General features: G+C 42.2%; 3 protein-coding genes and 2 long non-coding RNA genes across 10 annotated transcripts; 2 read left to right on the top strand and 3 right to left on the bottom strand.

Moving 5' to 3' along the window:
- Positions 1–16238: 16238 nt before the first annotated feature.
- LOC131581061 (uncharacterized) lies at positions 16239–24907 on the bottom strand. The gene is made up of 3 exons (XR_009278008.1): positions 24819–24907; positions 17176–17293; positions 16239–16366 (listed from the first exon to the last, which is right to left on the bottom strand). It is a non-coding gene; the product is annotated as an uncharacterized LOC131581061 (long non-coding RNA).
- A 12537-nt stretch (positions 24908–37444) lies between these two features.
- LOC131581060 (uncharacterized) lies at positions 37445–58971 on the bottom strand. Its single transcript, XR_009278007.1, has 4 exons — positions 58915–58971; positions 40324–40437; positions 39540–39629; positions 37445–37863 (listed from the first exon to the last, which is right to left on the bottom strand). It is a non-coding gene; the product is annotated as an uncharacterized LOC131581060 (long non-coding RNA).
- A 30858-nt stretch (positions 58972–89829) lies between these two features.
- IVNS1ABP (influenza virus NS1A binding protein) lies at positions 89830–100567 on the top strand. The gene is made up of 14 exons (XM_058842444.1): positions 89830–89845; positions 91069–91195; positions 91520–91689; positions 91776–91851; positions 92582–92755; positions 93128–93253; positions 94631–94738; positions 96810–96936; positions 97468–97692; positions 97771–97892; positions 98049–98175; positions 98258–98389; positions 98534–98707; positions 99138–100567. Exons 2-14 carry the CDS (start codon positions 91085–91087, stop codon positions 99389–99391), a joined length of 1926 nt encoding a protein of 641 aa, XP_058698427.1. The 5' UTR covers positions 89830–89845; positions 91069–91084; the 3' UTR covers positions 99392–100567.
- A 792-nt stretch (positions 100568–101359) lies between these two features.
- SWT1 (SWT1 RNA endoribonuclease homolog) lies at positions 101360–127724 on the bottom strand. 5 transcript variants are annotated; one of them, XM_058842266.1, is made up of 19 exons: positions 127606–127724; positions 126726–126800; positions 124594–124652; positions 123174–123903; positions 122138–122209; positions 121942–121998; positions 121215–121344; positions 120985–121086; positions 119293–119481; positions 118868–118961; positions 117555–117691; positions 116352–116491; positions 114953–115091; positions 114143–114288; positions 112803–113011; positions 111749–111877; positions 104371–104437; positions 103639–103703; positions 101360–102358 (listed from the first exon to the last, which is right to left on the bottom strand). In XM_058842266.1, the coding sequence occupies exons 2-19, from the start codon at positions 126789–126791 to the stop codon at positions 102253–102255; spliced, it is 2637 nt and encodes an 878-aa protein (XP_058698249.1). In that variant the 5' UTR covers positions 126792–126800; positions 127606–127724; the 3' UTR covers positions 101360–102252. The 5 variants fall into 5 exon arrangements, 4 of the variants coding, with proteins under 4 accessions (XP_058698249.1, XP_058698250.1, XP_058698248.1 ...); XM_058842267.1 differs by having other exon boundaries at positions 112845–113011; positions 127581–127710; XM_058842265.1 differs by having other exon boundaries at positions 127581–127708.
- A 40-nt stretch (positions 127725–127764) lies between these two features.
- TRMT1L (tRNA methyltransferase 1 like) lies at positions 127765–143241 on the top strand. 2 transcript variants are annotated; one of them, XM_058842270.1, is made up of 17 exons: positions 127802–127933; positions 128902–128969; positions 130337–130489; positions 131335–131397; positions 133037–133150; positions 134119–134183; positions 134535–134664; positions 136110–136233; positions 136631–136710; positions 136958–137204; positions 137850–138062; positions 138841–139031; positions 140338–140416; positions 141084–141250; positions 141443–141502; positions 141850–141976; positions 142100–143241. In XM_058842270.1, the coding sequence occupies exons 2-17, from the start codon at positions 128957–128959 to the stop codon at positions 142386–142388; spliced, it is 2115 nt and encodes a 704-aa protein (XP_058698253.1). In that variant the 5' UTR covers positions 127802–127933; positions 128902–128956; the 3' UTR covers positions 142389–143241. The 2 variants fall into 2 exon arrangements, with proteins under 2 accessions (XP_058698252.1, XP_058698253.1); XM_058842269.1 differs by lacking the exon at positions 128902–128969 and having other exon boundaries at positions 127765–127933.
- Positions 143242–144179: the final 938 nt, after the last annotated feature.

Here is a 144179-nt window from a genome sequence, read left to right as displayed (position 1 = left end):
AGCTTTGCTCCTGCTTTGCTTCCTTGGAAGTGTTCCTGCCATTTCTGCTCATCTGCAAGCAGAATGTTTGCCCAAACCATACCTGGGGATGTACCCTTCCCAGCCTGCCTACATCACTCAAGCTGCTAAGGTCAAAATTTCATTGGTATCTCTGTCCAGCAGTAAAGCATTTTCTGTCCACTGAAAAATGCTGCACATTGGGAAATGTTGTGAAATAGCAAATAGTTCTTGATCAAACAAAGAGGAGCTCAATGAAATTCAAACTATTTTGAAAACAAAGAACCCATCACCAGCAGCTAATACAGATTATCTACACTTCTATATTCAAAGCTGCATTATGAGTATTAAGGAAGAATTAAAGAAGAGAAAGAACTGGGAAGGTTCCCAAAGTTCACTAAATCCTTTGTATTCCAGAAAGAGATAAATTTCTCATTCATATCTCCATCACAAGCTCTGTATACAGAGAGGACACAGTTCTGCTTTTCACGAACATCAACATGCCTTACATATTTTTTCTCCTCACTTGTGCCAAGTCATTAAAATGCAAGACAAGAAACACTGAGCACAAAATGGTTATGGGATTAACAAGACATTTCTTCTCTCCAGTTTCTGTTTGTGCCTCTCCTTCTTTTCAGACTCCTTCTGCTGCTGGAGTTATTTTGCCTGAAGTCCAATGATATTTGAATAATTTAGGTTAGTCTTGTAGGGAGATGGACTTAAAATTTAGTGACCTTTCTTTCCCCTGCTTTAATGTATCCAGAGCTCCTGTTAAAAGAGATAGGGGCCCATGGAAAGCTGTACTTCCACCACTGGGAGGAAGCCAGAGGGGAACCTGGCTGCTGTGCCTCCAGCTCTTCCCCAGGTGAGGAGGTGGCAAGAGGAGGGAATGCAGGCTGTCAAAATGTGGGAACAAGTCAGCCCTCAGTCCTAAGAGAAAATAGCACCAGAGTCTAATCCCCCCATCCCCATGCCCAATGATGAATTTGTCCAATTAAACAGGTCATAAATATCTGCCTGACTCCACCTAGTGATGAGGTTGGAAGCAGAGGAATCTATAACTCTTCACTTTTTGCCAGATAACTGCAAAGTAACTTCTGGAATAGTTTCCTGCCATGTAGAAAACAATGCTCTGGCAGCAGGGATTGTGTGTGAGTGCTCTGCAGGGAGAGCATTGTCTGGCATGTCAGTGTGTTTGTGTACACAAATATTAATTAAACAGAGGCCAAACAGGAACTGAACTCTCTCTGGGAACTGCTCCTCCATGGCATACCCAGAGAAGAAGGGAATGAAACATTCTGCAACTGTGCAAAAATCGGTGGAAAACAACCACTGTCTTCTATTGTGCCTATCTTTTGGGGAAAATCACTCTGAGAAACTCCCCAGGTGTGTTTATGCTGCTCTCCAGTGGGGTTTTGAGTTCTGTTATTTTGTGTCATTGCAAACACTAACGCAATTGAAGGCCACATGAAATGTTTTGTAATTTGCTTTGGATAATTGTTGGAGGCCCAAAGTGACTGGATTCTACACGCTGTGGGCAGCCACAGCTTCTCTGGGCAACCTGTGCCAGGCATCACAGGGAAGAATTTCTTTCTAATATCCCATCTAACCCTGCCTCTGGCAGCCTGTAGCCATTCCCTCTTGTCCTGTCCCTCCCCATCGTTCCTGTAGGTTCCCATCAGGCGCTGGAAGGCCTCCCTTCTCAAACATTTACACCAGAACATCAAACACACAGATGATGTTTTTAGTTACATGAAACTCCATTTCCACTACCTCAGACAGGAAAAATATGCTTTCTAGGGATGAAAATAAGTAATTTATTTAAAAAAAACTTCCTAAAGAGGAAGTGAGTTCCATATAGTTTTACTATAAAACTGATCAAGTGCCATGCACTGGTCTTGAGAGAATGGCCAATGTGCTGAGTGTGAGGCCCTTTTGGAGGTTTCTGGAAGGAGCCACCTTCTAAAAATATTACTTTTGTTCTTGCTGTGATTAGAAATTCTGTAGCTATGACAGCAGTGTGCCATCTGTATAACAGGACCCTGTTAGAGTATCCATCTGGTAAGGAAAGGATTCCTTCATCAAATCTTACAGTTTAAAATCCTCATGAATGGGCAACATATTTACCCTGGGTGCTGTGAAGGGAGGGACACAAGGAAGTAGATCTGGAAATTTACCTGCCCAAATGACCAGACCATTAACATCCACTAAGGTTTTGAGGTGCTTTAAATGGTTAAAAATGAGCCATTACTTCATTTTATATTACATTACACCTCCCTCTGGAGAGACCCACTTCTGCCAACAGCATAATGCAAGGCTGGGGTTTTGAAGAGCTCACAGGCAACACCTAAAGGCTTGACAAAGCAGCTGCAGAAAAACCTTGCTTAAAAGAGGATGTTGTTTCATATTTCATATGAAATACAGAACCCTGAACTCTGGCTTTGTCAGTTTTTTCTGTTCCCATTTATTGCTTGAAAGATCAGGCTAATACTTACACAAAGGATTTATTAGTGAATTTTACAGGAGGGTCAAAATACCCAGAACAAGGAAAGGAATCAATTGTGCTTTGAAAATAAAGTCATGGGGGGAGGAAGAGAAGCAGAGAGAAAGAGAGAGTGGTGTGGCTTTAAAGAGAGGCATTCCAGTGACTTTTTGAGTAATTAAAATTGATTTTTAATCTTTCTCAGAGAAAAATGAGCTTGGCTCTATCCAAGCAGCAAGAAGGCTTAAATATATCCTGTATTGGACTAGTTCAGCTTTAGTAGGAGGGAAAAAGTGTGAACATTTCTGAAAGAGGAAAAGGCAAATAAGCCAAGAGAAAATGAAAAAAAGCTGTACAAACCTTTCAGAGAACATCATAGAGAAACCATAGCACTGAACCAACACCAACACCTCCCAAGGCTTATAGACAAGCCAGGATCAGCAAAGAGTCCTGGCTGGGGCACACAGAAGGGAAAGGGCCAAAAGCAGCCCATGACAGTGGGGCTGTCTGGAACACTTGGTGAGCTTCCCAGCCAACTGCTTCAGGACCTCCAGTCCAAATTCATCTGAAAATTCATGCCTAGGTGAACTCAACAGGTTGATTCTACATCAAATGCATAGGTTGAATAAATGCATTTCTACTAGCCAAGCTATTTGAGTTGTGCTCTCAACAGGTGGCACACATCACATTGTGTCCCATTACTGAATTTATTAGAAATGGTTTTTCCCAAGATAAAGTATCAAAAATGTCCATTTTAACAAGAAGGAAAGAAATCTACTCCATTAATAATTAAAACATCTTTGGTGTATCCTGCCTCAAAAATAATTCTGTTTTCAAGAGTATTATAAGGGGAACATCTTCATGTAGGAGTAGTTCTGCCCACCTGCTGTTCTTTGTAAAGCAAAGGAGAGGAATAAAAAAATTGCCTGGCCTGTGACCACCTTTGGATAGAGCTTTTGGGTACAAAAATCCTGGTGCCAAAGGCAGGATTTCCACTGTTCCCTGGCGCAGGAGCTGATTAATCACTGCCTCAGGAGCACAAATGCTGCAGTGTGACTTCCAAGGCAGGCTCAGGACCCTCTTCATTCATGAATTCTGCACTCCAGGTATACTATTTCCCCATTTCCACACTCAGATGTTAAACTGAGCAGCAAACAGGAAAAGTCAGTAAGTACAGACTTTCAAAGTTTGCTGGTAGGAGGAATCCTATCAGTTCTGTGGGATACAGCAGTTGCAGTAATATTGAAAAATAATGCCTTTGTTTCACAGAATCACAAAGGTTGGGAAAGACTCCCAAGGCCATCAAGTCCATCCTTAAAATCCCACAGTACCCACTAAACCATACCATGAAATGCCACACCTACTCATTCCCTCAACTCTTCCAGGGAATGGTGAAAGGGAAAGGGATTTCTTTACAACTCACTTCCTGATTAATAATCAAACTGCATCAAAATGAGGCTTGCTTGGCATGAATTACCAGTGGTTGATGTGCATTAAAATGTTTAATCTTGTATACAACATTAAAATGTTTACTCTCATAAATACCACAGGTAGCTCTCATCTCTGAGCTGTTGCCTCCTGCTTTCTCCCCAGGTGTGGCTTCCTTCCTTATCCATCCTAAACCTGAAGAGAGGGATTTGTACCCAGGATTTCAGAAGGAAGGCAGTGGGAAGGGAAGGAAGGGGAGCTTCTCCGACTGCTGGCCTTGAGCAGTTGACTTCAGTGTCAGGGAAGGAGATAACTCTGTTTACATTTCCCTTCCCTGGAAAGATCACAAGATTATTTAGATGATGTCTGGACAGTGCTCTGAACATGCAGAAGAGCCACATAAAGCTCAGCTTTATGAGGAATAGTCTCCCCTTTTTTTAATACTCTAATTTCCAAATACACACAGACAAAATGTAGAGCTGAGTATGCCAGCAATGCTGGGTAAATCCCTGGCATCACACATCAGTCTGCTCTTTTATGTGAAATTAAAGCATTCCACTCTAACCAGAGTGGAAACAAGAGGCGGGCACAGAACAGCCAAAGGAAAAACTGAGGCTGGGGAGTGAGGCATTGGAACAAATTGGGCTGAATTAACCTGTCTGCTTGACTCTGTAAAGAGTCAAGATGCAGAAAACCATTTTCTGTCCAGCTGCTGTCACATGAGCCACAAACACCCCAAGAGGCTCCCCAGCAGCCCCCACCAACCACATGCCATGTCCAATGTTCTTCATTCCCTGCATGCAACATCCATAGGGTGTCTCCCACCTAAAAAATGCAGTGTTACAAGGTTCTGAGGCTCACCCTTATACAGCTGTCCTGGAGTGACTTGGGAGAAATCACACATTTTTCTGCACTCCCCATACACACAATCGAATAAAAGATAATTTACATTCTGAGCTTTGGAATATTTAAGACAGTTTGGATGGTGAAGCAGCCTGAAATGTTGAATTAAAAGATATTACAGAAACATTATCAGTTTTAAGGGAAATACTCAATTTATTATTTGGTTTAATTGCCCTGAATTTTCACCCATTAACATATAAACCGCATTGAATGTGGTGCTGTTTCCAATTACAATAGCTGATTTATCCAGGATGGAGGTTAGAGGCACGATAACACTTTCACTTGGCTTAACAACCCACCCATTTCACAGAGTCAGTGAAGCACTGCTCTTCAGTTATACTCTACTTCCATAGCTCTGCTCATGCAACTGCAGAAGGAGATTAAGAAGAAATTAAGCTGGAAATGGACCTCCCTGTTCATCAAATTCACTCTCCAGTTGGCACAATCAGTGTTTCTGTATCATTATTCTGTAATCCCTTTCTTAATGCACCAAGTTCCCTCCTCCTCCTCCCAGGAAATCTTCTAAGAACGTCATAACTGCTTGGAAGCCTCCATGCAGTTTCCAGCTTATGCTTGGACAATTCGTATCCTTTTGTCCTTATGACAACCTCCCCAGCAGCTTCCCAGCCTTTCCCCTGTGGGCACAGGCCCCCAGCTCTCTCCTTGGACAGGAGTGATCCCATGTACTCCCACAGCTCCCAGCTCCAGCTGAAAGAACCACAAAGGAAACCCAGAGACCAGCCAAGGCAAGAGCAGGGAAAGCTCTTGCTTGCTTGGGATTTTCCAGAATCCCAGTTCTGCTGGATGGGCACCTGGGACCCGCCAGTGCCATGGCACTGAGCAAAATTCACATGGCCCTGCTGTGTCTCCTCAGTATTGAATCTACCTGAACCTCTCAAGGCCTTTTCTCTCTTTCCTACCAAGTTTATCCAGGCAGAAGGAAGCTCTTCCTGCTGCCTCTGCCTGGGAAGGAGGGTGTGCAGGGTGGCCCATGCTGCCCACACTCCTGCAGCCCTTCACCAGAACACTGATGGCTCTCTGTCTGCAGCAGCAATTCTGTCCTCAAAATAGCACAGCATGTGCTACCTGCATCTTGGGAACCTTCTGTCAGCCTGTTGGGCCTCTAGGTGGGAAAAGGTGAACGTTACCAGGACAAACAGCAACATAACTCTGTGCTGGGGCTTGGGGTGGATGCCATTTCCCACACACTTGATGAAAACAATCCCAGGGGATTTAAAAAAATTCACAGTTTTTGTTTTAGTTTTTTTTGTTGTTGTTGTTGTTATGTTTTGGGGGGTTTTTGTCTCTTTGTTTGGTTTTTGATTTTTCTTTTTTCTCATAAAATCTACAATGAAAACAGACCATATTAAGCAGAAATGAGCCTACCAGAACTTATGAATAACTTGCATTCTTCCACTGGAGCCCAGCCAGCTACCCTTGGAAAAAATTCCTGTTTACTTTGTAGTGAATGTGAGAGACATGCAGTCTGCCAGAAGCTGCTAGGACAGTAAAAACACAGCCAGGGGCTGTCACAAATGGGGAAATCACAGAGAAAGTTAACTTTTTAACTTCAAGGACTAGATTAAAATAATATCTATTTGGTTAAAAGTTATTTACTTTATCACACAGAAGATTTAAGTTGCCTTTACATAAAAGCTGCTGTAGTTCAAAGGCAAATTTCAGCTGCTTCTACAACAGTTAACTTGATTTTTAACATTTTTATTAGATTTACAAAGGAAGTGTCTTTCCTTGTTGTCAGTTGGGCTGAGATTAATATTTTGCCCTACAACTGGATCTTTCTTTCCCCAAGCCTCAGGCAGGATGGTTGCTCTAGGAATTCCTGCCAGTGTCCTTGCTCAAGTCACTTTCTAAATCCTTGGGGGATGATTAGACATGCTTGACCTTGTGGCTCTTCAGCAGTTTCATCCTAGGGTGATTCCTACATAAATCCTGCCCTAAGCTTTAGGTCTGTGATTTCAGAAATTGCAGAAAATATATTCCCAGTGCCTCCAAGCCTGAATACTGAGGCCTGATTAAGTGACAAGCTCTTTGAGAAGAAAAAGAGGGTAATAAGCAGCTAAGAGCTCCTGTGTTTTGTGCTGTAATCTAGGATTTCTTCCCTTCTGTTCTTCAAAACAGCTGGATTGATTCTTTCATCATTTCCACTCCTCTGTGTACATTATTTGTATTCCTTCTGTCTTGGCAAAGCTTAATGTAACCCTAAACTGGATATGAAGGTGCTTTCTCCTGTTCATTTATGTTAATTCATCTTTTCATTTATCTTATCTTTCATATGCATCTTTCTTTTTGTCCCAGAGAGCAATCAAAATCCCATGATCTGCAGAGGTCTGTCCTCCCACAGTGGCCCTGCACTCCTGCTATCACTATCCCTTGCTGTCTCTTATAAATTTTCCCATTGTCTCTCTCATCCTTTAAAGCCCATTTCTAGTCTTTGTTGTTTTGCTTTATACTTGAGACCAAGAACATGTTTCAGTCTCTTCCTGCACCCGAATCCAAGAATGGCTGACCTGATAACCCCACAGCAGTAGAGAAAACAGGAGACAAATGTCACCTCAAAGGGACACTTGAGTATATCTGGCCCTGTCAGGAGCAGGAAATACCAGGAGTCTTACGTCAAAGATTTCTAACCTAAATCTGCAGACCCAAGGGGGCTGGAATGGCTTGAATACGGTTCAGATAAACATCCAGACCTTGTGATGATTATCCAAACTCTTTGGGAATGTGCAAGTTGCGAGGTTCACCCGTCAGCAGTACCTTGAGCGCATCCTGCACCTTGAGGACAGCCCTGATAAGGCTGTTTGTCCGAAGCACAGCAGTGTTAATTAGATCGTGTTTGTCGGAAGCTGTGAACCAAGGAATGCTGGAGACACTGCCAAGTGGCTCAGCAGAAATAAATCAGAGTTGTCCAAAACACAGCCCCATACCAGCCACTGGAAAGAAAATTAACTCTGCCCTGGCAAAAACCAGCACAAGAAACTACAAATATCTTCAGAGTAAGAATAGTGGTCATTATTCACTGTCCTAGAAAAGAAGAATTTTCAAGATGGGAGAAAACATTTCGAGCACCTCCTTGTAGAAATTCAGGAGTCATGTAACTTTAATTTGACCTTGGAAATTAAATCAGCTATATCAAATTAAGGCCAGATGAATTCTGATTACAATTAACCACCCAGAGGCTTAATACAGTTTGACTAATACATGTTAAAATCACATTTTTAGTTAATTTAAATTATTGCTTGAGTGTTCCTGCAAAGGTGAGTCTTAAATGTCAACAATATCAATCAGCCAAAAGAAAGGAGGCCTTGCATTTAACTGGTCTTTTTCTATTTGTTTTGTAACATCTTCATTGTGAAATCTGCTCAGCATGGCGCATTTAAAAACCCTGTTGGGCTGCAATGGGCAAAAACCTATTAGTTTGGTTAAATTACTCAAGAGAACAAAAAGGACAGGTATTTTCAGAGCTGGTTGGTAAACACACCTGGCTTAAGGATTTCTGTAGGCAGCCTGAGAATTCAGTTGGAGTTACACACAAATGGACTAATTCATAGAATCTTGGGATGCTCTGGATGAAAAGGGGACCTTGGGCATAATCTAGTTCCAACCCCCAATTAATTATTAATTCTGATTTGCAGTAACAGAAGGAAAATTCACTGTCTCCATCTTTTTAAATAAAAGGAAAAAAACACCTGAATCTCCATTGAGTCTCAACAGCCAATTTCCATAGACTTGGGTATTATCTTTAGTGGGCAAAAGTCTAGACAGACAAAAACTCCAGTCTCCCTCAGGCTAGCTCTGTTAGCAAGAGATTCACACACTGTCTGAGAAGTTGCTCTTCCCTTCCATCTTCCCAGCTGCAACTCCTAACACTGATGCACCACCACCCATAGACACAGCACCCCATCAGCTTATTTCCCCCTTATTCCCTGGCCTTTTGTAGGCCTTTTGCATCTCCCAGGTATTGTTTACAGGTGTAAACTGTCCAACCTGAATCAAAATTGCTCAGTCTGGAATACCTCCTGCCAGTTAATGCCTTTAAGGAGCAAAAAGCCATGAGCAGAGTTGCCTCATCACAGCTCCAGAAGGGCCTGGCTGACCAAACCTTTGGCTGTTATTCGCCAATTACAGTAATTGGTCTCCCGGAGGATATCACCCTCCCTTCACACCTTGCTTGCTTTTCCTGGCAGGCAACACTGCTGCAAAATCATGAACAAAGACAGCAATTGCCAAAGGGCTGGTGCTCCCCTTCCTCCTGCTAGGGTTCTCACAGCTATTCAAAACATGCACAACTGTCCATCACAACACAGCACCTCTCACATCCCACAGAGCAGTGACCACCCTAAATAACACTAATTACTGAGTATGCCCGGTCCTAGAAAGAAACAGCATTTATCATAGAATCCCAGACTGGCTTGGGTTAGAAAAGACCTGAAAGCCCATCTTATTCCAACTCCTGCCATCGGCAGAGACAACTTCCACTATCCCAGATTGCTCTAAGCCCTGTCCAAACTGGCCTTGGACACTTCCAGGAATCAAGGGGTAGCCACAGCTTCTCTAGGGCCAGGGCCTCACATTCCTCACAGGGATTCCTTCCCAAGATCCCATCTGACCCTGTGCTCTGGCAATGGGAAGCCATTCCCTGTGTCCTGTCCCTCCAGACCATTGTCCACAGTCCCTCTCCAGCTCTCTTGGTCCTCTTTTAGACACTGGAAGGGGCTCTGAGGTCTCCCTGGAGTCTTCTCCAGGTAAACAGCTCCAGCTCTCCCAGGCTGGCTTTGGAGCAGTGGGGCTCCAGCCTTCAGGGCCTCTATATTTATCATAATCATTTATAGTTCTCACCAATCAGGATTTTATATTTTTGTAGAGATGATTGAGAGAAACAAGGCACTATTTATAGAAAAATTCCCAACAGGGTCCTAACAGGCTCTCATGAAAAGGCATTGTTTTGCTTTTTTATTAGTTGTCCCTGTGGAACTGTAACCCACTGCTCCCGATTATTCACCCCTATCTATTCCTATGCAGCAATGAATGTGAAGACACCCCAGGCTGGTTGCTGGTGCCAAAATGCTGTAAGGACATTTACTGCCATTTGGAATATTTTTACTTCAAAGGAAAGGATTAATGAAGATTATGGAAATGATCCTCAATCTCTGCAATTCCACTGACCTGCTTTTCCCCAGATACCACATAATGATTTGTTAAGCTATGTATCAGCCATAGGAGAGAAATGTTAAATATAATGCAGAGTGGTAACTGCAATATTACCACTTCCAAGGTAAAAATACTTTTGAAGCACAGCCAAACACCGCTGAGACTCAGAGCCAGTGTCCTGGAGTGGTGTAGCATTGTCAGAAGCAATCTACACTCCTCCATCCCCAATAAATGTGTATCAGTTCCAACACAGTTCAAGTGCCAGCACTGCAGCTGCACCACTCGAGCCTTGCATTCTCCTCACTCCTGGCTGCTCCCTGAGCTGCAGATCCACCATTAATTAATCCTGTGACTGCTTTAACCATGGGATAGCAGGAAAGGAAGAGAGAAAACAAGACAAGGGTACTATGATAACATGTGAGAGACAGACAATTTATCAGATCAAAGACACTATAAAAATATGCAAATTTTTAAATCTTATTTCAATTCTTAAGAGTATCTTGCAGTTTTGTGCTACGTTATCTATATTGATGCTACCACTCCACCTATCCATACTGACCCATCTTGACATATATTACCATAACTTTTGTTTAAAGACATGAAGAAAGTGTCAAATCCCAATTACTTGCAGAGTCTTGTCACTCTTGAGAGTAGTCAAATAGTGGCACAAGTCACCTGGAGAGGTTGTGGATGCTTGCAGATACTAAGAACTCAGCTGAACTTTAGTTAATATCTCCTGATGACCTCCAGAGATCCTTCCAGTTTGTAATTTTCATAGGATCATTCAGGTTGTAAGGGATCTCAGGACGTCTCTGGTCCAGGCTTCCATTCAGGGTCAGCTCTGAGGTCAGACCAGGTGGGTCTTGGAAATGTCAAAGAGGGGAGATTGCACAAACCTCCGAGGTTTGATTTTCCTCATGCACGAAAAGTCACTCCTTGTATCCAGTCTGATCCTCTCAGGTTTAACTTCTGCTCCCACTCTGCATGCAGTGAGAAACTCCCAGCTTCTCAATAACTCCCTCACAGGTACTGGAGGCTGCTGTGACCTTCCCCCCAAAGCAGAGTGAGCAACTTCCCTCTCAACTTCTGACAGAGCAAGTGCCCCAGCCCCGAGCACCTTGGTGTTCTCCACTGAACTCTCTTCAGTTTAGCCTTTCCTGTACCAGGAGCCCCAAGCCTGGCACAGATTTGGGATGTGATCTCCTGGGTGTTGAGCAGAGCAGGTACCCCCGATGTGCTGGCCCTGCCCCTGCTGGTGCTGCCCAGGGTGCTGTCAGGGCACTGTGGGATCCCTCACTTGGTGCCCCAGCCTGGCCCTTTCCTGGAGCTGTGCCCAGGCAGGCAGGTTCAGGCTGGGTCAGGCTTTCCCAGGGGCAGGGCTTTGCCCTGAGCTCACTTTCCTAAGCTTTACCTCACCCCACTCCTCCAGGCCTTGTAGCTGACTCCCATGGCAGTCCTGCTCTCAGTTCATGCTGCTTGCAAACATGATGAGACTTTTCTTCATATCTTTCTCCAGGACTCTGATAAAGATGTTGAGCAGAGCAGATATCTTTGGTACTCCATTTTTCATCAGCCTCCAGGTAGACAACAAGCTCTGAACCATGTTTCTATGATCAAGATTATTGAAGTAGTTAATAGTATTGAAGCAGATGATAGGCAGCCTGAAAGGTAGATGTAACTCCTGTTCTGTGTTTAAATGAACAATTTACTCCTTCATGTAACACAAAACCCGGATTTAATTTCCTTTTTCAGTGTATTCTGGAAGACAAAGCATGTCACAGGATGTTGGAATCCTAAAGGACCAAGTTATGGGAAAGTCTGTCAGGACAGCCACATACTTTGGTGATAACCTGTCTCTCGGATATGCTAAGCTGTGAAGGAAAAGGGTAGAAAATGTTTCATCCATCATTTCCTCCCAAGGCCTGTTTATTTCCCTCACAATGCCAGGCTTGACACGCCAGCCTGTTTGACTGCCCCTCTCAGGCACAGCCCTGGGTGTGAACTGTGCAGTGGAAAATGCCCCTTTCCCTCACCCCCTTAGGAATATCTTCTGTGAGACAAACACAGCAGGGATTATCCCAACACATTTGATGTAACACTGTAAGAAATACAAATAATGCAGTTCACTTCCAAAGGAGCAGAACTGGGGTGTTGAGCAAGTTCCTGGTGGCCTCTGTGAAGAGCTGCTTCCCTTCCTTAAGCAAACTAACAATCTTTAGGTATCTAAATTAGATACAAGCCATCTCATCCTTAAACCCAAAGTTTCTAACTCAGTAAATGCGGTTTCCCAGACGTTGTTGGGGGGATACTTGGGCTCTGTCCTGTTTAAATGGAGATGTACATGCATTTTAAAACAAGAAAAAAGACCCATCTGTAGGAGTATGTGAATAGCTGTGCAGCTAGTTTGGGGCACAACTATTGCAAGGTGAGGATTCCAGCAGCTGCATCACCAGAGCTCCTTGAGAAGGCTCTGTGCCACCTCGGGGACTTGGAGCTTGGTGCTGCCCCAGAGTTGTGCCATCACAAATGCCATACACAAATGTAAGCTGGTTTTTAATTTCTGATAAATAAGAAATTGAATGAGCAGCTTTTTTGCCCCTGCCAATCAAGCTTTATGTGCCCTGCAATTATCATTGATAAACAGATGGAAAATTGCAGTGACTAAACCCCAAAAGCTGGTGTTTTTCTACTTCTAAATTAGTAGTTTAGTGGATAAAGGTAAAATATTTGCCTATTGCTGTATCACCTTGAAAGTATGTTAAACGCTGGGTTAGGGAACAATGCTGTGAGTAGCCAAGGAAACACAAAATCTGGAACTAAACCTCTATTTGCAGGTACCAAGAGATCAGACACAAACAAAGCTCTCACACCCACAGAGGAGCCACTCTGGGTTCTGTTAGAAGTACCATGTGAGAATATGCAAAATAAAGTGCTAGTGAATAATTTGCACATGCAAATCTAGCCAATGGTTAAAGGGCTGACTTTTGATCTCCAGGAGCAGAGATCTGTTCGATGCCCATCCCTCCAGGCCTTGGAACCAGACTATCAGATTTGCCTCAGTTCCTGATGGGGCTTCTTTCCTGGAAGCCTTTTTTCCACCACAGAAGCTTAATAGGAAACTGGGCTTTGTTCTTCAATGGCTGAGGAATGGCTCTGTTTCTACCATGAGATGGGAAGAGGGAGGTGGTATGGAAAACCAGAAGGAAATACTTAGATCTGGACTGTAGATCCTGCTGCCAGGAATAGTTTTTAAAGCAGAGGCAGATCCTGCCCTACACACTCCACTCCTTTCTTCCCACTGCAGCAGCAAAATAACCCAGCAAGGCCACAGCAATCCTGCTGCTGCCCAAAACCATGAAGTGCTTTTCCAGTGATAGTTTTCTGTGGGGAGACAAAAGCCACACAGTTCTGATGACTGTGTTATATTCCATATTCTTTGGTTTGACATCAGCAGCCGTCAGGAGGAAGGCATCCAACCCAAAGCCCTTCCTCAGCACACTGGCAGCCACCACATGCCATAGACAGCAGACAGTCTCAGTTCCATAGGACCAGGATTAAGAGCAACCTCTCCATTTGCATTGTAAATTTATTCCTTTGCAATATGTTGAAGCTGCCAATACTGCAATTAACATGTCAATATTCCAATCAGTATTTTCTCTACCCCCTGTTCACCTGACTCTACTAGGGCAGAGCAGAATCCATGGCTGTTTGTTACTTAAAACAAGGAGATTTGCAGGAGAAGCTGCTAGGAGCTGCAGCTTCTGCCTTCAGAACAGAGGGAAAGAGGGAAAGAGGAAACCTTTTGGGCCAGGCTGGAGAGAGAACTGAGGCTACAGGAGCCAGAGGAAGCAACAAAGTGACACAGGCAGTGCGAGTCTAAACCTTTGAGTTCAGGGGCTTTCATAATTCATATAATCATGAATTCTTCTGTCTTGCATGACTCTTAGCTGGATTTACAGGATTGAAGTGTTGGGGAGGAGAAAACCCAAGCTATAAATAACTGAGGGGAAAAGCAACAGAAGATTTCAAGGCTTTGCTGATTCAACAAGAAGGCATGAAATTCCTCTCTTTCACTATTTAAACAATTACTCAAAATAGAGCTCTTGAAAGTAAGGATATCCAAATATTATTCTCAGCAGGATATGTGACAGCCCTCAAATTCTCATTTAGTCCTTATAAAGTGTAGGAACAGGAATGTGCAAATCATAAATTGAAAAGGCAGCATCTGAAAGCCTTCATTCAAGGTTCCTAATTGCTCTGTGATTCAACCAGACATGTGGCTCTTTTTATTTATTATTTGTGCATATTCAGGCAAACTGGCTGGTGTTAGCACATGCCTGGGGGATGGCCTTTTTCAGGGAGGTGTTGGCATATTTCTGTTTTGTTTTTAGGAGGTCAGTGGTTTAGGACCAGACTGAAACATTCCAAAGCTAGCATAAACATTTATTTTCTTTCAGATTATCCTCAGGGAAAAATAACAGTCTGGCCATTGCAGCTTTAAGAGTTACAAACTTACTCCTGCCAGTGCTCTCATCCCTGGCTTACACCAACACAAATTCCACAACTCTCCATGTGCACTTCACCCCTCAAAAAGATCAGAGATTAATTTGGAGCTCCTAGACCAGAGGCAGATGCTGTTTGAGGGCATGTACGTGTAATACAAGGAGGACAATCAATGCTACAGAAATAGTCATCAGAGCCTGTGGATGAATTTTCAAGAGTACAGTAATGCTCCAGGTAACTGGCTTTATATCCAAAGATATAGGGCTGTGTTTTAACTCCACAGCCTGTGGTAAACATCTGCCCAACACTCCCTGGGAAGAAAGACACTGCAAGCACAAAACCAAAACAGGGTGAATCCTGGTTTCAATTCTCTCCTAAGCCAAAGAGATACACATTGTCATGAGAAGATGCACTAAAGAGCCTAGACCTTCCAAAAGTACGTATCCAGGTATCCATCTCAAGAAAACCATACCCTAAAACATGAAAAATGGGGCTCACTTACCTTGGGCAGGAAACATACATCTCTCTTGTAGAGGATGTCCCTGCCCATGGCAGGGGGTTGGAATGAGATGATCTTTAGGGTTCCTTACAGTGCAAAGCACTCTTTGATTCTGTGATTTTATTAACACTGCAGATGTAATCTTGAGGGACAGTGAGCTCAGGGACTCTGGGACAGCTGTCTTAGCCTGCCTCCTTCCATTTCTATTAAAAGGTTTTATTATGAGCACTGGGCTAATAAAATCCTTTTGAGTGATCTCAAAAAAATCTCATAATTTGTTATTAGGTCACTGTCTTGGTTTGAAAGACAGGTGTCTGCCAAGGAAGGCAGGAACCTCCCTTGGAATGGAGACCATGACACACCCCCACCCCCACCCCGAATTATAACTTTTATAAGGGGCTTTCGGGCAAAGATATGGGAAAAGGAATAACAGTTCTTTAGCAGTATGTACGTGCACAACAAGGCAAACAAACAACAATGGCAGCAACAAGAAACAAAAGAAAGAACAAAGCAGAAACCCCAAGGAGCCGTCTCTTCCCTCCCCTCAGCGACTCCCCTGGGTGCAGTTCCGGGCACGGCCGGCAGGGGCGCTGCTGCTCCCGGCGATGATTCCCCCGCGGCTGCAGGGGGCGCTGTGGCGCGGGCTCGGGGAGCACGCGGTAATGGCGGCTCGGCCCAGACGGGAAGGGATGGGACAAAGGCTTTGATTCACAAACCCCTGGGGCGGCCGATCCCCGTGCCCCAGCAGGACCCTTGGAAGCAGCAAGCAGGAACGTCAGGAATGAGCAGGAGAGGTATCAGAAAGTCAGCAGCTGTAGCTGGACATATCCCGGCAGGCAGGGGTTGCGTGGCTACAGTATAGGAAAAACTCCAAGCAATGGCAGAGACAAAACGGGGCTGGACAGCAACAGCCTGGCTCCTGAACAGGGAAGGGAGGGAGACTCCCTGGGAGGAGAAACGGGCTCAAGGATCCCCTGAGCCCCCTAGCAGATGCTGAAGGGTTCTTTGCTTGGTGAGGCAGGGTGTTTATTATATATAAGGTCCCAGTGCACCAGCTGCTCTTACGAGCAGAGCTCCGTTCACGGCAGAAGGCAGCAGAAGACAGAACCCCACAGTGATGGTGAATTCTTCCCACAGTGACCGCAGCCTCCTTCCCCTTCCAATGCTGAGAGCACAAGCAAAGAGAGCACAAGCTAGCAGCTGCCTAAACCCCTTTCTTCCCAGCCCAATTCCGTGGTATCTCTGTCCTCCCCCCCACAAAGGAAACCCTCAGGTAAGAGAAGTGCAGCAGATTTCCTCCTCCTCTGAGCTGGGCAACTTTTTTTTTTCTCTCTCTTAAGTACGTGGTCCTTATCGTCTTCTAGCAACATATGGGGGAAAATTCCCTAAGAAACAAAAGGAAGAATCTTAAACTCCAACAGTCACTAAAAGGAGAGAATCAGACCACTGGGATCCTACTTACCTTAACTGATATCCAAATAAATAACTTAAGAGACAGATTATTTCATAGATGGGTGGAGAATGGCTTTAGGTCACCTGAAAGCCAAGTTTGCAAACTTGTCCTGCATGTCCCCCCACTGGCATGATGCCAACACTCAACAGCTCAAAGCTGTGCCTCAAAGTACCCTTACTCAGCCCCTGGCTCAGGAGACAGTGGCAGAACAGAGGGAATAAGTCCAAAGAAGGACTGGGGGTGTAGTACCCAAGGACATCTCCCAAGGGTTTCTGTATTACCTACAGGCAGCAGTTTTGCAGTTACTATTTTGTACATGCATTCATTTTTCACCTGAGTGCTGAGCTCTTTGTTTAACATCCTTTCTACAACCAGAATACAGAGAGCTACAGAGCAGAGGTTTTTACCCTGGCAGGGCTGCTCAGCAGTGCTGGCTGTACCACACACCAGGCCTCTCTGTCTTTTGCTCTCAGCAAGATCAAGTCTGTCTCTTCCCCTTGAGTGTCTCAATACCCTCCCCCTCATATGCTACAGACAGTATTACAACACCCCAGTGTTATTACACCTTCCAGCTGCTGCAGACTTTCTTGCTTTTCACTTGTTCCCAGCTTTTTGAACACAGAATCTCTACTTTCATTGAAAAAAACCAAACAAATAACCCCCAAACCACACCAAAACCAGCTGTAGCCACATAGTTGAAGACCTGAGTTTGAAAATAAGAACATAAGATACAGGACTTACACTGATGTTGACAGCACCCAGCTCTTATTAACCATCAGCAATTGGCTGCAGAAGTCCTTCTCCTCCATGCAGGGAATTGGTGCTTGCACTTGCAAGAAGACATTTTTCTGTGGTCATCCTTTTAAAAGAATGAAAGTGAGAATGGGTATGATAATTATAAATGGCTTAAGCCACTTTCCAATTCTGGGCTGAAAAAAAAGGCATGTACCCACTTATGCCAATTCTTGCCCACAGAGCAGGCCCAAGTCAGTAGATCCACTTGTCAACTACCAGAGAAAAACAATAGTTTTCCAGACAGATTAGCTCCCTCACCTGGCTGGCAGTGAAAACAAGTAACAGTGCTGCCGACTCAAGGAGAGGCATGACCAGCAACTTTAGAGAGAACAGATCTAGTAAGGTAATTGAAGGTGAGGCTCCGACTGTGCTTAAGCTTTGCTTGAAGAGTCCAGAAAGAAACCCCTGATCTCCCTCCACTGAAAAGGAACCCAGAAAATCACTAGATGTATTACCAGCATTGATGTTTAGGTATTCTATGTGTCACTTGGAGATACAGAGCCACAAAGTAGCTGGAAATAAGAAACTAAGTATGACATGAACTAGAGAGAAAAGTGGGAGGAGAGGCCTTTGACCAGAGCCACACAAGTCCAATAAAGAGTATGCCAAGAGAGGAAAACATCTGAAAATGCGCCCAGCAGAGACAAAAGAAAAGTGCTGTCCATGTAAGAGTATACTCCATCTCTCCTAATTAATTTACTCACTGCTTGAGAGCACCTCATTCAATCTGAAACTGGCCTTTACCTGTCTTGGACTGAAATTATCCACTCAAGCAATCAAAACATTTTCTATCCTGTACAATTCTATTCTACTTGTATTCTAGAACCTCTTGAGCCTCTCACAGACCCCTTATAGAAGCCCAGATTTCAGAAACACACAAGCACAGCCTGAATCCTGAGAAAACAAATAACAGTATTTTCCAGCATATTCAGTGAATATTATTGCCAGCCCTGCAAAGTCTGCCTTCTGCAACTTAAAAAAAAAAGACTCAACAGGCACAACACAAAAAAGGAAAAAACAGAGGAAACCATAACTACACATAAACAGCCTGAACTTCCTCCTCCTTCTTCAGCAAGAGGGCTTTGTTTTTCCTCTCACAGCTGTTCAGATGTTAGAAGAGGTCACTTGAGTGCTCAGGCAGCTGAGGGTGATGAAACTCACTGCTCCTCTCTCTGTTAGGGAGCAGGGAGCTCCCTCTTTTTCAAGCTGAGTTCTACAAACCACAAAAATCAGGTGCTGAGAGCCTGAAGAGCTCTAGACATGGTCCTGTAGCTGTCAGGAGAAAACCTGCAGCTAGTTTCACTGGAGAAAGGCTGTATCCAGAACAGAGCTTCACATTCATACCAGCCTTTCCTTGCATGAGTGTCAGTTTGGCTCAAAGCTGCCTTGTCCTCAGGAAGGGGGGTAAAGCCGTGGGCAGAGATGAGTGAAGAAAACAGAAATCCTTGGGGGTGAGCAAAAAGGGGAGAAACAATTAATTTCAAGTCACAGGGTAGACAGGAAGAAAGCCCAGTGTATATAATGTGTGCAGCCATGACCACGTCCTGTGTGATTGGTATCACAGACCCCACATCTGACTGACAAGGGCTGTGGCTGTTCTTCTCCTTCCCTTGTAATTGGTAATTGTGTTAACTGTGCACACAGTAAATCCATCTCAGGAGCAAATGTTTTGTACTTCAAAACAGTTTAATAACTGGCAACACCATAAGCAAGTGTCCTGGGTTGCAATGCAAGATGTAACCAAAAGTATGTATTCTTTTACCATCTGTTAATGGTAATAACCTGGTGTTGCAGTGTTCTTTATCTCTTCCACAACCCATCCTCCCTCCAGGAGAATATCTTCTGTTAATGGGCCATTGGGTCTCACTGCATGACTGATAAAATATCATCACCCCATTGTGAGATGCTCCACCCAGGGGGAAGAGCCAAGCATTCCTACCTGGATATAATCAGACTCGGAACACCACAGTCAGCCTTCCTCTACTGGATTCCCAAAGGAAGACCGGACCCAGCTACACCACCACTGGACCTTTGGAGGAAAATTACATCCTTCTACAGGATCATTGCTTCAGCAGAACCACATCTGTCACTCCAGGAGGACTGCAGCCACCATTTAATCAGACTGCTACCAACACCCTGACCAACAGGGTGTCAGGTTGAATTCTGACTTTGCCAGTTTTGGGTTTTTTTTTGTACTACTGCATATTTATTTTCATTTTCCTAGTAAAGAACTGTTATTCCTATTCCCATATCTTTGCCTGAGAGCCCCTTGATTTCAAGATTATAATAATTCGGGGGCGGGAGATTGGGTTTACATTTTTCCATTTCAAGGGAAGTTTATGCCTTCCTTAGCAGACACCTGTCTTCTCAAACCAAGACAGAAAGTTGAAGTGGTAAATCTGAAACAAATCCAGCTCTCTGTTGGAAAAGATTCCAAGCCCTTTCAAGGCTGGCACATTTAACACTTTGTCCTTGTCCTACCATTGGTGCAAGACACCCATAAATACTTGTGTAGGAGTAGCTAGGGGAAATAAAGGTCAGAAAGTCCTGCAGGCCTCTGTAAGTCTGTTTGGAATGTGAAGCTTGGGAATGAGCTTTGTTGGGGACATGGGTACAGGTGTGCACCTCCTGTACCATGTCACATACCTCTTGTGTGCAAGGCTGGGGCGTATGTGACAGAGGGAAGGGGCTGGGGAAGATTAGCTTTACGAATGAGGATCTGGAGCCTTATACAACCAGAGGATTGCCTGCAGTGTGACCTGAACAACTGGCTGAACTGTGAGTTATGGATCAGTAAGACCAGCTGAAAGAACAAACAAACCAAGAAAATGATCCTCCAGCACTGTGGAATACGGTATTTCTATATACCTGGATGCAGACCTGCTAGTGCATAATACAAAAATACAAAATACGTGAGACTTGCTGGTCTGTAGTACATGATTTTATCACAAATCTTTCTAGACACATCAGCTGATCTGCAGGACCCCAAGATCTGTCACTCAGGCACCTTCCACTGTATCAGTTCTATCTGTGGAACGTGAAGCATTGCAAACACCAGTATAGGTGCAATGATCTGGATAGAAACATTCAGCTGATTCTTCAGAGCCTGGTGCTTTCACTGCTTGTAGATGTCCTTATCATGTTAAAAATACTGAATGCTTTATCTGTTTGTACAAAAACATTGCAGGTAAATGGATCAGCAGCAGGTTGAGCAGCAGTTTGATTTCACCCACATAACCCTCACCAAATCATGGATTTCTTGACCTGGGAAACTGTATGGCCTTAGCTAGGCCTGACACCCAGCTGCAGATGATGGATATATATACCCCAATAAAAACCAAGCCCACATCTTAGATGATTCCATCATTTTTTCAGGATGCACAGAAACCTTTCAACACATTATGAACCAATATTTCTAATTTTGCATCAGAACAATGGGGGACTGGGTTTGCCTACAGCAACTGATGATTCCCAGAGATTCCTGTGTGTGCAGAGCCTGTTCTTGCATTGTTCAAACACAGAGGGAAAACAGCCTGATGTGATTCCAGCCCCCTGCCCCTTTCATCCCCAACCTAGATTTCTTTGTGTATCCAAAGGAAGAACACACAACGTGCACTCAACCAGACAGAGCTGAACTGCCTGCAGCCAAAATACAAAAGATTGGATATCTAATTTTTTTTGGTAGTATAATCATTCTGTCATGTGTAATGGATGCACAGGCAGAGTTTGAGCTTTTGAAAACCTAGAGCAAAGCTTTACTTTATTCCTGTAAATCTCATGGGCTTCAAATTGAGGCATTCTCTTCTGTCAGCAGCACAATGCTTAGCAATGAAATTCCATGGCTCCAATAGGATACTGAGGATTTAACTGCACTTGGAAAATAGAGTGCCACCAATGGGTTTGCTGTTTTGGGGGCATATGAAATTCATGAGCCTTAATATAGCAGTAACCCACCCATAAAGGGTGTGGGAAGGAAGGGATCGAACAGATTGCCCCAAAATTCAGTTTTCTTCATTTAAGACTGAAGATTCCTGGATGTCTGAGCATGGAGGAAGCTAAAAGTTTTGGGGGTGGGGGGGGGTAAACTATTTAAATGGGGAAGAAATTGGTGGGTATATTCTCCAGCCCTAAGGAATTAATTAGGCATTTTTTATCAGTCTGTTCCAGGGGAGAAACAGTGAGGATGGAGAGTTGGGTTTTTTTGCTTAGTGGAGGTTGAAGAGGTGGGGGGAAAGCACAGGGGTTACAAGAAGGGAACCCTCCCTAACAAGTGTAACAAATAAGGTAACGAATATTTCATATGGAAATTTTTGTTTCTCTGTCTGACAATGCTTTTACAGGCTCGTAATGCCAGATGTTAAATTACCCCAACTATGTTGCTCCATCTCTGGAAGTGTCCAAGGCCAGGTTGGACAGGGCTTGGAGCAACTTGGGATAGGGGAAGGTATCCCTGCCCATGGCAGGGGATGGAATAGGAAGGGCTTTAAAGTCACTCCCAACCCAAACCATTCCATGATTCTCTGATTTTATGTGGTTTCATTTTTCTCCCAGGATATCAGAAATGTCATCAGCCTTGTTTTACAGAAGGAGAGAGCAGATGACATGCCTGAGGTCAGCCAGGGACACAGGTGGGAACAGGGCTGTGCCCCATCTTTTTTAGGTGACCTAACTGCAAGGTCACAGCTGCTTTTCTAAATGAAAATCAGATTTCTGTAGTGGGGAGTGTGAGCTGCAGAGCCCAAATCATGATCAAAGGTTTGTATACCTGGCGTGTAGGGCATTCAAGCCATTAATGCAGTGTGACTCATGGCACTGGAAGAGGCTGGCCACAGCAGTCAAATCCAGGTTTTCCAGTTTTGATGTGGTCAGCACTGAAATGCTAGTTCTGAAAGTCCCTGCTCAGGCTTGGTCAGGTGCCCTTTGTGTTACCATAACCTCCACACAACTGATAACAAACCACATGCTCATGGCTGTGTCAGAACCCCCAGGAGCTTCCAGAGCCCCTAATTGCTCACTGCACCTCCCTGTCCTGTTTGGGGCACCACAATCCAGAAGCAGCACTGTAACTTCAGCCCTGCCAAGCTCAGGCCCAGGGAGGAAATTCCAGCAGCACAAGCACTCCGAGCTATCCAGAAGAGGGAGTTCACAGCATGCACACACGGACATTAGGGGCTGTTGTGCTGTGTCCTCACTGCCCAGCACAGGGGCTCTGCAAACATCCTGCCCTGCAAGAGACTGCCACCCACTCAGGGAACACCCTCCCTCCGCACAGCTCATCCACAAATACTGCTCCTCCTGGACGCTTGAGATTTTTCCCAGGGGTTGGCGGGGAGTGGGGGGTAGGGGGTGTATAAGAAGTGTATTTTTGCTCTTTGATAAGTTTGCTTTACATATCAGCTCTCCAGTAAAAATTAATTAAGTACTTTTGGTTCCAAGTCCCTTGCTCCCTCATTTGATAAGTAACTTGTAGGCAATGTTGCAGAATGCAAACTCAGAGCTAATTTCTCAGAATTAGTCAAGAGTGAAGTTTAAAAATCCCCTTTCCATGAGCAACAGAGTTTTTCCAAGTGGAACTTCCACTTGTGTTTATCTGGGTTTGCAACAACAGCCCAAAATGTCCCTGGACGCTGCTGTAGGTGCCCTTGACAATTAAAAATGCAGTCAAGTACAGGAACAAAGCCACAGGCAACCACCGTGTGCAGTGATTAACCAGTCAGACCTACATTATGAAAAGGAAGCAAGAAGTGGCAGCAAGTTTATAAAGAAAACAATCCCGATAATGTTTCCACATTTTTCTCCTTTCTCCACTGACACATCCTCTTCCTCCCCCAGCACATGCTGTTCACTCTCCCGCTGAATTACCTTCTTCTACACTGGCCTAAATCGATGGCCTTAGTTTGACTTTCTTCCGCTTTGCTTATCTTTGTCCTTCACTCTAGTTAAGAAAAACCCCACAATCCCTAGGTTTGAAAGGTTTGGAAGGCAATATTAATTCTGTTTAGCTCCCAGTAATAGTGTAAACAGCAATAACACAATTCTTTAATGATTATTACCTGATTTTATGTGCCTTCCTTACCTAACCTTTCTTTTTTTTTGATGTCTCTTACAGATTATCAAGAGCCAGTATTCTGTTGACTTCTGTTATTCATTAAAAATTAAGTTCAAGGTTAACTGATAAATACATGTTGCTATTAAAGTTTTGAAAACAGTTTTGAATACATTGCAGTGCAGTGAGAAAGATTTTGAAAAGGAAAAAAAAAAAGGAAATAAACTTCCTGCCTGTGCTGCATTATTATGCAATTCAAAGTGGGTTAAAAAAAATGCACCATTGTAATTTGAATTATCAGTGCAATGCACAATGCTTTATCTTGCTCAACTTGCACCATCCTTCTGCAGAAACATCAAAATAGCAAGTTCAGGTAATAACCTCTGGTTATCTCTAGCATGGTAAATATCTGAGAAAGTAATTGGCATTAACTTGCAGTTTCTTAACAGTGGTGCAGCTCTGTTATCAAGCCCTGAAGAGGTTAAGGTCCAAGTGCAGACCAGATTCACTTGGTCCCTGACTGTGAGGAGCAAAGGCAGCCTGAGGAAGGCACAGTCTGGGCAGCAGCACAGCAGAGGAACCTCCTGTAATGTCCTCAGTGCAGAAGGCCAGGCTGGACAGGGTTTGGAGCACCCAGGTTCACTGGAAGGTGTCCCTGCCCATGACAGGGAATAGCACTGAATGGGCTTGAAGTTCTCTCCCATCCCAACCCAATTCTGTGAGGAGAGACAGCAATGGCTTCCCCTCTCCGCCATGCCCGTGGCCTGGAGGAATGCTGGCTGCACACACTGCCAGCCCTGGGCACAGGGCAGGGAGGTGCCTGCCAGGGGAAAGCTGAAGGTGCTCTGGCTGCCAGCTGCTGCAGGGCAATGGTCACAGCCTGACACTGGTGAGCACCAAGGGATAAGGGACTGAACACCACACTGGGGTTATTTCACAGCCCAGGCCCTGTAGGAACCAGCAAGATGTCCATGGACACCTGAAGAGCAGGAGATAATTGCCACTGTGTGCTCATGTGCCTGCCCTTTAGCAGGTCGGAGGCAGGGGCTCTGAGACCCTCCAAGGTGCCCTTTAGGAGCCAGACTGCAGCCATTCTGCTTGGTGGTACAATGGGCATTCTGCCTTCTTTCCACAAAACTCCCAAGACTCTTCCAGGATAAGGATGACTGGGGACACACAACAACTTGCACTACAAGACTTGACAAACATAACAGCTTTTGTTTAGCAGGGTGCAAAGAACTAATAAACCACTTAATGATTTGTGTTCAAACACTGAGCAGAGTCATCAACAGCATCAATTGGCGCTGGGGCTCTGGCAGTGGCTCAGTCCTTGGCTGGGCTGGGAGTTCAAAGCCTGGCCACCAACAAGGGCTGGAAAAGATCTAATCCTCCTGTATTTACATGTATAGTTATTGGAACAAAGGAAGGAATGGCAGCAAATGAGACCAGTGAACAATCAGGATCAATAAGAACAGTCATGGAGAATGAAAAGTTATGGCAGAGCTTAACCCAAAGGGAACAGAGTGCAATGAATTGCCCTTACCTGACTTTGGTTTCTTCCAGCCATGAGGGTATGTTGTTCTTTGCACACCCTGCCTCAAGGATTGGTTGATTTTCTAGCAGCTGAACCTGTTTCCAAAAAGAAACAGCTTTTATTTTTATTTTACTTAGTGGATGAGCTACGGTTCCGCTGAAAAAAATACCCCAAACATAAAAATCTATGCCATGGTAGAATCCAGTACAAGCTTTTCTACAGTAGTAAAGTAGTAGGAGTAGAAAAAATAGGAGAAAACAAATTCCTCTTTATTGATCACATTTCTCTACTGAAATATAGGAAGAACAAAAACCCACAGAACATCTTGTTGGACAAACCAGCCATTCTTAGCTTTAACACAGAAACCGAAGCTCTCTGTATAATCATTCCGGCCTTCTGAGTTACCCAAAGCATCAATTTAGAGACTTCTCTCCTCCTACTGAGCCCAGAGGGTGTCTTTGTTCACAGGTTACAGCAATACCTTCCACAAATACTTATAAAATAGTTCTTTAGAACACCCTGCAGTTTTGACCTCCTTTAGTTTCTTTACTCCTTGAGTTTTTACAGGGTTTTGCATAACCGTGCTAAAAGCAGGACTATTCACCTGCCTGATCTGATAACAAAACTCATTTCCTGCTAGAGTAGGAATTTGATTTATTTTTTACTACAAATGCATGATGCTGGTAGAGTAGCCATAAAAGATAAGGAAGTATCCAGAAATTCTGAGCCCCTGACTTTAACCAGCAAGAAAACACTGACAGTCTGTATCTGTTGTTTTCAAAAATGCCTAATAATGTTTTCAAGGAGGTTAACAGCACATCTGATGTCCTACAGGTTGTTTGAAAACAAAATTTCAATGTACCTTTTTTTTTCCCTTTATAGTCTCCAAATAAGCACTACACAGAAAGGTTAAACCACAACAGGGAAAAAGAAAATCAACAGAAATTCACTTCATTTACACAACTGCCATCCCACATGTTTGCAAATACCACAAATATTGGGTCAAATGAAGACAACAGGAAGCGCTGCAAACTCTGGCAGCTTAAACACAAAGCACAAATTAAAAATAAAACATTAAGGGAGGCCACAATAAAGGTTTTGAAAAACAATTTGTGAAAGGCAAAAAGTAGTTATTGACAAAGACAAAAATGAACTGTGACATGACATGAGGATCGTGTTCATCCACAGCCTAGGGGCAGATTCTGAAGGATTTTGGTGATCCATCCAGAGGACCTTAAGTCTGTTAGAAGTCAGTGTAAGGCACAAGGTTCCTGTGGTCACACAGCTCTTGTGATTCCCCTCCAATATGGATGACTTGATTAGAACAGACAGGCTTGGTGTTGTATTCCAAGGGTTGCTCTCCTCTACAAGTTTTACAGTACAGTCTTGATATGACAAAGGCATAAATTACTCTGAGTAACTTGCTGGTCTCTGAAATAAAGAGTAATTTCTTCTTCACTCATCCTGGCAGTGTTACAGGCACTGACTTCAGTGTTTGATTTTGGTGGTTTTAAGGTGACCACATACCAGAGCCATTCAGAGGGTTCATGTTCCTCCAGTTACTTATGAATATATGGTTATGTGTTTGTTCTCTTCTTTCAAGAGCTAAGCTCCTTCAGTACTGACACACACATGCATTCTGCCTCAGAACATTATTCAGAACTAGTTCTTCAAACTAGTTTTTCATTATTTGTTATGTGTAGAACAACTAAATACCCTTGAAGAACCATTATATTTAACCTCCAGTTTATCCTGGTTGGAGTCTGTTTCCCACAAGTTATAAGAAAGCACGGGGTCTTGTTCTGCCCTTTCTTCCAGCCAGGGTGACTAATCACAGAGAGAAACATCCCAAATCAGCTCATACTGTTCTAGTGGAAGTATCCATCTGAATGTTACCAGCACAGGCTTAGACAGTGTTCCACAGGGATAAGGAATTCCTGGGACCAAGGCCACTCAATAGTTATGTTGCAAATGCAGATGTCCCCCCAGGCTGACAGAGGCTCAGTCTGTAAACCAGACTTCTGCACAACAGAGACTGATCCTACTTTAGCAAGGCCTTCTCTGGTCCCTGGTTTAAAATTCACACCAAAACTGGTCCACAAAGGTCCCTTTGTAATTTTCTCCTCATTATATGATAATTATATAATATGATATATGATAATTATATCTTCAATATCAAGATGAGATCACTCTCATTTAGTCTGTCTAGTTACACTGGAGTTCTCTTGATTTCATATGGATGAACTGCAATTAGTTTTGAGGTGGGGAAAAAAGGGTATAAACTTCTTCAACAGAAGTTCAGTTTTGCTCCATCCAGCAGGCTGAGAGCACTTGGGGCTGTTGTCCCTGAGACTGTGTGCTTTTATGGAATGGTTTTAACAGCTGTTATAATTACAAAGAATTTAAATGCACCATAGATTTGTGTGCCACTATATGTATTTCACCTGCTAAGTTGACCAAAATGGGTGTGGAAGCAGAAATACAGGGAAAGTTACTTTTAATATTTGAAAACAATTTAAAAACCAAAAACAAAGACAAAAACAAAAATAGAGACTAATTAAAGTAAATGCACAAACCCTTAGTCCTGTGAGTAATCCTGCAAATCATTCACTGACGTCAGGTGAGGCAGGGTTATTTACTTGTCCAACAGCTTGCAAGATTAGGTCTGAACACTGTTCCAGAAAGAGTTCTCAGAGGTCTCCAACATTATCTTCATTATTCTGCCCTCTGTAAAGCAGCCATTCAACTGAAATTCCCTTTAATAAACTCATTTTTTCCTCTGGGCTTTCTGTTACCTTTGTGTTGGGTTTTAGTTGTTTTCCTGCAGTCACAGTGACTGGAACAGTGACCTAAGGCTGAATTCGGCAGTGTAAGGTAATGCTGTTGCAGGAATAGCTTAGGTTGGACTTCTGATAGAAAGTCTGATTTTAGCTCATCACTATGAAGAGTCAGAATTCATACACTGATATGTAAATACAACAAATACTGATACATACCCAGCCTTTCATGGAGTTCAAGCAGTGCCAGTACATCACTGTTTCCTTTGAACTACTTGATACAAGATTCCAGTATCAAATTTCCTCATCAAAGATGGAGAAACCTGGATGGTACAATGCTTTAAAGCTTTTACTATATAAATGACAAAAAAGTCACTTTTTGTCATTTTGTTTCAATTGTGTGACTCCACAGTAAAAAAGATGGTCTATATTGTAGTATGTATCAGTAATGTATCATCATAATAAAGTCACATATCAGGTTCATCCTTGTTCTAGTGAATTTTTAGCCTTTCTCCAATCTAACACTGTTTTATTGAGCTATATAGCAGTATATTTAGAGGATCACTGCCACAATCTAAGCTCAATAGTGTCTATGGTTTTTCATCATGAAAAAGAGGCAACAAAAGAGTTTTTTAGCTCAGAAGCTTCTTTGACACTTGTTGAAATTGAATTTGCCCTTAAAATTGAGTGTATTAAAATATTTGTGTACCAGAATACTCTGAGTGAATGATATTGTTTCTCTCATGGCACTTTGAATCACTTGAGCAATACAGGGAGCTGGATATGTCTGTGTTCCTATTTGGACCTGGACATGGAACACATGGATGAGCACATTTGTACCCTGTGCTGAGTGCTCACATGCACAAGTTTTCCCAGAAACTGGGCAGTTTTCATTTCTTCTGCCTCCTGCTGTAGTCCCAGCATTCAACTGAGTTCCCCACTGCTGGGTTTAAGATGAAGAGAAAATAGGAGCTGCTACTCTGTGAGAGAGCAGAAGAGTGAAGTGTTCCCAGGGCCAGCTTGAAAGCATGGAAGCAGGAGGTTCTGCTCATGTGGATCTTTAGAACACACCTCATGTGGCCTCAATACAGAGAAGGCAGCAGAAGGTGGCCTTTAAGGGCCATTTTGGTTTAGCTTTGATACAGAAGTGTGCTCTGGCACATCTTGCCAATTAAGTCATCATCTGCTGTCCATTATCCCCCAGGGCAACAAGAACTGTGGATCAAGTTGAGGATAAACACAACCCTGCCCAATTTCCAGAACAGCACCAATGGCAGGACTGATACAATTCAGGTTGCAAGAGAGAAACTCAGACCAATCTGTGGGATGATTTGAAGCCCAGGTTTGCAGCTGGAAGTAATCTTGGTTATTAGGCCATACCTAACACTGTTTCTAGATTCAGCATACACACAAAGGCTCAGGAAAATCCTGCTGGTGTGGGAGTATTATACTGACGAGATCTCAGCTTCCAGAATTTTGTGGTGTCCATTTCAAAAGGACAGAATTTGATCCATGGTTTTGGCCAATGGCCTGTCACCCTGAGAATCAGGCCTTTCGATATTGTTTTCATAATTTCTAGCCACTTTCCCAGGAAAGTAACTATAAACATAGATGTTTATACCTTCCATTGAAAATATGCCTTTTGATGGATGTCTCTCATGGCCAGTGTGGTTGGGAAGGTGGTAACCTGACAATCCAACCCCTGGTCATTGTCAAAAACCTATAAATACTGAAAGAACAAATAAACTTCCTTCTTCTTTCATCACACTTCGAGCTGCGTCTGTGTGAATCATTTCGTGTCCGACAGTGACAATGGCCCATCAATCATTCCCACAAGGACTTAAAAAAACCAGTTGATGCTGCACCATCCTCCCCAAGTGCAAAAAGGGATGAGTAACAAGGCATGTAACATAATTTTTTTTCTGAGTTATTTGAATTTAGAAGGAATTCATCTGGCACAAATCCTCATCACTATTACAACAAACTTATAAATGACAGTTTTCCACCATGGCAACACTGGATCGAAGCCTCAGCACAAACAGCAGGAAAACCCTTCTCATTTCAGAGTCCATTCCCATATCAGCTGGATTCCCTGTGCAGTTGCAGGTTTACTTGTTGTACTTAAACCAGATGGGATCCATAGCTTGATGCAATATCTAGTTATTATGTTATGATGCTCAGATCCTGAATCTAAGGATTTTTTTCAAAAAGGTCCACTTTCTAAACAATGATTAGGCTGTATAACAGAGTTTCATGTACCCACAGCCTATCCATTTGTGACTGGTGAAACACTGGCCTTAGTGAAACATTTGCCTTAGAAGTAAAACTAAGATGTAGATGTCCAGGTGAGAAAGAGGGGGGGAAAAAATTCCATCTTGCCCAGAATGCATCATGAAGGATTGTGGCACATTTCATGGGCAGAGGATGGGAGGCAGGTACAGAAGTCCTGCCCAACAAGCACCTCTGCCCAGCCCAGTGACTCTGCTGCAGGACATATTTCTCCTGAGAACACAAAGCACCAGTACTGCCACTTTCCCCTGATGGGCTTCCCCTGAGAAACGGGGTGGAAGTGAGAGCTGCAGTCCTACTGAAGCATCCAGACACCTGCTTGCCAGGAAGTGCTTTTTTCCCTTGTATTCCTGTCACTCCCCTCTGCTCCTAAGGTGGATTTTAGTGATAAGACCATAAGCCACATGAGTCACCATAAGACCATGACTCACATTTACACAAACCACTGTGAACCCTAAATGGAACACAGCCCTTTGGGAAATTTGATCAATGTCACAGAATAAGCCTGCAAAGAAGCCAAAATTCAGGAGCATCACTTCCAATCCTGGTGGGATTTGATTTCATTTTTTCAAAACCATTGAATTATAGAATTGTTAAGGTTGATAAAGACCTTTAAGATCACCAAGTTCAACCTCCAGGCAGTACCACCCCCATGTCCAACACTAAACCTTATCCCCAGGTGCGACATGCACGTGGTTTTTGAACATCTCCAGGGATAGGGACTCTACCACTGCCCTGGGAAGCCTGTGTTGGGCTTTATGGTGGGGTTTTGGTTTTGTCTTGGTTTTTAAAGTACTAAAAGTTGTAATTCTGATCCAAATCACAACACTCTGGACATGGGTGAGAGGGAGGAAAATACCACCACGTGTGTAGGAACACATATCCATTCTGTAACACTGCTGGAACAGCTGGCCAAATTACTGAGCTATTGCATTTTAGCATGAGTCATTTGTTTGTTGTCAGCTTTAGCAGATGAATCAGTGACCCTGTGTGTCAAAGTCTCTAATGTTGATTTGTTTTGATATTTTCCTAAAATGTTAAATTGAACCATCTATTCCATTTGCCAGATAATCTTGCAAATTATTAACACTGCAATCCATAATAAAATAAATCATCAACTGAAAAATTGAAAGGTCTTACAAGGACAAAAACAATCATTTAATAAAGCCCTAGGAACTAAACATTAAATTATTTCTTTCTAATTTGCATTGCTTGTATTTCTAGTTAGGAAAATGCAATCCCAAAAGAAAAGCTCTCCTAGAAAAGATCAGCAGCACCCTGCTCTCTAGCCAGCATCTTTAAAGTTTGAGTTTCTCTGGAAACTGCAAACTCCTACTGCAGGAGGAGAAGAGCAGGACAACAAATTTCCCCCAAATCTGTGCTGTGTATATCCTCTCAGCTCTAAGTAACTGATAGACAATGAATCACGATGTTCTTTGCCTCCTCCCTCAATAACAGTGTTTAAGTTCAACTAACATCGGTTCAGAGAAACTGTTAATACACAATTTTTCTGGACTTGTGCTTTAACTGCACTAAAAATTGGTCCCCAAAGCCAGCTTGGCTTATCAGCAGAGTAACCCCTTCAGAGACTGAAATGCACTGTTCTAAGAGAAACTATCAGACTCTGAAAATACTTTCCTTCTGGGACCAACACAGTCATTTATATCAATATAACAAAGAAAACATTTACTGTGAGAAAAAGCCTTCACTATATTATGAACATAATAAATGAGGGCCTGTTGCTTGGAATTCTAGTTTCATTTAGGCCACTAAAATAAACCTGGAAACATTTGCCTGAGCTCTGTTTGTTCTTCATCTGAGCACATTAGCACTGTAAGATCTCAAACTCCCACACATACCTCTGTTTCTTTCTATTTACCCTTTAAAAGTAGAAAAAATCTGATCAGGAATGCCCTGTGCTGGCCTTCCTCACTTTACCAAGCTCCATAGTTAAGATAAGGCTGCACACAGGATTTAGGTCCATGGTGGTTTTGATACTGACTTCAGATCAAACACATCAATCAGATACTGTCAGTATCAAACAGATACTGACATCCAAGTCTCTTCTACCCTTTTTTAAAAAGTGCAGGTTTTTTAAATGAGATTTTCATCTGCCTCTGCTCAAAGTAGATACACAAATGACACATTGTGCCATTTCAGGGACACTACTGCCAGGCTTAGACTGAATTTTTAGGCTCAAGGAATGCAGGAGTGGGCCCCAAAACACTTCCCTTATGTTCTGTGAGGATTCACTTCCAGTGTGGCTGTTTCCATCTTGAGCACTTGGTCTGCAGGAGAAGCCCATTTGAATTGTCAGTGCCTTGACTCAAAGTGAGCTCCCAACAGGAGCCAGATCCTCACTCCAGCCCCAGCCCAGGGCTCATTAGCAGCATCTCTGCAGGCTTAGAGCCAGTAAATAGGAAATAGCTGGTACTGAGAATGAGTAGGAGTCTTGGCAACAAGTCCCGAGGCTTTTAGGCCATCCTGCCTTACAAACCCTAAGGAAACACTCACCAAGGCTGATTTTCCATCTGTAAGGCCACTGGCTGTCAGTGCCCACTGCCATGGGATTGAGCTCATGTCCAGCTGTGTCTCAGAAAGGGGAACAGTGAAGAAAACTTTTCATTAGATGTTGTTAACATTGATTTACTATCAATGGAGATTTACTATCAATGTATTCCCATAACAGCTAAAACCAGCACCATGGTAAAGGCTCTATCTGCCAATGAAGGGATTTCCTCTATAAGGCTTAGAGTACTTATGTAGCAAAAGGAATATTTTTATATAACTTAATTACATTTATATTTTTGCAACAGTTTACTTCCCCTCACAAAACCAAAAAGTTTTCTGAGTTGTTTTTCTTTAACACAACAAATACAAAAATAAAAAATGCTTGTATTTCATCAGACTGAAAGTCTCGTGTATTTTGTCTGCCTGCTTTACTGGACTTGTACACGTGGCCCATATAATGTGTCATGCCTTTTACAAAAGTAAATTTTTAATCCACTGCAGTCTTGGTGACCTCCTATAGAGCATTCAAAGTACAATTCAAGCTTGGTTTACATATTGATAGTCACTCCAGAACATGATCAGTGAGCCATGGAGGTGTTTCCACATGAACTATGCTGCCAGCAGTTGGTAACACTAAAGCACGTATGGTAATAAATCCCTGTCCTAGCAGAGCCTGGCACAGACTCCTCTGGTGCAGGCAGAGCCAGCTGTGCCTCACATGATTTTCTCTGTACCCAGGCTGACTCCAGTCCCTGTTTCTCCTCAGAGGATTTTCAGGCACGCCTGGACACAGGCCTCTTGTCCAAGAGCATTCTGTAGATTATAGTCAGCTTTGGCTCCCAAAAAATAGGGGCTGAAACACCTCCACTGTACAGTAACAGACATGAAAATGCTACTGAGCTCTTCAGGCATCTGGCAGCAGGTGGGATCCTTGTTCCAGTGGAATTACTTTGTCATAGTAGATTTACTGATGTACATGAGATACAGGTGAAAACGTTGGTGGAGAGGCTGCCTCACTTCCTGCCATCCCAAGAGTGGGAAACACCAAGGAAGGGCAGTCAGGCTGCAGGAGTGAAGGGAAGGAGGGTGGGCAGAGCACTTTGCAGGCAGCAGTGACACACAGCACCATTTCCCAGCCCAGAGCAGCAGGAGGTTTCCAGCCTAGTTGGAAATTGTTTCTTTTTGGCAGCCTGGAAGCCAGAACTGGGTGGCCCTAAGCACACCCCACAGCCCTCAGTAGGGAAAGGCTGCCAGGTTTGTCCTTAGGGAGTTGTACCCCAGGGAGAAATGGAGAAGAAGCCACACATATGAAAAGCATATAATAAACCCCATAAAAACACCTACATATTATAGCAAGCAGTGCTATTAAATCAAGTGAGTAAGCATAAATAGAGGTACACAAAGACAAGGAGAAATATGAGCACAGACTCCTCAGAGGAAATCAGAATTTTTCTCTTTCTGAGCAAGTAAATTACCCCTGTTGGAATACTTCTGTCATGAATGCAGACTGAGCAGAAATTTGGTTTCTTACGTTTATTGGAAGAACTTCCCCAAACCACTTGCCAGTTTATTTTATTTTATAGAAATTTATATAAAGCTGCTCTCCAGCTATGTAGAGATGGATGGAAATCTTGCATTTTCATGTTTTTAGGTGGTTTGTTGTTAGCTGGACTATCAAACACTTGCAAAGTGTCCTGAACATCTGATGAATGGGAAGAATCTGGAGTCCTAAATAAAATTGGATCTGCTTCAATACCCAGTGCCCTGTGCTACCTACCACCACTTGTTTTGTATACAATAGATAAATACTACCAAGAGTTTGGAGGTGTTACTAAGGGCTTGTTTCTGTGACCCCTCTCAAGGCTGTACAGAGTGTTCCCTCAGCCTCACACTTCACCTAGTCCTTGTGCTAATATTGTGTTGATGTTTTTAACCACCTGAAATTGATTTGTTTGAATGACCCACATCCCGATGTCAACCTGACCACAAAATCAGCAAGTTCATAAGAAACTGCTTGGACAGAGAAGATAGAAGTCCAGATACAGGAATTTCTGTCTCGCTGGCAGGTTTCCAGGGAGAAGTGGCTGTGTCTTGTTGACATAGAGCTGAGAAGACACCCCCTACCAAGGGGGACCCTGGGCAGGCAGGGACCTGTCCTCTGGAACATAGTCAGGAGGATACCCAAACACCACCCTTCCTCCTCTTGATTTGATTTCAGTCTGAATCAGGATTACACCCAGATGCACTCCCAGGACATATAAGCACTCATATTTCCTTTTAAATACTTACAGCAGAACAGAAAACACAAGTTTTACTGTCTTTGCCACAAAAGTGTGCACAACTACTGTGCAGTTACAACATTAGTGCAGCCTTGGACTCGGCTCTTTCCCATCCAGGACCTTTCTGAACCATTCCTTTATTTCACACAGCTCACTCGATGGGCCCTCTCCAGTCCAACCCAGTACAACATGTGGTGTCCCTTCAGGGATATGGTCTGTTTACCTAAGCTTAATAAAACAGGATTTGACCTGCAGCGTGTTGAGGAAATACACCACTGTCTTTAAAAAGAAAAGGTAGAAGGAAATCTGAGGTAATGTATCCATGTAATGTATTCCAGTTTAATCCCCTGGAAACTCATGCACAAACAAATATGAGACAAGAAGGCAGTAAGTTATGTCAAAGCCACACACATTCTTGGTGGGGCGAGTGGCAGGAGGGGAAGCCTCAGAGGTCCCTTCCCTTCCCTTCCCTTCCCTTCCCTTCCCTTCCCTTCCCTTCCCTTCCCTTCCCTTCCCTTCCCTTCCCTTCCCTTCCCTTCCCTTCCCTTCCCTTCCCTTCCCTTCCCTTCCCTTCCCTTCCCTTCCCTTCCCTTCCCTTCCCTTCCCTTCCCACATTGCCACAGGACATTCTGAGAAGGAACTATCACCTGGACTGTAGCTACCAAATCACAGATGTGCAAGTCACTGAAAAAATTCCTTTCCAAATGTAACCACCAGGAGAAGATTTACTGTGAGACCCTAAGGTGTTGCAAGTGGGATTGTATCATTTAGGGTAAACCTAAAATTTACATCTTAATGCGGTGGCTGCAACGAGAACAGAGAAACTTCATTTATAAAATTTGCAAAGCAATTTCAGATGGTCTGGAAGCCAGGATCAAAACTCAAAGCTGTCTTGACAAAATTAAAATTAAGTAAAAAAGCAAAGAAATAGGACCCTCCAGAGCCTATTTTATCTACCCTCTGACCATAGGATCAGTCGTGTCAATATAATTGCTTCCAGTATTTTGTCAAACTTACTCTTAAAATCCTCTAGTGGTGTTTCACGTGCTCCCTCTCTGTTTTGGGTTTGTTTCCAAGGTGTAAGTACATTTACTGCTTTTTCAAAATAAATCCAAATCTCCCTTAATGTAATTAGTCTTTTTTTTTTTTTTTTTTTGGTCTTGACCACTCTGGACATAGAATACATACTGTTTTCTTTCTTTTTGCAGCAGCTGTTTAAGGCCTTTAGATTTATGTCCCCCTCTCCTTCTTTCACTTGCTTTTAAACTGAGAGAATTTGGGTTGTTTTAACCTTTTCCAGAGAACCGTATTCTTACATCTCTGAGTACCTTCAGTGCTTCCCTCCCAGTCAGCACGTCTCTCCTGAAATGGAGCATCCAAAGCTGGGCCAGGTCCTACTGAAGCTGACCAGAGCAGACACATGACACTTTTTCAAGTAGTACTCCTTCTTGCACACCCTCACGTGATATTTACCTTCCTGACCCCAGCAGAACATTATTGATCAGCACTTGATTGATTAGCTTGGTAACTCCTTCTCCCACCCTCAATTCCTTCCCTGCAGAACAGCTGCCTTGGGGTGCAGGCTAAAACTAAACCTCTTGGAATCAAACCAGAAGTTGAGGGCTCCAAAGCCAGATATCCATGTCTCCATTTTTCCAGGGAAAGGCCAAATGACAGGGAAGATATGAACAGGGTTGGTGGCACAGTTTGGATGTTTTACAGGACTGGCAAATGCTGTTTGGATATTTTGGATGTCAGTAGTCAGAACAAGTTTTCTGTTTTGCAGACATGGATCTATCACTGTGACATGGAGTTGATTTCCCAAAATGCAGACAGTGCAATACCAGCAGGATGCTCCCTCTTGCACCTTCTTGTGCATGACATTTCCTTCTAGCACCTGCTAGTGACTGATCCTGATCCTTTTAGAATCAAAGTGAGACACTCTGCTTCCCAAAGAACACGATTCAATCCCATCACCTCACTGCAGTCCATGACCTGTCCCCTGGGGTCCTGCAGGGAGACCTTTGTGTAGGCAGTGCCTCCTTTGATCCCTGAGCTCTGGGCTCTGGAAAAGCAGCTGCGTCACTGGGTCAGCTGAGGTGATCTGAACCTTTAGATGTGTTCCTTTGCTGTTGTTTCCAGGAGCATTGTTTAGGAGACTCCTTTTTAGGCACTGCATTGCTGGCTAGGGCATTTCCTCCCTTTGCCTAGGCCCTGAGCAAGCAAGGGAATGCACAAGATGTTTCTCCCTACTTTGTGTTCCTTTCCTGTGTACTTCAGTTCCTCTTTTCTCCCCCCACCCCCCGCCTCTACTCATCTCTTTCACTTTCTTCCTCTTTCTCTCCTCCTTCCTATACACAGGATAATAGAATGGTTTAGGCTGGCAGGGACCTTAAAGATAATCTCATTCCACCCTCTGCCATGGACAGGGACACCTTCCACTATCCCAAATTGCTCCAAACCCTGTCCAACCTGGCCTTGACACTTCCAGGAATCCAGGGGCAGCCACAGCTTCTCTGGGCACCCTGTGGCCTCCCCACCCTCACAGGGAACAATTCCTTTTTATACACTCTGCCCATTTCCAGCATAGATCCCAGCTAAAGCTAACAATCCTAAACCCAGCCCATTGAAGACTCAAATTATTCAGATAATCTCCATGCAACACAGCAAGCCATCATCCCAATTCCCATTTTCAGTGATGTCAGAAAGTCAATGCTTTAAAAGCCCACAGGCACTCTCAGCAAATACCGTAATCCCATTACAGAAGGGATTTTTATTTAATTGGAAATAAATAAGCAGGGAAAATAGCCCAAGAGCCCTCCTCTACCCCCAAGCCATGCTGTCACCCACCACTATTCCAGTTTAAAATCCATATCCATTACTAAAGACACTTGGCAAGTGTGACCATGCAAGGCTCCAAGCCTACATTTATCCATGGAAAGGTGACACGAAGGAATAAAAGCTTTGCCTCATTGCTCTGCTGTGGTTGAGGAGGAAGTCAATCCCCGTCATCTGGAGGTGACTGATAATTTGTCAGGGAGAGCACTAAAGGCAGTGTCAATCCTGCTGGAGAAGGAAGGCTGCGATCAGACACTCCCAGTAATCCCCACTGAGCTCTGCTGGGCTGACGTCTGTCACACAAAGTCACTGGTGGCTGAGGAGATGGAAATCATACTGAAGCACCCATGGATGGCAACTCTGTCCAGCAGCCAAAGTGGAGATAAAATAGGAGATGTAAATCACAAAATGAGCTGCTTCAGCTGGAAGCTTTCCGACAGAAAAGCAGGGTTCCAGATATTGTGAAAAACACCAAGTTTTGCATCGAATAAGATGTTAGCAAATCTTCTATTTAAATCTTTCCTTGCCCTCAAAGACAATAAAAATGTCTGCTTGCCACTTTTTCATTTCCCTCTCTTTTCCCGGAAAGTCCTTTTCCAACTCTCTTTCCAATACTTTCTGTAAAAGTAATGATGTCAAAAGAAAAACATGCAAAGGAAAATATGTAAGAGATGTAAACATCATCCTGCAAGCCTCATCCAAAAAAAAACCCCAAAAAAGTAGAGGGAAGGCAAAGGAAAATGCAAGAATGCAAGAAATATAATATTTAAAAATTCAGATATACGAATATAACACACATAAGACAATCCAGTTCACCTTCAAACTGTTGTTTTATCATAAAAAGCTACACAGGAGAGTAAAAGATTCCACCAGGAGCACTTTATCCACGTTTCTGCAGAAGATTTTTCAAGGACCCTTAGCCACAAACTGCAATGCCCAAGAAGAGAGTATATATAATAAATCCTCTCATCTTAGTCCATCAGACACAATAAAGGTTTGAATTTTTTTCTTGGAAGTTTCCAAATCATGCAGCACTGCCATTTCTCGGTTGGGTTACACAGTCTGGAATCAACAGCAGGCAACAGGAAGCACCAGGTTTTCTTTATCTTCCTCTTTATTATAAGAAATCAGACAATAAATAGAGTCTATAGAAGTCGAACCAGGAGAATTCTGCAGTTCTGTTTCACCTGAAGAAAGTTGGGGCATTGGCTCACAGAGCATCTCTTAGAAAATGAAGGGAGAGTTGGGAGAGTAATCAGAAAGTACAAACTGATAAGCAGTTTTATAGCAATCTCCTTGCCAAATCCTTTACTTCTCCTTAAGTCTTTAGGCACTGCATCCTGTTTTCATCTATTTTATGACGATCTTTTGGAACAGACTTAATTTTTTTAATGAAAATGGGGAAAGAAGCTGATTTTAGTCTAGGGACAGTAATTAAAATGACTAAAAATACTCTAGGAAAGGTTAAAAACAAACCAAAGGTTAAAATCAAACAAACAAAAATAATGAAATTATCTTAAAGTACGGATCAGCAAGTGCTTGCCAGTGGTGAAATGTTTACAGGAGCTCCACTGAAATGGCAACATTTCTAACAGCTTTTGTTATTTCTACTTACTGACCAGGATTTACAAATATATTAGTTTAAAATTGTATAAAACAACATAAATATATGTGTATGTGTATAAAAACAAAATAAGTAGGACCCTTAGCAGGACCCTTATTATTGAGATGAGGAATAAGCAACAACAAAAAGATCCTCTTCCCCCACTCTTCAGTATTGTTTGTTTTAGTTTGATCATGAAATACTATGAACCTGTCAAAAGACAAATATTTTGGGCAGACATTGAATTGTCTATCTATAATAAAAATGCATTCCAACAACAGAACTGGTGTTCTTCTAAGTGCATCTAAATTCCCATGAGGACTCAGTCCCTGTACATGGTAAATACCTTCCTCTGTGCCAGAATCAAACTACCTCAGGAGTGGCTAGGGGTGTCCACTTGGTAAATTGTCTTACTTCAGAGTAACTTTCCCACCTGGGCTTGTTTGTTCTTCTATGTGTGTATTTATTCCACTACGTTTATTCTTCTCTGTGTACATGGTTTCAGTGGGGTCTGAAAAGAAGACTGGAATAATAAAAAAAAATAAAATTATTGCTTGAGAGTCATTTAGATTTTGCTAGAGCAATTTTCCCCATGAATACAACAAACTCCTTTTCTAAGCATGGCAGCTATTCCTTTCTTTATCTGTGTTGCCCAGGAAACACAGGCAAAGGTTAATTCTCTTAAGCAGGCCATTGAGTTCCTCTCCTGTCTATACTTCCACAGCTGCAAGAGTTATGTTCCAGTGAAACTGAAAGCTTGCCTCAATGTCATCAAAACACTTGGTAGCCGTGGGTGCTACTGCTAGGATTCTTCCCTTCCTATGCTTCATCCATGCCTGGAATATAAGAACAGAGAAAAAGAGCTATATACACATCCAAATCTTCACAAGCTTGGGGGAAAGAATGCAGCTGAAAGAATTCAAATGCTTGATCCAGACAGCATTTGCTGTTCCATTTGCCTTTTGCATTGTCCTCTCCATCCTCTAAATAATACTACGAACATGAAAAACAGAACAATCCAACATTTAAGATTAAACTCTACAGATTTTCATGCTAAGTTGACTGGTTTGGATACTGAATCTGACCCAGCACAAGGAAGCAATTTGCAGATGACACTGACTGTATTTCTATTTACAACCAAAAGAGTGAAAGGCCGGGAAAAGGCCAGTATTTCTAGTTGCTCAAGTAGGTGCAAACAAAAGGTTCTCATACATTACCAGGTCAGCAAACACAACTGAGCAACAGCATTTCAGAAGCTCTGATATCCATTGTCTGACTGCTGACAGTTGGCCTGCAGAGGATTCCCAGGTTGTCTGCTCAGTGCAGGAGGGCTACAGAGAAAAACCTCTGGGAATAAGATGAGCATCTACATAAAACATCTGAACAACATCAGTATTTGTTCCTCCTCAGCCCTAGCACACTCAGGCCAGCAGAGTTAACCAAAAATTTGCACTGTATATTTCCCAAAGATCACATCTTTAGTTTCATAGGCCTTGCATCAAAGAATCACCAAATCTCTTCATTGTATGCTCACAGTAAATATTGGGGACTAAAGAGGAAGAAAAGGTTCTATCAAAGTGAGTGAGATTTAGCCCCTAAGGGGCCACAGAAAACATGGGGTGCATGGAATCAAAATACAAATGCTTTGCTTCTGATTATGGGAGAGTAACATATAGATGAGCATTTACACTGGGACCTGTGGGCAACCTATGTCTCATCAGGGACACCTTCAAGAATGAAGAGAAGCAAGGCAAACAAACTCCACTGCAAATCTAGGCCTATAATCTTGTAAAATGAGGGTTTAAGCCCATCACTGGAGCTCAGGAAGTTCTAAGTCAGTTTGCTACTTTTAACATTAAACAGTAATAAGAGACAGCATTCCAAGGAAAGGTTTATCCACGCTAATAATTTCTCATGGAACCAGTGACAGTTTAGTAGGAAATAACAGTGCTATGATACCTATGTGTTCCCTCATTGCTCGCTAGTCTTTTATCTTAAGAGCCTTTAAGCAGGGACTCTTAAGGGAAGCAAAGCAACTGGGAAGTTGTTTAATCTATCACTAATAAATACTAATTTATCAAGAAATAAAAGATTGAAAATCATTGTGACATTATTAAATGGAATCAATGATTCTGTCATTTTTAAAACAGATTGAACTCTATGATTCTTGTGGGTCCCTTCCAACTCAGGATATTCTGTGATTCTGTGATTATAAAATCCTTATATTAACGTGATATTAATTTAATGGTGACTGGTGTTTAATGGCACACAGGAAAAAAGTGCTGCATTTTGGGCAAATACAACTTCAATCATCCAAAGGAGTTTTTATTAATGGTATTAGGTACTTTGAGAATTAATCTACTCCAGGTTGCTGTTCATCCCCTGAACATGCCCTGTGCTCTGTACCAGCTCCCAATATAGTTTCTGATGTGGCAGGATCTCCAAGGCCCATGACACCCCAGGGAATGGGGACACAGAAGATACCGGTGTATTTTTATTGATTTAGAGCCAGCAGTGGCAAACCAGCATTGACAGCTGGAGATAAATGTAACCTACATTTGGTGAGGGACACATCGGAAAAACAGGAGAAGTGGGGCAACAAAAGGCCAATCTCAATTAGCTTTTATTGACCCTGTTGCATAAATAGGCCAGACAGCAGCCTCAGTACAGAGGTCTAGATGCTTTTTTTTCCTTTTGCTGTTTTCCAAAAGATCCAAGGATCCATCCTAACTACATGTGGAACACAGCATGGAGCCAGCCTTAACACATGAACACAGAGCAGCTTAGAAAGTAGGTAATAATCTGCCCACAGGATTGCACAACTTCTGGGGAAAAATAACAACTACATACTCACAAATTAATCTCAGGAGAAAAGCTTTCATCAGGTCCACAATATTTTAAAATGCAAATTCTATTTTTACCATGTATTCCCTTACTATGCTTACCACAGTGAGAGTCCACCACCGATTCTGCTGACATGAAAAATGGCATTTCTAAGCAGTTCTGGGTGATATAGGAGGTATTTCCTTTCAGAAGAGACTTGCCAAAAAAATGGGTTTAAAAATGCACAGAGAAGAGACTGACATTTATAGAACCAATCACAGAATCCTGGAATTCTGGTATGGTTTGTGTTGAAAGAAAACATCTCATTCTACCCCCTGCCATGGGCAGTGAGACTTCCCACTATCCCAGATTGCTCCAAGCCCCATCCAGCCTGGCCTTAGACACTTCCAGGGATCCAGGGGCAGCCACAGCTTCTCTGTTCAACCTGTGCCAGGGCCTCCCCACCCTCATAAGGAAGAACTTCTTCCCAATATCCAATCTAACCATGCCTTCTGGCAGTGGGAAGCTGTTTCCCCTTGTCCTGGCCCTCTGGGTCCTTGTCCCAAGTTCCTTTCCAGCTCTCCTAGAGCCCCTCTAGGTACTGGAAGGCTGCTAATTAAAACACTCCCAATTAAAAATAGCCCAAGAGGAGATGCAAACAGTGGTTGTATGCGAAACTTACCATTATCCGAGGAACAAACTTCATGATCAGCACAGAGACACCATCAATTGAGTTTATTTAGCAAGGGAATGTTCACTGGTCAAAATTCATGCCAAACTGTCATTGAGAGCCTCATCTGGCCAGGTTAGTGAAAAGCCAAGAGGAGAAGGGGTATTTACTGTTCTAAATAGTGTCTGTTACAGATATTAAATAATAAATCTTAATATGGAGGCCAGCAAGTAGAGCTGGGAAGAGTCACTGCCACTGCCTTACAGACTTTCTGTTCCATATCTGAAGAGAGCAGCACCCTTCACCTTGTCCACAAGTTCTTTGAGGAAGCTGAATTTTGCCTTTTAATCTTTTAAGCATTTTTTTTTCCTGACCTTCCCCTTATATTTCAGTATTTTCACCCTGCTGGTAGGAGTTGCCTTTCTGCTGACGTCCATTCTGACTCATCCACCCCTGACTGTTACAGCACTGGCCACATTTCAGCCCGAGCACAAAGCTTAAGGTGAGGTATGTCAAGTGTGCTGCAGCCTTTCCCAAGGAGAAACAGCCATCCCTAATATGCATTTTAAAGGGCACCTCTTTTTCCAGCCTGGCAAACTCTTTGAAGCAAAGTTTTAAAACAAACAAAGATAGATTTTAGCCACATGACTATGGAAAATAAACATCTTTAGTAAACACACTAAACTCACTAAACTCACTGTTCTGAGTGTGTTAAACATGCCAACCGACTTTTAATGGAGCTGCAGCACTGTCAGAACTTTGCCTCAGACAAAAGCTGGGCAATTCTAATTCTTTAATCATCTTAACTGAGATACTTTAAGCCCAAAGTACTGATTTCTTGGCAATATTGTAATTTCCAGGTAATTACAGTAATGGGTATTTGAAACCAAGTACAGACACACTACATAGGAAACAATTCTAGAGATTGATTCTGGTGTTGTACCAATAAAAATTATTCTGGTAATAGCTCTTTAATGCTATTGAATGCTGGAGAACTGTAAATGACTCACACAAAGGACAAGATCAGAATTTGAATCAATTTCATGATCAGCGGTAAGAATATCACTGGCAGGCAGGTGATGTTTTGGCTCTTCCAAGTGCTTGACATACACATTAGATAACAAATACCATCATCATGTCAGCAGTAGGAGTGTTGTCCATTATATATTACAAGTGTAGAAAACAAATGCAGCCGCAGAACCAAAGCTTTCCTGAAGCACCACAGACAAGGCACACGTCTGTCCCACCCTCTGCAAACAAAACAAACTATTTTAACTGTGCCCTCAGCTGACAAATTCAGACAAGTTTAGGCCAGCAGGAGTAGGAAAACTCACCATTTTTCTAGTCTTAGGTCCTATTATCAGGAAACAAAACCATATAATTATTGCCACAATCTCAGGTGCCGATTCATACACAGAAAGAAAAGTAAAATCTCAAAAAGCAGAACTGGGACAGGAGAAGGGAATCCAGTATTGGATATCTGTGATCTTCTAGCTCTGGAAGACACAGCTTTCCCAAATAAAAGCAACTATGGAAACTAAAAGGCAAAATAAAGATATAAAAAAAGGGGGGGGGGGGGGGGTTCTCACAAGTAATGTGGTCATTATGCATCCACTTACACATTGGGAAATGTCTTCCTGGCTACCCCAGCTGCACAAACCTCAGAAGGATGCCAGGAAGAACTCTGTGGAACTTCCAGAGATTCTTACAGAATTTTCCTTTTTTTCAATATACATTTCAGAAAGGGTTGGAGTAAGATTTATATTTTTACATCCAGTGCAGCAAGACACTAAATTAAGCTGTGCATGAGCTTGTGCATTGTTACAGCCAAACAGGAAGTGAGACCTTGCTCCACACATTTTCTGCTGTGTGTCTCTGCCATAGCATTAGAGGTGTTCATTAAGAGCCCATTTAAAAGCAAATCACTTTCTGTTATACTCCTTGATTCTCACAGAAGCTCAATTGTTTCATCCTTATTAAATTCTTGAGAACTTGTCTGTGAAAGTATTCTAACAGAGGCTGACAAACTGTGAAGATTTCAAAGATATTCTAAGCATTAGATTATTTACATCTTTAAGAATGCTCCAGACAGTGAAATTAATTCAAGCTGGCTTGCCCTAAATTTTTTTCCAGCTCCTCAAGAGATTTTCCTACTGGGTTTAACAATATCAAGCTGGTAAAGAACAAAATACCACAAGATTTGTAGAACAATCCATAAATTACATTTAGAATAAAAGTTCATGGAATTAGATATTTTTGAAATAAAGGAATTAACATTCAAAGAATAAAGTGGGAAAAAGGAGTGATGTTCTTTCTACACAGTAAGTTCAGATATGTAATTGGGTCTTTTCTCTACAAAATATCTTTGTAACGTATTATTTTGACTACTTTTGCCAGCTACAGTAGGCTAGGAAAGAATAAAAAAAAGAACACTCATACTCAAAATTGGATCAGCTTCACCCAGCATTTGCTGTTGAAAGCCTGCAGACAGGTGCCACAATATCAAATCCATTTTAAACTTGCTCCTTTTCCGCTAGGGAGAGCATATCAAAACTCTGACAAGTGAGAGCTTCTCCTGGAGCAGCAGCAGCAGTCCTGGAGCCACCATTGCCACTGCAAGGATCAACAGGGTGTTAGTTCCATTTCTGGGAGACATGGGTATTCCAGGTGTGCTGAGGTTCTTACTGCACTTTTGACTCTCCAGCTGCTGCCTGGCCTCATAAGAGGAAAAACAGACCTTTCTTTACAGACCTCTGCAGTGAAGACATAGCAGTTGCCCAGAAGATCTGCTGCAACCTCATTTTATCATTAAATGCACTATAGATTCCACAGACAGAAAACAAGGTAGTATCTTTGCCCTTACCACATGTTTTTTGTCCTTGAAAACTTAGGTTATTCTTCAGTCTCCTTTTCCTTAAGCAACAGAATTCTCGTGCTTTTCTTCACAGAAAGGGTTGTAGAACATGGTCACAGGCTGCCCAGGGCAGTGGTGGAGTGCCCATCCCTGGAGGCATTCATGCATGCCTGCACATGGCACCTGGCACCTGGCACATGGCTGATGGTTGGACTTGGTGACCTTAACGGTCTTTTCCAACCCTAACAATCCCCTGATGTCTCAGACACCTTATTTTCCATATCCCTGATAACTCCCACTGCTCACTTGGGGACTGCTGGCATCAATCGACCTCCATTTCAAATACTGAAAACTGAAAAACTCCCTTGACTGAAGGCCTTGCCAAAGGCGAAAGCTCAGTCCCTAAGACTACTAAGAAAGATTTTTCTATGGGAAAAAAAGACCCAGACCTTGGGTTAGTGAGGCTAAAGTAAAGGAATTAGGGTCAATTCTATAGTGACAGAATAATCAAAAAAGAAATGCTAATATTGCTTTTCAGCTACAGATTTCAATTATTACTTGTAAGTGTGTGATGATATTTTCAGTACTTGAAGGTACCTCATTGATTATCCATTGGAAAGCACATGAAAGTGCAGACGGCATGGCTCTGTTTCACATATTTTGTTACACAACTATGATTGGAGTGACCCCAACCTGCCACAACAAGACATTTAACTCTCATTTCAGGCCAAATGTAAAAAAGATATTCAGGTGCCTAAAGATGCAGATTGAAATCACTCAGATGATTACAGCTAATTAAATTCAGTATGCATATATAAGTACGATCTTGTAAGTAATTGTAATGAAAATAGCATTCATTAGTTTGGGAATTATTAAATCAACATTCTGAACAGCTTCAGGAAAATGGGCACAGCAAGAACTGGGCTTAGATGGAGACTTACATGAAATCATCAACTCAGTCGTTGGCTGTCACTTTGATGTTGTAGACAGGGATGTAACATAAACACACCAAAGCTCACGTAGCCAGCTTTTACGGAGTGCTCTTTTCCATCTATAGCTGTGAAGGTCCGCGTGGTTAAGCCCCATTTTCTGAACTGGTTGCCCCCCTGCCAACCAGCCAATAGCAGCCCTGCTCTTCAGTGGTCCACACTGGTCAAGTTACATAACCTACTGGTCAAGGTACTTCTGTAATTAGTTACCTATCAGTTATAAAATGGGGATTTATAATTATAATTGTGAGGCCTTCAGGCCAGCTGTTGGCCATCACAATAGTTGGCAGCTGTCAAAAAGTAAAGTCTCAGGAGTTGTTACAAAAACAATGAAGCATGAAACAGGCAAGATGATACCATTACATACATCCATAGATCTTTCATACTGAGTACTCTGGGAAGCTTTGGTGAAACACAAAACATGCAAAGTGTAAAAGGGTCAAAAGAGAGAAAAGACGATGAAATGTATGGACCAGCTTCCATATGAGGACTGACTGAGTGGAAACCCTGCAGCACAGGAAAGGATTGACTTACAGGGGATATTTTAGAAGGTTATGTATTCTTGAATAGCCTGGAAGAGGTGAGTAAAAATAACTATCCCTCTCATGCACAAGTTTTTGTGCTGGAAGAGAAAGGGAAGTTAGCAGAACACAATCTCTCTCTCCCTTTGTGTTTTGGCTGTGGAGTTCTGTCCAACCAAACCTTACATGGATGTTGTTCTGCGCCTTTGTTGTCCTTTCCATTCGCTGCCTTTTCCATTTTTAATAAGCAAAAAGCTTATATGAGCTCCCAAAGCAACTGGACAAATGCTTAGCAAGAGCTGTAGTAGGAATTTCTAAAACACAAATCCCATCAGCCCTGCCTAAGAAAATGGCTGGGAGATCACATGGGACTAGGCAGAGAGAAGAAAGGGAGAGGGAAAGGTAAGATAAACACCTTATTTTACTTTTTTCTTTGCATCCATCCCCTTCTGGCCACTGTCAGAGTCAAAGCAGTGGCCAACTTGGTCCCAGTCAGCATGTGCATTCCTATGTTGGCTAAAATCAGAGTGAAATTCTAAAACCAAAATCATTTAATGGGCTTTTATCCAATAAAAAACTAAACAGTATTTGCTGTTCTGCCTTGAGCTGTTATTTTTGGAGCACCATTAGCTAGGAATTAATTAGTAGTAATTGGTAAACCCTTACTGTGAATCTTGCTGTAGAGTTTATGGTTTATCAAGATGTTTCATGAAGACGCATTCTTATGACTCAAATGTGAGGATAATGTTTTCCTTCAGGACTCCTGCAGGTTCCCTGCCATGACTCAGTGCTGTTAGTTATTCTCCCTGCTAAGGGCACAGCTGGTTTGTAAGAACAAGTGACGAGACTGATGGATTCTCATCACAACCAAAACCAGACGGGATGGATAGCTTCAACCTCTCACACAGTTTTAATGCTATCACACAAACTGCACATAAACTGAGCTGAAAGACACAAACAAGTCACTCCAGATTTTGGAGCATGTCCAATATTCTGACACACAGATGTTGTGAATACATCTTACTCCTTATCTTTGATAGGGCAGATGCCAGAAACCTGTGATTTTTGTGTTGTAAAAAGCTGAAAAGCACACACAGATGCTTCCTGCTTGATATTGTAGAGTTCAGCACAGCCCTCAGTATCAGCAGACACTGGTGAACAAACTCTTTTCATCTTTGTTGGTATTTTGAGTCCTTTGATCCTCTTATTTCAAATCTGGATCCAAAAATTCCCAATTTATCTTTATTTTAGGCTCCTGAGAGAGAAAACAATCCTTTAAAACCCATGAAACTCCTGAGTAGTGGTGAAACCGCATATTTTGAAAACATTTTTCAATCCCAGCAGCATTCTGAGAGCAAGGCTGGGCTGAAGAACAGGACTACTGCTTCTAAAGAAGAGGTGGTTCGCTATTGTATCAATACAGGCTCAAAGTTTGTTGACCTTTTTTTACCTCCTTCCCTGTACATAAAAGGTTCACTTCAAGCAGCAGGCAAGCCTTAGGGCTCCCCTGTTCACATTTACTCTGACATTTACACGCAAAAAATAGTCACCTTCAAAAGAGGAGTGTGAACCAGTGCTTTGGTGGTTTTCTATCAGCAAGCCAAATAAAAGAAATCAGTGCTTATATTTGCAAAGCCATTTTCTACATCAGATTACAGGCCAACATGCTGAATTTATAAATTCCTTTCCATGGAAATATTTGGGGAGCAGCAGGAAGAAAACTTTCAGTAGACAAACAAGCTGTGTGTAATCAGGAAGTTAGTAAACCCTGTTTTGGAACAGAAGCATAAAGCGACATAACACTTTTACATTTCATGACTGACAACAAAAGAGAATTCCTAGATTTAAAAAGGGAACAACTAACAGATCAAAGTGAATGGAAAATGCATTTACTGCCTGCCCTTCGGAAGTTCCCTGCCTGTGAGGCTGCAGGCACAGCTGCCAGCGATCGCCCCAGCCAGCCAGGTGCCACTGTGGACCAGGCAATGGCAGCACCTCAGAAAACAGAAATTAAAATCTTACAAGGCTTCATAGATCCCTTTATTCATAAGGAGACTAAAAGAACTGAACCAAGCTTTAAACCTATCAGCAGCAAGACCTTATTTTGAGTATAAATATCAGTGAGTGACATCACGGAGGAGAGACTTCACCTCCAATCCAATTGACATTGTCTGATCTGCTTCAGAGACAAACGCTCTTAATTCCTGCAGGGGTAACCTCGGAGCAGTTTCCCAGGCTGATCAGCTTGCCTTTGTGGGCCAGGCCAGCTCTGCTGCTCCCAGGGCTGTGATACTGACCTTAGCTTGGGTTACTCCTCCTTGGCCTCGGTGATTCCACACGCAGGAGCTGCACAGCAGCTCTCACAGGAGCAGCTGTAAAGCCTCTGTGAAGAGCACTCAGTACTGAAGCTAGAGAACAGAGGCTGGCAACAGAGCTGGCCTTAGCAGGAAAATACATTGAATGGGTTGAGATTTTTTTTTCACAGAATACATGACTAGTATTTTTTTTTTTTTTTGGAAGTGCCATGTGGTATTGTAGAAACGTAAAAGTTTAAATCTGATTTTTTTCCTGAGCTGCAAACACAATATTTCTTCACCCTCTTTATTCAAACCACTCTAATTAAAACTGTCATTTGCTGTGATCAGACACTTAGGAAACACAGCAATTCCCAAAAGACTGTGGAAAAGTTGGGTTTGGTTTTTTTTGCCTAGTCGGACAGTATTTCCTTTTAGCCCTGTCATACTGCTCTTTCCACCAGATGGTTTGCTGGTTCCTATTCTCACTAAGAGGGATTTAACCAGCTTGAATTAATCCTTAGAGTTGTCATCGACTAAGTGTTAATGCTCTGACACTGCTTTAAACCTTAGGGATTTCTTTCCCCTCTGCCCCCACCCTGCCGTGTGGAAAAGGAGAGAGGAGGGCACTGAGGATGTTGAGCTGACAGAACAACCCAGTGCTCCAGTTCAGCAAGGAGCTTACAGGCACTCAACTGGATAATCTGTCCCGGGACATTCATACAGGAAATAAATGACAGCCAAGGAGCTTCTATTACTGCAGGAAAACTCAATCATTTCAGTGATATATGTGAAGCAGGAGCACATGTACACATCTAAGATTTGGCTAGTTCGCTTTTTAGCTCACTCGAGGTATTTTGTGTCTTCCACACTGCCCAATTTTTTAAATTTTCCTTTTTAATGTATTCCCTGTTTTCTGAGAAGTAGAATCTGATATAAAGTAGCTTTCACTCTGGGAGGGGATTTCCTTCTAGAGTGTATATTTCCTGTTGTACTGCTGAGCTCATGAAGGCAGCACACCTGCGTGCCCATTGTATGCATCAGGAACACCCCCTGGAATTTGGGTCATTAGCATAACGCTAATCTCCACAAAGTCATTATGATGCACACACCCGATTTGCACTGACCTTTTCACCCAGCTGTTCCACTGACAGACTCCCACCTTCCCCTTCCTACTGTCCCTCAGGAAAGCATGGATTACTGGGTGTTCCCAGGAGGTACAGGGATCACCTGGCAGGATTTACCTTTCTGGAAGAGATGGTAACGTTTGTCACCTGTTTAGCAACAGAAGCAAATATTCAGGGTAAAAATTAATTAAATTTGAATTTGAGAAGCCTCTTTGCTACTGATGGAGCTCCTCTATGGCAAACCTTGCCTGCAGAAAACATCTGAGCTCCTTCTAGCTGGGCTACAGACAGCAATCTGGGAAGCATCCATTGAAAGCTGGGTGGTTATTCAGGGGGCACTGTTCCCACTGCCCTTGCAGGAAAGCTACATATAACAAATAAATTATTTGGACTATTACATCAGAAACCATTTACTAGAGCAGTGATTTTAAACCACGAAGAACCAGGTCTGTTTAATTGTGACAAAACACACAGTCAGCCTGCCACCCCTAGATGTGAAAGCAGCTGTATATGAATTATTTTGAAAAATACTTTGACTGAGAGGCTTATAAATTGTCTCAGGAGCAACCAGACAGCCCTAGACATGCTACCTTCAGTAAACTAAACATGAAGTAATTCAGCAGAACTTAGACCATGATCTCACATCCATTGAGCTTAATAACCATTCACAAGTATGAAATTAATACCTTTAGATGTTTGCAGGAAAAAGGTTTTGAATAAACATTTCCAAGTAGTGAATGAACAATTTCAAATGAAAATATAAGCCTTCTCTGGTTATGGCTGGGATCCCACAGAGGCCATTCATAGTTCCAATTTTATCTTTTCTGTCAGCTGGTTTTCTACTTTTTGCATTAGCATTTTAAAGAGAATAACCAAAGTGTTTTTACAATAGAAGTGTATATTTATTCTCTTTTATTCTACTTTTCTGCAGTGCTTTCAAGAAGCAGCACAGGAATTTTTGCTCAGGATTTTTAAGCTTATTCTTCACGCAGCACCGGGGTGTGCAGGAGTTCTACCCAAAAATGAAGCATGTTAGTCTAATGGAAATCTTGGGAAGGCTGCAGCTGGCATGACCAACCTCCAGTTTAGAGTTTGGGTTATATTTATATTTCTCTGTGTATATAATTTCCAAAGTACTTTCCTACCCCTCGGCATGTTTATTAAACTTTGTGCATTCCCTTTTTTCCATATGCCAAACTTTACCTGGACCACTTTTCTTCCCCACTGCACACCTGGCCTCTGGCCTTTCAATCCTTCCACAGAGAAGAAGATGAACAAACACTACTTTTCAATCCACTTCTGTGAATCATGGTTCCAGAATTTATACCTCATGTTAATTTTAAGCAAACTCTTGAACAGGGATACTGGAAGATAAAATTATATGTAAAATGCAATTAGAAATGGGAGGAAGGTTTAGTGTGCTGGGATGGCTTTTATTATCCATTTTCACACTACACCAAAGCTTGCTGTGTGCTTTTAATTGACTTTTTTTCCTTCTCTTTCTCTGTTCCACATAATAATAGAAACGTGGAATTATAGAAAGGTTTGGGTTGGAAGGGGCCTTAAAGCTCATCTCTTTCCACCCCCCTGCCATAGACAGGGACACCTTCCCAACGATCCCAGGTTGCTCCAAGCCCCATCCAGCCTGGCCTTGGACACTTCCAGGGATGAGGCAGCCACAGCTTCTCTGGGCACCCTGTGTCAGTGTCCCACCATAATATATAATGATGTATATTATTAAATATATGTTATAATATATGCAAATAGCTACAAAAGTACAAGGGTCCCCAGCAGAGCAGAGCAGAGCAGAGCAGGGCTGATGACTGACGTTAGTGTCTCAGAAGGCCCAGTTTAGGCTGATTCACAGCACTGTGGGATTTCTGCGGTGTCTGCGTGAGGCATAGAAATCATGAGTCACCACCACTGCCCTTCCTCTCATCTTACTGGTCCCTGTTTCTTAAAACTATAAAAAGTTTTAAGTAATAAAGTATAAACTGAAGCATTAAAGGGAAGATTGGGGTTTCAGTCTGCCCTCCAGTTTACACAAACTGCAGCACTGTCCTCACCCATCTGCAGCAAGAAACCTGGTTTGACTCAAGCTACTGCAAACTGATCCCAAGAAGGGAATCATGTTTCCAGTATCAGGGCAGCCAGGCAAAGGATTCCCACTTTGGATCAGTTTAAAAACACTGACATTTTGCTTGGACAAAGACACAGGGCCATGTGGGAATCCGAGTTTCACAGACATTCACTGTACCTCCTGCCACTGAATTCCCTGTGTCCATTAAATACTCTAAGACTCTAAATAAAAACTGAACAGTAGCAGATAATCACATTGTAAATAATCACAAAAATTGGTGCTCTGAAAATTATAATTTCTAAATTAAACCCTTTTTAGAGGCCCTCAGCCAGCTAAAAAAAAGTCACAGGTAAATTAAAATGTATGGTTATTATATATCCCACTGCAGAAAGCCAGCTCAAGTATTGGTGGCAATAGTTGTGTCTGAGAAAAGCGTTGAACTGCTGATTGATTTATGGGGATCTAATATTAAGGATTTCTCCAAAGTGGTGATGGGAAGACCTCCCCATTTAGGACAATTATCCTTTTCTAAAAATGACCGATCTCCTCAGGCTGAGTTCTTGACCCTTGTTCCTCTCTGCTGTACTCCAGAGGTTGAGCAGATTTATTTTGATTATCTGTAATACCTGTACTTGCTTTCAAAATTACAGCCATGATTCTTATCCCCTAAAGACAGTTAATTTAAAAAAAATCCATTCATAGCAGCTTTATTTTGCATGATGTCAGTGATTACCTCTGCTCTTACTCAGGGCATCATCTTGTGCAAACCTGTGGCCCGCGATTAGCAAGACAGTACTCCTGGACAAAAAAAAGGGGAGGCAGTAATTGTTTTAATCACATCCTTCAGTGAATTTAAGCCCTGACATGTACACCTGCTCATGCTAAATACCTCTGGTTATTGTCTCTTCGTCAATTTAAATATGAATGTCTATTACTCTAACTAAATACAAAGCTCTGAGTAGAACATGTAGCAACCAAGATTCTTGGTCATGTTGTGACCTGTAATGATCGCCATACTTTTCACCAGCCTGGTTTAATGTTTGCTTTGATGAATATTTTCCCCTCTGCTCACCAGTTAAAACAGCAGGAGAGTTCCCATGGTCCAGCAGATGCACGTGGTCCACACACAGCCTGTCTTCTATGGAGAGGCAAGGACAGGGACAAAGAAGCACACAGCAGGGTTGTTCCACAAAGAAAAGCTCTTCCCCCATGCTTCAGCTTCCCCATCAAGAAGCCTCTGACAGAAAGGAGGAGGAAAGTCTTCACAGAGCAGTTCCCTCCCCTGCAAAGGTGACAGGGATAAAGAAAAAGCAGCATCAGTGCTATTCTTGTACTGAGGGTACTTAAAGCCTGTTCCTCTCAGCTGGACCTTGTAGATGGAAGTTCTGGAGAAGACGAGGGACAGCTGATGTCCTCTCCACTAAACCCACCAGCCTGACCTTCACATATTGATTTAATGGATGCTAGCAGAAAGGAAACAGGATTTCTGCACTTGATATTGTAAGCCCCTGTGAAAAATGTGTTTCACCTTTTTGGTATAATTTAAGAAGTTTAATAAAAAGACAATTCTGAGACAAAAATAAAGCAAATAGTTAAATTAATGAGGCTGGGTGCCTTGTCATTCAGCCAAGAGCACCCCTTACTAACAAAGGCTTGTTCCTTAAAAGCACTAGCCTGTTGTATATTCATAGATCCCTATGCATGACTCAAACATTCCTCTTAAGTTTAGATGTCCCTTTGCTTAGTTTCAACTCCACCCCCCCAGCAGATCAATCTTGTTTTGGCTCTGTTCAGTCTCACACTCCCTGATAACAGAGGTTCAATAAATTCCTCCCCTGGAGCTCTGGTTACTGCCATCTTCATCTGGATAAAATAATCTAAGAATGCAGGGGGGGTTTCTGTCCTTTCATTCTCTGGATTATATGAACAAAAGCAGTCTTTATTTTAATACTATGCTATAGCCTCAGAAATATATATCTGTATCACACTACTATTTCTAAGTTTTGTTAATAGCAGAAATAAAAGAAACTATATTAATACAGCAAAGTTTTCTAACATTATACATATAGCATTCATTTTAATATTTGTGAAAAGCCGATAATATTATATGTACTTATAACACCCCTGTCTGGAAAATGGCTGTACCTGGAGTAGCTGGCAGAGCTCCAGGGCAGCCCAGCACAGCATCCCCTTCTGCTCAAAAGGTTCCAGTGGACTCAGCCAGTACTGTTTGATTCAGACTCTTCCCCAGACCTCTGTCCTTTCTCACCCCATAAGGTTTCAAAGTCTCACAGCCCCAGGGTCTGTTTGGGCTGGCAAGTCCCATGTGGCTGTGGATTAACCAGCTACTCACAACTACCTAGAGCCCTTTTTAAAGGTCCCCAGCAAAAAAAAAGAAAAATCCCAGGTAAATTAAAATGTAGGGTTATTCTGTATCCCACTGCAGGTACTGCCAGAGAACTGCAAATTTAATCTGGTGAACTGTGCTGTGATTAAACCATGCCAGATTCCTTGTTCTGTCAAGTTAGCAGCAGCCCTTTCCATCCGTGGCTTTATTGCAGGAATTCAGAGCTCTGCTTTCAAAGGAAATAGCTTTAGGCTGCATCACACATTCCACCTCCATATGGGGAATAGATATAAAACTCTTTTTTTCAACATATCCGGGAAAACTGAGTTGCTGCTAAGACTGACATAACAGTCTGCTTTATCTCCTCAGTGGATAAGCAGACTAAAATAGCATTTTCCTCACAGAATGCTAACACAGCTCTATTTCTATATATAAGCCCATGGATTTATTGCAAATCTACTGATAAAACTAACACTACAATAACTTATGCAGACTACTTGGAGATTTTTTCCTCTTTAGAAAATTTGAATATACTAGTATTTTTAAATTTTAAATCTTCTAAAAAGTTGCTTTAGGAAGACAACTTTATTTCAGTGCATTTCCTAATTTCACAAGCACCTCAGAAAGTAGACATGAACAATGCTAACTCATGTCTTTGGGCTGCCTCAGTCAGCTTGGAAGGGACCTTCAAGGTAATTTCATTCCAGCCCCTTTATCACACCTCCCACCAGAGCAGGTGAAATTAAATATGAGCCTTAACTTATCAAATGCCCATCTAATAATATTGTGGCCAGGCGAATTCCAGTTTTGTTGGCAGTGGCAATGTTTGACCCTGCCTGCTCAGATCTGACCTGGTGGCAAATTTTTGGGAGGCTGCATTCCACTGCCAGTCACATGCACCCTGCCTGCTCCCAAACACCTTCCTGTCCTTTATGGCTTTGCCTGAAGCATTAGGAATTCTTCCTTTTAGACACATGTTCTGTATACTGTTAGTAGCTGATGGTATGCCAGCCCCCTTCTCACCGATTTAGAGTTCTCCAAACAAACATTTATGCAAATCTTTTTCAGTAGCCTGAAAACTACCTTAAAGGTGTTTTCCAGCCTAAATGACCATATGAAAAAAGAAAGCAAAATTGATTAATTAGGGTAAGCATTAGCAGTTTTTCTGATACTCCTGAACTTTTTCTCTGCTGTAGTTATGGCAGGTTCCAACTACTCGTGGATTCAAGTTCAAGACGTGATGTAATTCTGACAACAATAGACCACACCTTTTTAAGGTTCCTAAGAAAGGTGTGGTCTAGACAGTTTCTAAGTTGTGGTAACTATTTGTGTGTCTTGTGCTCCGAGGAATGTGTAAAGGGGTGAAAGGTAGCTGCATTGGGAAGTGTTGTTATATAATGCATCCATCTTGAGCTCAAATTAATCCAGTAATGCAGTTATTTTTTATTTTCTTAAAGTTCCTCTTTTTTTCTGCTGTTAAATCAACATAGGCTTTAAATGTGAGAATTTTCCTTTCACACTTTTCAGCAACTGGTTTCCATTTCATGGTAATTAGTAACTGCTGGCCTAGATATGCCAGAGCTATAGGAGAACAAAGGAGAGAGAATCCTTGAATGAAGCCAGAGGGGAGAGGGGACTGGGTCTTGTATTCTAAGTCAACAGCCTGTTCATGGTGGTCCCTTCTTTGCAGTTTCTAAGGGGGATTTAGGGCTCGTATTTATTTTTTTTTTAAAGATTTGATTTTCCGTAAATGTAGATGATCATGCAATGATATCCCATTCACAGGCAGCTATGCTGACCATCAGCTCTCCATGCTCACAGCAGTTGTAAACCTGCACAGAAAGCCAGGGTGACCCAAACATCGGGAGCAGATGGAAATCCAGGGGGAGCTGGGTGGGCGGGGTCAGATCAGATATAGTGACACTTGCATCCTCCTTTATTACTCACACACTGACTGCCTAGAAATCCTTTCTGAGTGGGATAATAATACTGCTCTTCAGCTCTGGTGTTTCTAGCATAGTGCTCCTATGTCTTGCTCCCCTCCATTTACTGACATGTCACTGGCTTTTGAGTAGGGAAGTTAAAAAGCTGTCACAGAAACTGAAGCTGAGGCACCCAGGAAAGTTCAAGATATTCCCTCCCCAGGAAACACTAAGCAGAACAAAAATGAAGAATACATCTTGCAGCACAATTTTTATTTCCCATTATTATTATTATTATTTGCACTCTCTGCATGTTGGGTATTGCAAGGGAAAATAAACAGCTCTGAAACCTCTCTTCATTGTTCCTGAACAGTCTAGCTGTCTCCTTAGTCAGACAGACACTCCTACTATTTTCACCTCCTTGCTTTGTTTACCCATGATAGCATGATTGAATACATTTCTCCCTTACCATGCAAGTAGGTGTTATAATTTATGCTTTGTTTTCTTAAATAACCTCCTACAACAGACTCCTTCCACTACAAAATACAATCTCCACTGCACTTCTATTTTTTCACAGGCACCAGCTGAGGTACCACTCACATTGTCATTGCTGTAACCCCTGAAGTCTAAACCCAACACAAGAAGGATGTGGACCCATTGGAATAAGTCCAAAGGAGTTGGAGTCCAACAAAGCTGATCCCAGGGCTGGAGCCCCTCTGCTCTGGAGCCAGGCTGGGAGAACTGGGGGAGTTCACCTGCAGAAGAAAAGGCTCTGGGGAAAACTTAGGACCCCTTTCAGAGCATAAAGGGGCTCCAGGAGAGATGGAGAGGGACTTGGGACAAGGGATGGAGGGACAGGACACAGGGAATGGCTTCCCACTGCCACAGGGCAGGGTTAGATGGGATACTGGGAAGGAATTGTTCCCTGTGAAGGTGGTGAGGCCCATCCTCACAGAGTGCCCAGAGAAGCTGTGGCTGCCCCTGGATCCCTGGAAGTATCAAAGGCCAGGCTGGATGGGGCTTGGAGCAACCAAATAGTGGAAGGTGTCCCTGCCCATGGCAGGGGATGGGACTGGATGAGCTTTAATGTCCCTTCCAACCCAAGCCATCTTGTGATTCTGTAAGTGAAGCAGCCTTGCTAAAACTGGGCAGGGCTTTCTCAGGACTCACTGAGAGCTGTCTGTCAGCCACAACCTTGATGTAAGAAGATTGAAGGGCTGTGGGAAGGCAGGAAGAGTTCAGTCTTCAAACTTCTTCAACCCTTGTCCTTTTTATTGAACTTTTTGGGAGAAGAAATCCTTTCTCTCTGGAATAGAACAGAAATCACATCTATCTGCCAGCCCAAATTGTATAGTTTTTAGCCCATTCCAAACCTGAGTGTACACTGACAAGTTTATAGATGAAAATAATAAAATATCATCCTCCAAACCAGTGATTCCTTACCACTGAACACTACACAGAATTAAATCATTGTGGTCTGCACATATCTGCCTACAGCAACTTCAGGTTGTGGCACTAATGCTGATCTGTGATTCTACTGTTTTACAAGTAAAAATTTAAAAAATCTTCATGATACAGTACAAGAATTTCCAAATCAGCTAAAAATTATGGACCTTTGTAGGAGTAAAAAATGTCACTTCAGAAAAAAAAATTACTTACTTGACAATTACTGCTGAATAAAGCAGAGTAAATAGAGGAGACCTAGTACACTGTACTCCTGCATAAACACTTCTCAATCAGGTCTGCTATTTCCCAAATACATGGATAGTATTTACATCACAGATTATCTGTCCTTGGAGAGAAAACATGAAACCTTGTCACTAAGTAAATATCTTTAAGCTAAATGTTCGAGTTAAATCTCAAAATCCTTTGTCCAGTTCATTGTATCCTAATGGACAATGCTTTTCTGTTAAATATCTTTCTGAATTGGTTTTGCTCTTGTATTCTTGTATTCTAACTCAACAGCTTGTTCATGGTGGTCCCTTCTTTGCAGTTTCTAAGGGGGATTTAGGGGAGTTCATTATTCCTAAACAATCTCTTGAGGAAGTTCACAGGATAAAGACTTAGCATGTCTTTCCAAATAAAAATCCCTCTCTTAAACTGTGCTGTCATAACAGTCACGAGGTCTCCCAGCCCTGTTAATGTGCATGTGGTAAGAAACAAGAAAAATATTGTACTTACAAGTTCTGGAACTTAAAAATAGAAGCAGAGCTGATCACAGGCTCTCTTAATTCAATTACCCCACACACCCTGCCTAGAAAAGACTTGCTCTGTCACAGGAAAGTGCATAGACCTATGTCAGAAGCAGACATAAAGTACCTTTAGTTCCCTTCATCTTCATGTGGAGTCACCTGACCTCCTCAAGAGACCACTTAATACTCCTTGTGTACAAAATATGCTCATGTTGACCTAGAGTTTGCTGTCTTGTAATATAACCTCCTCAAGTCATTAAAGGAATGAAAAAAAAAGTTGACATAATGAGGCAGAATCCTTTCTGTGATAGAAAGACCTAGCAAGTTTATATAACTTCATCAATATAAGATAGCATGGACTCAACTAAAACTTTTGTAACCCAATCTACTTTCATGAGGTGTGTTTGTCCTGGAATCTGACCCCTTCAGCCTGTCACAGATCTGTTTTATCAACATAAAATTCCATTAGTAATTAGATACCTCACTCCTCTGACCATGGGAACTAAATTATGTGTACTACATAACATCCTTCTTGCTTCAGAAATCTTTTCATTTCTGTGTTAGTTATCTTTTCATCACTGCCCTTATAAAAATGGATATAGATTTGAAAATGGGTCATGCAAAGAGAAAATATTCCAGAAATTATGCCCCAGGACATAATCAGAACCCTTACATCTTTATATTTCACTGGGTTCAGTGGAGCTATAGTGACTGAAGTAATTCTTTTCATGGCAGTCAGTGATCAGAAAAGACTTCTGCATATTCAGTAATGCTTCATCACTCATTCTTTACAAGCTACAGTAGTTTATTTTTCAATTTATACTTACAAGTTTGGTCTCAAGAGGTTAGTGGCACTTTCACATATTCATATAAGCTCTCAGTTTCATAAAAATAGTGTAGTGAATAATCATCATCACCCAAGAGGGATGTAAAGCCTACAAAGATTTTTTTAAAAAATTGAATAACCCTTATCTCACACCAGGGTTTTCTTGGTTTTAAGTGTCTCCAATTAGTTACTGCTGCCTTGTAGATTCATCAGCTATCCAACATTTCCTGGAGAGACATAGAGGCAGAATTCCTTCAGAGAAGCACATCCAGAAAATATCACTCACTCACTAAAGAGAATGCTCCCAGCTGACTGTGCTAACAGCTAATGCTTCTTACATCTTCAGTAGCTACAGTCTTGAAAATATTTACAACTTTTTTATCTTCCCTTTCCCCCCCCCCCCTTTCTCATGGTGTCATGAAAATTATGAGATTTGACTGTGTATCATTAACTTTTTGAAATGTTCTGAGTATCATTTGGAGCTGGGCTGTTCTCGTGTGAAGTAATTTTAAAAGAATTTGAGTAAGAAGCTCTTACTCCATCTACTAAATCTGGTTTGTTTTAGCTTCACCTTTCAAATTGCCCAAATGCATGATGTCTCCCAAAAATTTACAAGGTATATACTATGAGGTAACACCTAGCATAGTTTGTGCTATGGAAGTCTTCAGTTCCCATAGAAATAGATTTAAAACATTGTGTTGACTTAGTGAAAACTGAATTTGGCCCCAGAAGAGTGAGACTCTGCTTATATGAACATAGAGAATAAGGTATTTTTTTCATCCACTGTTTAAAGAGAGAATGAAAATTCAGGAATCTCTTAGAGAGGACAGTGATAAAGACATAATTCCAGTGAAGTAAGCAGAGATAAACTGATAAAACTGTTTTCAAATGAAATCTGATGAATGATGCAAAACCAGAGTAGCTGTTACAGCCTCAGGTTAAAACCAAGACACAAAATAGAGATGTTTCACAAGATAGAGACACTGCTGCATTTATGAACATAAGGACATATATTCAGCTCAGCATTTTCATCTTATTCCTTTCATTCTTGCATTTATGATCCCATCAGGGTTTACTGCTCTTGATTTCTTAGCAGTCACAACCTGCAGTACTCTGACCTTAGGGACTCTGTGAGTTGCTCTGGATTGTGCTTGGAGAGATGATGTTTCAGCTCCTGTGGGGCACTGCAGCAGCACTGTCACCTGGATTTATTAAACTCTTATACTACAATGTTCCTACTTAGCAAACCGTACTTCATGCAGGGCTAAAGAGTTCCCTGAAATACAAGCTTGCTGACCTCAGTCAAGGTTCAGAGGTCTTCTTGTGCACTGCATAGTCTTTCTGAAGTTTCTGACATCTCCCTTGGATCTTCCAGAGGGAAGGATAGCAGCTGAAAAAGCTGAATTAGTCTGTGTGTGACTGGGCATTTAGGGGTTCCTGCAATGAGCTCTGAAACCTGTGGATGCTAACTCTGAAACAGAGAGCTATAGAAATTGCAGGCCACACAACTTCTCAGCCTTGCCTGAGAAAGTAGCCTGAGAATTCATGGGGAGGATTTAAAACAACCCTCAGAGACAGAAAACAGCCTTGCAGGTGCTGTTTGTCTGTTCCTTGTTTTCTTTGCAGGAGAAAGTCAGGGGGTGGTGTGCCCCACTGACCAATGATGGTGATGTAGTAGTTTACTAACCAATAAGAGTTTCCTTTCTGTACTTTTCACATATCGGTCTATAAAAAAGACCTGAAGTAATAAACGAAGAGAAATTCTCCTGATCGACTCCATGAGAGTCTGTGTCGTTCTTCCCAGCCGTTCCTAATAGAGTGACAGAAACCCTTTCTGGAGGCTTCCACGCAGCAAGGACCAGGCTGAAGCTGTTACCACCTGGTGGGTGTGAAGTGAAGCGGCACCCACTGCTTCTGTTCTTACCTAAAACTCGGCAGCATTCACTCTAGTAGAATAATTCCTATGTAGCTACATGTCATGGGGTGACTTTACCTTTAAGATAGCTTTGGGAGCTAAGGAGGTTGAAGCCACTGGTGGCTGATGGGAGTCTTTTCTCCTGTTATCAGTCATTTCTGAGAAATGACAGCAGTTTTGACCATTGAAAAGTGAGATCAATTTGCAAACACCACCTTAAGACATAAAGCCGGAGTTCTCTTGCTCTCTTTGGTTTCCGGCTTCTGAAGAGGTAACAAGGCTCTGTCTCGGCCTCCTCCCCTCTCTCCAGGCCGGACAAGGCCACAGAGGGCGGGGGGAGAAACGGAGCCGGCCAGCCTGGCTTGGTTTGCAGTTTCTGCTGCTGGACTGAAACCTGACACCATCAACATCTGCAGCTTTCCAAGACTTTAATTCTTTAACTACCCGGATGAGACGTACAGATTACTCATTTTTCCCAGAGTCAGAGAGAGAGAGACAATCAACATGAAAGAGACATCATAAAACCATCAAAGACCGTGAAGAAAAGAGTTAAGTTTTAGATGGGGAGAGAATAAGGAGATGCTTTATAAGCTGAAATATTTTTCTGTTAAAGCTATGGAGATGGACAATAGTGTTCTGAAAAAAACTCCTTTAATTCATGACAGTGTATTGGGAGGAATGGAGTGTTCAAAGTGTGGATTTTGAGCAAAAAGTGGAGTAATTGTGATACAGTGAGGTGCTGGAACAGAGGGGGGAGAAGTAATAGTTGAAGATTTGAGTCCTTGAGAGGCAAAGAGAAAAGTTCTGTTTCCAGGGAAGCTCACAGAGACAGATGAAGAGAATTTTTGCCTTTGAATAACTCATCCTTAAAAATGACATCCCTAGACTCATTGACCCTAGACTCATTGACCCATACACATCTCAGAGTGATGTGAAATGGGAGGAGACATCTGATGACAGATTTCCGGGCAGCTGGCATCAGAGAAATTGAAAGCTATAACAGAAATAATTTTCTTGTGAGAAACTCCATAGATTAGCAGAGGAAGACTTCTGTTTCTCTACAAAGGCTGATGGAAAGACTCTAGCAGGAATTGGGACTGTTTTAAACACCAAAGTTCCAAGGTTTTTTGTCTTTATGTTGTCATGTGGACAAGGGAATGATTGAGTAGTGGAGGATAAAGGGGTTTTCTGGAAGTTTATTCTGGTGTTCTTATTCTTGTAGTTTTGTTGATAAACTTTCTTTATTCCTTTTAAGCCTGTTTTGCTCTTGTTCTAATCCATATCTCACAGCAAGAAATAAGTAAGTTTTCTAGTAATTTTTTAGTTACTGCTTTAAAACCACAACATTTATTTGGTGCGTTGGCCAGGAAACAGAATTGACAAATCTAAACCACTACACTACACCAATCTTGGAACAGAGCTTGGCCTTTGGATGTGACCAATCATCACTATGAAATGCTGAAGGAGAATTTCTAAAAGCTTTAATTATTTTATACTTAAAAAAGAGCTGTAAACCCATGCAGAATCTGGATTTTTGGAAAACCATAGAGTTGGACAGTCATGTCATTCCACCCTCTGCCATGGGCAGGGACACCTTCCACTATCTCAGGTTGCTCCAAGCCCAGTCTCACCTGGCCTTGGACACTTCCAGAAGCGGCAGCTTCTCTGGGCAACCTGTAATTGTGCCTAAAGATGAGTAACCTCCACTACTGAAAATAAAGTTGCTGAGCCTCCAACCAGATTAAATGCTTTGTCTGTTTAATTGATCTGGTTTTGCAAGTGAAAAAGTATATTGGATGTTAAAGCCCAGCTGCTTTTTGGTGGGACAGTTTCCCTGAGTGAGAACTACAAAGAGAGAAAAATATCCCATGTTCATTTCAACAATGAGGTTCTTCATTAAAACAAAAAATACATTAAGCATGTAATATAAATATTAATTTTAGAACAAAGGGCAAATAAGGCACTGTTAAGACAGTAAGTAAAGAAACATAGCTGAGATGGATTTGATTAATACATTAGAAATGACAAAATAACCCAAGCAATATTCAGATTCCCAGCATTAAGTAACCTTAATTACTTTCTACTTCTCTAATATGTGTTTGCCACAGGGCATCTATCCACCATGTTGAACAGTAAATTTATGTATTTATGTAAGTCAGCAGCCTCCTTTAAAAAGCAAAATTAAGGTCATGCAATGTTCTATATTTACAGTCTGCAGCTCACTGGAGACAGATTCAGTCTCCCACTGAATCCCCAACCACCAGCCTGAGCCTGGTATGTGAGATTTTCTTTACCCTGGGGAGTGTAATTGCTTTCTGGTCTGTTTGCCACCCACTGCAACAGTGCATTTACCTGGCGTCCACCCGGTTTCACAGCTGTATATATCTTTATGTATGAGCTTTTGTCTGCATTTTCCAGGGGCAGGTAGTGATAGAATGAGGGATAATGACTTTAAACTGAACAGGGTAGATTTAGATTGGATATTTGGAAGGAATTCTTCCCTCTGAGTTTGCTGAGACCCTGGGACAGGGTACCCAGAGGAGCTGTGGCTGCTCCATCCCTGGAAGTGTCCAAGGCCAGGTTGGACAGGGCTTGGAGCAACCTGGGCTAGTGGAAAGTGTCCCTGCCCATGGCAGGGGGGTGGAAAGAGATGAGCTTTAAGGCCCCTTCCAACCCAAACCATTCCAGGATTCTGTGATATTGCCAGGAGGCTGTTGAGAGCAACAATGATGAGGCAAGATTTGCTGCTGCCCAATCCTCATCAGCCCAGTATCAGTCAAACCTAAAGCAAGGGCAAAGTGCTCTGCATTCTCCTCCTTGCCTGTGGCTGGCAATGATTTTTGTGCCCATGGATGTCGTGTGTGGAGGAGCCAAGGGCTGCAGTGGTGCTCCCCAGATTTGCTGTGTCTTTTCCCCCTTCCCAGAAGGGTGGCCAGCCCAACACTGCTATCAGAGCTTCTGCATTGGCTCTTTAGACACAGCCTCCTGCCAAGTGGTCAAATGAACTCTGAAAGGATAAGGAGTGATAAAGGAAGAGTTAACACGAAACATCTGAAACTATATTCCCCTATTTTCAAATTCTCCATATATTTTTCTCAGTGTAAATTATCTGTGGAGGGAAAGAGATAATGGCTGTTTATAGAAGTGCCACTATTTGTTATCACTGTGAAATAAGAGCAAATTCTGAAAAATGTAAAATTATCTAAATTATGAGAGAGGTAGTTAAACTTCACAGTGGTGACATTTCAAACTGTAAATATTTGAATGAAACAAGCAAATGAATAATCCCTTTCCATAAAGCATTGCTTGCAATAGCTGACATTTTCCAGGCTCTGTTTTAGCACTTTGCTGTATATCAAATACTACTGCCACATTAAAATATAAATTTCAACTTTGAAATGTTCCAGAAATAACTCCTAACTAACTTGAGGAAAGATGTCAAAGCAAACCAAAATAATTCACTAGCATAAGCCAGCTTGTCTTCTGGTATGAATGGATTGCAAAGAAATAGGATGACATTTGTACAGAGACAAACAGAATTGGAGTAGGGGGCCAGAGTACCTTTCTGGAGGAATCTGATGGATTATTATATTACATTACATTTTGTCTGTGTTGTATTGAGCCCATCAACCACTGTGCATCCAGTTTTGGGCAGGGAACATCTGAGTTTTATTCATCAGAAGCACTTTTAATATTAACTCTGCTACAAACAAAAGCAGTTTGCATTTTAAAGGAATTCCTTCTATTTATTCCTGCATTCAGCAAGCTATTTTTCAGCTGGACACAGGTTTCATATAGTGAAGTGTTAATATTTAAAACTAACACCTTCTCATGTTGAAGATGTTACCTAATGATTAAACGAGGGATTCAGCTCAGCTGGGCAAATTACTTCACATCTCTGAGATGTCAGCACTCATGGGATCAGATTGATAGCCGTCTCCTCCGTGGAAAAATGGGGCAAGGTTTATTAGCGCTTTGTAAAGTTTAAATGAAGTACATTAATCCTGAGATGTGAGGACGGTCTTGCTCTTCCTCCCAGCCCAGCATAAAATCTAGGTCTCACAGTCTGAGCCTGGGGTGGCTGGGCTGTGGCCTATTGACCGACTGATAAGCAGTATGTAGGTGAGCATTTGAACATCAAAGTCCTGCCCAGGAAGGGTGAGATGATCTAGGTTAAGCAACTTCCAGGAAGTTTCGCTTTAGGGCTGCACAAGGTCCCTTACATACAAGGTAGAGTAGCTCAGTTGGAGCTTGGCAGTCAAGGGTGGCTCCCCTCAGTCTGTCACCACACTGAAGGTCAAGGTCCTGCTTCTCTGATGCTTTTAGGGCTTAGGAGAATACTTCACTTTTGCATTTGTTCTCAGGAACTATATGCACAAGAGTTTATGGGCATGGAAGTGTACAAGAAATATCTGAATGTGGTACTTAGTGCTCTGGGCTGGGTGACATGGTAGGGGATCAGTCACAGATTGGACTTGATGACTTTGGAGGCCTTTTCCAACCTGAATGATTCAAAGATTCTGTGTTGTTTTCCACAGATGAAGTTTCACACAGATGTGTGAGTTTATTCTCACATTGCTTTTGAACCTAGGAGATCTTTTCCTGCTGACCAGTTACACCTGTTATCTGGGCTACATTCTCAGTCTCAAGCTCAAGCAGAACAAGCTAATTGCTAAGAGACTTGCTGTACACAGAGCTACTAATTGCAATTAGAATACAACACACAAGAAGGCTGACATTAAATTTTGCCATCTGACCTCCATCAGCTTACATGGACTGGGGTTGTACACTTTATTTCCCACCACATTACATCTCCCTGTGTATGCCATGGTAGTCAGCCTTGAAAGAACCAGTTATAATCTACAAGCCCCATTAAATTTTAATAAATATTCATCTTTGGTGGTGATCTCCTGAACACTCTGTACCTGATGTTGTCTTTCACCAGGGAATAATTTCATGACATGGATGAAAATGCAGCCAAAGTTAATTGATATAATTTCCATTTTTCACTCTGAGCATAGTTCCTCTTGGGTTTGCTCTGTTTGTGCGTGCCAAGGATCAGTTGTCTTAGAGAGAGACTTACTATGCCTGACTGACTACAGTATCTTCCCACAGGCATTTGTGTGATGGTCTCCTACAGTCAGCCAGAAGTCTTTTGCCAGACATTTTCAGACTCAAGGGTAGCATCAATCTCATGGTGGGAAACCTTATGAAACTGAAAGCTGCTGTCACCGTCAGCAATCCAGACACCGTTCCTCCTGTTCATGCAACAGTATGATTTCTCCCTGAAGAGATGTTTCCCAGAAAACAGATATTTCTGTTTGAACCAGAATTATTTTTAAAAGGTACTTTTTAGAAGCTTAATTTATCTTTTAGGGGCAATGGTATCAGAAGCATCATCACTATCAGTGTCTTCCATGTCCCCTAAACAGAACTGATAGCACTGTACTGCCTCTAATCAAAGCCCACTTGAGATTTAGTGACAAAACCACCTTAACGTGCTCAAAAATAACAGCATAAATTCATCAAGGTTTTTACAACATTTGATATCATTAGTTCAAAACAGGAAGGTAAACAGCAAATATAGATGTGTTTTTGTATTGCTTATTGCTTCCAGTGGCATCATGTCCACACACTGCTTTCTGCAGACATGCCTTCAGCTTACAGATCATTTCCTTGCTCAAAGATCTACAAAAATTAGTGATTATGTCAGCATGTGTTTGTACAAGAGCAGCCCTCAGGGCCAGAGCACGACAGTTGCAAGGTGGAAATGCTACAGCAAAAATGCCTTAAACATATGAGTGTGTCACTCTGTTCTTAGTGGAAGTTAAAAAGTACCATCATTATATTAAGAATTCCAAATGTTTTCCATTCCCTACCATTTTACAGGAAAATTGTCACCCAGCTCCTAAAGATTCAGCAATTTCCAAAAGCTTCTCTGCCAAATTTCCTGTTTTTTTCTTGTCCATTTGCCAGGCACCTTTTCTGTTTCCCTTTTCCTGCTCTTGCTGTAGCTGGAGGAGCCAATCCGGTTGTGTTTACTTTGCATGAACGAGACTGTGCAGAGGTAATCAGACACACAAACCTGCTGGGGAATGGGCAAAGTCAGAAAGCATCAGGAAGATCTGAGGATTCAGTTACCTGATCTCATCTTCCAGCTCATGGATCACTGCAAGGCCAGCTCGGCTGAGCTCCTCCTACTTTGGGAATTAGGAGGTCTGGGCACCTCACATCACTGGACTCCTCATGTGTGGGTTACCTGTGATCAAAGCGGAAGGGAAATCATCCCTGAGGCACATAAAGGGAAGTAGAAAGACAATTTATCTTTTCATTCCTGTTACTGGAATTGTACAGCAAACCAATCTATTTCCTATTCTCTGCTGTGAGGGTGATGAGGCCCTGGCAAAGGGTGCCCAGGGAAGCTGTGGCTGTCCCATCCCTGGAAGTGTCCAAGGGAGGTTGAACGGGGCTTGGAGCAACTTGAGATAGGGGACAGTGTCCCTGGCCATGGCAGGGGAGTTGGGTGAGGTAATCTTTAAGATCCCTTCCAACCCAAACCAGTTTGGGATTCTGTGATTCTGTTGATTCCATTTTCAAAGCAAAGACACAATAATAACACCCAAAGTTGATTAATTTACAATTAAATCCTTAATACCAGGTGCTTGGAAGTATTTAAGCCTTAAACAAAAGAAAAAGCTTCAGGTGCTTATGAAAAGGCTCTATTTCTCACAAGTTATCCATCAGCCTTTTTCATTGGAAAAGGCACAGAGTTCAGTCTCTTTGTCCTAAAATTTCCAGATCAGGATATGCAAATAGTGGTGCTTGTCTGGCTTGTTCATCATTTGGGGAGAATTTATGCTACTTTACAGTAGTAAATCATGATATTTTACAGTATTATACTGGGCCATGATGAGGTATATTGCACTCAAAAAATAGAGAGATGCAAAGAGATCAGTCCCTAGGGATTTACCATATAAACAGAGTGGGATGTCAGTTAGGTGCCTAATGGGATTTTCAGAAGTACTTCATAGATTCAGCATTCAGTTGCACTGAGATTTAGGCACTTCGTTTTCTTTTCATTAGATTTTCCCTTGAAAATGTGATGTCTAACTGCCAACTGCATTTCTATGGATACAACAATCTCTGGAAATTAGGCTTTAAGCAATTTGCCAAGCAGCACGTGGTATGTCAGTGAGCAAGTGCAAAGCTCTCCAGGCTCCTAGCTGTGGCTCTGTTTGAAGCTCATCCTTGAGCATTAATGACGTTTCAGTACATGAGAATATCTGACTGACTTGAACAAAAAATACCTGTAAATAAAGATATTGAAATACACCCTTATAGAGATATATCATGAAATAACTGTGTATATATGTAATATAGATATATTGAAAAATATATCCTTGGCCTCTCCATTATACATTAAGTTTTATGGAAGAAATAATACGTATTTGTAATTTCATCCATGGAGGAAAAAAAGGAAAATTTTAAATGAACTTAAATTTTGGCTCTAAAAGACTGAATTAAATTATTTTTATCTCCTCTGCAGATCTTATTTGTTTCCTGTAGTGACTGAACTCTTCCTGTGCCTCATATTATTTCCTATTTATTTATTTTTAAATCCCTGCTTTAGGACCCTGCATCCTACATTTCCTCTTATTTTCACAGAAATTTTTACCATGAAAAAGGAGGACCAGACAGAGTTAGGGTAAAGAATACTTTATTTTACTTGGCCTCTTCCTGGACCTACATATTTTTTTATGATTTGCAAGGTTCCTGCTTTCATCCAGGCAGAAAACAGTTGCTAAGCAGCAGCATTGCTTTATACAGGGCAGAGCCAGGGCTTGATCCTGCCCTGACTTGTGCTTGTGGCTACTCCCTCCCTTGGGGAGGGAACTTGGATATACCTCCCACCTATGCACTAATCTATGTCTCTGTACAGCTCACAGTGTCCTGGTTTGGGCTTGGATAAAATTTGACACACACATATATATACAGAGATGAAAATAAATTATACTTGTGTTCTTGTGTGTATTTCTGGGTGTACTGGTACAGATCAACTTAAAACTTAGTGTCTACCTTCTTAAATGCATGAATTTATCTAAACTGTACTCATATGAAGCTGGTCCACTGATTTTGTCTTGGAAAAATCTGTCTTAAAAACCTTGCATCAGATTTTTGATTTCTTGCCAGATTTCAAACACAAAAGCGAAAAGCTTTGAAACAGAGAGGTTTGTAATATATACAAAAACTGTCAAGTCATGTCTCAGCCTTTCTTGCATTGTCACGCCTCTGCCATTATTTTTTACTAAAAACAACTCTTTTGTTGAAATTAATGCAAGTATGTGAGGTGCATAAAAATCTAGAAATGTTTGGAGATTTTATTCATTAACTCTCACTGTATTTTTATATTTGATCTTGGACACAGCAGCCAGTAGGTCGCTTGTTGCTTCTCAGCTCATAAAACAAACCAAAAGCCTTAGAGGAGATGAGTGCAAATATATGGAGTTTATAAATTTGTCATACAAATGTAATGGGATATGAGATGTGTATATCCTGTAATCAAAGATGTGACTTCAGCAAATACAACCTAAACTGCTGTAAAGCCACCAACCACAAAGACGCAGAACTTAGACTCACGGAATCCTTCAGGCTGGAAAATCCTTTTAAGATCCTCATTCCCCCAGCACAAGGCCACCACTAGCCCATGTCCCCAAGTGCCACATTCACACATGCTCTGAATGCTCCCAGGGACAGTGACTCCACCACTTCCCTGGGCAGCCTGTTCCAATGCTTGATCAGCCTTTCCATGATGGAATTTTTCCTAAACTGCAGTGCTCTTAATCTTCAGAGTGCTTCAAACACATGACCTGATTCCCAGTATTGCTCCAGTACCAAGTCCAGTACCTGGGTGCTGGAACCACATGTAAGAAGCCACCCAAAGCATTGCAGTGGCTTCTTTAAATCCGGAAGTGAGTTGGATTGAGGAGAGGTGCCATAAATTCCTGATTTGATAAGCCTGATGGTAAATAGGCCGGACTTCAACCCGTAAAACTAACTCCTGAAATTCCCCAGGCATGGCATGGATTGGCAGGTGATTTGGGGCAATCCTCAGGGATTCTCCACACTCTGTGTGTAATGCAGAGGTCTGGCTCAGCTGGGAGATGCTGTGATCACAGAAAAATACACATGTGCTCAACTGCTCATCCTTGGGATCATGGCAGAGACCCAGGAGAGAAATGAGAAGAGGTTACTTCAGGAGTGCACAGAGTTCGCTTGGGCGGCACAGCCAGCCCAGGCTAGATACCTGACACAGAAGTCAGGAAAAATAAAGCAAGGTTCAAAAGCAAGTACACAGAGACCAGATTGTTACAGTTCTGAAACACCACAGAGAGGCTGAGGAAAAGCTGGGTTTAGTCATCAGTGGTTGTTTTGCTGATCCAGCTGGGATTACACAAGGTACTTCAACAAGAATTTCACTTGTACCCTCTACCTGTGTTTATTATTTTTTTGGCTTACCTACTTTCATAAGCTTTACTATTTAATTCAGTATAAATTAACACAATTCCCAGAAAATGAGAGTGTAGCCTGTGTTTCTCATTTTTTCCCACTGCTGTTAACATTAATTTGTTTCACTACTGCTTAAATAGGACAATTCTAGTACCTTCAAGATGAACTTTTGATGTATATAATCAGATATTCATCTCCCATATTCTATAACATCACCAGAGTTTAACACTACTTCTCAGCATAACTTGCTTAGGATAGGAAGACTTAATGTTTTGTCCAAATCTTCAGTTCTCACAGAAAGTTACTGCTTTCTCTCTTTGGTGTTGAAAAGCAAAACTGATTGAAAGTGTATTTTTAAAAAGCCAGTGGGAAGTTAAAAAGAGAAGTCACACATAAGACTCGTGGTCCTGGAAACAGCTGTGCTGCTTTTGGTGACAAAGGGCTAGGCTTAGGCCTTATGTAACTCCAGGAAAATCAATATGCAGCAAACGTACTGAGCCAGAAAGGAATCTGAGCCTAAATTTTAAAAATCATTCAGGCTGTCTCCTCTCATATCTTTAAATGTGGGTTCTCTGTCCCCCAAATACCTTATTTGCTGTCATGAGCAATGCGTTGGCAGGAGATTGAGCCACTTGTAGGTGACAGGTTCAACGTTAATCACTGAGGTGTCTTGAGTGCTTGACAAAATGAGGAGTATGTTGATGCATAAGAAATTGCCAAAATCCAAACTAACTAACTAACTAAAGATCCTAACTGCAGGCATCTTTAGAAGAGATAAAAAGGGCTGCATGGTACAGCTGCACCATTCCTCTGGAAAGCCAGTCTCTAGAGATCTCTGCAAGTTCTCACAAAACTTCCTTTCCATACCTAGAAAATACCCAGGAAACCAAAGCAGGAATGCTAGGTGTCTCCTTAAGGCACAAATTCTATTTGATACCAAAAATGCTGGACCTTCAAAGAATAAACTCCTCCCCAGCATGTACTTGAAATGGATATTGTTGTGCCCAGCTGTTTGTTCCCCAATATTCCTGGCAATGATTTATCTCTGTTTATGTTCACAGTAGTCTGTTCACAGCTTTTTGGGTACTTACTACTCAAAGGTAAAGTAAATCCAAATACCTGGGATACATATTTAGCAACCCCAGGCCTATTTATATAGAACACTGGTCCATCTCACAGACAACTGAGAACAGAAAATGCTGGCTCAGGTAAGCCCATGAGCCACTTCCTGTGGTGTCTCCTAATGCCCCCAGTGTGAGAGGATACATCTCTGTATCACTGCTCATAGCACTGCAATCCTCACCCCATGGCCCATCGTCTGTAGTGGCAAAAGTAGGTACAAGAATCAACAGCCCCAGCCCATTCCCATGCAAAATCAACCTGCTGAATTATTCAGGTTGAAAACAAAAAAAAGTCCTCAGAATGTTGATTCCTAGGTTAGGTGATTTCATTGTGTATTAGAGTGTGTCCCAGCACATAACTGCAGTGGTACGAGGGGTGATAAAAAGCACGTGAGGCTGTAGGGGTTGCTCTTCCCAACCCTTTGTTTCTTCAGTTGGATTTGCAGATCTACAGAAACAGTGCTAACATGTAATGCCTGTCATATTTCTATTTTCATAGAAACAGATCTAGATCCTCCAAAAAACTCTCTCCTCTCTTTGTTGTGAACAGAATTACAGATGACTGTAGAATCCATCCACTTTGCTCCCTTTTTACCTTAATTTGCAGAACCCTGTAAATCTGTGTCTAACTGAAGTGTCTGTTGAAGCACTTGTCCCATCAACCTTCCGAAGTTACTGCATGATTTGGATTTTTTTTTCCTCTGGTTTGGCTTGGCTTTTTAATTCTGAAGTTCAAAATCCTGAAAAGCTTGAGAATATTTCCTTCTTCCATTTGCTTCACTAAACTTTTCACTATGACCATGCCATTACCCATTCTTTCCCCAAATACACAGTTTCTCCGTCCCAACATTTTATTTTTCAGAGGTAGCTAGGAAATATAGGAAGAGACCTGCAGCCAGCCAGTTACTTTGGCCATCAGCCTCTATTGATGACTTTAAAAAGCTCAAGTTTTTAATCTTATCTAAATTGCAATAATCTTTCGGGATATTTCCTCCCTGAGATCATATAGCAGATCAGATGGTTAACCATATTCATAAGGTGGGCCTCTTCTAAATGGTCATACAGAAAAGAGGTCATGTCACATGCACGAGTCATATTGTTCTTTCCTTCACAACAGAAGAGCTTTGGGGTGAAAGTGTTAATACAGGACTTGGATAATCCCAATTTAATTCACAGTTTTTCTCAAATCAATGATGAGGCCTTTTTGAGCCTCAACTTCTTAAGCTGCAAAATGAGGCCTATAAATCTCTCCAAGTTGCTGCGAGACTACAGTCATTCTTCTTGGTGATGAAATCAGAGATTACAGCGGGAAAAACTTAAAGAAAAGCAACCATAGTAGAATTCCAAATATCAACAGGGCATACTCCTGATTCACTCATAAAAAGGAAGTGACCGCAAAACCAAGATGGATTCAGGTTTCACTTACAGATTTTAAACTGGAATTTATAAATGGTTCTGCCATTTCCCCTTTACCATCAAACCACATTCAGACACCCTTCATGTATACACAAAAGGAAAGGTAAGGCATCCCACAAAAGCATCACAAGGTTAAGACACAGGAGATTGTTCTCTCTACTGAAGAGGTGGTAATTTATCAGCTTGGGGTTTGCCAAATGGCATAAAAACTGGCAATGGAAATTTCTGAAGAAAGTAAAAGCCAGAAATTACTGAAGAAAGGACATTGAGAAGACAAGCCATAAATGAACAAAAGGCAAAAATTCAAGAGATGAATTCTTCATCCTTTGAATTTTCTCTCTTCCTCTTCAAGAGAGGAAGAGAGATTATCAGTATTGGGGAAAAGCAAGACAACATTCTCCATTTCTTTATAGAACTTTGGGTCTCAGCAATAAAAAGCAGACTGATATGATATGAACATCTGTTTTGTTAGCTCTAGTGCTTACCAGAATTGACAAAAACTGAATACATACTCTGTTTTATGGAGTGGATGTGTGACTTTTTGGGTCTGTGTGTATTATCTGAACACAGCCGGTAGAAAACCACTAATGCCTTTTTCTCTTTTCCCTAAACACTTATCATTCCTAATATTGGAGACTACATGGTAATTAGGATTGTAAAACTGTAAGTAAAACCTGCTGCAATTACCTGAGTAATTTGGTTCAAATCAACTCAGAGATGAATGAAGTAAATGTTCCTGCAGTCAATTATTTCCCACGGCTCCACATTTGGGCAAGTTCTTGTTCTAACCAAGTTCAAAGGTAAACATGCCTTTAGCTCTGACAGGAGTAGGAACTTGCTGTTCACTGGTAGGGATGGATGGCTGCGGAGCTCTGAAGCTGAAGCAAAACACACAAGGCTACCACACACCAGCAATTGTCTTGGCACCACAAACATTTACATATTAGCATGTTACACACTCTTCATTTTACATGTGACAGTAAAATAACTGAGACCTTCATGTGAGGGTCAATACAGAGTATTTCATCTTAATAAAAATGGAGTTTATTGTTTAACTTCCCCTCCTGACTATCCTGGTATGTACAACATGTAAGAAGGGCACAATGAAATGCACAGACACATATATATATTTTTAAAGAAATAAGCTGGGCATTTCCTCGCAGTGTTTGGGCAGCTAACAGCACTATTAATACTCCAATGTAACATGAGGCAGCCTGTCATGGTTCTCCCTCTCTGTGATAAAAGGATGGAGCCAGAAAGTGAGATGCATGACCTTACGGTGGAATTTGCAGTCCTCAGGAGAGCAGATGACATTGCATGTGTGTCAAATACTCCTGCTGCATCTAGTCCATCCACACTGGCAGCCATCATGCTGAAATTTTAAATCTCTCCAGCCTTTTTGTCCCCTCTCAAGGCTGGGCAGTAATTCAGATTCTGGAAGGGACACTGATGCTGCAGGGAAAATATTTCCCAAATATGTTCCTTTCCACTTTCCCCCTGTGCTGCTCTACCTTCCATAACCCTTCCAGTGCTTATCCTGTTTGCACTAATGTGCATATCTTCAAAGTGCACTGCAGTTTCATTATGAAGATGTTCTGTGACTGCATTACAAGGTGTTGCAACTTGAGGCTTCTTCTGTGCAGCTACTGATTCCTGATGATATAAAAATATGCACCGACTAGCTCTAAAATAAGACCATTTTGTTCTTGTTTACTTGTATTTAAATGGAATATTCTTGTTAAGGAGAAACTTGCAATTACTCATGTCCTTTTATTTTAATGATGATGATTTCCTTAGTGTAAACAGGTCATACTACAGATATTATACACAAACCTCTCCTACTTAAATTGTCAGAGATTTGCTCGAATTAACATTGCAACCAGAAGCTCCCAGCAGAATATGAAACAGGAGCTGGAAGCAGTGACGTGCTCTGTTTTCAAAGGCAACATGCACACAGAGTGGCCTCAGCTGCCCTGGCTCTCCTTTTACCCAACCATTAAAGCAAATCCTGCTGCAATAGGGAGTAAAACAAAGTCCTTCTCGCATTCTTTGCACAACCCCTGTCCCCTATATCTCTTTTGGTGAGCCCTAGCCTCTTCTAGGCTCCAAGGACAGCAGGCACAGGCAGTTAACTCACTGCACTGAGGGGGAGAGGTAGGCACCGAGAATCCAGCCCCCGCACAGATCTCATGAGGGAGCATTTGGGTTAAAGCAGTTCAGCTAAAAATCACAGGTAATTCTGTAACCTGCCCTTAAATAGCATTCACATTATCTGCTTTCTGCTGCAGCTCCCTCTCTTTACTCCCTCCCAGATATTGTGGATCATCCCACGCATCAGGCACACCATATGCTGCACTTGCAGAAGTCCCCCAAAAATTCTGAGGAGTGCAGACAGCCCTGATCTTCCTTTCTAGTCTCTCTAGATTCAAGAGCTGGAAAACTTAATTTCTGTCAGTAATGCCAGTCCTTGCACTTCGGTGCTGTCAGCTCAGTCATCACCGCAGTCCACTCAGCTGTGGAAACAAACACCACTGAAAAATGAAACATAAATATGAAATAGTTATCTTCTATGCATTTCTGTTCTTCAGAATTAATTTACATATAACTGTGAGGTCTTCAAACAGAAAGTGTTACAGAAATGCAATGTATTGTGAGTTATGTGAAGGAAATAATTTCAACACAAACTGCCTTCAGTTCAAAGGTCTTATTTTCATGGAAGCTTTCCTCAGCCCTATCAAAACCTACAGCCTACAACAAGCTGGGTGTGGCACTCACCAATGCTTCTGGAAACAAATCACACCAATAAAAGACACCTGTCCCAGATGTTAGGTATAACCCCACCCCCAGAGCTGAATGTCCTCCTGACATTGGTGAAATCAAAGAGGATCCATGTATCAGAAAGTTATTTTTGCAGACACTGTCAAACTGCAGCATAATACAGAGTGAGCACACAGTTACAATAAATTTCTTTGTTTTGTGTTCTTCAATAAATTTCTGTGTTCTTTGGAATGAATTATAAGGCTTAAGATTAATTCATTGCTTTTGATCAAGAAAGAGCACAGTTCATCTTTGACTTGCTCCTGTACTCATTGGAAAACCAACCCTCAAGGTGGGGTTCTCATTAACCTCCTGCCTTCATGCTAGCAGGGATATACCTGGGAACAGCTTTCCTTTCATGGGACATAAAGGTTCTTCTATATTTTTCTTCTCTTTTTAAAATTAAGTTACTCATAACAATATTATGGCTGGAATACATTAGCAGAGTTAAAGTGACATCAAACCTATTCTTCTGCTCATGCAGAGATTACAAATGCACAGTCCAACTCAAATAATTTTGTCCTCATAGCCTATAATGTTAGTACTAATTAAAAAACCAAAACTGAAGGATGCTGGATTCTTCTGTAAAAGCAGAAATAAGAGTTTTGCTTGAAAAAAAGCCCCGCCACAGGAGCTATGGACCTCTCAGTATAAATTTTCAGTCATTTTCTAGAACACTTTCTGAGCTGATGCTAGAACAGGATGCTTCATTCTCTGTTACTTTCCCAATAGAGCAGCTAAATCCCTACGTGGTCACTCTTTATGTTATTTTAAAAGTTCACCTGTCTCACAGCAGGGAGGACAGGCAGTGTATCCCTCACAGCCATGGGATGTGTGGAATCAGACCTGTGCCCCAGGCTGTTGGTGCCTTCAGCCTGCTGCTGATGCTGTGTGTGTTCCTAATTACAGCCATCCCTTAACGACCACAGCAGGGATGCAGGAGGCTGAAGGACACACTGCTGTCAAGGAGCACCCTCTTCCAGCTGTAGTGGCCTAACAGCAATCTCTTTCACAAGAGACTGGGATTTACAGCTCTCCCTTTCCTTCTCTGGCATGACCCAGCACAGCTCTTCTTTGGGATAGAGGCAATCAGAGGTCTCTGTTCATTTGTCTTCCAGAGATTTCCTGAGATTTCCCGAGATTTCCAGAGATTTCTGTTACCATTCTTAATTGTCATTCTGATTTTTCACTAGAACCATGAGTGAAAGTAACGATACAGCTTCAGAGGGAGAAAACTGAAAAGAAGAAAAAGCAAACTGGGAGCTACCAGGCTCCAGGATAGCCAGCAAACACTTAGTGAATGCAGCCCCAAGGACAAATAGTACAAAGCTCTTACTTGCATGCAGTCAGAAGCTGGCAGAAAGCTGAGGGGTCAGGAAGACAAATAATTCAAGTGCAAAGTGTTTTATTGTAACCCTCTGAACAGGGTGTTTCAGCCAAAGAAACTATTGTCCTTACAGAAGAAAGAAAGACAGGTGTATGAAATGAGTCAGCGTTTTTGTAATCTACAACTAGAATATATTTGCAAATATCACCATCCAGCAACCATAAATTAATATAGCTGAAAAACTTTTAATATAAACTAGGCCTCCAGTCCTAAGGAACCAATAACAAAATTTCAAGTTCTATAGGAAAGCCACAAACTACAGAATTTTTTTTAAAGGCTTATTCCTGATCAGGAGCTCTTGAACATGCATGCAAAGTCAAAAGGATCAGATTTTAGTACAGTCTCCTTAAAATCATAGAATCCCAGAACAGTTTGCATTGGAAGGGACCTTAAACCTCATCTTGTTCCACCCCCTGCCATGGGCAGGGACACCTTCCACTGGCTCAGGTTGCTCCAAGCCCCTTCCAACCTGGCCTTGGACACTTCCAGGGATGGGGCATTCACAAATGTGCCACCGCAAACATTTGGAATCAGATCTGAATATCCTTGGAATTGTTTGCTCCAAGAACAACAACGGGACAGGTGCTGCTTTGTGAACACATCCATACTTCTGAAATGATTTTACATCTGGGTTAAATACTGTCCCAGGCCAAGGAAAAATAAGTTGTAATACAAGTAAAGGTAGTACCTCCATGCCCAGAATGGATCTGTTGACAGGAGATCGGGGGAGAACAGTCTTGAAAGAGTGTCATGGTTTAATGTAGTTTGGGTTTTAGCTGGGTAGGGAGTCCATGAGCTATGGGAATGGTTCTCTGTGAGGACTGCTAACAACTTCCTCCAAATTCAACAGAACAAATCAGCTGGCTAGTTTTGAATATTGACACCCTGTTAAACCACTTAAGAAAGCTGAACACACCTGTGTGAAATCACGTTTAAAAATGAACAAACTCTGGAAAGAGCTCTTTTGTTTCTGGCCTTTGAACAGGTAACCGGACGCTGGCTGGGCCAGGCTTGCTCCGTCTTGTGGCCAGGCTGGCCAGCAGTTTGGCTCAGCTCAGGTGAGATTCTGTTGCCGCTAAGTTCCATCAAGGTTCGGTGGGCTTTCGGTGGGCTGTGCCAGCTCCACTCAGCTTTGGGTGGAGCCAAGCTGGGCTTCACTCTGGCTGCCGAGCCACCCTGCTGGCACCACGGTAAAATCATGCGGCAGCCCTGTAGCCCCATGCAGAAAGCAGCCCCGGAGCTGGAACTGATCGCAGTGGGGGCTGCTAAACAGCCATGCAGCCACAGCAGCTGCCACCCGGCAGAGATCACATGGACCATCCACAGGCCCAGGCGAGATATTAAGTCTTTTAGTGCACAGATGAAACTTGCAGACATCAATCCTCTCGAGTGAGAGAAAAGGAAACTGTGAAGACACATAAAGAAAGCAAGATGGAGACACCAATGTCAGTGAAGGACTCCAATCCCAGATGGGAGAAGAATGAGGAGACGCCTTAGTCTTGGGCTGACATTCTCTTGTAAGGCTATGGTGAAGATATAATTGATACATCAGACTTTTTTTTCCCCTGTAACTCATGGAATGCATTGGAGGGACATAGTGTTCTAACCACAGCTATGAGCAGAGGCACCTGTGTTGAAGCAAGCAGATGTTGAAGTAGCCATGATCAAATGAGAAGCTTGAACAGAGAGAAATGAGAGAGATTAAAAACCTTGCCCCAGGAATAGAAGAAGAAAACTTCTGTTCACAGAGATAAAACAAAACTTTTTGTTTCTATATTAGAACAGCTCATCCTTAAAATTGTACCCCAGTAAGCCTGAAATGACCCATGGAGGTAGTTGCGGGAAAACTATCAAACTGTGGGAGGGACTTCATGACTGCAAATTTGTGGGCAGCTGCTAGTTGTGAAAATTAAAAACACTAGAGGACTGCTTCTTATGAAAAAGTCTCCATGGCATGGCAGGAGCAACTCCTCTCCCTAAGTGAATTGAAGAGAGATTATTTTAGAAGAGCTAAACTGACTGAAAATACCAAATTTGTATCTTTACGTTGTCAGTGAGAAAAGAAAGAAGAGTGGGGGGGGGAGGAGAAGTATTCTGAAGGTTTATTCTGATTTCTTATTATTTTTCTTCTAGTTTGGTTAATAAAGTTTTCTTTATACCCTTTAGAGTTTTGAGCCTGCTTTGCACTCCTCCTAATCCTTATCTTTCAGCAGAAGACGAGTAAATAATTCTAGTGGGTGCACTGGCATCTGGCCAGCACTAGACCCACTACAAAGAATTATAAAAGCTGTAATTTTTCTAAAATTGTAGCCCTTTTCTCTGTGCAAGATATATCTGCAGCTGGAAGTTCACATGAGGCTTCATCCCAAAAGCTGTGTCTTTGAGATGGAAAGATTGATCCTTGAAGGACAGGTAGTCAGAAGAAGTTTTTTTGGTTTTTTTATTATTTTAACTAGTGGCTCTATCAGAATCTCTGAACATTTCCTATGGACTTTATTCAATGGAATTAATTAAGGAGACTTCTGTTTGCTTAATGGAAATGAGGCAAGACATAATTTATAGCCTTGGTATGGCAGTCTCTGGCTTTGTGTCCAACACAAATCAAGGAAGCTGACTGTGGTGGAAGAATGGTGTCTCCTGAAATGAAGGAGGGAAGTTGTTTATATTGTTCAAGAAAGGTGAACAGAGGTTTGATAGAAAACCTGTCATTAAAATGCAAGGCCATGGTTATTAAACCTGCGTCTTTTAACACTCCTTCATAGTACTTACAAATATCCTACATTCTTTGCTCCTATGTAAAGAATTTATCTAAGACTATCACTGCTTTGACACAGGGAAGGAAAGGAGATGGATTGCCCTGCTCAGAGTACCTCTTATCAGCCAGCCAGATGGCAAATGACGTGCCAGAATGTACAGGGAAGAGTCCAGCATGGACCATTAATCCCAACCCAGCCCAAACACCATTAAAATGTCACTGCTAAGAATTCTGAGAGCCAAGGCATTGACAAAACGTGTTCTACACAAGTACTTCTGCAACCAGAATGAATGATGAAAAACCCTTCCAAAGTGCAAGAAGGAAAAGTTATGGAAGGAGTGGATTGGTCTAAGTGAAAAATTACACAGAACACAAGCAAACTTCAATGGCAACACATATCTCTCTACATATATTTTAAATATATACATGAAAAAGGATATTGAACTAAATTCATTCAGTTTCAGAAAGCATTCTGTTCATTCATAAAAACCATTTTCTATTTAAAACAAGAGCAGGGACTGGATTCTCTGGCTGATGTGCTGCACTGCATTGACCTGTGCTAGTCTGTGTCCACAGAGAAACACATGTGACCCTGAATTTAAAGACATTTTGTAGAGCAAATGATGAAGGAAAAAAAAAAAGGCCTTATACTCACTTCTAGGAGTATACTTTTAGTATACTTTTTCTATACTTCCTCCAATTTTAATGCAGCAATCCAAATACAGTATTTTTGCTCTAACCAAATACAGTATTTTCCCCTCTCAGGTGATTTTAATGACAAAGCCCTATAGGAAACAGAATTTGATGTTATGACATTAAATCTCTGCAATACCCAGAGACATCAGATTTTTGGACAAGACATGCTGGAGATCAGCAGAAGAGTGACATCAGGGACACCTACAAACACCTGACTTAGGGGGAACACACCATTTGGAAGACAAGCAAGAGGGCTTTCCAGGCATTAGAATGTATTTTCCATGGCAGGAGACAATAGGTATGCAGGACATCCAGAGCCTCCAAAAGCATAACAGTTCTGGTTCAGCTCCTGGTAACTCAATCACTTGGTATCAGCTGAATCCTCCAGCCCTTTTCCATAATGTGTTCTTTTTTACAAATCAATTAAGATTTAGCACAAGTTACATTGGGAAGTGTTGCAAAGCTTCTAGTCATTTGAAATGAAGGTATTTGCATATCATAGAAGTACCTTCCATCATCATAGGATTTCATACAGAGTAAGGGTATTTTAATGGTTTAAAATAATTTCATGTTGATTGCACAGCAAGGAGCAGAGGAAAAAAACCTTTTTTTTCAGTGTGAGTGAGTTTGGGTCATCAGAGCACAATTGGGCCAAAGGAGAACTGAGCTCCTGGCCTAGACCCCTGCTTTGCAAAATTCCAGAAGTATTCCCTGTCACAGGGGTTCATGGGAAAAGAACTGCTAACTGTGTTGTAGGGAAGCTGCTGCTCCTGCTCTCCAATGTCACATGTGGTGGCTGACAATGAAAATTGATGGTGATTCATAAAGGCATCTCCATCCCTAAGAAAACTGGAAGAGCAGCTTGTGTAATCTTGAGATTTACTTAATTAAGTAACATCCCAACACCGTTCTATTTGATCATCATTCCTTTACCTCCCTCTCCCTCCCAGCTTTGCCTTTGATTAACGAAGCCCTGATAAGAAACTTCATTCAAAAAGAAAGCAGAGAGTTGGAACACAGCCCTGAGGTGTGGCTGGTGATTTAAAAACTGAAAAGAGGCAGTAGGAGTGTCTCAGAGAAGTGGGAAGTTGGAATTGTCATTTGCTGCAGGCAAGGTGAGAAGCTTGAGAAGGCTCAGCTGCATCTGAGATATATGTGCACCTAAAGAATATCCCTACAGCTTAATGCTTCTGCCTGCTTCTGGTGAGACAAGGTCATTCTTTTCAGTAATTTAAAGCACTTTCTTCATGAATCCTCAGAATGGCCCAACTTGAGTGTTTTGAAACATGCTTCTCCACTGGGATTCTTGAAGAGTGTTGGAAAAATGAGTAGATTTTGTAATAGATGACAAAATATCACGTACATTGCGCAGCTGAGACAACTGAAGGTGTATCTAGCGTAATCTACAGGTTTCCTATTTCCTTACTAATATGACTTCTGAATCCGGAGGAAGCACTCAGGGAAGATGCATGGGGAAGTGCACGCTGCCTTCCAGGTGAACTTAGCACTTTAAATCAGGAAGCAAACATGGATCCTCAGACTTCACCCGGCCCATGGATTATTTATGATTATCTTGTAGCAGCTCTCAGGCCCAGCCATGCATCAAGAGCTTGCATGGAAACATGTAACAAGCACACAGGGTTTCAAATACCCCTTGTTTATCAACAGGGATGTTTAAAAATGAATTTCCCTGGAAAGGCAGAATTTATCCTGAGGAGTGTGTGGGTATATTTCTCATGCAGCTGGGAAAATGACGTTCCCAGAGGGATTCCAGGGTGAGGTGGGATGGAGCTATCACGGTCTCACACGGAGGGCAAGCTGCCAGGGAGAGTTCCCAACATTAAACATGGTATTTTTTGGTCTAACAGATACGATGCCTTGAACTACGGCCCAGACTGGTGAGGGGTCATGGCTGAAGGAGTGTTGTGGCTGAGGGGATAACATGGCTGAGAGGGAGTAATGGCTGAGGTCAAACGGGTGAGGGAGAGCCGTGGCTGAGGGGGTGTTATAGCTAAGGAGGAGAAATGACCGAGGGAGACTTGTAGCCGAGGCGTTGACACGGCTAAGGGAGAGTCACGGCTGAGAAAGTGTCACGGCTGAGAAAGTGTCACGGCAGGGCGGATTTCATGGGGGTGTCGTGGCTGAGGGGAGCAGATCTGAAAAACAAAGGTTACAGAACCAGTTGCGCTCGTGGCTGAACGCTGCGACCAAAGCTCGCGGCGGAAGCCGCTACCAGCAGAAACGGGCACGGTACTTCTGGCCCGACCACCGCCTCCGCCCCAGCCCCCACGGGCACAGCGCCTCTTCCCGCCGGCCCTGAGGCGGAGGGGCCGTGCAGGGCGGGGCGGCCGGACTCGTTTCGCGGCCGAGCGGAGCCGAACGGGGCCGATCGCAGCCTCCTCAGCACCGCCTCCTCTCCTCCCCGCTCTCCTCCCGCCTGGCGGAGGCGGAGGGTCTGGGGCGCAGCGCTGTGCGTGTGTCTGCAGTTCCCGCGGCCGCGCTTCTCCGCTTCGCTCCCGCCGTCTTCCCTCGGCAGCGCCGCGCCCTCCGCTCTCTCCGCTTCCTCTGTTCCTGCGCTGCCCCTTCCCGGCCAGCCGGGGCTGCGCCTGCGAGTCTTCTTCCCCCGCATTCTGGAGGCTCCCAATATGTTCACTGCCGTCCGCGCTCAGAGGCACCAGGTACGGCGGGCAGGGGCCGTACGGTCGCGCTTTGTTCGGCGCTGGGGAGCGCGTGGAGGCGGCGGCCCGCGCCGGCGGCCCGCGCTCGCCGAACTGGAGCCCCTGCGGCCCTGCGGCGCTTTGTTGCTCGTTCGGGGCCCGTTTTCTGGGGCCGTGGAGTTGCCCGCATGGCCTGAAGGGCTTGAGGCCTCTCCCTCCGTGCCGGGGGAACGAGGGTGGGCCTGGCGGCCGGGGGTGCAGTGTAGCCCCCGGCTGGGAATTCCCGGGTTCCCCACGCGTTCGGGTGCGGTGCCAAGGTCAGGCGCTGCCTCTCCAAGCGCCACGCTGCAGCCGCGGAGCGGCATCTTCCTAAACCCTTACCGTGAGTGGGGAAAAAAGAAAAAGAGTCGCGGGAATCCTGGACTTTGAAGGAAATAGCCACTCCGGGATGAGCAGCGTGTGCTGACAGCTGTTTGCCAATGTCATGACCCTCCCTGTCATCTATCCCAGTTCTTGGAAGTGGGCGATAATAAAGCAAAGACAGTGGCTGTCAGCCCACATTAGTGCTTCGGGGGAAAGCTGATGAGGGTGAATGACCACAGCGGTTTGTTTTTGGTGTTTTAGGGTTTTTTTGGGGGGTGGTTGGGGAGATATACAGTATTTTCTGCCTGCATGCACCAATTTCGAGAGCTTTTTAGAATTTTCAGAGATGCTTCAAGGTAGAAAATGCCTTTGCATTGGCACTTTTGCTGTTTCTTCACCCAGCATTCCCACAGACAATAAAACCTGAATTGGCTATAATTTCATGCAGGGGAGAAGTATACTGACAGTGAGAGGCGAAGCATCCGAATTCTTTCCCAAGGAGATGGGTGGTGATAGACTAATGGAAATACAGTCTCATGTCACTCCTTATTTTTTGTGAGGTTTGTGAAGGGAGGACTTTTTTTAGTTTGCAGTGATGGGTATGTAGACATCACATTGATTCCCATTCTGTCAACGAGCTATAGGATAAGAAAGCAAACAGGATGTGGTGCTTTGATGGTGAGATTGGTTTAATTTTAGAAAACAGATTTTGTAGCCACAAGCCTTACTTCTGGAGAACAGGATGAAACAGTCAGGGAATACTTTCCAGTTAGGAAGCTGTGTGTTTGCTGCTGCAATTAAGTCTAATTTTGTTTTTATCAGCTTGAGTTCTTAAGAAGCAGGAGATGGTAAAAAAGGCAAAACCTGCCCAGAATGGGGGTGGAAGACAAGAAGGACATACAAGTAAAAATCGCTGATTTGGTTGTGTGACAGATGTTTGGATAACTGTAGGAAGTGTGTGTTAGTAGAAAAAAATCCTGGGGGTGGGGAAAGGGGAGGAAAGAACTCAGATTTTAGTAGAGTGAATGTGAGGCAGAAGGTTGAAAAACGGAGATGTCGATAAAGACTTTGACTACAGCAGCAAAAGTATAAAATGGGAAAGGAGAGGAAAGGCAGAGCCAGTGTGAAAAAGGAACTAATGACCAGAGCTAGGGTTGAGAAAGGTGGGAGGCCAGTCCTGGAAGCCAGTGCTGAATGGGCAGCTGAAGTGTTACAGCTGAGGGTTGTCGCTGGAACAGCAGTAACATTCAAGTATGAAGCCTGCTGCTTATAAATTTTTAAAGTCTGCATGCATAAATGTCTTTGGAAGAGCTCTGTGGGTTTGCTCTCTATAGAGAGTCCAAGCATTTCATCTTCCAGGGCTGCATGTATGAGATTGTGGAAAATGTTCACAGTACTTTGTCCTTCCTCTTCAGTTCCTAACCAGTGATAGCAAATATTCCATCTTTAATCTCTCTCTCCTCACTGTTGGCATAGGAGAATAACTGAGGTTGATGTGCAGTGAAATAGAGCAATTTTTTGTACAAGTCATAGTTATCAGTGGGATTAAATTTTTAGTGGAAAGCAACTGAAAAGTGAATAAGGAAAATAAAATTGTTGCAAATTCAGAGTCTTACTTTAGATTACTGGTATAAAGAGGTTGAGTGGTGTAATGTCAATAAATGTCTTGGTCTTAGGTGTTTTGCCCAAATGCAGACTCAGACATGAAAAGACCATTTTTTTTACCATAAATAAATGCTAATGTATGAAAGAAATGTTTTGAGGACGTTTGGTTTTATCTTCTGATACAGCGAATGGACTGTGAGCAGTTGTAGGAATGACCTACATTTCCTCTGAGCTGGGCTGTCACAAGCCAGAAAGCTTCGACTAGGTGTTAAATTCCATTTCTGTTCACAAGTGTCAGTCAAGTGTCTGTCATTACATCAGCAAGTATTGGTTTTAAATCAAAATATTACCAAGTATCTCCCCAAAAGTAGTGCTTTTTATCTGTGAGTTGAAAAAGTAATACCTTAATTTGACTACAAGGTTTGTGCAGAATTGGCACAGCAAACACTGCGCATGGACGATGGGCCTTATTAAAGATGAGAGGTAAAATAGACGGTTCCTGTGTTGTTAGGTCATGGGCAAGGTGACTGCTGCCTCTTGGGGTGTCTTCGTGTTCTCCTGAGACCACAGCTCCTGCAAAAGAGGCTCTGCAGGGGAGAGGCCTAGGATCACTGATCAGTGATCCTTGAGGATCACTGTTTCTCAGTATCGTTATTTAGGTGAGTTTTCTCAAATGTACCTTTAAATGGCAATACAGTGAAATAGCGCAGTTTAAAAGGAGGGAATCTCCCTTCTGAAAGTCAGGATGTGCAGCCAGTTTATTTCTGAGTGCATTATGAGCTGTGATTCACTCATGGTCCTGTGGTACATGTACGTGGCAAAGGAAAATCTCAGTCTTCGCACAACATCAGGTGTCAAGAAACACAATTACTACAACAAGGTTGTGTTTAAAATCAAGCAGCTGGGCAGACATTTGAGTCCTGGCATTCCTGTGCCTGGGAGCTGCCAGTGTGCCAGAACACACCATGTGGATGTTCTGTGACTTCAGGCCTGCCTGAGCCCAGTGTAGTCAGCTTTTGATCCAAGTGCGTCTCCAGCCCCAACACTAGTGCCAGTCCTTACTGTTAAAGCTACAACAAAAATCCAGAGTTTACGCATTACTTTTTTTTTTTTTTTTTTTGCATATTTCAAGTGCAGGGAATAGCTGCTCTCAAGTAGGAGTTTTCTCCAGTGGAATGTGTTGCTCCCATTCTGGGATGATAATTCTGTAGTTTTAATGTGTTTAAAGAAATGCGTTTGGGTGGAGCTTGAATAGCCATCAAGTCAGAGGCACCAGGCTTTAGCTGGCTGAGAATCATCTGGGAACATCTCACTTGGCTTAAAAAAATTCTAAATCCTGGATAATTATAAAAAAAGCCAGAGTTCTTGATAGGCTGAGCTAAAAGGGAATATAAGCAATGAGGGGAGGGTAATGACAAAATGATTTTGACTTTTAAAAATAATTTAAAGGAAAAAGTTTGTTTGCAGTACCTGTTTATAGTCTTTAATGCAGTATAGGCAGTGTTCTTGACTTTGTAGTGAGTTTTGGCTGATAGTTTGGGTTGTGTTCTACAAGTAGTATTCCAAAATATGGAAAGTTGTGAATCTGCTTGTGCTGTTTAATGCTGTTTTGAGTAATAATATTATCCATGACACACACAACAGCGTTGAAACTCTGTGGCAGTAATCAAGATGTTCAAATTCCTACGTATTCAGATTGGACAATACCATTAGGGACATAAATGCATCTGCATGGGATTGGTGTCTTGCACAAAGAAGGAGTTTAACAGATCTTCCATTTCAATCCAGAACTATTTTGAATGACCTTCTTATGTCTTCAAGGTCCCAAGTGAATACGTGTGGCACAGTTAGAACTTTGAAAATAAAACGTATGTGTTACAGCAGAATGTGACAACACATGCCCAGAGATGTAAATTGAGTGAGGCTTATCTTGGGATTTAGTTAGAATAGTTTGACTAGCTGTCCTGTGACTTGAAATGTTTTGGTTGTGGTGGATCTTGGGGGAAGGTGTGGACATCAGGCTGTTGGGTTCTGTTTTGAGAAGCTTGCTCTAAAAATTGCAGTGTTTATGCCAGTTTACCAATGGGGGAAGTGTTGACTGCCAAATGCCTAATTAAACAATATTTGTTAAGAAGCTGACACCAAGCTCTACTTAACTTGCTTGTCTTGCTTTCTTAACTTGTAGGATTATAAAAAGAATACACCTTAGTTTATTATTATTTAATCTCACCTATATGTGAGACTCCTTTTCCCAGCAAAGCAGGCTGGCATTGCAATGTATTGAAGGAAGTTGTGTCCAGGGCTGCTGCTCCTGCAATGCCCCAGCAGTCTGGGGTGCTGCATTCCCGGCGGACGCTGCTGTGCTGGGGAGCAGGTGTTCCCTTCTCCGGGCTGTGTGGCTGTGCCTGCTCCAGCAGCCAAGCTCAGCCAGCGTTCACTCTGCCCGCGCGGTTCTCTGCTGGAATATTCTGTGTGTCCGGCTGTGGCAATGGGGGCAGTGTCCCGTGGAGCTGGTACGTGGTGGGATAATGCCCTCTGCCGCTCCTGGGAATCAGCCTCCTGCTGGTTACCGCGGCACCAGGCAGGTCCTGCTCCTGCCAAAGTCACTGCCGGACTGAGTGCTGGCCACGCACCAGGGTCACATGGTTCTCTTCCCTGTAACGGAGGGCACTTTTAGTTTTTGACAAGGAGAAATGAGCTGCACCTATTTTTAGGAAACCCAGTTCCCAATGTGGCATTTATTCTGTAGATACAAATATAGTGTTGGAACCGAAGTGATTGATGTTTTCCTGAGGTGGCACCAGGGTCATGGAAAGTTCCAGAGTGAGTGTTTGTTGCCTGTTCCCTCCCCGCTGCTGCTGGAGGGAACAGGCAGCAGCTCCTCCTCCTCTTCCCTCCCCAAAAAAATCCCAGCATAAAGAGCCCACCAGCATGTGAATTCCCAGCAAAGCCACGCCAGTCTGCAGTGCAGAGCTCAGTCAGAACCCAACAGATTCTGTTCCCAGTGTGACAAAGAGACATTTTACCAAAGAAAGCTGTCATACAGATAGTGATTCCTGACTTTATTAATCTGTCTGGAAGTAGCGGAGACTGGAGACATGCCCAGTCATTTCAGACATGTCCTTCATCCATCTTCAGACAATTTTAGGCGTTTGGTAGAAGAAGGCTATAAGTAGATGAGCACAAGAAGAGCCAAAGGTAGGAGGCTTGTGGATTGGGTGCTTTTAGAAAATGGAGTAATTTGTGTTGCATTACATGTGAATTACCTACTTGTGGAAGCAGTAATGATAATAGGACGTGCTGAAGGGCAGCGTTTGTAAGGGATTGGCTAAAATGGGATTCAGCTCTTCTGACTTTTTCTCCAAGCACTGATTTAGCCCTTTTCTTGTCTCTGGAGGTATAATGATGATGTGGTTTATCTCTTACTAGGCATGAGGACATATTGGTGTCAATATGGAATTTTTCAGGCTGCTTGCTTTTTGTGGGAAAAAAAAGCCAAACAAAGCCACACCAAACTTGTTTGTAAAGAAAAACTTGTTCATTTGGGTTAGGAACATGAATCAAGTTTTATGTGAAATACGTGGCAGCACTCTGTCATCTTTACTTGATACCTTCTCCTTTATTGCAGGTTATGATGCATGATTATCACAGAAGAAATTCATGTCTATAGCTCATAAGGACTATATTACATCATCTTCAAGCCTGATAGTTTTGGAATCCATACTGCAGCTGCAAACACACGTCTGCTTTTGCATTTCCACAAACATCTTCCCTGTCAGGAGATCCTGAAACTCAAGTGCTCTAACACAGTGATACCATTGGGCTGTTTTAAATTTATAGTCATATATTTGCTTGGTAAGTTGTACCATTAATTGTGTATACAGTAGTTAATTCTTCTGCTGAAATTATGCAAATTTAAAATCTTGGTGTCTTTTCTTTAATAGAACACAACCAGTGGATGTTTGTAAGTAAGATTATTGCTGCCAGTTTAGGGTTAAATACTCGCAGTAGTAAGTGAATTTAAAACAGATGGATTAACACTAAGTATTTTGTGGGAGCCTTGGTATTTTTGTTACTGATTTTTGCAATCCAGTTTTTCTGGATTTTTTTTTCAGTTTTCTTATTTAGTGTGATCTTCAGAATTTTCTTAAACTTGAGATGGAAGTACAAATCGTTGGTGGTAACATTAGTAGAATCCCACATTTATTTTACTCTAAGTTTTTTAAGGTAACTGTACTTTTGTGTATGTTAGCAGCTCAAACTTACAAATCTGATTTTTTTTTTCAATTACTATTTCAAATTCATTAGGTCACCTAAGGGTAATAGTTTAGCATTCTTAATTAGGTTTTTATTTGGAAAGTGGTTAACTAAAAAAATAATCAATTAAAGGAGCTATAGAATAGCTTCCAGATTAAAAAAATTAACGTTTCCTGAAGTTATTTTTTCAGTCGAGGACTGATCACCCTGAGGTGATATCTTTGTATATGGCTGAAGTCTTCAGAGGAAGTTGTTCTAACTTTGAGATTACTGAAAATACATGATTGTTTTTCAAAATTTATTAAATTTTGTCTGTTTTGTTGGTCATGATGTTCTTTCATGACTTCCAGCTGCTCTGAAATACTGAGTCATTACTCATAAAATTAAACGGAAAATGTTGATCTATCTATCTATTCTACTTCACTAGCTATTTTAAATTCTCTTTAAGTTCTTACTTTTCAGTGTAGCTGGTTTCATGTCTGCAAAAAATGCAGCTGGACCAGGATGGTAGGGAACGGAAAGTGGCGATGAATAATGATAGCTGGGGATGGATGTACCAGAAAAAGATCTTTAGGGTGGGGAACATGTGTAAACCAGTGGCTCCCAGCTTGCTCCCACAGAGCTGGCACATATTCAGCCTGTGGTTTTGAACCCAGTACCTGCTGAAGTGATGTGGATGCATTAAAAGCTGCAGCTTCAATCCCTGAATATCATTAATCCATTAATGCCCCCTGCATGTTTGTTTGCAAACAGTGTGTTGCTAGTACTGCTGTACTGAAGTAAAATGCTGTAGATGTAACCTTTGCCCACTGTGTGTGCAGCCAGACCAACACCAAAATGATTCCCAATGGATATTTGATGTTTGAGGATGAGAACTTCATCGAGTCATCTGTTGCCAAACTCAACGCCTTACGGAAGAGTGGTCAGTTCTGCGATGTCCGCCTCCAGGTACCTGTGCCCTGCCCCAGTGGGGTGCCTGGAGGGATATGGGATTACACCATGTGAAGCTGTTGCCTTACTGACTGGGAGATGTGAGATTTTTAGAATTTTTTTTAGAATTTTCTGCATTTTCTGAAAAATGCATACTAAAAAAAAGCAAATGGGGTGCACTTTGAGGGAAGTGATGCTAATTTTCAGCTGGAGACAGTTGATTTCAAAATTGATTTGGACTGTGGCACTCACCTGAGTAGGCTTTCATATTGTTATAATACAAAAGTAGTTACAAAAAATCCTCACCAGCACGTGGGCTTCTTGTTTGTGTTTGACATAAAGGTGTGTGGACATGAGATGCTGGCGCATCGAGCCGTGCTGGCATGCTGCAGTCCCTACCTGTTTGAAATCTTCAACACTGACAGTGACTGTCATGGGGTTTCCCACGTGAAATTCGATGATCTCAACCCAGAAGCTGTTGAAGTTCTATTGAATTATGCTTATACTGCTCAGTAAGTAGTTCTCTCAGTTACTAGAGAGAGGATAAACTTTGATTTGAAAAATCAGAATAATAGAGGTAAATTTCTCTCCTTTATAGGTTAAAAGCTGATAAAGAGCTGGTGAAAGATGTATACTCTGCAGCAAAGAAGTTGAAGATGGAGAGGGTTAAGCAGGTATGGTTCTCAGCTCTTCTGGAAGTCTGTTCAGCCTTCCCAGGCTGACAGCATTGCACCTTTTGGTGTTAGTGAGCCAAAACCTGATGCTTCTGTGGAAGAAGTGCTCAGCACAAAGCTGCTGTAGCTGTTCCTTTGCAATGTGTTGATTTGGTGCCAGCTGGATGTGTTGCTTCCACTTGAGCTGTCTTGGTGCCAGGATGTTTGTCCCAAAAGTTACGCTTTGTATTTGTGAACCTGTGTAAGAAACTAACAGCTTTGAATCTTGGTTGATTCTTTACCTTCAGGTCTGTGGCAGCAGTGCTGTGCTTGGTTGTGTTGGGAGCATGAACAGGCATGTAAATCTGTCAGAAAAAGAAAAATTCACACACTCCTGAAGATAAATTTGGCAGTGCTTGACTTTGGAAATACCCTTAGCCACAGATAGGGGTGCCCTTTACAAGGGAATTGGGATTATTAGCTCAGCCGACTGAGAAGTAGTTTTGAATAAGTGTTCAGTAGAAAAGTGTGGGGTCAATGTAGATGTGAGTAGCTTCCAAATGTGTCTGACTTTGTCATTTCAGATGTGCATATTCCTGTGGAAGGCAACATTCCCTTTGCAGCACTGGCATTGCAGAGTCACTGCTCTGCAATTAGAATAACTGCTGCTGCTGTTGTATGTTGGGTTAGATAATTTTAATGTATAAAAACTGTCTGCTTGTACACTAAGTTGCAGCTCTTTCATTGCCAGGTATGTGGTGACTATTTGCTCTCCAAGATGGACACGCAGAGCTGCATCTCATACCGGAACTTTGCCAGCTGCATGGGAGACTCTCGGTTGTTGAACAAGATTGATGGCTACATTCAGGAACACCTTGTAGAGATTTCAGAGCAGGAGGAATTTCTCAAGCTCCCACGGTTAAAGGTTAGCCTAAGTTTGTAGAATTCCTTCTGGTACAGGATTTCCAAAAAGCAGCCTGAGGAGCAACTAGGATTTCCTTCCCTTTTGGGGGCAAGAAAGCTTGGTGTACTGACTGCTGCCAACAATGTGACAATTCCGAATCTGTGTCCTATTCTTACTGCTGTGAACTTTAACTGTAGAGAACAGGTGCTGTCACCCTTTCCAGGTGTAAAAGGTGATTGCATTTAAAAGTGCTTTCTAGTTCCACAGACTGAAAGCTCCTTGTGGTGTTTTCTGGCTCTGTGGTAAAGTGAGAGTTGTGCTTGCTGTGCAAAGTACAGCATGCTACAGGGTAATTCCTAGAGAGTAAATAATCTTTTTGTCTTCTTCCTCAAGCTTGAAATAATGCTGGAAGACAATGTTGGCCTACCCAGCAATGGCAAATTGTACACAAAGGTAATCAACTGGGTACAGCGCAGCATCTGGGAGAATGGAGGCAGCCTGGAAGATCTAATGGAAGAGGTTAGTTCTTAAGAAAATGGGATTATGGCATTAAACATTAAAAAAAAAACAACCCAAAAAAGCCAATATGAAGGATGATCCCTTTTTACTATTTTTTTTCTTCTTCACTTTTTTAAACTATGACCCTAAAGAATTTAAATTTTGCTGTAGGTACCCCTAAGCTGAGAAACTGGGGGGGTGTTCAGGTGAGCTGAATGCACTGTTCAGTCTGGTCTTCACTTTCCTTTTTGCTCCCTGTTGCTGTATAGTAGCCTCAGAGTGGCCTGTATCTGCTTTAGTTTGGGGAGGTGGTACTGAGTCTTGTAGATTGGTGATGTTTTCCTTTGCAGGTTTTGCTTGTAAATGCACAGTAGGTAAAAGCTTCTAATGGTTGTTCCTCCCCGTTGGTTTATCTCCCCATAGGTTTATTAACAAAACTAGGATACCAAGGCTGAAGAACCAAGAAGAGCCTCAAGTGTATTGACACGTACAGAAGCAGCAGTCCTGCCCCAGTGCTCCTAAGAAAATCCGCTGTGGGCAGAGAACGATCATGATGATTTAATGGTGTTTACTTACTCCTTTACAGGATGCATTATTTTGAAATTTGTGTGTTGTTAAATGGCTTTTCTTATGAATACTAATGGTAGATGTAGCCTGGGCAGTGTTCAATGGCAAAATTAGCGGGGAGACAAAATTTTTAATTGGCTCCAGCAAACGGACTTTACCAAATCTTGTGAAATTCTTCAAAATTTTTCCAAGTCTGCTAATGCAAGCACAAAAGATCCCCAGAAACACTTGTCTAGGCAAAAGTACATGTTGATGCTGTCATATAATCTGAAGTGTGTATTTCTTCTTGGAGAAGCTAATTTTTTAAAAGCTTTGATCATGTGGAAATTAAGATGTGTTTCATTGGAACAGCTGCATCTGATTTCAGTGGTGAACAACAGTTTCTTCCAGAACTTAAATTTGTGTTGTCTTCCCTCATTCCCATACCTTTCTTTTAGAGTCCACTGTTGGCTTCTCTTGGCCTTTTTTGATGGAGATAAATATGTGTATTTTCATAGCAGAAAACTTGTGTGCAGGGATAAGGAAAATGCTTGCATGAGACTGTGAATTTGTGTAACTCTGCAAATTAATGTGCCTTTTGCTTGTCTAATGTTTCTGTGCTGGGAAAACAGCAGAAGCCTATGGAAAATGAAGATTTCTCTCAAGCTGAGAAAGTAAGGAACCTTCACCCCCTGTTTGAAGATTACCACCATGACATCTGCTTCCTTTTAGTTTTGCCACTGTGTGAGCTTAAGATGAGCTGATGAGCAGTGTCGTGCCTGGGGTAATGTGCCTGTAGCTAAGGAGCACAGAGACAGCAGCCACATGGGTGTTCTGTTGTTGTTTTTGCAGGTGCAAACGCTGTACTACTCAGCTGATCACAAGCTGCTTGATGGAAATCTGCTAGATGGACAGGCTGAGGTGTATGGCAGTGATGATGACCACATTCAGTTTGTGCAGGTACCAATTGCAGACAGTCTCAGGTAACCCCAGGTAGACTGGAGCAGTTTACAGCAGACCTGAAGTCCTCTGTTCTGCTGGCAGAGAAGGCTGCAAGTGCTGTAGGGGAGAAATGCACCATGAGAAGGTGTCTGGCTGGGAGCTGCTGCAGGCTGTGATGTGCTCTCAGCTTCTGTCTCTTTGGCAGACTGGGCTGGCTCTCAGGCTTTGCAAAACAGAGTGCTCTAATTCTGACTTAAAAATCAATCCTGACTGTTAGAAGAAAGAAGAGACAGACAAGCACTCAGCTGTAGGAAGTCAGCTGAGACCTTGTAGAGTTCCCAGAGACTAGAGAAGCAAGGACTGCTGCTTGGCTTGCAGTGGGGAATGTGTCTGGTAAATCTGAGCCCAGAAAGAGATTCCAGATCCAAGTTCTAATACTTCAGCTGCCAGCATCCACTTCTTTTGTTCAGCTGCACTGGTGGTGTAGCTGCCAAATCTCTCTGATGCTTTGACTGAGTGCAAATAACTTCTGTGCTTTTTGAGAGATGTTTTTATGTGTGGTTTGTTTTTTTTTTTTAATTTCTTACCAGGTGTAATCCTTCTGAAATCCAGAAACTCCAAAAAACTACATGGTGTAGTACAAATGCAGGCTAAGATAGAATGAATAAAAAAGGACTAACAGTTGTAAATTATCAGTTGCTTTATACAAATGAACTTGGTTTAAATTTATGATTTTGAAGCAGATACATTATAATATTTTATAACAGTGAAACACGTTCATACAAAAAGTTTACTTCATGAAATTTTTAGCTAATGAGTAAAACACTGGCCATCCCAGAATGTAGATTTTAGAAGTGAAATAAGAGGAAAAGGAAAAGCCAGCTAATTTTCCAGTTTCTTAATTGTTTTTAGAAAGCCTTCACAGGGTTCTCCACATCTGGATACCACTTGTAAAGCATAGAAGCAGACAGGTGAATGTTTTAATTTTCAGAAATAAGACCAGGACTTCTCAACGTTTTTCTACAAATCCTTTCTGATTAGAAAAATCACCAACTTCAGACATCCTAAACAGCTGAGAGAGCTAACACTAAAAAACTTCTAGATGCCAGTCCTGAAAAAATTGTAACTTTTACATTTTAAATTACAAAACTTTGTATTTTGTGTTGGGGTTGAGGCAGTTTAAAGATAGGCACATAAGCGGTTAATTGGATGAAGGTCCAGAAATAACAGAAATGCTCTCTACAAGTGTGCTGGTTGTCACGGTGAGCTGAGCTTAGCAATCCAGATCCTCTGTGTGAGGTTATCTGAGTTAGGTGTGTGTTTCAGAAGTCTTGTGACAGTTTCCATGGAGATAAGGTTGCAGAGAACTGTGCAAGCATGGAAGACTTGGGACTGTGGTGATAAACTCTGCTGCTGAACAGAATACCACAGTAACTTCCTGTGCTTCAGGAAGAGTCTCAACAACCCAGCCAACTGGGCTGAAACTGTTTTGAGTTTTTTCTTAATAGAGAAAAATAATACAAGCTACAGTATAAACTTAATTGGAGATGAAAAGAAAGCAGGAATCTCTTGTTAGTGGAAAGTATCAAGGGAGTAAAATCCAAGAAACAGCTAATCTGAGCACAGAGAGGAATTGAGGAGAAATTAGTTAGTCTTTAGGGAATGAAAAGAATAGTTAATTCACTTCCAAACAGTATTACATAATTAACTCAAGTTCCAGAAGCAGAGCTCGGGAGTGAGGCTCCTATGTGGTAGCTCAGTTCTCTCCAGCTGCGTGTGCCTCTTTCCTTACATTTGTAAATCCTGCTAGAAATGCACACTCACTTCAGGGATTTGCAGTCCAGCACCAGCAGTATAAAACTGCAGTCACAGGATAAAGTGAGTTCCAGGAGAAAAATGTAGGGTGGTTTTTGGCCACTGTTGCTGGGCAGGCAAGATGTTCTGCTGAAAATATAGGTGTGCTATAAATGCTGCTCTGCGGAGGTGGTAGATGAGTGTGCTCTGGAGTAGCTATGCAGAGTCTCAGAAGCAGAGAGGTAGAAGGAGCTGTCTCTGGCTAGGTTTCTGTAGCTGCCTTTTGATTTTGCAGAAGAGGCCACCACGTGAGAATGATCACAAGCAGATCAGTAGCAGCTCCTCTGGAAGTCTTTCTCCAAGTGCTACTGTTCAGAGTCCTAAACACGAGTGGAAAATCATTGCTTCAGAGAAGACTTCAAGTGAGTAACAGGGGCAGGGGTTGTCTAACAGATGTGTCTCGTCTCAGGTACCTGCCACCTTCCACTCCCTGGGGATTTCCTTCACATCTGTGAGGAATGCTGAGGTGTTTTTTCTTACTGATGATACAAGTCAAGTAATTTGTAGGGTGCTTCTGATGTACCTGGGGAAAACTGGGATCACATAGTTCTCAGTTCCTTATCAGCTAAATCCATGGTGAGCCATCGTTTTCCAAGAAAATCCTAATGAGACAGGCAGTCCATAGTTAATTAACAGAGCTGTTTGCTCTGTGTGAGGAGACTCCCAGCACATGTTTCAATTGCTGTCATATGACCTTTGAGCACTCTTTTAGTATCTGAAGCATAGTTGTCAGTAACTAACGCTTTTTCCAACACTTGGAAGCAGTAACCTGAAAAAATTAAGTTTCCGTGTTGCCAAGGGGAGCGGCACAACCAGCAGAGCCCATTTGGCATCCAGCTCAGTCCCCTTTCACGTGGCACCCTGCTTACAGTGGCGGTGTGCTGTCCCCGCAGGTAACACGTACCTGTGCCTGGCCGTGCTGGATGGGGTGCTGTGCGTCATCTTCCTGCACGGCCGCAACAGCCCCCAGAGCTCCCCCTCCAGCACCCCGCGGCTGCTGAAGAGCCTGAGCTTCGAGCTGCAGCCCAGCGACCTCATCGAGAAGCCCATGTCCCCCATGCAGTACGCCCGCTCGGGGCTGGGCACGGCCGAGCTCCATGGCAAGCTCATCGCTGCGGGTGAGCCGGGGCAGGGGCACTGGGCTGGGCCGTGTGCTGGTGCCTCTGAACGTGGGGCCAGTAACCTCTCTCTTGCAGGGGGCTATAACAGGGAGGAGTGCCTGCGCACCGTGGAGTGCTACGACCCCGAGAAGGACACCTGGACGTTCATCGCGCCCATGAGGACGCCGAGGGCCCGGTTCCAGATGGCAGTGCTGATGGTGTGTGGGGTGGGGAGCAAGCCTGTGGGACCTCACCTGGGCCGAGCTGGACAGGATCATTCTAGAAATTGTTTCTCTGTAGTTGCACGGTTACCAGAGCACTCAAGAGCTGACTGGTGTGCTGAGAGGTGACGGGTGTTGGTTTGTTCCTCTCAGGGGCAGCTGTATGTTGTGGGTGGGTCAAATGGCCACTCGGATGACTTGAGCTGTGGAGAGATGTATGAGCCTGAGATTGATGACTGGACCCCTGTTCCAGAGCTGCGGACCAACCGCTGCAATGCAGGTGAGGCTTCTGCAGCGCCCAGACTGGGGGGTGGAAACTCGGCCACTTCTTACTCATTTGCCATTCTTTCCTGTATTGACAGGAGTGTGTGCCCTGAATGGAAAGCTGTACATTGTGGGTGGTTCTGATCCCTATGGCCAGAAGGGACTGAAGAACTGTGATGTATTTGATCCTGTAACAAAGGCTTGGACAAGCTGTGCTCCCCTTAACATCCGTACGTTTGTTGGGGAGTCGGGTAGGGATGGGGAGAAAAGGGCAACTGTAGAACTGCACCAAACCAAAAACTACACCAAAGCAAAGCCCCTATGAGTTGCTGCTGCCGTGGGCTAGTGGCTTACTGTGCTGGCTTTGGTTGCAGGGAGGCACCAGTCGGCTGTGTGTGAGCTGGGAGGGTACCTGTACATCATTGGCGGGGCTGAGTCGTGGAACTGCCTCAACAGCGTGGAGCGCTACAACCCTGAGAACAACACCTGGACCCTGATGGCACCCATGAATGTGGCACGGCGTGGCGCCGGCGTGGCTGTTCGTGACGGTAGGGCTGGGGCTGCTGCTGCCTTGGGGCCTTTCATGTTTGCTCTGTACTCAAACCTTCATGTTTCCTGCTCCTTTTTGGGCAGGAAACAATACAGTAGGAGCCTGGCTAAATGGCCAGTTTTTGTTAAAAAAGCACAAACCTCTTGGTTGTGGGGCATTCACCCCACCTCTGTCCTCTGAAAGTGTCACTGTGCAGTTTCTAGAGCTGCACCTGTTTGAATTTGGACTTTGCCCTTACTCTGGGTCAAATTCCCATCAGCTGTCATGGGCAGGAAACACAAAGCACATTGCTCCTGTAAGTTGAGACCTTGACCAGGCCAAGGTCTGCAGCAGCATCTGGGGTCCCTTTGGGCTTTGTCCAGCCTCCTGGTGGGAACACAGGGACAGCTGGTGCTAAGCAGTGAGTGTGGCTCCGTTTCCTCACACAGGAAAGCTCTTTGTGGCTGGAGGATTTGATGGCACACATGCAGTGAACTGCGTGGAGATGTACGACCCTGCTAGGAACGAGTGGAAGATGATGGGCAGCATGACCACGCCCAGGAGCAACGCTGGCATCACCACCGTGGCCAACACCATTTATGCAGTGGGGGGCTTTGATGGCAATGAGTTCTTGAACACACTTGAGGTCTACAATCCAGAGTCAAACGAGTGGAGCCCCTACACCAAAATTTACAAGTTTTAAGTGAATTAAATTCCCTTTTCAAACTAACAGGCTTAGTGATGTAATTGTGTTTCAGTAGAGGTACACCTGTGAATAGGGGTGGGGAGGGCATAGATGTTGCCAACAGCAACACAGAGCTTTTGCATATTGCATATTAATGTGCTGTATATATTTGTTTTGGAAAGAATATTGAGATGAAGGTTTTTTGTGTATTTTAGAACTTCAAAGGTTTTTGTTTTGTTTTAAGATTTTGATGATAACACAAGAGAAACTAGACTGGGCATATCATTTCAGGAGCTTACCCCAGTGTTTGTCACTTTGCACATTGGATGACTTCCTGGAGGTGTGTTCTTGGGGCAGGAAGGGTAATGTTTGTGGGGGATAATGTTTTTTTCTTTCATCAGGCCTTGGTTTCCTTCAGTAACTGGAACAATCTGTAACAAGAAGCCTTATTTAAATAGATAAAATGGCTATTTTTTTTATTAAAAAAAGCTGACATGCCTCTGCTAATACCTTACCTTTTACAATTGCCTTTTTATAACAGTTTTTATATACTCAGCAGAATATTTTGTCTGTTGAAATGCAAATGGCAGATAAATGGTTATTGAAACAAAGAGACAGCCTTGGAGTTTCTAGAGCCCGAGTGGGACAGTGGATTGCCCCTGCAGGTGAGCTGCTGCCTCTGCTGTAATAGTGTGAGTTAGTCTGCACCACCTTCCTTAGAGCTGCACAGGGTTTCTGGACATGACACACCCAGACTTTCTAGGGTGGGAAAAGGATTCTGGCTCCAAGTACTTTGAGGAGAACGCAGAGGATGCTTTCTGTACAGCAGTTTTGTTACTCTGGGTGAGCTGATCTTTGTACAACAACAGTTTTGGGAGGGGGGTTCTTAGGGGTTTTAAACTCTTGCCAGCTGGCAAAGAAAATGTAGTACCTGTCTTAAGTTTATTTTTCTAATGTTGCCAGCTGGCAGTGTGATAGAACACGAATAACTTGATTTTGTATGTGCTATAGTCTTGTTTTAGTTTACTTTCTCTATTCCTATGGATCAAACATTGGGGTGGGATGACTTGGTGTCTAATGTGTAGTGCTGCACATCTAACTCTGGGTGCCAAAACTAGCACTGACTGCTTGCTGCTGCTGCAAACACATTAAAGGTACCTTTTGGGAAACCCTTGCACCACAGGTGTGCCCTGACCTGGCTCTGTGTCCTTTTCTTCAAGGAGGCTGTGTCGAAAGAGGAGTCTGTGAAACTAAAAGTGACATTTTAGATGGGTGTAGGCACAGGACAGGGGCAGGGGGTGGAGTGTCCCATGTTCCTCATGCCTGCAGTGGAGAGTCAGACTCACTGCTGGAGGGACTGGGGGCTTGGAGCACCACAACCCCTGTGAAGTGTCTGGGCCAGGGCTTTCCCTGCTCAGGGGCTGTGTATAGAAACCACTCTGGAAGGCTGGGTGGTGCCCCAAAAAGTTGTGGGGCCAGGGCCCACACAAACTTGCAAATGCACAACACAGGGGTGCAAAGCTACACCTGGAGCTACTCCTTCACCTGAGCAGCTTTTAGGGATCAGCTACACTGGTGCTGGCACTAAGCCAGGTCCTGTGCAGTGCGGCAGGAGTTGGCTGCTCCAGCTTCCCATGGGACTGGGAAAATACACCAGGCCCAGGAAATCCACTGGCCTCTGCAGGCTGTGAAGCTGCTCCAGCTGAGCAGGGAGAGCCAGAGAATGGGGAACGAAAGATTTGTCCTCTACAACAGCCCCTCCCAGCCAGCTGCCTGCAGAGCATGGCCAGCATGTGCCCCCAGTCAGCACCTTTGAGCCAATGTCCTCACCCCACTCCTGGGGCTGGAGAACCCCCATGGAAACAGACCTGCACAGCCACTCCTGTGCTTCACAGGAATTCCACCCCTGTCCCTGGCACAGGGGCCTGGGCAGGACTGCACTGCACCTGCATACACAGGGACTGGGCAGAGCCAGCACACAGCCACTCAGAATTAAGAACTGTTTAATGTACCAATAAATTACATTTTTTACAAGCAAGAATTTACAAATACATCCAAAAGTTAATATCAAAATAGACTTCATAACTTTGCCAGTCAGCTAATCTCTGTACACATACATACAAGAAGAGGTAGGATTAAAGGCCTTAGAAAATGGCTTTTGGGAAGTTTGATGGACTTAAAGCAACCAAGAGTACAGCCAGAGAGCGCTGACCAGGCCCACCTTCCAGGAGGATGTGGCAAGAGCAGGATAAGGAGTTTCCCCAAGAGCACTGGTACCAGATTTCCACTGTATGAAAATAAAATTCCTGCTTAAACAAAGGAGAAACACCCTTTTCCTCTGAAAAGGGGTCTGTGACAAATGCCTGCATGAGGGTGGGGGGGAGTGTTTTGTCTTTAAGCAAAAACGAGCATCAATCTGCTCCTCTGCCCATTCTACATTCTCTCTTAAACCATCACTGCACAAGACACAGAGGCTGGCTCTGCGGGTCACTCCTTCATTCCTGGCCTTGCACTCAGCTACTTCCTGCCCTCTGAGTCCCTGGGTGACAAAACAGATTCCTTTCTCCAATACAACCCTTAACAGCTCAGCTCCTCACAGGAACACTGAATGCTCAGAGCAGCTGCATCCCAAACCAGCCCTGCTTCCCCTGGTTACCCATGCCTATCCAGCAGATAGGAACCCTCACTCAAGACAAAACATTCTAGCAGTGAATAGAATTCTCAGCAGAAATCCCGACATTTAATGTCCACGTGGAACTGTGTTTTCTCTTCCACCCAAACCAGCACCGTCGAGGAAGGAAAGCCGGCACGTTTTTGACTCCTCCAGCACTTCTCCCTCCTCCCCCTGAGGAGGCGGAGCTCAGGCGGCTGAGCCCGGGTCAGAGCCAGCCCCGGCTCTCGGCCTCCCTTTGCACGGACGCTTGGCACTGCTCCACTGTCTGTTCCAGCTGTGCCAGCTGGCAGCAGCCCACTTCCAGCCTCTCCCTGGGAGACAGGAGAGAAAGGTTAGCAGGACACAACAGAACAGGGATCTTTACAAATACTCCTTAAATTTTCAAGGACGTTTCCATCAAACTCAAGCAGCAGCAGTGACTTTTGCATTACAGCTGCTAAATATGAGGATTTCACATAAAGCTCCTTACAACAGCCAACCCACAGCGGTCGTGTTCCCTTCTAGGGCAGCTAAAGTGGAACAATTGGCAAGAGAGGTCACTGACATCCACTTCCTGGAGAGATCTGGGTTTCTGGAAGGTTCAGTTCAAACCATCCTTCATACACTGATATATCCTGTACTCACACTCAAAATAAGGATCTGGGTACGCCCCCTTATGACTGAGACCCTTTCATAAAAGTAATCTCAACCTGATCACATAGAAACACACCCTAACTTAGGTTTCCAGAAGATTCTTTCTCAAAAGACCATTTAAAAGCTGTTCCTCAAAAAAGGGAGAAAATCCCAATCACTGAGTTCCCCAAGCACAGCCTGAGGGCTGCCAGAGCAGTCTCCAAAGCACTTGTTTTACTCTGCTGAGCACAGATTTCCACACACAGTTTTCTTTATGCCTGTATCAATACAGCTCTAGAGCAATCAACTTGTGGGAGCAAAGCTTTTAAACTGTTTTTTATTTTTATGTTTTTTATTACTGATACAAATATTGAATGTCTCTCTTCCTGATCTTTGATTTCTCCCTGATAACTTTGTCCCCTGATCTTGCACTCCACACACTGAATTTCACAGAAGATTCAGGGACCTAACATGAATCCAGGCAAAGGGAAGCTACTTAGAGTAATTCACCCTCCAGCCTTTCACTCAGCTGACCCTGGCCAGTGACAGCTCATTCATATCCACACAACAGCAAAAAACAATTATCTGGCCTTTATTAGCCAGCTCAGAATTATTAAAAATCCATGATGGCATTTTAGAAACCTCCCAGAGCCTGGATTCACAAACCTTCAGTGACAAATTCATAAAGAAATCAGCCAGAAACCATTGGCAGAGGAAAGAGGGCTCAACACCTCACCTCCAACAGCTGAAAGTCACCATGTACGCACTGATGCCTCATTTCCAATTTAATTTTTGTCCTCTCCTGCTCTGTGTTAATTGGGAATTAAAAAGGGAATTTTAAAAATCCCCCATTTATTTCCCCTACACTGTTCCTACAAAGTGGGATTTTTATTGACCCAGTTTATTCCTCTCATGGTATCCTGGTTAATCCAGCTGAAAAAGCTGCCTTAACCCCCAATGGGGTCAGTAACTGGCTCACCTGTACAGCTCCTGTGAAACACACGCATACAGCTCCTCAGCAGTGAATTTCAGACTGTTATTGATCTAAAACAAAGAAGAAAGAATTAATACAGTCATTTATCAGGTATGACATGTCTACTACAATTACATAGTAGGAATAGCAGATACAGCTCATGTATTTCCTAACAAGCTCTCAAGCTGAGACAGTACATTAGAAAGTCATCCTGCATCTTGTAATAAAATCTAGCATTACAAATTTCAGCTCCATTTTCTAACCACTTCTGCACAAATCTAAAAGACCTTCAGTAATTCTTCCTCCCCTCTTAAAGTTACCCTATAGTTTTATTTATATATACATATATAGACGTATGTGCGTGTATGTCAAATGAAATAAGCTCTGACTTGCATCAATTCCAAAACTGTATGTGAAGGCCCAAACCCCAAATATAGTTCCCTGTACAGCAGAGCACTGCAAGACTGAAATATGTAATATATTAAACAGAATTTTTTAATTTCAAGGCTTTTTACTCAACAGCAAGTCATTCACACCAAGTGAGCACTCAGCAAACCACACAAGCAACTCAAATACCTGTTGAAATCCAACCAAAATCTATCTTTATGTTCAACAATTAACAAACAAGAGCAAAGAATAAAAATTCTTAATGGAAATACAGTGATGCGATGTGACCTCAGAGCTACTTGAAATAAAAGCTGTAAGTGAAGTGATCAAACACCAAAGAAAATGTCATACCTCATGTCTTCTGAGAAAGCTATAGAGGGTCCAAATATCTTGGAAACTGCTGGTTGGGGTCAAAATTCTGAAAAGTAAAAGTTTGGGGATGCTTTAAAGCAAGTACAAAAGGAATCTATGAAATAATTAAAAAACAGGTCAGCAATTTTCAAGGGGAAAAAAAAAATTACTTGAACAAAAAGGAAATTATGAACTTTCCCTTCCACTACTGTAACAGAATTAAAGAGCTTATTATTTCTGTGAAGACTTTTCTGGTGGCTTTTTCTAATTAAAAATTCCTTCCACGTTTCTGTGAGCCATTTCTGTATGAGGAGGGAGGAAACCCAGCACTAACTGAAAGCCCTTTGGTGCCCACCAGTGAGGCCCATGAGCTCACACAGAACCACAGCAAAGGACACACAACATTCCCACCCCAGCTTTAACTCATTCCCTCCACATTCCCATGCGCAGCCCAAATGCTGCAATTCATTTGCCATTTTTGCTGCTTCTAATAATCACCAATTCCCACCCAACATTGCCAAGGGCCAATGGGATGTGGCAGCTGAAGAGAAGTGGCATTAATGAAGCACCTTGATGGACACCCTTTTCCCAAGTGATCCAATAAAGAAGTTTGTTTTTAAGAAAATTAATTATCCTCATCTATTTAGGCAGATACAATTCACTTCCACCTCAATGTAACTTCATTTACATTCACCAGAAAAAGCAGAACCCATCTAAATGCTGCAAAATGTACCTTAAAAACAACATTAAAACACCACTAACACCTTCTAAATATTAAGAAATACTGAAAAAAACTAATTTTTAATTCTTACATAGTTAAATCATGATTAAGATAATGACTGGACTTGGAAAAAGAAAAAAATCTTTTGGGGAAAGCTCTATTTACTTTCCCATGGGAAAGTGCCCAAATTCTCCTTTCCCTCCTCTTTGCAAGCTGTAAGCTTCATTTATAAATGAATTAATTAGGAATGGAAAAAAGCAGGAAAGCAACAGAGTAAGTTTAAAAATCCCAGTTAAAAGACCCTGTGTTTGAAGCAGGCTGGAAGACCGTGACACAGCATAGGATTTATTGTAACTGGAGTGTCCACTGTTTTTTCACATCATTTTTCATAGGAATTATCACCAAAAATTAGTCATGCATTCTTCCACCCCTTCTTAAGTAGCACTACTCAAAATGTTTGCCTTAAACCTGCCAACTACAAGGCAGGAAGGGAACCAACTGGCTGCTCTCCCTAAAAACACCTCAGAGCCTTCCCTGGGCACCTCAGTGACAATTGGCCTTGGCAGCAGAAAACCCTGGCCGAGAGAAGCTGCCAGTAACCCTCCATGGAAATCCTGGGAATCCTGGCAGCTGGAACTGCACAGCAGCTCCCATTCCCATGCAGCAGCTCCAGGCTATCCAGCCCTGCCTACCACACCCAGCACCTGCAGCAGCGGGAGTGGAGCATCCCAAGCCTGGGAGAGGCTGATTCCTCATGGAATCATTTCCTTCCAGTCCAGGCAGAACCTGCCTGACTACTGCCTGGATGCACAAGTGGACACAACACAAAAGCTAAGGTGTTATGAATAACCTCACCCCAAGGCCATCACAAAATTCTGGGCCAAAATCTGTCCTTCCCTGTTCTTCCTGCTATGCCAAGTACACATGGATAAGTGATGGAGCTGCCAGTAGAAAACCTGGCCATGGTAGCTCTCCAGAGGAAGGATGGTGGGAACCATCCAGGTGGATGGGCAAACTCACTGTGTCTCCAATTCTTTGGGGAAAAAAACAAATTGTGTAATTAATTATCCAAGTAACTTAATGTTCAATCCTGTACCTCATTTTATGGCCTTTGCTTGGACAATGACAATGGTTTCTGGGTTTGTATTGTGGAATGAGAAGCCTGACATTTGGCTCCAAGTTTTACAGCAGCTCCCAATAAAAGATTTGTTGTTTTGAGGGTAGAGCCCTTACTCCACACAGAGCTCAGGGAAGCTGCTCAGGGAAGAGCCTGCAACATAACTTACCCCACAGATTCCCAACAGGAATTAAACAGTCTGGTGCTATCTGCAGCTAAACAGGGGCTGCAATACCAGCTCTAGTCTGAGGATATGTTCTTCTGTACAAAACGGACACATTCCTGTCTTCACAGCAATGATTTTTCAGCACCACTGCTCCCTACTGCTTTCATCACCTGTAGCCACCACCATATGCTATGGAAAATGGACATTTTAAGGGAAGGCGTACACTGGGAAATCTGGATCTGTCTGTATGACCATTGACTCTGCCTCTATTACTTCATTAAACCAAGTTGCACTCGTTTCCATGGAAGTTTCTCTGTGATAAAAAGAGAACTTCCTCTACATCAGTAATCCATGAAGCAAAGGGATTTTACATCAAACTGTTCTGAACAGCCATGTGAACCTCAGTATTGTGACCACTACAACACTGACCACTGCTGCTGTTCCTCTCTCCACACTGCTTCAAAAGCAGAGGGTGGAAATCCATGCAATCATTTGGCCTTTCCATCAGCACAACCTTGCAGAACCACACTACACCCCTGCCCCTTTCTGTACTTCAGCTTCAACCTAAGAACTCCAGTGGCTCTACAGAGTTTTCTGAAAATACTGAGCATGTGATGTAAAGAAGAGAATGTCACAAAAAGACCCAAGAAATTACTATGGATACGTGCCTCCAATTGCAGGTTAAATGCTGTCTTGGGGGCAGGAGGGAGAAAGGAGACAGTCAGACTTGGTAATTTTATCTCAAACCACTCCCAATGTTTCTTTATCTCCTGGCCTGTCACTCATCTGATGACAAACACAAGGTGTAAGATACAATCATAAATAGAAATGGATAGGAAATAACTCAAAATGTGGTTCCTTACTTGTGCACAGAGAAGATCTGGGAGAAAGCAAAGCCTACTTGGAAAGCACCAGAAATGAATTTATCAATCAGAAGTGAAAAAGCCAACCCACAACCCAAGTGGCAGTGACAGCAGGCCAGCCTTCCAGCTGCTGCAAGACCCCATGAGGGCAGGGACAAGGGAGGTCTGGTGGGACTGTGTGCAATCCCCTGTCCCACCCAGAGGAAGCTCTGCCCCCAGGGTCTGTCCCACTCAGCTGTCCCTCTGTCACAACTCAGACTGGCAGGGCTGGCACAGAACATTAACCAATTAACAAATCCAGAGCTCCATCTAAAAGGCTGGGACCTGATGGGAGAAAAGGCACCCTCACCCATTAACAGCCCCTTTTAACTTCACTGCCCGGAGATGGGAAATGGAAACCCCAAAGTTCCCTGTGGCCCATTACCAATTCCTCACTGTGCTGCACGGAGGGGCTCCAGTGGGGTTACAGCCACCAACACAGGGCTTGCTTCCACAGCAGCCAGCTGGGAAATTCACCAAAGCCAAGCCCGTGCTTTCTGTCACTGCAGAAATGTCTCAGCTGTCAGCCCCTGCTGGCACCCCTCTCTCTGCAAGCTCAAAGCACCATGGCTTTTATAGCCCCGTGTTTGAAACCCTTCTGCTTTTCAAACTGCTTTAAAGGCACCACGGTGTGAGCAGCTGCACAGCACCACCTCTGCCCTGCCCCTTGGGGAGCACTTCCAGCTCTATTTGAGCTTTATTTCTTACAGTTGTCATTAAAATGGGGACAACAGAGCATTTTAATTTGGGCCTGGCAACAGAGAAGGCTGCAGGTAAGTTCAGTTTCAGGTTTCACCTAAATGCATAAAACCGTAACAATCAAACAAGCAGTGATTTGAATGTCTGACACTTTTTGAACAGTGAGCTAATCTCAATTTTACTTCCAGAAAGAGACTGTGTGCAGAGCATGATTAAAGTCAGAACTCTTCATCTAGAGACTTTATTGGGACTTTATGGCAGAAATTATTAACTCCCACAGGAGCCTAAGGGAATGAAGACAATTTTCTACTGAGACACCAAAGAAAAGAAACCTCAATTTCTCCACTGACCAGCTGCAAAAATAAAGAGGAAACAGTTTCTCTACATCTGTGGAATTATGTACTAAAACTAGTAAAATTGCAGAATGTTTTTTTAATTATTAAAATTCAGTGATCAGTTCTGATATAGTAACACTCTCCTGCACTACTGAAATCTTAAGAAATTACATTTTTAATTTATAAATGTTTAGGGAGCCCTTGACTAAACCGCATTTTTCCAAACTATTGGGAGTGTGAAAGAAATTCCATTAAGATAAAACATTAGAAGAGTAGAATTCAGGCTTGTTATGCAGTTCAGTAAGAGACCAATATTTTTACAGGTGACAGCATATTAGCATAAATATTTAGGAGGCCTGTATCTAAGTGTATATGCTGTAAGCTGTGAGTGATTTTTAAGTTGGCATATGAACAAAAAATTTCTTTTTTAGCCAACAGATGAAAAGAAAAAATCCAGCTTGAAATAACTGTATCAATTCACCAAAGACTGAATTTTCTTTCTTCTCTATGAACAAGGATTTTTTAACTAAAAGAAACTTGGCAGGAAACTAAGACAATGTCCAGTTCCCTAGGGCTGCATATAAAAGCTTGGAATCACAAGTTCTATTCAGCTGAGGGCAACCATCAGCCAATCTTAACCTCTATTTTATTTTAAAGGATTAACATAAGAGACCTTAAGTATGGTGCCCCAATTAACTGGTTCCAAATAATACCCAACCCAAATACAAATATAAACCAGCGGTGAGAACACTTACAAATTTTCAATCCAGAATTATTTAAAATAATGTAATGGTTTCACAATTTTACTGGATGCTTAAACTTCAGAGGTTTCATACCCTTTGCTCATTACCAATAGTAATGGAATATAGTTAGAATATGCTAACTGTACTGATTATTCTTAATTTCAGAGCTGAAGGCTATCATTGCTGGCATGCAGAATTGTGCAATACAAACACCACTCTGCTACCAAGGCTGTTAGAGAAAGAAGCCAAGATAGAATAAAAAATCTGCATGGTGTGACAAAAGTTACCAGAACAGGGTAATGTGCCAAAAGCTGTTACTGACACATCTTCAATGAAACAGCTATTTTTTTTTTCCTTTTCTGTATCTGTATTTGTCATTAACATGTTCTAGCCATCAGGCCTGAATAGCTGGGGTACTGCCACTGGTGTAGTATTCTTTTTTATAATTAAGGGTATCATTACATTTATCTCAAAAAGCATCATCATGTTTTTCAAATTGTTTTTAACAATCTGAAAATCTAAACTTTCATTGCAGTTGAACTTTTAATATAATTTACTGGTAAAGCTTCCGAACTTTCACAAGGTATTTTCTCTTTTCTGGACAGCAGGGACCAGAAGGTACCACAGAATCAGCTGTATTTTATCACTAAAAGCTGTGTTACATCCAAATATTCATGACAAAACTTTCTCACTATTTTTAATCCAGTGCCTCCTTTCCTGTAATCATGCCATTAGATTAAGTCACTGAGAGGCATTTTTTTCAAAAATCAAGAAAAAAAAATACACTGCAAGGTCAGTTTTACAGCAAAATTGAAGTGAGACGGTTCTGCCTATGGCAGGGGGTGGAACAAAATGAACTTTAAGGTTCCTTCCAGCCATTCCTTCCCTAGCCATTCTGATTCTATGAAAACTTCTGAATTTTTGCTTTAATACTCTGTAATATTCATAAAACTGCAATGAGACATTAACCTAGCTCCTGGCTCTTTGGAAAAGTTCTTCAGAACTCTCAAACTCTCTTAAATCCCTCCACTCAAGGCAAATGCAGCAAATGCTGGACGCAAATCCTCCCTATTTCTTGCTCCACGATGCCACCTCCTGCATAGAGCAGGAATTTCCAAAGTGTCCAGGAAAACTACTCCATTCCAACAAGCAGCCTGTGTATTTCAGGAGTTTTTACTTTTACAGAGCTCTCCCACACGAAGAAAACCAACAGTTTTCAATGAAACACCTCTGCAACACAAAAATAACCATCCTGAATATTCCACAGTCCCATTTAATCTCATCCACCACATCTATAAAGTGATACCACAGGATCTGTTGCAAAAACTTCAGCACTGGAATGAAGAGAGCAAAGTTTAGCAGTAACCTGCTTTATTGAAACAATTTCCTTAGAGAATAAAAAACCCACCAGCAATAAATTGAATCCAGCAGCACACAGCTGCTCAAGCTCACACTTCTATCCATATTTTTCTGCTTCTAATTTTATAATATTTTGATTATTTATATTTGAAAGAGACTGTAATTCTTTGAATGGATCTGTATTTCACTGCCATGAAAAAAAGGCCTAAGCCAAGACAACACAGGAGATTCCTTATTCTTCCTGAAACTTTCAAGTTTTTGCACTGTAAAAAAAAGGCAGAGGCATGGTCTGCCCCTGCCAGAGGGCAGGGTTAGGAGGGATACTGGGAAAGAACTGTTCCCTGTGAGGGTGGGAAGGCTCTGGCACAAGGTGCCCAGAGAAGCTGTGGCTGCCCCTGCATTGTTGCTAAAGGACACAGAATGATTCACATGGACACATCTCAATGGTATGAGAGCAAAAGAAGTAACTTTATTTTCTGACTCCAGTATTTATAGATTATCGAGAATGACAAGAGATTGGATAACTAAATTACCACCTTCCCAATCACACTGGTCATGTGAAACATCCATCAAAGACGTTTCTTAGAAGGAATGTGTAAACATTTGTGTTTACAGTTACTTTCCTGGGAAAGTAACTAAAACTATGAAAACAAGATCAGGTTTAGTTTTCAGGGTGACACTGGATCCCTGGAAGTGTCTAAAGCCAGGCTGGACAGGGCTTGGAGGAAGCTGGGATAGTGGAAGGTGTCCCTGCCCATGGCAGGGGTGGCACAGGATGGGCTTTAATATCCCTCACAACTCAAGCCATTCTGGGATTCTGTGATTCTATGAGGACAGAGGGAATATTATCCTGCCTAAAGAGAGAATGCAGATTATTGTTGTTGTTATGGCTGTCATGAAGAACACCTGAACTGGGAATAGCAAAGCCCCAAAACTTTATATCCTTCACTCTATTGGAACTTTGCCCCCATCTGAGTGGGCCTCACATTTGAAACACAAATGCCCTGAATTATTCAAAGTTCCTGTCATCAGAACTGATGTAATAATCATAATCATTAACAGCTCCACTTACACATCATCAGAGGTGACTTGGTGGTCAAATGGTGGAAAACAAATCCCAGACACAGAAGGCAATTCCCTACAAGAGATCTCCACGTCTGCAACTCTTTCATGATCTTTTGTTACCAATGATTCAAGGCAGCCTTGACAGCAGGATTTTTACTGCAAATCATGTCACCAAGCACACAGAATAAAGAGTGGTTTGGTGCTGAAATATTTCAGATTTTTGTGACTTCAGGTGCTTGTCACACCTTCTGCACCCAGCTGCAGTGCTTACCTGCCAATGCTCTCACGGATGTCCTTCACTGCTGCCAACAGCTTCTGCAGGCCCAAAAAAGCCTCCTCAAATGAGGCCTTGGAAGCCATGGTCACTGCACTGGGGTCCAGCTTCTGGAATAGCTCAATACTGAAATTCAAAAGAAACAAAGAAGAGACAGAAAAACAGTTAATAAAAAAGCTCAGAATTCAGAGAAACACAGTGTCTATTTTGTGCTTGTATTTTGTCTATTAAAGCAAAAAGGTCAAATATAAATCACACTATCTAAAACAGTCTCAGAATAAATGGCAATGCAGAAATGGAGTTATCACTGATGATTAGCTGAGTCCTTACAGACCATTAGAAATGGAGTTTCTTTGTGCTTGGTCGACTCAGAGCCCCTCCTTGGAAAAGATTCCAGACTAAGACAACAAAAAGAAAACACAGTACCTATTTGGATTTTATCAAAAGATATGGCATTGCAGTGAGTTTCCAGCAGATTTTTCAAAAATAACCAAAATAAAAGCAATGGTAAAACATCTAGATGGAAGAGAAGGTAATTTCCTGCAATTCTTGGTTTACATGAGAAAGGAAATTCATTAGATTATGCATTTCAGAAAGTGAAGAATTTTGCTTAACAACGAAATGTTTACTATTTTAAATTGATTTTCAAGTTTTAAAATAGAACATAGAATTTTGCATAAGCCAGTAGACTTCCACTAGGTTTGGAAAGAAAATAACCACAAGAAAATTAAGATCTTAGATGCTATTTTATGGAAAAATACAAGATTTTCATGGATGTCTCACACTTGTGGGGTTTTTAACTTTATTTTCCAGGGCAACTCATTTCAGCTGCTGCACAGAAAAAGAGCAGCAGACTGACATAACAATTTGCATGCTCCCAACTCTAGTGTGACTGGTTGTGTGATTTTTTTTTTAATTTTTTTTTTTTTGGGGGGGTGGGGAGGAGTCAATTTAGATTAGTTACAGGGTAAAAAATCGGTTTCTAAAGTACGCTTCTTTGAAAGTTATCTAAGGTTATGTATTAGTTCTGAGCCTCTTTAGCAAGCTGTACCTGTACAAGTTCATGGTGTTCCAAACACCTTCCAGGACTGACCAGATTTCCTGGTGCCTGTTTTCCTGAGCCACATGAAAGCTGGGATGTAGCTCTTTTTCCTCAGTGCTTTGCAGACTGGGCATTGTGGCTTCCATTTTTTCACATGCAGCATTTTCTGAAAGAACCATGATGTCTTCTGATAAATCCTGCTCACTGTCTGCCCTCACCTTATAAAACAGTTCAGCAAACAAATAATCAATGTATTTGGTTCCCAACTTCATAAAACCAGAATCTACATATTTCTACAGATTTTTTTTTTTTAAAGCAATGCTCAAGAAATCAAGGCTGAACTCTTTGAGTCACCTTGGTTACAGTCTGCATCCAAAGCCTCTCTCGATGGTTTGGGTTGGGAGGGACCTCAAAGCCCATCCAGTGCCATCCCCTTCCACAGGCAGGGACACCTTCCACCATCCCAGCTTGCTCCAAGCCCCATCCAACCCGGCCTTGGACACTTCCAGGGATCCAGGGGCAGTCACAGCTACTCCAGGCACCCTGTGCCAGAGCCTCACCACCCTGACAGGGAGGAATTTCCTTCCTGACAAGTTTTCAGACACAGCCTGATTCTCATGACAGCAGAACCTCAGGTTCAGGGCTGACTGCATTGCACAGAGGTCCCAGCACAAGTGACTCTTGACCTTCTTTCTTTCCCCTTCAGCCTTTTCCAAGGACACCAAGAACACTTTACAGCTGTTCTGACCTATCTTCTTTCCCATAAATCCAAATATTTCATCCATGCTCATGACTCCAGTTTTTATGCCATTATATACAGAACTGACAGTAACCATAAAGCAAGACAGTTGGAATTTCCTCCACAGCAACTAAGAGCTGAGCTGGGAGTGAAGACCAACTTCTGAGAATACAAAAGGTGTCAGGACAACCCCCAGTAACCATCACAAACCACAAGGGATACAAGGGAGTCCCTTCTTCAGCTACAAAGACAACGAAAGCTGAAATAACACACTTAAGAACAGCAGTATGGGACCCATGTCAGAAGGAAAACCAGCAAGTTTAATCTCTAAGGCACATTAGATACAAATACAATAGCAAACTAAGAGAAAATAATGGCTTTCAGTCACCCTTCCAATACTAACACGTTTATATTAGGGAAAAAATGTACCAGCAGATATTCACTGCATGAAAATTAAAGTCAGAGTCTCTTCCTTTAGAAAACACTCCAGCAACATTTCCTGGAGTAATCAGTGGAAATGATGGGAATAATTAAGAAATCTAAGCCAGGTTTGGAACGCAGAACAACTCCAGGATGGGGTGAGGTGGACAAACACCAAAGCTGTCCTTACCTCCCCAAGGGTCTCACACAGTTTTGTAACTTCAGCATAAGCCTGGGGCAGGACACCGTTGTAGTCTGACCTGCAGCTGAAAGCATGGAGCAGGTTTTTGGATTCCTGGAGCAGGATACACACTGTTGAGGAGTCAAATGGCTTATCTGGTGTTTAGACATTAATGTAAGAGAGGAAAAAAAAAGTTAGGCTTTAACAGTCTTGTCAGGCAAATTTAATACGCAAATGCCTAGATTAACAGAAGCACATGAAAAGCCAAGGAAAATGGTTCAGAAGCATCAGGTACAACAATCTCAGAGAAACACGCATGAGATTGCTCACTCCTTAACCAAGTCTTCCAAATTTATCCTGGGATCTTGCACAAGGATCAACTGGCATATCTACAATAATTCTGCAGAACAGCAATATCCCAAAGAGGTAGAACCAAGAAATGACAGGCTATCCTGATTGGGAAGAGACCCACCAGGATCATGGAGTCCAACCCCTGTCCCTGCACAGACACCTCAAAGACATCTTTAAACAAATAGAAGGTTTGTGGGGCTTTTTTGGGGGCTGGCTTCTTTTTAAAACAAACCTCCCTGTCCTCACATACCACATTAAATATCCGTTGCCACTCCATAATTTTTTTGACAAATGCAGATAATTTGGTCACATGTAGCATGGGACCAAAGGAGGGAAAAGGATTATTTGTTTTTTAAAAATAACTCAGAACCTTCCGTGACCATTAATACACCCAGTTAATTCTGTAACTGAAACCAGAACAGGGAGGCTTTTCACAAGTTTACAATTAATGTTCTCAGGGACTGTTACCTGCATAAAGGTGTTTAGAAAGATATTCAATGGTTGAAAGTAAACTCCTTGGCACCACATAACCAAAAACAGCCATCCAGTGTTTTTTGTAACATTTCAGCAGATTTGCCAAGGTCCATGGTGGCTTCAGATACAGGATCTGGAAAAGAGTATGTTATAAATTCAAAGGCTAGTTTTCATTTCAACATATTCCTACACATTCCACAACTGCTCTGTTCTTCAAGAATGTGATGATTTGTGACTGCTGAAGGAGAATTTCAGTGATTCCTCAGAAATAAGACCATGTCCAGATTTAAACAAGTTTATCTATTAATAAAGATTTGATTCAGCAGCACCATGGGTTAAACAGTGATGCTTATTCAGAAGCAATATACAATCAATCAGTCTTATGATTTGTGGTTCCCCATTCCTCAAAAACTCTTAATACTTTGATTTATCTCAAAACTGATCTAATGAGTTACTTGTGCACAAAAGCCAACAGTAACAAGAACAAAAAGAACAACAGTAAATATGCCTTTGATTTTCCAGTACTGTTACAAAGTAAAAATAAACTCTGTGACTATTTATACATGAAATAAAACACATGTATTATAAAAAAATTGAGAATTCACTACTATCAAGTGAAACTACTCTTTGAAGAGATGCTAAAAGAAATTAACTAAGTGAACAGAGAAGTGATTAAAAGCTTAGCAGCTAATCAGGGCAGCGTGGGAAACAACAGTCACCCCATGATTTTGGGGGATTTTTAAAGCCACAGACACTTATCTGCAATAAATTTAAACTCTTAACAACCCCCACCAGCTATAAAATGGAATCTGAAGTAAAACATGGATGATTTGAAAGTGTCTTGTACATGAGTATTTATCTTCTGCAAACAATACTTTTGAAAGCGTGTTTAGAGGCTCTCATTACTTCTCTTGTCACATTCTGTATCTGCACTGGAATCAGTTTAGCTGTGAACAGTTTTATCCACATCTACTCTGGTGGGGAAGAAATGCCTGCAAGAAATGCTCCAATATTATACAGAACATGATGAAATGATTTCTTGCATGATGTATTTACACTGCAGGGATTTACTTGACTAGAAAAACTGAAATAGAATTTTAATGCCGCTAATAAAAAGAATTCTGAAACTCCACACTGATAAACCACCACCCATTACTGTGTCATTAAAATTCTAACAAACTACTACACATGTTGTACACTAGTGGTCAAACAGAATAATCTTGCTATAAAATGAAATATTAAAAGCAAACACTAAGCTGTTTCCTGTCAAAGATATCAGGGACCTGGGATGACTTTGGTTTGGCTTGGCACAGGTATTAATAGCAATAAAATACCAAGGACATTCAAACCTCTCAATAATCAAAATATCAAGCAAGATGATCTAAGAAACTACCTCCATCCACAGGTTTCCAAAGGCAAGTTTCATTTCAGTCTCCAAAATACAAGACAAAGCTTCTCCTAAGTTCCTTTCAAGGTCTGGAAGCACATTTGGGAACTGCGCAGCATTTCCTCTTCTCTTCCCAAATTCTGTATCTGTCAAACCAATGACACCAAAGACATTTATTGAAACTGGGTTTATACTCAAACTCATATTGATGGTACATGAAGAATTTGAAGAATAAGGACAGACTGTACTTTAGTTTATAAAGCAGATGTGCTACACCTAATTAAGTTTCAAGTATTTCTAGTTATACCAACTTTTACTGTATTTTTAATTAAGAGCTACTAACCAAGAAGGTTAATTTCCCTGGAGTATTACTCATTAGTGATCTTACTTCACATTTCTTTTCTCCTTAAATAATTTAGATCATATACAGCCAAAAGGGTTATCAGCAAGCACAAGAGGGTCACTTCTAAGCTCCACAAGCTGTACCTGTATCTTTAGAAAAATGGAAAAACCTCTTTCTATCACCCTGAAACTAGAGCCTTCTGATTGTTTAGAACATTGTTTATTTTCCTTTTTGATTGTTTAGAATATTATTCTTTTTCTTTTTCTTTTTTAAAGGAGAAAGGGTGAGATGTTGCCCTGAAACTTAAAGCCTTCTGATAATGTTTTCATAGTTTTAGTTACTTTCCCACAAAAGTAACATAAACATAAGTTGTTTATCACAATCCTTCTAAGAAATGTCTTTTGATGGGTGTTTCACATGACCAGTGTGTTTGGGAAGGTGGTAACTTAATTATCCAATCCCTGGTCATTGTCGAGAATCTATAAATACTGGAGTCAGAGAGTAAAATTTCCTCTTTCCTGTTCTGACACTGAGAGGCGTTTGTGTGAATCATTTTGTGTCCTTTAACGACATCCTTCAGTCCCAGAAAGTTCAGGACACCTTTTAAATTACCCTAACACAGGAAATTAATGCAGTGTTTTTATTATAAAATAAAAATATATCATATTTAAATTTCTTAGAACTCTGAGACAGATGGTTTAATTAATGTCTCAAACTTTCAGAAAACCTTTAAAAAAACCTTCCCCTAACAAAACACATTCCTAAGGATCCAGAGCTTAGGAAAACTGAAGGTATAATAGCAACTGTTCTTCCTCTATCCCACTGGTCTTCACACATTCACAAACCAGCATATTTCACAGACTCACCCTGCTTTGGCTGCTGCAGCTCCTCAGAGTTCTGGGGCCTATTCGCATTCACATTCTGCAGAGCAGTGACTAGATCAGCTTTGCAGAATGCCTTGACCTCACTCACAATGGCTTTATTACACAAATTTTTATCATCCCTAGAAAAGAATTGTTGTCAAAGAAGGAATAAAAGCAGCACACTGAAAAAACCTGTATTTGGAAAACTTATTTTGTGAACTTCATTTTATAGACGAAGTTCTCTTTCTCAAGCAATCAGAAATTAAACCAGAAAATTAAGTAAAAATAAGAAACATAATGAAAAGTGTTTCAGGGTCTAGGTTTAAGAAAACAATAGCTATAATTACTACAGCAGGGATGCTTAGTTGCTATGATCTCAGAAAGCAAACCAGGCAATAATTCTAAGACAGTACTATCTTATTTGATGGCTACTGTTAATTCTCCTTGTTGAAATCCTTTTTTAACTATTCTGCTGGCCAGATCATTATCCCAGATGTCACTCTGAGGTTCTGCTCCAGCAGAACTATTTTAAAAATCCAGGACAAAATTGCATCCCAGTACTTTCTCAAAAATTTCCACTGCTTATATTGGTAGAGGATAAAGGGATTTTTGGATGAAAAGCAGTTCTGAACTCACTTCCTGTTTTTTGATCAGTGAAACCTAGAATCACCATCACTACCCTATGCATACAATGACTGAAACAGCATTTTCAGCAGCCACCCATGTCAACTTGAACAACCCAAATGGTGCCCAGAGTTTTAACCCCACTCACTGAACTGTGCAGGAACTGGCTCTAGTCAAGACCAGAGCAAGTAGAGCCAAGGTGTATTAGTCCATCAAGCTGGCTTCACCTGCTCATATCAAATTCAGAATCTATACCTAGAGGTCAGCTGTTATCCTCACAAACAGGAACAGCAGCAAATCCGTCCCCACCTTCCTTCTTTCTAAGATTAACCCCTTGTTTGCTTCTGCTCACCTGGCTGAGAACAGGGATAATCTCTAACTGGATCTCAATCTTTAATTTACATATTCTTTTCTATTTTGTAAATCCAGTCATATTTTTTAGGAGAAACCAGAATAAAATCTGAGAAACCTATGCTTTAACAAGTTTTAGAATTGAATAGAGTAAGCTGAATTCTATTTCAGGCCTCAAGCTCAGGAAGGTGATTCAATCTCCAATTGTAGTTTATTATATCCTTCTACTCTAGCTTTTAAGAGGGTGATTGCCCTTCCAAGAGCTTACTTCAGAAACTATTTCTTTAAGCCCTGATTTGAAAGCAGTGTAGCAGGAGAGCTAAAAGCACCAAGGAACTCACGTGCAGAGGACAACAAGAGCTTGTGGGAAGAGCTTCTGGTACTGCAGGCAGCACTGCAGGACGCGGTCATCATTGTTCTCATCGCTCAGCCCATCTGCAAAGGCAGTGCAGACACAGCTGAGGGATGTGGACACAACTCAGCCTCTCAAACACCTCAGTGCACTCATGATGCTCTTTGTGTATTTAACAATCCCCACACAAAGATGCAAGTGTAACGTGAAAGGGAGAAACTGGTAAAACAATAGTGAAGACATTCACATGCCACAGCCTTGGATACACTCTGAAGGCTGCTGTAAAAAATTAGCTCATTTTAATTAGCAAACAGCAGAGTGAAGAAACCTCCATCAAATTCAGAATTCTAAGGTTGCCACTAGGTGAAGTGCAAGGATGAAGTACGCAGCACAAATGGACTGCACATGTATTACACATTTTTTGAGAAGCCAGCTGCATGGATTGCCCCCACAGCTTGGAATCCTGGCTCTTGAGACACTTGTAGATGAACTGCACTGCAGGGATAGCTTTGTCCCGAACATGCTGCAACATTCTCCCCTTCTTCAAGTTGTCCAGCTCTTGTAGGACGACCCAAGGAATTATTAATGCAAGTCTATCAACTCCTGGAAGGAAAAAAAACCACCACCAATAAACAGAGGTATTTGCAGGAGTGACATAAACTACTACAGAGAACCTTCAGTTCAAGTATCATAGTTATGCAAGTTCACACCTTTTTGCCAATAGTTTTCATAATCCTTGCTCAAGAGAATCCACCATTCAAAAAAGAGCTGACTTCCCTCTTTCTAATCTAACCTCAAGCTGGCACTCCACTGATTACATATTAAAGTGACTATACTAGACAAACAGAAGGGAGACACAATTTTAATCAGCAGAATACTTTGACAATATTATGACACATTTGCAGCAATTATCTTGCCACACACCCACTCTAAGATGTTGCAGCAAGGTGAAACAGCAGCTGCACACACCTGAGTGACCACAGCAGTCACTGTGCCAAAACAAGCAGCAAAAAAAAGCAGCAAGGGCTTGTGTTCATTGCCAACCAGCACTCCTAAACCATGAACAGGAAGTGTGGATATTGGACGATGGTTTTGTCTGTAGGTAAGTTTGGGCTGAACTTTTAAGCTTTTATATGAAACACAGAGTAAATCAGAAGTTTAACGACTGTTCTGTTGGTCCTCCCATGACAAATATTTCAACCATTTTCTTTCTCATTCACATTTTAAGAACAGAATTTTGAAAAAATTCATTAATAACCATCTACTTTGTAATAAATAGGCTGGGTATCAGCAGCCTTCTCAATATAGTGGGTCTGGTGCAGAACTAGAAACTGGGAGTTGCAATATTCTAAAAAGTCATCTCAGTGTACGTAAGACAACACCATTCCTAACCTGGGAGAAGAAATACAGTCTGACACACTCCTGAAAATCACTCAGGCCCTAAGGAAAGGTATTTTCCAAGTGGCTGGAGTCAGTGTATTCATTAGCTGAAAGCATCAAAGCACCCTAAGCATTCTGACAGATTCCAGATATACCTACCAAGAACTGACATGCATGATCCTAATCCTGCAAACATTAAATAACCAACAGCTTCCAGCATATTAGGGGCAGATATTAACACCAGGGTCTGCATTCTCAATTCCTGAGAAATTGCTCAGTTCTGCCACCTTTACCAAGACAGAAACAAAGCACTGCATGACTGCTCAACACTTTTTGGACTATATTTCTAGAAAAATAAATGCTAAAAGGAGATCAGGAATCAGTTATCACTAGTAAGGGGTTAAATGCTTAGATTATGTTCTTAGAAAGGGTTAAGACTTATTTACCACTAAGAATTCAAGCCTATTCCGGGGAATAACTGCCATGATTCTCTGCAGGTACATGGGCTATAAGCACAGTAGGTTCTGGTTCCACAGCTGAGGTTTCCCTAGGATGCAGCTTGTTTGGGTTCACAGAACTAGGCTCTCAAGCGTGTGCCTTCCACCTCTGCATGCAACCTAGTGCCTTTTTAAGGAGCCCAGGGCTTAGTTTCCTTCAGGTTGCCTGAAGCTCTTACAGCATATGTTTTTCTTACAATGTCTTGCTCATCAGAACATATTTACATACCTGGTATATCCTCAGATTTCAGGGATTTCACAAACTCAAGGTGACTAATCATTATATTTGTGTCAATCACCACTAGGATGTTCAGACCAGAACTAGAAGACCCTAGGGGAAAAGAAGAGAAAAAAGAGAAAACAGCAGAAATAATCAGTTGTGTGCTCCCTACTCAGACCATTAATAACTGTAATTACTTGTTGCAACTAGAAAGCAAAGCAGATCGAATCATAACATACCGGCAGAAATATTTAAATCCTGTTCTGGAAGATCTATCTCCATGCTTGTAAGTTCTCCACAGGTCTGTACTACAGACAGGGCCATCCTCTTCTCCACACGAGCAACATGCAAGTCTTCAACTATCTGCATCTACAGTGAGAAAATGTGCATGTGTGCAATCCATTGGAAGGAATCACTTCATAATTATTAGCCAAAAAAATACTTTTGCACTAAAACTGTTAAAATTGTCTCAAAATGATGTCTGAAAAATTTTAAGTCAGTACAGGAAATGTAAATCCACGAAAACTTCTCCATATGCTCCACTAAAGATATCCAAAATATGGACTAGAAAGATTTATGACCTTTCTACATGGTATTCAAAAACTTTGCTATATTTTTTTTGCTACACAAACTGCAAGTTTCCTAACAAGCACTTCTTAAAAAATATGTCTGTCTTCCAACTAAAAAGTAAAGAGGATGAAAAATGAGATAGCTGAAGCATGTGAGCAACTGTGAAGGCCCTTTTGTTGCACATGGTAACAGAAAGACACTCTTTAGCTCAGAAAGTTCCTGATTAGCAGCACTTCAGCAAGTTTGCTTAGTTTTTTAAATAAATGCTCCACATTTGAGTGTAGATGAGCCAGAAATGCCAAATACTAGGAAAGGTCACAGAATTTCCAGTTACACAACCTCGGTGCCCTTGGTCTTTAAGACAACTCAGAACTATTAAATGAAAGCATTACCAACCTCTTGGTCTGTTTCTGTGCTCTGATTGTCTTGAAGGGGTGCAAAGTCTTCAGAGCTCTGTAGGGAGAATTAAAAACACCACAAATATACACCCTACCAATATCACAAAATATTAAGGAATGCTGAGGTACAAGGGATACCCATGTCAGGAGTTCTGGAATATAGCCCTGCAGGGTTAAACAAGTCCCTCACTCACCTTTGGGACAGGCACAGACTTTGTGACCTCACCTTCCTGGCAGGAGTCACATGTGCAAGGGACCTTAACGTTCTGGAAACAAACAGACACATGTCTTAAAAAGCTTTTTAGAGAACACTGGGGATTCCCAAGTGAATAGGGAACAAACTACAGCTCTTAGCATCTACAGTATCATTTCAATAGGGCTTAGATGTGTGGCTTTCTTTTAAATAACTAACAGTGGATTACACAGCAAATTCCATCTGAACATTAACCCCCACCTTTCTTCACATTGAAGGTGCTTGACCAGGCTGCCCAGAGAGGTTGTGGACTCTCTATCCTTTATTCTGGGCAACGAGGCAACCAGCTCTGGCTGACCCTGCTTGAGCAAGGGGGTTGGTGTTTCAACCTCAATGACTCCCCAGCTTTGTATGTAGTAACTCTTACCATACACAAAAAATGTTCACACTACTGTAACATAAACTGGAATCTCCAAAGTTGCTGGGCATTTACACCAGGACAGAAAAAAAAAAAACCCCGATGCTCAAGATCCAGCTCGTGTTTGGCTCTGCACCTGAACCTGAGCTTAGAAACAAACCCATCACAGATAAAAGGGAAGTTCACACATACCAATTCAGTCCCACATCCACCCTAAGCTCTCCTGGCATCACTCTGCTAGCAGTGCTGTGTCTGGCAGCAAGTTTTCATTGGTTCAGTTTATTAATTCAAAAAATGAAATAACCATATCAGCTCAAAACAAAAAATTGGCTGGATTTATACCTAAACTTTATTCCACACCCCCAGCAGCAAAGCAAAGCCATGGAAGCATCTGTGCAGACATAGTCCCAACATATGAGACCTTTATTTTTCTGGTCTGTTTAACATTCAGCTGAGGGACATGGAAACAAGGTTTACACTGGGATCAGAAAAATCCACCTAGTTAGCTATGAAACCTGGCTTGATTCTATAAGAAGACAGTCAGTTCATATACATCCATCTGCCATTAAGAAACCATCCTGAAGCATCTACATAATACAAAGAATGGGGTTCTCATTACCTGCTTAAAACACAGTGCTGTGGCTTCCAAGTCTCCTTTAGGTCCTGAGTGCTTAGGAGCTTTAGGAGAACCAGTCCCATGTTTTTTATGCTTCCGAGAGTCCCATCGTGGCAGAGTTTCAGATGAGGAGTGTGATGATCTGTGTTTACTCATGTACCTCTTTTTCACAGCAAAGTCCTTATGTTCTTCTTCCTCCTCTTCTTCCCAGAAGGTAGATGGATCCTTATTGGCAGGCCTATCATCATGCCTAGTTCCTGCACAGCTGTCAGGTGGCTTTTTGGGAATTCTGACATCTTCACTCCGTTTTTTTGAGCCCTCTGCCTTTTTATGTGGTACCTCGTACACAGAGGACTTAAACTTTTCTATCATAGCTTGTTCTGCTTTTAGCTTGAGTTTGTTACAGAGTTCAGCTTTCTCTCTCTTTTTCTTCAGCACCTTGTCCCTCTGAAGTTCAAAGCTGTGCCAGAGCTTTTTTCCTTCTTTTCCACCAATTCGACTTCCTTCATTGCAGGCAGTCACCACATCAGGAGTGCGGGTGGTTTTGCCATGTTTGATTTCTTTGGCTTTAAACTGTATCACTATTTTCTTCTGCTTTCCAGTTTGAATTGAAGAACCATCCAGGGTTTTGCTTCTCTTTGGAGATTTTTCCTGGGATTTTCCATCTGCATCATGAAAAGCACGAGAACTTCGGTGTCGCTTCTTCTCTTGCCCATCTTTCTCTCGTTTGGAGCTACAGAAACATTATGAAGAAAGTAATGTAATTTAGCTGAGTTAACAGAAAAGAGCAACAAAAAAGGCACCCACAATTTGACTGAGACAGAGCTAAATGTTTCTGAGCACCATATTCTTAAATATGAACATGAAGCAACAGTAGTCCATCAAAATATTTTGATACAGCATTTTTTGGATTTACCTTTCTCCATCATACAGCCATTTTAGCTTTAAGAAAATGGAGAAAAAGCTTTTTCTGCATACACTGTTGATTTGAGAGACACCCTCCATAGTCAAATTTCTTCTTATCACACAGGTAAGTTTTAACAGCAGTTCAGTGATAAAAGGGGTATGTCACCTAAAAGGTCAGCTTGGTCACACAGTGCCAAAACACACAGAGCTTTCAAACTGTTTATTCTGCACTGATTGGGGAACTTGGAAAAGGAACAACAGAGGGGAATATAGTAACATTCTACAGAAATTGTGAATGATATGAAAAATTATTAGGAAACTTTATTATAAGGGCAGAGAAAATACTCAGTAATTATATTTACCGTACACTACGTTTAAAATATCCAAAGAAAGACTGATTAAAACACCATATTTTATTTGGTGAACAGGTTGAAAAAAACTCTTCAGTTCAGCATTAAATGGTCTGTGAATGTTACATTTTTAAGTAGTTCTATTTAATGACAGATTGAGAATTTACCTCTGAAGTTCTGTTTCTCCTTTCACAGTGTGCTTGTAAGATCTTGTGTCTTCAGAGCTCTGAACAAAAAAAAAAAAAAAATTTAGGGGCTTACAGAGGAAACTGGAGTTAAAAAAATACCCTTCATAAGACAGTGTCACAACTGGGTGGTTTGGCTGCTTAGAGAAACACCATCAAAGGCTGCCAAGGATGTATATGCAAAGATAAGGGAGCAAAGGGTATAGCAGCACTTCATGATTTAATTATGGAACACTTTAATGCTTACAAAGTGAATCAACAATGACAACTACAGATCTGACATAGTAACATTCCTACCATGATCAGTTCACAGGCACTCAGGAAAAACCATGAGTCCCACAAGTACCTTTTATACACCTCTGGTTATAGGACTGTTTTCCCAAAACCACAGCAGGGTGTAGGAAGTTACAATAGAGAACGGCAACACATAGATTATTTTTGACAAGAAAGGTCCAGAGAGTTCATCCTTTCAGAAATAATTCACTCCTTCAATAACGGGCACGCTGACTCAGTGAGGCCATTGGGTCACTGCTGCAGTGATTTTTCCTACCTAGAGAGGCCTTAGCTGGTTTACTTCCACACTAGAGAGCACTTAAGGCAAAAATCAAAGGCCTGCAGAAACCAGGGGGCTCCTAAATTAAGGCAGTTCTGAGAACTTTGGACTGTGGTTGGTTCTGGAGTTGCAGGGCCAGTACCAGCAATGCAACAGGAAAAACATAACGCCAGGTAATTCCAAAGGTTCCCCCCGAAGTCACATGCACCCCCCTGCTGTCTCAACTAGCTGGAAAGCAGTGAAGGAGCTCCCTTGGGGTAGGTGGAGCTCATGATGCTGCTGGGACAACTTCTGGTGATAACAAACCCTTTTCCAGCTGTTCAGTTATTAATTTCTCTCTTCAAAGCCTATTCCCCAACAACCATGAGTTTTCTTAACATTTTTAATATTTCTTTTGAACCTATCTCCTCCTTTTCTCAAAAGTTTTCACTTAATTTAATCATCATATGCAAATTTTCTTACCGTTCCTCTCCTCCCAGCGCTATCAGTTTGGGGAATAAGGCACCTCCCACCCATGCTGAGATCACACTGCAGGACACTTGCTCCTATTAGGGATTTTCTTATCTTTTTGCTGTTAAAGCTGTATTCTTCAAACTGGTGAGGCATTAGCAATGGCAATAAATCACAGTATGAAGTTTTAAGCCAAGTGTTTACCCTTTGTATTACAGAAGTAAAAAAAACCCAAAACAATAATGCACCTTAGGATAAATTAATTTTAAAAGACAAATCCAATAGTAGTAAGGAATTCAGGGAAAGAAACAAGTTACAAACATTTGACTTTAAACAACATTTTTCCTATGATCAAAAAGCTTCTAACATGAATAATTCAGTTTTTAAGGCCATAAGCATGCTCATTTATTAACACTTGCAAAAAAATTTTGAGAAGACTGATAAAAGCTTTCTCACTTTATACATATTCCTTGAAAAATCCCATGGGAAAAAAATTAGCAAATTTAAGTGTGGATTTATTAAACTACTGATTTATCAACAATGTATTGCACTTCTGAGAGTAAATAACTTGTCAGAAGTGAACATAAACAATAAAAAATAATAGGAAGCTACCAGAAAGATGACAACTCCTGTAGCACCTGCATATTACACGTGATTCAGTGAAAGCTGACTCACAAGTGTGAACTAGAATATGTTGAGAATTTTCGTCATTAATTTATGTCTCAGTCCCTAAAAGGAAACATTTGAAAGTCACTCACCAAAATGCTGTGAAGTACAACTTGTGGTTAATCAGAAAATTAGGATATATGATCCAAGATACAGAACAGTCCAAGAAAACAGCACTGGTTTCAGTACCAGTATTAAACCCAACTTCCCTCAAACAGAAAGACACACTAAAACAAATATGTCTCTTATTTTCTGATACCCACGCTACTTACAGCCTCCGAAGAAAAACATTTATCTGCCCAACTCAACCCTCCTGCTGTTCTTTATGACCCTGGTCTTTAAATTGGCTTAAACCTTCTACAACAAGGCAGCTAAACAATTCATGTTCTCTTGAATGCAGGAGTTTAAATTGAGATAATAAAAATAATAATATTTTTGCTCCTACTTTGTCATCCTGGCCATCCAAAGAGGCTTCCTTTCCAGCTGTTTTCTTCAGCTTCTTTTTAGACATCTTCAAATCCTACGAAGAGAAAAAGCCTGTTGTCTTTATTACTTGTTTCAAGTTTTTAAGTCCAGATGAGATAAAACTGCATAGAGAAAAATATAATAGTCTTCTTTTGTTTTCTCATTACAGAGCCACAGCAGATCTCAACAGGGTTAATTATTCACATCTGAGGGACCGCCAGAGCAGAAGGGACAGCGATTCCTCCGCAGAGACACCTATTTTGTACCAGCAAACCAACAGAAACTAGCATCCTTTAACACTGAGTCGTATAACCAATTTTTAAGACCGTCGGACATTGGAAGGGGCAGCCCAGGGAGGTTTGGAGTCCCCATCCCTGCAGGTGTCCAAGGAAGGCCTGGAAGCGGCACTCCCTGCTCTGGGCAGGTGACACGGTGGAGATCGGGCACAGCCTGGACTCCTTGAGCTTGGAGGGGTTTTCCAGCCCAGCTGAAGTTGTGACTCTCTAAGGCAGTCCTGACTGTGTGACTGTCACCCTCGGCCCCTCCCGCGGATGGAGGAATTACAGTGACATCCCGCAGCAGCCCCTCCAGACAAATAAGCGCACACCAACAAGGAAGTTCAGGGGAGCTGTGGAAAGCGTCACCCGGAGCCCCCAGATCCGAGCAGGGGCGCCCGGGAGCGGCTCCGCCCTGAGGCGCGGGCAGCACCGGGCTCTGAAGGAGCCTCTCCACACGGGGCTGAGGGGCAGCAGCCTCCTGCCTCACTCCCTCCGAGGACCCGCAAGGCACCCGGGGCACTGCCAGCACAGCTTTCCCCCCCTTCCTCCCTACTCACAGGACGCCGTGCGGCCCCGCCTCACCCCGCTCGGCCGCTCCCCAAGGGGCCCCGTGTCGGCTGTCGGGGCCAGTCGGCCCGCTCGGGCCGTGCCCACAGCGGCCACCCCGAGCCCTGAGCGGCTCCTCCGGGCCTGGCGCGGCTCCTCCTCCGCCGCGGTGCGCGCCGGGCCGGCCCGGGCGCGGCTGGGAAGTGTAGGCGGAGCGGGCCGCTCTCAGCGTGCTGCCTCCTCGCCGGGAATATGGCAGCGCTAGAGGCGGCAGAGGCCGCGCTGGAGCGGCGGCAGGAGCAGCAGGAGGAGGAGGAGAACCACCACCGTGATCATGAAAGCGGCGACGAGCCGGCGGCGCTCAGTGAGAGCGGGCGGAAATCGGGCGGGCGGGGGGAGTCGGGCCCTTCGTGCTGGGGCCGAGCCCGGGCGGGTTTGAATTTACACCTTGGGGCTGCTTCCCGTCTGCGTTTGCCCGCGCCGGGAAGCCCTGGGAGGCGCAGGCTCTCGGTTCTCCCATTTTCCCAGCGTGGTGCGGGGCCACATGTGTTCCTGCTGGGCCTCGGTACGCTCGAACCCGCGCTCCTGTCGCTTCTTTCTTCCCCAGACCTAACGATACTTTGCCTTTGGTGATCATTTTGCTGATAATTTCATATTCCATGAGGTCCCATGGGGAGCCCGAGGTGCGGCTTGGGTCGCACGGGCTCAGCCGCGCATCTTTCCCCGCAGTTTTTTAAACCAAAACGTGTTTGCGCCATGTGCTCAGGGGCGAGCCTGCTGGAGCAGGGAAGTTGGACCGCAGTGGTCCTTCCGACCTGACCCGCTCTGGGATTCTGTAAGCTGGTTTTGCTCGACTTCCAGCTCCCCAAGTGAGTTCTTGCTGCCAGTCCTTTGCTTCTGCAGCATTACGGTTCGAGTGAACTGACTCTTCTAATTAATTCTTTTTCTCGTGTAAGTATACTTTAGGCTCTCTGTTAGTGCATAATCAGTGATTCCTGGTGGACATTTAAAAATTCCGGAGGTCTTGGTTCGGTAGGAGCCTGCTTTTCTTCTTCATTCAGTGAGAAAGTTTACTTCTTTCCTTATAGATTTACATATTAACTGGATTTTTTTACATATATGCGTATTATCCTTTTCAACCATTTTAACCTCTCCACGTGCTCTGAAGATGCAGCTGGTCCAACTCTGCAAGTTTTTTGTCACTGCTGTGCTCTCATTATGCATTTTTGAAACTGTTTCCCCTTTTCTCCCAATTAATCAATAGCTGTTAGGGATTTCTTACCAAACATGCTTTTACTTACCCGTTTTCTTTCTATCTTTATATTAATAAAGCATGTAGAAACTGTCACCGGGAATCCTGCAACTTTTTAATGGAGGACTAGGCATAATGCAAATCTTAGGTGAGTTGTCAGCTTAAAAAAGGTCTGTGAGGAACACAGCAACAATCTCTGCATAGCAATGCATCTCCTGATAGATTTTGAGTTAGGTAGAATAATTTTACTCTGTGCTTCTGTTTTTCAAGTTTCTTGAGCCCCTGTCGTGAGGTATTCCTTCCATTTTCTCTTTCTCTTTAGTTTTCATAACAGATCTTTGTACCCAACAGCAATATTTAAAAGAAAACAAACAAAAGTAGTCCAGGGGAATCTGAAGAACTGCTGTAAGATCCTGCTAGTCTGTTTTAAGTTGTGGTCAGGAATAGGTGGATAGGGAAGACCAGTGAAATCAGAGAATCGTGGAATGGTTTGAGTTGGAAAGGACCTTAAAGCCCATTCTGTTCCAGCCCCTGCTGTAGGCAGGGACACCTTCCACTACCCCAGGTTGCTCCCTGCCAAATCCAGAGAACAAACCACTTTGTAGGTCCATATTTTCTCCATGAGGTGCATCCTAGTTTCTGTGTTGGGATAAGACAGCGTGTGATTGCCTTTTGTGCTCTCTCTGCGCCTCCAGTCTGTCCCTTCCAGGCAGAAGAGCCTTGGCCTGCTCTGTTGCTTCTCAGCTGCAACGCGATGCCAGAGCTTTATTTCTTGTTACCTGTGGTGAAACTTCACTAGTCTCACCTGTCCCCTGGAATCTTGCTGGGAGCAGGACAATATTTATAGATTTACGTGGCTTTCTGAACCCTTTCCTATTGCTTCCTTACAACCTCTCCGACCACACCTGGGGATTTCTACCTCTTCCTTCAGTTATTTTCCCTGGGTTTGACTATTGTCATCATTTTATTGCCTCATCTCTCAGCCTCTTTTAGTGCTTGAAGTTCTTCAACAGGCCCATCTTGTACTGCCCAAGGAAGTCATTCATTTGCAAATGCTGATGGCACCGGCACTTACCCTCATCACTGCATCTGCTGATAGCGAATTCCTGCCTTAGTCTCTTCCTTCATATTGTTTGAGTCATGAATTCTAACAGTTCTAAACTGTTAAATTTTTTTAGCCGATAGTAAATTGTCAGGAGAATTTGGAGCTCCTCCTTCCCTGCTTTGCCTTGCTTCACTGCATCCTGCCAGAAAATAATGTGTAAATGTTATTTTGTTCACCTTAAACGTCTTGATACTGATGCGTGAATAGTCATTTCAGTTGTCCAGGATGACATTATTCCACAGTGGTTTCCAAGGATAATTGGGAGTGAAAATTCATCTCATACTATTCTCCTACATAATTTTTTCCTCCTTTATGCTTGTAGTCAGCACCAGATTATTGGAAACAAATTAACATATTTGTATGGTTCAGTTACATCAACAACATTTACTGGGTTTTTGTTCGGTTTTAAGATGGTTTGGTGGTCTCTGAAAAAGCGAAAAGCAACAACATTGATGTGGAAATTCCCAAGTCAGAATTGGAAGCTGAAGAAAAAGGAGCAGAGGAAGAATGCCCAAGAGAATCTGATAGCAACATTTTGGATGTCTCATCTGATTACCCAAGAGGTTTGCTAATAAACTCTTTAATATTTGTGTTATGAGCTGGAGGAAAGATAGAAATACTAGGGAGGAAAGGTAAAGGGAATGTGAGAATCTCATTTTAAAACTCATCTCTGTATCCCAACCACGTGGATCAATCGCTTTGTCTGGCACAAGAAAACCTGAAGATTTATCCAGTAAAAACATTGTAAAGCTTAAAATTGCTACAGAATCTGTGTTACAGTGGACTGGGATGTTCTGTGTGCTGGAATCAATAAAGCAGATTTCAGCCTAATTTTCTTGGTAGTGACAAATTCTGACTGATAAGTTGAAAAATCAGGAGGTAGATTTAAAGGTTAAACTGTTTACTAAGGGAAAGAAAAAAAATGTTAGAATTTAACGTATCCTGGCTCCACAGTGAATAACTGTTCTTAAATTTGGCCCAGTTTTAGTTGATATTTAGTTTTGCCAGTCAGTTCATATGATGTTTTTGTACTGCTTTTGTGCATTACTTGCATTCACTAACAATGCTGAGTAGTAAAACCAGGTGTAAAGGGAATGTGACTTGATCTTTTCAGCTGTTTTTTTTTTTTAAATGAGGGTCTTTTTATCTGAGAAAGTTTGTGTGTCAAAGGAAGTAGTACTATATGAAAATATATGAATCTTATTAAACAGCTACTCTGGGGATAATTTTTGTAGTCATTCCTGCTGCCATGGAAGTAAAACAACAAAAACAAGTATTCCAATCACTACTACAGTCATTCTCTAATAGTGCTAGATTTGAAATGTTGCATAGAAAAATAGCAGTAAGCTAAGAACAATTTTTAAACTAAGAATGTTTAACTTCTAAATATTTCTGGGGTTTTTTTTAGACAAACATATTTCAATTCAGAGACACCTTGCTGATCTAGAGAAACTGGCTGACCTGAGAGAAGGTGAGTTGTCCACAGCAGTGTCCCAGAACACAGATCTTCGTGTTACAGGTATTTACATTTTCCTTTAGATTTTAACGTACTACATATATTTGTGATATTTAAACACAAGAGGTGTTGGAGTCTGAAACACAGAGTGTGTGCCCTTGTTTCTGATGCTTAGCTCTGAGATCCAGAAGAATGCTGAATTTCATACAATATGAAATTTATGAGCTTTTTGTAAGCTCATAATTAATTATGAGCTCATAATAATTATGAGCTTTTTGTTTGGTTTTTTTAAACTGTTAAATAGAAAAGCTAAAAGTGTGAGTGTGTAGATTAGAGTGTTTTATTAAGTCACTGGGTAAAAAAGTTATAGTTTAAAGTTTAAGTTAGTTTAGAAAGCAGAAGACAAGATGGAGGATTTAGAATGTTGTTTCTTTTCCTTCTTCTTCATCTTCTTCTTCTAGAGGTTTTTGGGTAATAGTAGGTGATTGGATAGAAGATGCCGCAGTGCAGCACACAGGTGATGGGTCAGTGGGTCATTAAGAAAAATAATATATGTGTCTATTGTTACTTGGATAAGAATGAGTATAAAGATAAAAGAACTGCATGGTTTGGGGCCATTTTGCATCTTCAAAGGCCAAAGTGAGCCACAAGGCCATTTTGTACCATCAGAAAGAAATGAGCCAGATTGCAGTGAATTACTTGTGCAGAAAGTCTGGAGAGACCTGCCAAGTCCTCCTAATAAACACGAGACATCCTAATAAACACGAGAAACAAGATCCTAACAGGCTTTGGAGTTTTTGTTTTGACCCAGAGGACTGTGATAAGCGGGACTCCCCGTGAAGAAGTATCCCCAAGGAGCTCAGCTCAGAGAAGCTGAGAAATCCAGGAGAAAAAAAGTACAGAAGAAGTACAGCAGAATCAAGAGAGAGAAAAAAGAAACAAAAAGAATGTTAAAAAGTTGCAAAAATGTTTTGTAAAAAAATTACCAAAAAAATTAATTTATGATTTATTCTGTTGTTCTGCTAAATGCTACCTGAGAGGTTTTTTGACATTCAGCTAGCTTTTATTTAGGTTAGTACTCAAGGGCTTCAACACGTTTATTACACAGCCTTGCTTTTGCTTTTTGTCTCACATACAGGATTTTCAAGAATTATTTTCTGTTTTTCAGAATTATTTTATATAGGGTACATTCCCCTTTTTTGCAGCTTAAATAAGTATCAGCTGCTTTTTTTTTCCAAAAGATCCAGGAGCTGGAGCAACAAAGTCTTGTTCTAACCTCCTGATTTTTTTGGGGGTTTTGTTTTGGTGGTTTTTTTAATCATTTCAAGTCTTTGTATGTCATCTGTAAAGTTCTATTGTTCCTCAGTACTATTCAGGAGTTTCATTAGCGTCATGTTGCTGGAGTAAAAAATACTAGAAAACAAAACCCAAAGGTTGTAGAAGTCAATGATTTTAAAAGTTACAGTGATTTTGGTCTATATTCTATGGAGCAGAAAGAGGCAACCTATAAATTTAGAAGTTGAAATAGAATGTTGCCCGAGGATTTAATCTCTAACTCGTGTTGATTTTACCTTCAGCCGTTTTTCTCTTGGCCTGCATCTCAGCTAATATGAGTGGTAACTGCATTTCTCATTGTTTTTAATTGTATTTTCAGATGAAAGGAAGCCTTGTCCATTGTGTCCTGAGGAGAAATTCAAAGCTTGCTATAGCCACAAACTCCATCGTCACTTGCAGAATTTGCACTGGAAGGTTTCTGTTGAATTTGAAGGTAATGGCAATTGAGTTTGAATAGTAAATACTAGAAGAAATTGTGGGTGTATTCTGTGTTTCATCTTTTAAAATTCCTCTCGACTTCAACATTTTGTTACCAGCTCTGAATTAGAACTTTATTTTGACAGAATGAATTTTGAGGTGGGATGTAAAATGTAAATGTGAAATAACTATTAATTCTCCAGCCAAAATGGTTACAATTGTGCATTTTCTCTTTAGAAAAACACCAGTAATTGCTTGACATGTCAAGAAAATTACCATAAAATTTAAAATGCATGTGTATTGAGAACTACCTCAATAAAAGTTATCTATTAATAATAATCAGACACACAGGGGTGGTCAGTTTTGGTGGATCATAAGGATTCCCTGGTTTTCCGATAAACACTTGAAGTCTTTATGTAGTATCAGTATCTAGTAGCTTTAATTGTTTTTTAATAAACTCTGTGGTCTGCTTGTAAGATGCATTAAAATACCTGAAAGAAGTTTAAGAAGAGAAATAAAGCAGTGTGTGTTTTCTAAAAATCCAGGTGTATGGGTTTGTTGGAAATAAAGTGCCTATTTAGAGGATGGGCAAGATAAAGTTGAATAATAAATGTTCTGACTGGAGTATCAGGTATCTCATTTTGATTTTCTTTAACTGTGGAACATATGTTTATAGGAGTCTTCACACAAGTCTTTTTGCCAGGTAACAGTTTTTTTGTGAAAGACTCACAGGTACTTTTGAACTGGAGACTTGGTGTAGCTTTGTGAGATGCTCAGAGACTTTATTAAAATACATTTTAAATTCTTTGCATTTTAAAGTTTAAAATGTATAATTAGCTGATAAATTTCCCTGTGCAGAGAGTGAAAGTACCAGATAATTGGTGTTCTCTTACTGCTGTCTTGTGAAATCTGAAGTGAGAGCATGTGGTGCAGGCCACAGACATGCTGCTCATTTCCTGTTCTGGGATGGCATTTGTTTTCCAGGGTACAGAATGTGCATCTGTCACTTATCTTGTCGGCCAGTGAAACCCAATCTTGTTGGAGACCAGGTAAAAATGCTGAATTACAGAAATTCTTGTTACTTTGTGAAGTGGGGGAAGTCAGTGGGTGACTGAGTGGAACTTTGGATATCTGCTTAGTCACCAAATACATCTTGCTCCTCTGTGTGTGATGCCAAATCTTGTTGGTCCAGGATGTGTGATAGAACCCTTGGGTAGCTGCATGTGATTGTACCTCTCTCATTGTGGGGGCCGCTGCCTAGATCAGCTCTGGCTGTAGATTCCAGGTATTGTGAGTGCTCTAGACTTACCAAACAGATGACTTCTTCTATGCCTGTGTTCAGTTCTACTTCAGCCATGCTTTATGTATTCTGAAACTATGTAAAAGACTCTGTTTTACAGACATTGTCAAAGATGGGAGCTCATTACCACTGTATCATCTGCTCAGCGACTATAGTACGAAGAACTGACATGATAGGTCACATTAATCGTCACGTGAATAAAGGAGAGACTGAGTCGAGGTTTATCACAGGTGAGCTCCGACTGACAGGAAACATTCAGCCTTTTTCTGTCATATACAATGTACAGTAACTGTCCTAAGGGGTGGGAGACATGGGAAAAATTCAGAAACAGCCTTTCTAATGAAAAATCTGCCCTTAATATTTCAGAAATTTTGTTTCATAAGGGTGTAGCAGAGTTGTGATTTAGTCTTGCATTGACCAGTTCCTGTGTTCTTATTGACAGCTTACTCCCCTCACCCTTAATGTTGTAAGTACCAGCTTGTTGTCTCCAAAAGAGTGAGGGACATGGCATCCACAGAAAAAATTTTGGAGTAAATCTTTCTGCAGTGTAAGAATGCTTTGTTTTTTATCCAGACTACACTAGCCTGGGTTCCCAAAACAAGTTGGTATTTTTTCAGTCCCAAAGAGTCATGATAGAGGTGTCAGTAGTTCTTTGGTAAATTACAATCCTACCTGACTTTGTCCAGAATGAGACTTTGGTTTCTAAACTTGCATAAACTAGGTTTAAAACGTATTTAAATAATTGGAATGCCAGTAGTTTGATGCCTGGGCATCAGTTTGCATGTCTGAGAAGAGATAGTAGTACCATATTCCATGTCTTTATAGATTTTGTGTTGTGAAATACATTGATCTCTGTGTGCTTCCCTTCAGAGCTGTGGGTAAGGAATGGCCCATTTAGCATTTTTTAACAAAATGCATGAGGCAGTTTTTCTTCATGGAAAAGGTGGGGAGGAGACATCCAGAGGTTTTGCAATCTGTAGGCACTTGGCAGCTCTTGGGGCCCCCGAAGGTGGAGCAGATAGACCGTGTGTGTGTGTGTGCCCTGAGAGAGGCAGGGTGAGCACTGGAAGGTACACAGTTGATACAAGTTTTTCCTGGGTGTCCTAGGTACATTTTAGACTGGGGATGAATTGCTCAGAGGAATGGCAGCCTGTGTTTACAGCTGTCAGATCTGAAAGTTTTGCCACAGGCTGTTTACACAGAGCTCCGGTGCTGGAATTGTCCATGTGCTTGTGCTGTTTATGCACATTTCATGGGGCTGTTCATGCAGTTCATTGAGACACATTCAGGACTACGTTAACAGGGTTTTAATTAATTAGCAATGTATTATGTTTAAACATGCAAAACAAATGTGCTAAACCTCAGGTTCAGGGGCTGGCTTTCTTAAACTGGAATGGATACATAAGAGCCCAACTGAGGAACAAAAGTGATGTTTTATGAGAAGAAAATGGTGATGATAGAGCATGATCCTTACTTGCCACTTTGGAGATTAGAAGATAAATTATTGCCTGCTTCCCCCCTCATCCTTGTAAACTGGTCCATGTGCTGTTGGATTGCAGCATAACCCAGAATTCTTGCTTTACAGGAGCAGTTTTAAAATGTAATTTACCAACTATATTAATACAAATTTCAATTCTCACTGATTCTTTCCTTCTGCCTCAATTACTTGTTTCAGTTCGTGCTCCCAAGTCATCTTACAAAGTGGTGAAAGAGTCAGCCACAGATGTGCAGGTTCTTCCCAACTCCTCCACGCCCCAGAAAACAGATTCCTATTTTAATCCTAAAATGAAACTCAACAGGTGAGAGAGCAGGGAGTGGGAGGATGCATCAGAAGGATGGTGAATTTGTAGTGAAAAATATGTTTTGAAAAGCAGCCATGCTAAATTCTGTTCAGAGGGCAGGAGACAGGAGTTTCTCATCAGAAAACTCTTCTTGACAAATAATATTTATACCGACGAACACTATACGTGAAATAGTGTAATTTCTGAAGTAATCAGTATTTTCCTGTAATTAGTAGATCTTACCTTAAGAATACTCTGCTGTAGAATTCAATTTTTCAGCATAGTGATTTACAGTTCTTCCTGTAAAAGGTGGAGTTGAGCTTAAATATTCCACTGTTAGGTTAAAGGGACATAAATAGGGAAAAGGAAATAAAAATATTCTCTCAACTTACCATGGCCATTTTTTATCTTCCAGGCAGTTGATATTCTGTGCACTGGCCGTGCTTGCTGGGGAGCGCAAACCCATTGAATGTTTGGATGCTTTTGGTGCCACTGGTAAAGTCCATTTCTTTGATATTTTGGTTACTAACCAAATAGGTGGAAGCAGCAGAAATTCATAACTGACATCACATGCTCAAAAATAATGAGGTACACAATAATTTTCTTCCTTAGGCAGGGAAGCTTCCATACAAAAAGACAGCTGTCAAAATTTATATTTTAAAAAGGCTGTAAATAATATTAAAGTTCAGTGGTCTTCTTAAAATCAGTTGTCTTAATGTACTTAAATTCTATTTTTCCTCAGGTATCATGGGATTGCAGTGGGCAAAGCACCTCAGAAATTCTGTGAAAGTTACAATTAATGACTGTAATGAAAATTCTGTGACAATGATTAAGGAAAATTGTCATTTAAACAAAATGAAGGTGAAACTGAACATTAGGGAAGAAGACAATGAGGAAACTGTGGGAAACGGAGAAGAAAATAGTGACACCATTGAGGTGACAAAAATGGATGCCAATGTTGTCATGCATTTGAGATCATTTGATTTTATGTAAGTGTTGAATTTTTCTGTCAGTTTTCTGGTTTGGTAATGACACACCCCACCCCACTTTCCAGTATATGATTATTTGGAGAAATTGGAACAGTCACTTGAAATGTAATTTTGTTGTCCAAGAAATGGTATGGGGACAGAACTTTAATTTTAAATGTTTCAGAAAGCGACGGAAAAATATTAGTCTTTCTGACATTCAGAATGGATTGTAAATATACATGAAAATTTTAACCCCGGCTGGGTTTTTTTTAATAACTTCATTGTCTGTTTGCTGAAGGGAAATACCAAATCAGTTTTGGGGGTTTTTTAAACTTCTTTTAGTTAATTTTTTTTTTTGTTGCATATCTTGTTTTTATCCATTTTGCAGCATATTAACTTTGAATTAAAGCAGGCTTGATTCTTCCAGGTTGGGTATATACATGCATTCATTCAAACCCTATACAGATGCCAAAATAAGTGATATGATTTTTTTGTGTTATTAATGACTAATACCCAGATCTAAGCAGTGCTGGAAGTTCTAGTCCTGTTCCTTCTTTCTGTTTTAAATGTCATCATAGGTGAAGGTTATAAAACAGTGTTTTCTTCAGTGTAAAGCCAGACTCTGGAGCATTTATAGACACTCAATGGTACATCCTTTATTTTCAGCCATTTGGACCCCTTTGGAACTTCTGTGAATTACCTGGACTCTGCCTTTAGAAATGTTAGAAACCTTGGGATTGTGTCATTGACATCCACAGACATCAGCTCCCTCTATGCCAAGGCTCAGCACGTGGCCCTGCGTCACTATGGCTGCAATATTGTCAGAACCGAGTACTACAAGGAGCTGGCAGCCAGGACTGTAATTGCTGCTGTCACAAGGTACTGCTAAGCCATTTCCAATTAGGGTAAAAAATTATTAAATATGAGAAATAATTAGTGACTGGGCAAGGTGAAAATGCATCAGTAGGGTAGGGAGGATGGGATGGTAATGTGGAAAAAAAAATCCAGACTTAAACTCTTCTATTTCTCTATCAATTTTGCCATTTTGGAGCTCTATAGGACTTACTAAATACAAAATAAACTGCTTAAATGGCTTCTAGCTAAGCATTTCAGTTAGACTCGCTCCAGTGGAACCAGATCCTCACACTTGAGGTTCAAAAGATGGATGTGATTACTGACTTGTGAAATCGGTTATTTGCATATAGATACTCTCAGTAAACTCAGTCTGTTAAATAAATGAAGACCAAAAACCTAATTGGTGAAAAAAGGTACAGGCAAGAGGATGGGACAACTGCTTGGGAAAGATGAGGAGGAAATGAAATCACCAGAGGTTTTGAGAATGTCAAAGCACAAATGCTGACCTGAAGGTGTTTAGATTTCCCTTGTTCTCTCCCTGCACATATGATGATGCAGGTGGCAGACCAGTATTTCTAGCTGTTATAAAAAGAATCAAAATTAGATTTGCTTGGCCTGCCCAGAAGGCCACAAAATGAGGCACTTCAGAAAGAACACTTCCTCCTGATCTCTCAAATCTTCAGTACCTCTCTCTAGGAAGTGGATGAGCTCAAGAACCATGTAGTAGGTTCAGGTGTCCATGGCAGTGTTTGCCCACTGAATTGAGTACAGTTTTTTTTTTTGCATGTGTTTCTCCCCCTAGAGCTGCAACTCGCTGTAACAAAGGCATTGAAGTGCTGCTGGCAGTAGCTCTGGAACACTTTGTTCTGGTGGTGGTCAGAGTTTTACGGGGCCCAACCCCTGCGGATGATTCGGCAAAGAAGGTCCGATACCTCATCCACTGCCAGTGGTGTGAAGAGAGGGTTTTCCAGAAAGAGGGCAATATGATGGAAGGTAAATGGCTTTTCCTTTACACTTGGCATCTCTTTTCTGTATCTTGTTTATATTTACATCCCATTAGTAACAATTCCCTTGTAAGTAACAGTGAGTGGTTTGTGTGAGGTGGAGAGGGCACTGTGCTTCATGGCCATGAGCTGCATCGGTTGTCTGTATGGATTTTCCTGTAAATGAATTGGATTTGTGGCACAAATTGCTCAGGTTGTGGCTGCTGCATCCCTGGAGGTGTCCAAGGCCAAGTTGGACAGGGCTTGGAGCAGCCTGGGATAGGGGAAGGTGTCCCTGCCCATGACAGGGGGTAGCAGTGGGTGGGTTTTAAGGTCCCTTCCAACCTAAACTATTCTGAGATTTGTTTCTACACAGGACACCCTCCCAGCCTGCTCTAGCTGCTGGAGCTGCCAGGATGCCTGGTATTTCCATGGATCTGCCACTTCAGGAAAAGCCCCAGGAGTGGGGTAGCCTTTGATACTCTTGGGTTCCTCCAGACAGCAGCAGCTGGATAGCTTTTATTGTCAGATTGCTTTTCTGCTCCATTTCAGTTCCTTAAAATCCAGTGGACTGAGCAGTCTGGCTTTTCTCTGCTGTTGTTAATGGGCTGTATCCACACACAGGTTAGCAAAGGCGGGAGACAAAAATTGCACTCCTGGAGATGCTAGTTTAAATGAATATAAACCCTAAAACCTCGTTTCCAAGTTGGAGGCTCTTGGATAGCTTGGTGTCAACTCATGGTGTCTTTGCCCTGCTCAGTCAGATGCCTGAGCATGCAATGAACCTGGTATTAAAAAGTTGTTAAAAATAACATAAAAGTTTAAAGGATGGGGATGAGTAGCTGAGTGTGGTGTTATGGTAGAGATCTTAATTTGTAAATTAATTGTTTGCTTAATGCCTTAATTGCACAGGGCTTAATTGCACAGACTCATAAGTGGACTGTGATTTGCAGATGTGTAACTGGCTGATGTTTCAGGTTTTTTAGTTGGCACTTGCTGTTAACCTGGACAGCTGCTTATGTAACAGTAGGAAGGCAAATACTTTCCTTGTTACCTGAAAGAAACATAGGGAAGTTATGTTGCTTTCTTTTCTTCAGTGTTTTAACACTGATTAAAGATTAAGTCATCAGTCACTAAATCTCATCTTGAGCTGCTTGGCAGAAGTGACAATAGTGTCACCACTTCTGCTGTTGCCCTTCAAAATACCTCACTGAAGTGAGCTCCCACTGCATCTCTCTGTATCTGTATCATCTCTGTAGTAACACAGGTGTGACTGGCTATTTCAAAACAATTTAAATGCTGTTTTTCTACTGCAGAAAACCCTTACCAGCAGCTGCCCTGTGACTGCCATGGTAGCATGCCTGGGAAGACTGCAGTGCTTCTTGGTCCTCTCTGGTAAGTTCACATCACAGGACACATTTGGAGAGTCACTCTGGGTCCAGGAGCTCTGAAGCTCAGCTGTTCATATCATAACAGTTTTTATTTTAGCAATATAAAAGGAGGTACAGCAATCGAGAGGAGCTCAAGAAACTGATTGTGGATCTGAATATAGTGGGGTATTCAGTTTTTCCTTTCGTTCAAACCAGTTAATAAATAGTAACACGTTTTAAATTTCACATTCAGTGCACTTACACAGGAGAACCTGCCTCTGTGTATTTGCCAAATATTAAGTAACTCTTGTTATTCTATACTTGTGGAGAATTCATTAAATAAATCATTATATGTGCTGATGGTAGTAAATATTGTATTGCTTGTAAATTAATATTTGTAGAAACAAGAATAAATATTTTTAAGTCTTTTAACCATTTCAAATCAGTATTAAAAATGATTGGCAATCAACAGTACCTTTCTTGCGGGTGTTGAATGACTTTCTCAGCATCTTAGGGCAGAAATAAAATTACTGTTCTTGAGGTCTCGATTTATTTTTTTTTTAAACAAGATCAGTGTTGCTGTCATTGCAAAAAAAACAGTGTAACATAACTGCTAATCAATTTGGGCAAGAGAATTTTGGAGCAGCTTCCATTAAGAAGCCTAAACTTTTGACTTCTTTTTTGTTTCGTAGGTCAGGAGCTCTCTTTAACACTGGATTCCTCAGGAGGATGCTCCTGGAGGCTGTGCAGTATGGCTTGGATGAAGCTCAGCCACTTCTGAAGACGTTAGTTTGTGAAGCAGAGTGCACAACTCTCAAACATCCTTCTACTCACAGTCCTGGTGACGAGAACAAACAAGGTAAGAAAAGGGGCAGCCTGTTCACAGAGACCATTTGTGGTGATTTTTAGAGATGCTGATCTGTGATAAGTTACTTGACAGCAGCGTATCCATAGAGCTGAATGCCTTATTGAATAATTATTTCCTTCTATGTAATTAAAGCATTTTGCCACTTTACAGTAGAATTAATTTTGCATTCTGATTGTATTCTAGAAGAGTGTGGTGTATATATTAGAACACCGAATACTTCTGCAGAATCCTACTTGGTACATGGTAAGTGGAGCATTTTGGTGTAGCTTTTTTTAACAGTATTGCACTCTGAAGTTTTTTCCCCAGCCAGTACTGATTTTATTTTATCTTTATCCAGAATTGTATTTCTTGGTAAAAGCAGAATGCCAAATACTTCATGAAGGTCACTTTAATTTACTTGTTACTACTGAAAATGGCCCGTTGATTAAATTCAGGCCAGATTTTACCTCTGCAAACACTGGCTTACAAAAGCAGGCACCCAGCTGAAGATGCTGTGTGGTTTTGGTTTTGTGTTTTTGTCTGAGGCTTTGCTGGCATTTTTGGGGTGCCTGTGAGTACTGAGTGGTTTCTGTGGCCTCATTGTGGTGCAGGGAAACGGAAAAGTGAGGAGGTGCTTCGCGGCGCAGCGAAGCGGCAGCGGGCCGAGCACAGTGCTGAGCACCCCCCGTTCTACTACAACATCCACCGGCACAGCATCAAGGGCATGAACATGCCTAAGTAAGTGTGGGCTCACCTTCCAGCCTGGTCTGACACTGACACACACAGCTTCTTCTGAGTCAGCCCTGTAAGCACCACGTCCATTCTAAATGCGGGGTTTGGTTTTGCTGTGTTTCTTCCCAGGTTAAATAAGTTCCTGTACTATCTGTCAGAGGATGGATACCGTGTGAGCCGAACCCACTTTGACCCCATGGGAGTCCGTACCAATGCACCCCTGGCGCAGTTCAAGACTGTTCTCATGAAGTACAGTACTCCAACCTATGTGGGGGCACAGGCAGAAGGCCCTGTGCACTTCCCTGGAGAGATCCAGGTGGGAGGAGAGGTTCCAGCTGCTACAGTGATCAAGGTGGAGGAGGCTGAGTTAATGGAAGATGATAAATCTGGAGTCGCTGCTGCCTACCCCACTCACTGAGCTGCTAATTAATGCAGATGGGTTTGTTTATCAGGATGTTACAGACTTTCAGCACAACTTGTTACAGTAATCCACTCCTTCCTCCCAAGCTGGAGTTTGACCATTTTGACCTGCCTGTTGTACTCAAAGGGACAGTTTAGACTTAGGTAGCACAACTTAGCCCTGATCCCAGTATGGCTGTGGTCACGAAATCCACACTGTGGGAAGGCTGTGGAGTTACCTACTTTTATGCTCACCTCCTTTTGACACTGAAGCATGGAGGCTAGAGGCTATTTCCCAGTCTGTCCAAGCTTTACTGCCACCACGGCATCCAGGAGGGGAGACAGGGTCAAAAGTGTTCAGCGTTTTGGAATATGAGATTATTGTGAAACAGCCTATTCCTAAAATGCATCATTCCTAAAACCTGGCCAGCTATGATCCAGAGAGAGGGCATATTAAGGTAATAAAATAACACAGAATAAAATGCCCTGAGTTAAGGCCAGGGAGTCCTGCCTGGGTGCAGCTGTAGCTCCAGGTTTGTACATGTAACTGCATTCAGGTCTGTTTCCAGGGTTCTGCCTCCAGGCAGAGGCTGATCCCAGGAGAACAGGAAGGAGTGGTGACATGGCTGCTACCAAACTTCAGTTTGTAACCGAACCATAGTGAATTGTAGAGTCACTCTAGTTGTCTGCTCAGAGCTTACAGTGGTTGTGTGCGGCAGAAAGGGACAAGGGACCACAGTGGACATTCCGGTCAAGTTTTGTGGTGAGTTGTCAATAGTAACTCTGAGCTAAGATCTCTTCTGTGAACGAGCAATGCTGCCAGGTGATGGCAGTCCTGGTTTCTTTAAATACATGGCAGCATTCCAGCCAAATGAGCTTGCCTTTGTCCTTTCTTTTTCCCACACTTAGTTCTGGTATTTCTGTGTATTCCACTTGAACAGCTGTCACAGTAATGGCTGTTTCTCACAATTTCAGTGTTCAGCCAGGCCCCCAGTGTTAGGTTTATCTAAGAGCAGAATATGAGGGGTTATTAACCTTACCCATCTCTGAAACTTTACAATAGAAATAACTAATACAACTCATACACTCCACATGATGCAAAACATCCTATGCTCCTGTCAGGCCAGAAGTTGCTGCATCTTCCACCCTCTTCAATTCCAGATTGCTTTGGTGGACAGTTACTCTCTAATTTCAAAAAGGAAGAATGCACTGAAGAGTTCTTGGCTCAATGATAGAGCAACAAAGTTTATTTCAAAAATGTAGTGCTTACAGTTCTTTACCAAACATCACCTGGGAGCACACTGGAAAGCTACAAGGAAGGAGAGAATATGATGGTCCCTAGTGGCATTTTTGGGTTTTTAAGTGGAGTGTTGGCAGACGTTGCTTGCAGGTAACACACTTCAGTGTTAGTACAATAAAAGCAGTCCTAAAGTCAATTACCTGAGGCAAGGGATTGTTCTGATTACAGTAAAGGCAGTTAAAAAAAAAGTTTAACGGAAGACTCTTGTGGGGAATACCTTTTCCAACCCAAGGCCACTATTCACAGGTGTCTGGAGGGGCAGAAAAAGTTAAATTCAGAGTTGTCTGTACAATCTGGGCTCTTTTCCTCTGCCAGACCGTGATCTGGGGTGAGGTTTTGCCTGTTGTCAGGGACCAGCTGAAGGGGAATTCTCTTCCTGCTCAGCAGTTATCTCTGCTGTTGACCAGGCAGGGTCAGTCCTGCCATAATCGGCTGAAAGAGCATTAGTACTGGTTTATGTCTGGAGCTTGGGAGATCTTGTTCCTCCTTGCACTGATCCACATGGCCAGG

This window comes from Poecile atricapillus, chromosome 7 (assembly GCF_030490865.1).
Source record: "Poecile atricapillus isolate bPoeAtr1 chromosome 7, bPoeAtr1.hap1, whole genome shotgun sequence".
Classification (NCBI taxonomy): domain Eukaryota; kingdom Metazoa; phylum Chordata; class Aves; order Passeriformes; family Paridae; genus Poecile; species Poecile atricapillus.
This window is presented reverse-complemented; position numbering and strand designations above follow the sequence as displayed.

Coding starts and splice junctions, on each gene's coding strand:
- IVNS1ABP (XM_058842444.1), top strand. CDS start 91,085: ATGATTCCCAATGGATATTTGATGTTTGAGGATGAGAACTTCATCGAG. Junction 92,756..93,127: donor TCAAGCTCCCACGGTTAAAG/GTTAGCCTAAGT, acceptor TTCTTCCTCAAG/CTTGAAATAATGCTGGAAGA. Junction 94,739..96,809: donor ACCACATTCAGTTTGTGCAG/GTACCAATTGCA, acceptor TTGATTTTGCAG/AAGAGGCCACCACGTGAGAA.
- SWT1 (XM_058842266.1), bottom strand. CDS start 126,791: ATGTCTAAAAAGAAGCTGAAGAAAACAGCTGGAAAGGAAGCCTCTTTG. Junction 116,492..117,554: donor GCTGCAGCAGCCAAAGCAGG/GTGAGTCTGTGA, acceptor TTGGTTTGACAG/ATACAGAATTTGGGAAGAGA. Junction 115,092..116,351: donor TTGGAAACCTGTGGATGGAG/GTAGTTTCTTAG, acceptor ACTCTTTTCCAG/ATCCTGTATCTGAAGCCACC.
- TRMT1L (XM_058842269.1), top strand. CDS start 127,822: ATGGCAGCGCTAGAGGCGGCAGAGGCCGCGCTGGAGCGGCGGCAGGAG. Junction 127,934..130,336: donor CGACGAGCCGGCGGCGCTCA/GTGAGAGCGGGC, acceptor TTCGGTTTTAAG/ATGGTTTGGTGGTCTCTGAA. Junction 131,398..133,036: donor ACTGGCTGACCTGAGAGAAG/GTGAGTTGTCCA, acceptor TTGTATTTTCAG/ATGAAAGGAAGCCTTGTCCA.